This window comes from Vipera berus (genome assembly GCF_964194415.1).
Source record: "Vipera berus genome assembly, chromosome: 7".
In the NCBI taxonomy this organism is placed as follows: Eukaryota; Metazoa; Chordata; class Lepidosauria; order Squamata; family Viperidae; genus Vipera; species Vipera berus.
This window is the reverse complement of record NC_138209.1, coordinates 10838763-10960840: the sequence shown is the minus strand read 5'-3', so window position 1 is coordinate 10960840 and position 122078 is coordinate 10838763. Positions and strand designations below refer to the sequence as shown.

At 42.8% G+C, this 122078-nt stretch overlaps 2 protein-coding genes and 1 long non-coding RNA gene across 7 annotated transcripts; all 3 read left to right on the top strand.

The window, feature by feature from the left end:
- The first annotated feature begins 9981 nt into the window (after positions 1-9981).
- LOC308670722 lies at positions 9982-12754 on the top strand. Its single transcript, XR_014027065.1, has 3 exons — positions 9982-10783; positions 11777-11808; positions 12541-12754. It is a non-coding gene; the product is annotated as an uncharacterized lncRNA (long non-coding RNA).
- A 2518-nt stretch (positions 12755-15272) lies between these two features.
- SEC31A (SEC31 homolog A, COPII coat complex component) lies at positions 15273-76403 on the top strand. Of its 5 annotated transcripts, XM_081332296.1 has the most exons (29): positions 15551-15566; positions 19758-19840; positions 23142-23265; positions 26082-26280; positions 26677-26772; positions 28268-28408; positions 30163-30305; positions 30695-30794; positions 31598-31759; positions 32538-32690; positions 34467-34697; positions 36811-36885; positions 38105-38155; positions 41292-41369; positions 44364-44430; positions 44556-44734; positions 45540-45666; positions 49641-49786; positions 51173-51346; positions 52672-52845; positions 56861-56950; positions 57653-57773; positions 61264-61560; positions 65030-65068; positions 69997-70055; positions 71639-71911; positions 72654-72773; positions 74333-74404; positions 75856-76403. In XM_081332296.1, the coding sequence occupies exons 2-29, from the start codon at positions 19762-19764 to the stop codon at positions 76033-76035; spliced, it is 3750 nt and encodes a 1249-aa protein (XP_081188422.1). In that variant the 5' UTR covers positions 15551-15566; positions 19758-19761; the 3' UTR covers positions 76036-76403. The 5 variants fall into 5 exon arrangements, with proteins under 5 accessions (XP_081188419.1, XP_081188418.1, XP_081188421.1 ...); XM_081332293.1 differs by lacking the exon at positions 56861-56950 and having other exon boundaries at positions 15273-15566; positions 19761-19840; XM_081332292.1 differs by lacking the exon at positions 56861-56950 and having other exon boundaries at positions 15273-15566.
- Positions 76404-84834: 8431 nt separating this feature from the next.
- Positions 84835-121439, top strand: SCD5 (stearoyl-CoA desaturase 5). Its single transcript, XM_081332418.1, has 5 exons — positions 84835-85269; positions 106373-106503; positions 108006-108211; positions 119591-119823; positions 121182-121439. Exons 1-5 carry the CDS (start codon positions 85047-85049, stop codon positions 121370-121372), a joined length of 984 nt encoding a protein of 327 aa, XP_081188544.1. The 5' UTR covers positions 84835-85046; the 3' UTR covers positions 121373-121439.
- Positions 121440-122078: the final 639 nt, after the last annotated feature.

The window sequence follows — 122078 nt, the reverse complement described above, 5'->3', positions numbered from 1 at the left end:
AAATGTTTGAGCTTTAGTTACACCTATATATATATCATTACCCAAAAGAAATTACTCTGAATTGTTTTGCTTAGATTTGTAGATGTTTTGGCCTACTTGATGGAAAGTTTGTTTCCATCTGAATGGAATCTGGTTAAATTGGAATTTGACTAACTTTATATTAAAAGCAATACCAGACTTTGATATAAAACTGTTTCAGTGACTCAGAATGTCTCATTGGGTTTATTTTTTGTGGAGTTTTTTATTATTTATTTATTTATTTTTATTTTTTATTTTTATTATTATTATTTTGTTTCTGTGTCTGTGCAGGATATATTGATGGAAGATGATATCTGGGAGAATTGGGGGAATTGTGGTTCTGTCCTTGTTTGGAACAGGGAAGGAGTTGAGAAGATTTTTAGGATTGTGAATGGCTATGTTGTTTTGACTAAAGATTTGTATGCAAAACTGTTAGGAAAAGAGGCAGCCAGTGACATTTTTGAAGTCTTGGTGTTAAGTGTGGGTAATTTTTAATCAGAAAGCCGAAAGGAGTTATCCACTTGCTCATAGCAAAGTAGTTGGGAAGACAAAAAGACAAAGACACAATGAAGATGCGATAGTAAATGGGAAGAAAAAAATGTGAGTGGAAGCTGGGAGAATTTCCCTCCCTTAATCAGCACTAAACTGTGGATTTTATCCCTTACTGAATACTCTAAGGTTGTTAATAAGGGAGAAAAGGGAGCATATACACTGACTCCAAAAACGCCGATGGAGTCTTCAGTACTTTTGGAGAAGAGAAATGAAGAGAATTGATTACTAGTAAAGGGAAGGAGTTGGCTCGTGTAAAGTTGATAGAAGATGGAGAAAAGAAAGAAGTTAGGCCAGAGTGGCAGAAGGGAAATGAAGGAATGGATAATAGAAGGAAGAAACAGGGAAGTTGCTTTTAAGTTGGTTTGCACAGACTTGTGAATTACATGCATTAAAATTGTTGGAAGCAGGGAGACTGCAATTAACGGGGTCAGCTCAAACGTATGAATTGTATGCCTTAACACAAGCTTTAGAATGTTGAAGGAACAAGAATGTACTATAGAAATATGGAAAGAGAGAAACATGAGAAGTAGAAGAAAGTGAGAGGTGGATGTTGCATGATGGGAGACGGATGTTGAAAAGAAAGAAAAAAAAGAAAGAAAGAGAAAGAAAGAGAAAGAAAAAGAAAAAGCAATAGCTGGAACACAGAAGCAGCACTAAAAGGGGGTCGCAAGGGATAAATGCTGATGATACTACGCAATGAACACTCAATACCTCATACTGTAGGACAAGGGTGTCAAACTCAATTTCATTGAGGGCCGCATCAGCATTGCGGTTGCCCTCAAGGGGCCAGGTGGGTATGGCCAGGGTGGGCGTGGCCTACTGGGGGGCGTGGCTAGAGTGCATATGGCCTACTGGGTGGGCATCAAGGGTGCCTATGGGGGCCTGGGCGGGAGTGGGACAGATCTGAGGGTCTCTGGCAGAAGGAGGGTCTCTGGGCCAGGGCCAAGGCAGTGGGGTCCGTTCCCTCACTGTTTCCAGGATGGCTTTGCGGGCCACATGAAACCACCGTGGGCCGGATCCGGCCCCCGGGCCTTGTGTTTGACATGTCTGCTGTAGGATGTGTAATAAATGGAAGATTGGTTTACTTTATCAAAAATTTCTGGGAATTTTGCCATGAAGAATGTGAATTTCAAATTGTGTTGAAAAAGTGGAAATATCTGTATGATATTTGTCATTCCATTCTTCGTTCACAGTTTCTTTCATTCCTACAATAGAAACTGTGACGCAACTATTAAATCTTTGTTTTTATTCATTTATTTACAGATGGAAAAAAGGGGGTACGGTTGTATTTATATGTTAGCTAAACAAATCTGTGATAAATACAAGCAGATAAAAAGCTTTACAAAATTTGGCGTTGCGGCCATTTCAATATAGGCCTCAATTGGAAAGCTGTCTTTGTCCCTTTCAAATGATGTGTGGGAGGCTTTTTTACTTTCAAGAATTTCTGTGAGGAAGAGTAGAAAATTACTCAATATTTAATCTGGTGCAGGTTTTGTCTTCTCTCTCAGTACAGGCCCAGGCTGCCCTACCACCTGTCTCTGCCCATTGTTCCTTGAGAGTGGGTTCAGGTGAAAAGAACTATCACTTAGAAATACCAGTCCTGAGTGGTCTCAACCCTGCCAAGCCCTCCTGATTTAAGGAATCAAAGTGTGAGTCCATGGAAAGTCCCATCATTCCCTCTCCAGTGATAGGCTCCGTAGCTGGACGGCCTGAAAATGAAATTTCAACCTGCCTCACCTGTTGAACTGTTTCCATCTAAGTACGAGAAAACCTCACTGGATTGGACTACCCTGGAAATTGTGTTCCTGGTAACCTGGACTATGTATTGCAATATTTTTCTTCTGCTATTGTTGTTTCCCTCATACCTTCTTTGGTAGAAGGAAGGACCATGGGCAAAAGGGAATTGTGTTTATAACAAGATTACGTATTCCACTTGCAAAGGGGCAATAGGGTCACTTGTTATGCTCCTGTCAATACAGTGCAGCTTTACCAACAACTTTAAATCTGGACATATGGAGGAACATACAGACATTACCTTTTGGGGAATAATAAGACCAGACTTATGGACAAGTCCCAGAAACTTTTTTTTGATGCATGTAAAGCTATTGACTATAATCAAACTAAATGGACTAAGTGTGGAGACAGGCCTACTCATTAAATGCCAAATATGTTTGCACAGCCTACCCAACCTGGCATTATCAAAGGATTCCTGCAAGCCAGTGTGCTTCAGGATAACCAGACCAATGGATTTTTCAGCATCATTTGAGCTTGCTATCAATTGAACCAGATACAAATAAGGGTTCAAGTTGATCTTCCTGAACTGGAAACCACATTTGAGATTCCCTCAGTATCAAAGACATTTTTTTAATTGATCTGGCCCAAAACAATTGTTTCATTTTTGAATGTGAAGCTTGAGAGAACATCACATCTTATTTTAATTTGACTTGGAAAGAAAAGGACTGTCCAACCAAATGAGTTCTCTATTTTGTCACTGTGGCCCTAAACTGTATTATTAGACCCCAGTCCGACATTACATATAAGGAATATGTCAAAGAAGTCACTGACAGAATGCGAAAGTTTGTAATCATTATATATGTATCTTTGTTTATGTGCAAGCAGCTTTGCAGGTGCTTTATATTGGGAAATTAGTTATATAAAAGCAAATGTTTCATGCTTTAGGTACAGGTGATTGCTTACATGAAAAGAGCATGACTTTAATAACAACAAAAGAGTGGGAAGGAAGAAACAATATTAATAATGAAGGTAGGAAAACAAGGGTTGGGGAAAGAAGATTTAGAATATAACAATTTGCTTCCACAGGGACCTAAAGAAAATTTAGGGAATTATGAATTCTTAAAAGTGTAAAAGAATAATTCAGGTAGAAGAGAAAATGGGTGGAATTGAAGGATAAAGGTTATTCTTTTAAAAATTGTATAAAATGTAACACTAATGAATTGTAAGACCAATGTGTGGGGTTATCTGTTTCCTGCCCAGGCAAAGTGACTCACAATAGGTGAAAATTACAAGTAAAGATCTTCTAGGGATGTGAAACAACTTCAAAGAATGACTCAAGCTTCTTAGGGGTGGCCTGTATGGTGAAAGAGTATAAAATGCCTGGTTTGAAACTTGCTCAGGGTGCTCTTTGAACACAATCCAATTTGGGAAGGGTCTAAGAGGCCACGTTTGCAAATGTTTTTCTTTTTTCCCAATTTTCTTTTCAATAAATCTTTGTTTTTGTTAACCAGACTTGACTTCGAGTTGTCAGTATCAAATTTTGGGTTTTTAAATCTCACAGTATGGACTGGTGGTAAAAAAGCAGTGTTTTAAAATGATCATTTACGTAAGATTCTTTCATCGTATCCTGAATAACCATCCAGTAATTTGGGTGAATTATGCTTCCGTTGGGGCCACTGGAAATTATTACATTCACACTTCACTAGCGACTCAGTAGACAAAACTTCTAATGCTCTTGGGTATTCCTACTATGTTATTCCCTCCTGAAGTTGTTATAATTGACACTCTTCAGGAAAGCCTACTTCTATCTTCAGCCATGTAGCTAGTTGATATGACATCTCCAAAATGGTCTGTCATCTGAATAGTATTACAGAAAGAAGTCTCTACACCAGGGGTCTGGCTGAGGAATTCTGGGAGTTGAAGTCCACAAGTCATAAAAGGGCCAAGTGTGAAGACCCCTGCTCTACACTGTTACCTCCCCATAATAGATGGGACCCCCTGAGGGACCCGGACTTTAACTTTTGCCCCTGATTTCTCTAGGAAACAAGGGAAACTTGATAAAAGGGACGCTGTGACTCAGTGGGTTAGGACGCTGAGCTTGTCAATTAGAAGGTCGGCAGTTTGGCGGGTCGAATCCCGAGTGCCGTGTAACAGAGTGAGCACCTGTTACTCATCCCAGCTTCTGCCAACCTAGCAGTTCGAAAGCACGTAAAAATGCAAGTAGAAAAATAGGGACCACTCCGGTGGAAAGGTAACAGCGTTCCATGCGCCTTTGGCGTCTAGTCATGCCGGGCACATGACCACGGAGATGTCCTCGGACAAACGCTGGCTCTTCGGCTTTAAAACAGAGATGAGCACCGGCCCCTAGAGTTGGAAACGACTAGCACGCATGTGGTCACCTCAATGTTGCTCGTGGGGAAGGATGCCTGTGGGCGGTGGGCAGGGTTGGGGGAGATCCAGGGGGTCTGTGGCAGGTGGGGCGGTATGCAGGAGGCTCCTGTGGGGTGAGGTGAGGCAGGGTGGGGATGCCATTGCCATGGGGCAAGGCAAGGTCTGGGGCGGCTGATGCCTGACACCATCGGCCCTCGCACACAGAGGCCAGCGAGCGCATGGGGGCCGACGGTGTCTGTCAGCAGCCACAGCCTGCTGGTCCCTCGACCGGCGCACTCTGGGGCTCCTCAGCCCACTGCCAGCAGTTCAAAGAAGCCGCCTCTGAACTGGACGGACGGCCAACAGCTGAGGAGGCGATGCAGTGGGTCGTGTCTGAGAAAAGGAGAGCATGTGAGGCTAGGAGGGATGGGCCGGGGGGACGGGGGGAGGAGGAAAATCAGTCGTGCCGGGATGCATCCGGCCACATGGGACCTCGGTGAGTTAGCAGGCGGTTGTTTGAAGAGGGACGGTTGCCATCTCCGGGGCATGGCGCAGGTGCCCACAGAGAGGGCTCCGAGTGCCGCCTCTGGCACGCGTGCCATAGGTTCGCCACCACTGCTTTATGGGATAGAAACAATTGGGGAGAGGCAGTCCTGCTAATAACTCAGCCCCTTGCTAAGAAGAGTTTTAGAGAAGACAACCATCCCCCTGCATTTTACCTGGAAACACACTTGCAGATAAGGGCAGAAATGTGACATGGCTATACCGAAGGATGTAAACATTTAAGGATGCCTGTGAGGATTACAGTTTTCCACATTCAGGTTCAGAAACAAACCTGTGACTGTTACAACCTGTGGAAAAGCAGGCTGCTGAGAAAATTGCAGACACCTGGGCTGCTTTCCGCCCTTCCTATCCCAGCCTTCTCCCCATGGCTGAATTACCTGTAAAAAACAGCAATTTTGAAACAAACGGGGGAGGGGATGTGTATTTTAGAAGCTGGCCAGACTGCAACAAACAAATCAGCCAAGCAAAAGGTGTTTTCCTTCGCAGAGACTGACTAGTCCAGAGGAAGAAGAAGAAATGCAGCAAAAAAAAACACAACACAATGGAAAGTGTAAGTGGTTTACATGCTGCTTGTTAGTAAAGAAGAAGAAAAAAATTCCCAGTATGAGAGGAATTAAAAGACAAATTAATGTCTGTAAAGAAAAGCATTGCTTTAGGCTACCGATAGTGATAGTACAGAAGTAGTAAAATACAGTATAAAAATTATAATTAGAAAGAGAAGTGATGACATGTTTATTTCACTTCTGTATCTTTTTCAAAACAAAACATTTCCCCAACTTTTATACAGAGATGCAAAAATTCAACTGTCCATCACTTTTAGGGATCTTTATGTCTGGATCAATCAAGTTGGGTAGTTTGAAAAAGAACCCATGACACAACCACATTGTATTACCATAACACACCAAAACCCTCCAAAATACCTTAAGTAAACCAAAAGAGCCAGTAGCCCAAGAAATAGGAGTTGTAGTTGTAGTTGTATGCCTACAACATACGGTTGAAAACTATAATAGCTGCTATGGAGGACAGACAGACGAGCAGAGTGCATCCAGGAAACCAATGAGCAGTCTGAAGACATGAGGAAAACTCGATCTCACAACACAGACTCAACCAAAGTTTCAACCAGGAAACTGAGCATCCTAGCCCAAGCTAAATCCAAAAACCTAAGAGAATTCCTGGAAGCTTGGCATTCAGAAAAATCAGCCACCAAGAGACACACAGAAATAAGTCATATTTACACACCATTCAAGGGAGCTAAAAAAGCTAGGAAACAAAAAAGAACACATCTTCCCTGGCAGCCAAAATAAGCAGAGATCAACACCAGACTTTAAGCAGAAAACCCTAATCAAGGAACTACCAAGTAAACAACCACCTCCACCAAACTGGCAAGACAACTATTTATTTATTTATTTATTTATTTATTTATTTATTTATTTATTTATTTATTTATTTATTCAATTTATATACCGCCCTTCTCCCGTAGGACTCAGGGCGGTTCACAAGGTTTTTTAAAAAACAGATACAACAATTACAAAACTTAAAATCAATTAAAAAGAATTACATAGACCTTGCAATAAAACCCCAGTTAAAAACAGTTAAAATCCCAATTAATATGCTCAGACCAGGCCAGAGAGCTCAAAGAGCCAAGTCTTCAGGTCCCGGCGGAATGAGCGAAGGTCAGGGGCAGTCCTAAGCTCTACAGGCAGCTGATTCCAAAGGGCTGGCGCACCCACAGAGAAGGCCCTCCCCCTGGGTATTGTCCGCCGGCAATCTTTTACCGGCGGTACCCTGAGAAGACCCTCCCTGTGGGAGCGCACAGGACGAAGGGAGCTTGATGCCGGCAGCAGGTGTTCCCTCAGATATCCCGGACCCAAGCCATTTAGGGCTTTATAGGTCATCACCAGCACCTTGAATCTCACCCGGAGGGCAACCGGAAGCCAATGCAGTTCGCAGAGCAGAGGTGTTACGTGGGAGTATCGGGAAACCCCCATCACAACCCGCGCAGCTGCATTCTGCACCAGCTGAAGCCTCCGGGTGGTCCCCAAGGGCAGCCCCATGTAGAGAGCATTGCAGTAGTCCAATCGGGAGGTCACGAGCACATGAGTGACTATGTAAACAGGGAGCACCCCACACTTACACACACTTATAATGTCACCTAGTTGGGTAATGAAACACTTTCAAGCAAATAACCAAGCTCAGCACCAAGGACTTCATAGCCAAATATTTTTCTATGCTTTTATTTTTACTTGGAAATTTCATTCATTCTAGTCATTAATCAGTATTCTTCTAATTTTAAATATTTTTTATGTTATAATGTGTGCTTTGCCCATCTTTGGTATTTGCAGATTGTAACAAATAGTAAACACACTATGTAATCTTTTAACACTATGTAATCTTTTATAGCAGGGGTTCGCAACTGGGGGTGGAAGATGATATTCCAAGGGGTACGAAAACTTGGGTTTTCAAAATTATAGTGTATATGCATAATTCGTTGCCCTTATTTTAAACTTTTGTAAGGGGTGCAAGAATATATCAGAAGCGCTCTAGGGGTGCGGGGTATAGAAAAGGTTGGGAGACGCTGCTTTATAGTAAAATAAATTTATACAAGAAATATTAACAGCACTTGATTGAAAAATGGAAGGCAAAGCTACCGCTTGTTTTTATTTTTAGCTTTCCCTCATTCATTTTGTATGATTTTTATTTAAATTGTTTACTGGGAATGTACAGATTTGTGCCTGGAATACACCATTTTGCTTTCAGATTGTTTTAAAATAAACAGGAAACTGGGATGCTGCAAAGTGCCAGCACCATTATTTCCATGAAGATGATATTGTGAGCTTTAGATTTTTTTTCTTTTTTTGCTGGGGACAGGGAGTCGTTGTAGCAGACTTTTGTTTCTTTTTTCTCCAGGTCAGATGTTGCCATGATATGCTGAGATATCCATAATGCATCATTTAAAAAAATTCTAAGATTAAAAGAACCAAGTTTAGGTTCCTACATATATTCCCAGTACTGTATTTCTTTCTATTTTCTTCCTCCTTTCTATTAGATTCATATTTGTCTTAAGCCATGATTTGTTAGCCACGTTTTAATGAGAACTTCAAACCTAAACTGGCAGGGTTGATACCACACCCTGTGTTTACATACCATAATGACTGGGATCACCCAACATGCTGAACCCAAACCAAGCCGCATATAACTGAACTATGTAAGACTTTAAGCCATGATACAGCTTAACAACCCCTTTGTTGTTGTTAGCTGCAAAGTCGTGTCCACCCCATCGCAACCCCATGGACAACGTTCCTCCAGGCCTTCTTGTCCTCTACCATCTTCTGGAGTCCATTTAAGCGCACACCTACTGCTTCAGTGACTCCATCCAGCCACCTCCTTCTCTGTCGTCTCCTTCTTCTCTTGCCCTCCATCTTTCCCAGCATTAGGCTCTTCTCCAGTGAGTCCTTCCTTCTCATTAGGTGGCCACACAACCCCTGGTTGAGTGCTTTATGAACCCAGCCACTGTCCTTTGTAAAGTGGGGTTTATTCTTTATTGCATTCTCCACCAAATCTGCTTTAGAAATGTGGTGGGACCTAGCCCCTTTGACGTCATTGCAAGAAAAAAAAAAGCTCTCTCGGCTCATCCCGCTGTCCCGGGTCCTGAACTTCCGAGCTGAAGCACTCCGAACCATCGCAAACTAACATTGTCCCACTACGATGGTTTTCAAACTTGGCGGGTTTACGATGTTTGGACTTCAACTCCCAGAATTCCCCATCCAAGCCAGACTATTTCCCCCGTGCTGGCTGGCGAATTCTGGGAGTTGAAGTCCACACATCTTAAATAAGTCACCAAGTTTCCAACTTTGGTCTACAATACGAAGCACCAAGTTCAGTTGAGTTTATAAAGTAACGGTTAGCGCTCCAACGTTGTCAGCCACAGCCCACGGCTGCCTCTGGCAGACCTGGGTTTGAAGAACACCAGGATATTCCAAGAATCGTTGCATAGCTTGGAAAGTCGAAGAGCGGAAGATGGCAGTAGCTTCTGTAGCCTTGCCAAGAGAGTTAAATGGACGTGCCCGGGCAATCGGCCGTAACAGAGGACAAGTGGAAAAAGTTTCCCCTTTAGAGGCGCCATTCCTTGACGGGTCAGTTGAGGGATCCTGCCTATCCTTTGGTTCCCTTCCGTCGAGATACCAAATTCGAACCGACGTCCTCTCTCCTGCAGGGGAGAGGAATCCTTCCGCAGAAGAAATGGCGCCCTGGCTTTCTTTTGTCTTCCCTTTAGCGCAGGGGTAGGCAACCTTGGCTCTTTTATGACTCGTGGACTTCAACTCCCAGAATTCCTGAGCCAGCCACGCTGAGGGGAAAGGGAGAGGTTTCCAAACTGAACCATGCTGTTCTCAGGAATTCTGGGAGTTGAAGTCCACGAGTCACAAAAGAGCCAAGGTTGCCTACCCCTGGCTTTAGCGGAACCCCCGTAAGAAACAACTTCATCCCCACTCCTTGACAACTAAAAGCGGAAGTGGCGCGCGGAAGCGCTAAGGAGAACGGCCGCATTCCCGCCTTAGCTTAGTATAACTCTCTATGGCTATGGAACTGACTGACCGCCGAAGGCTCGCTCAACCGGAAGCGGGGAAAAAGGCATGTGCCAATCAAAGCTCAGCGTTTGGTTAGGGCCAATGGCAGCGCGGCTAGAACGGAGAAGCGGGTAGGCTTTATTCGCGGATTCTGGCGCGCGGCTTTCTTTCGCGCGGGGCCTCCGGCTGCGGCTGTTGCTCCGAGGGGCCGTGGCGGGAGGTTGGGGGAGGGGGAAAAAGAAATGGGGGCCTCAGCCGGGCGTGGGGGAGCAAAGGGCGCTCTTTTTCCCTCGCCGGGGGAGATTAGTCAGATAAATAGAAATCCGAAAATAATTCCAGTGGATATTTTTATTTTTCCCTCGAATTGCTTACGAGGAGCCCGTGGTGTCGGGGGGGAGGGAGAGAAGCCGCCTCGCTCTTTTGCACGGGGAGGATTCGCGCCTTCAATTCCGGCGAAAGAGGCGAGCGTCAGGCTTGCCGGAGGGGATGATGTGCGTTGTAGTCTGCGCGGCTGAAGGGCACGTGGGTGGGGATTTGCTTCCCCGCTGCTTGCTTTTTAAAAAAAATAAAATTCGGATGCAGTCCTGGCTTATAAGCCACATGTTGGGTGGCAAACCCGAATCACTGAAGTTCTGGGAACTCTTTAAATTTTTTTTTTGGGGGGGGAGCAAAGCCCGGCACTAAGTTGGTTTTTGATGGTTATAGAAGAATTCTCTGAGCCAAGGACTTTGTGGCCCCTTTTGGTGTACCACTAAAGTGGCCCTTTACCTTATGGTAAAGCGTGGCAATTCAAATATTAAATGCATAATGTGATTTACATTTAAAGACGTGGATCCCAAACCTCTAGCTGTAGTCTGTGCTTTAGACATCTTATCATTTTACCCTTGGATAAAAAAAAACACGAATTGCTAATTTTGTTTTGCTTTCTTAAAAGAGTTATACACGTGCAATGTTTGGAACGTGGAGTCTCAAAATTTGAGGTAAGGCTTGAGGTTTTCTTTGTCCTCTGAATATTCCTTTTCATGTATTGTATGTTGAATCGGATTTGAATAGGTTTGTACGGTTGCCGCAGATGGGTTGGGGATTTATGGGTTCTTGCATTGTGATATTTTAATGTACGCCATCCGGAGTTACTTTGTATTACAATGCGTTAATAAAGGATAATTATAACATTGATAGGTTTTGATTACAATGAATGTGCCCTTAAAATATAACTTAAGAGTGCATACATCCCATTATGATTATTTAACATTTGTATGAGTTGATACTGTTTATAAAAGATTCAGAATTCTGCCACAAAATTATTAGCAATTAGATTTATATACTGCCTGGTTCCCAGCGATTCTGGTAGTTTACAAACTTTTAAAAACATTTAAAAATGCAAAACAACACAAAGCAAACATTGATGGCAAGGAAAACAAACCTGGATGGGGAACAAGGAAAAGAAATGTGTAAATCATCCTTTGCCAAAGGTCTGGGCAAAGAGTCACATCTTTAGAGACCTTCAAAACAACAGTAGGATGGAGATTACTATATTTGAATCTCAGGAGGAAACTTGTTCCAGAATGCAGGCACTATTACAGAGAAAATGTGCTTCCAGAGCCCCAATAAATGGTGCTTAATTCAATGAATTGGGAGCACACCAACTCGTGCTAGATCAGACTAGCCAAGCAGATACTATGCATGCAATAGTTATTAAAAATAATGTACTTTTAAAATGCCGGGCTAATATATTTGCATATTTGTAAAATTAATGTTTAGGCTGTTACCTTTCTTTTTTGGCCAGTTTTTCCTGTGGTGTTCAATGATTAAAACATTTTTGCTGTTCACATAATGATTTGCTGTGATTATTATCCATGTAGATGAGGACACCATATTCTGTTACATTTCAGTTTTGAGTAAAGTATATTTCAACCTATAGATGAAAATATATATTATTTATATATTCACAGTACCCTTTTTCCTGCTTTCAGGAAACAAGAAATTTCTTTTGGAGGATGACCAGGTAACCATTAAAATATGTTGCAATAATAATGAATAAAATAATTGGTCCACATGGGGGTATAATTGGTAAGCTGGGCCACTTGTTGAGCAAACCATACATTTTAATGGTGGTCTATAAAGGTGGGGTTCATATACTAGTCAAACTTATAGCTGTATTTTGTTAGCTGCAGAATAAATAAGTGAACTGTTTGCAATTTTGTGGTTTTGGCAGCTAAATAAAAAGGTACCGAGAACTCATAACCTCTCCTTCTGAATGCATATTATCAGATTGATTGCACAGATATTGTATATGGTATCACTCATTGTACTATTTTGTGTAATATTTGCACATACTATTCTGTATTTTGTGGCAATCTCTATACCTTTAGACAGGTCCCATACAGGGATCCTTAATGACAGGGGTAGGCAACCTTGGCTCTTTTATGACTCTGGACTTCAACTTCCAGAATTCCTGAGCAAGCTATGGTGGCTGGGGAATTCTGGGAGTTGAAGTCCACGAGTTATAAAAGAGCCAATGTTGCCTACCCCTGCTTAATGATTAATTTTTTTTCATAAAATGGGATCATTTTTTTAAAATATACTGTTCCTTATTACCAAAAACTAAAAATTATCTCACTTAAAAAACACCTGCATGTCAACATTAAAAATGCAATTTATAAAACGAATAGTATGAAATCAAGTCTCATGTGTTTCAAAAATCAATTACAGATAAAACCTTTTTTTTATTCCTTAGGTATGTTTTTAAATGGTTGAACATTCATGTGCATTCTTCAACAATTCATCTGATATTTTTTTCCCATCAGTTTTTAAAAACTTAACACTCCTTTGTAATCTGATGGATCAAATTTCCAACACAAATGGGAAGATGAACTTTAAGGTTTGTCAAAAATATAGAAGGCAGTGTCTTGTATTTTCCTGATTTTGTTTATAATAAAGAAATACCTTAATGTTGCCTTACATGTTTTGATTTCTATACTGTATTATTAAAGGGATGCTGAATTCATAAGTATTGTAAGCACTGAGAGGAGTTGAGATGTTTATTTAAAGATATAGATAAATATGTAATTTCTATGCAGTGTTACAACTTTAAATAAAAGAAGTCCTTTATTGTGAAATGATCAGCCTGAGCAAACTTTGGAGTTACAGGAAAAAGTGTTGGGTCATTGCTTAAAAGTTAAGTATTGCAGAACTTCATCTTATCTGTGGTCACTAGGAGTCAAAAACCACTTGATGGCATGTAATTGTAGGCCTTTAAATTTCCTCATCTGATCTCTTATGGCTATGTTACCAAGTTGCCATAGAATTCAAGGCTGTCTTTTCTAAATTGGCACTACCAGATATTTTTACACTAAAGCACCCATATTTCCCAGTTTTTGTCTATTTTATAAGAATTATAAGAGTTGCAAATCACACATGTAGAGGATATCAGTAAAGAATATTGCTTAACTTTTGCTTGAAAAACATTTCAGGTTTTTGTATGACTATTTTAATGCAGTTTTCCTCATCTCATGTAAACGGAAAATACTGGTTTGCTGCAGTTTTAAGATACATTATTTAGGCTTTAAAATTAGGGATGAACATGCTTTTTCATGTTTTATGTCTCTGTACAGATAGATATCGATGACGCCAATATTTCATTTATTTTTGTGGTGTACAGCATAGCTGACTTGTTAAATGAAAAGATTTTACTGACTGGTTAACAATATCCTAATATTTGCTTTTTTAGCAATTCTGTGCAATGGCTTAAAAGCAGTAAATGGGGCTAGTCATAGATCCAATCTATAACCTCCAGCCAAAAAGAAGCATGTGTGAACATGATGTCAGGATCCAGCATCAAGAAATTTAGTTATACCGGTAGCTTAGTGTACCACGTGATGCTTGAACCTACCCAACGAGTTTCCTCAAGCCAGGATTAATTACAAAAGCATTCACCCTGTTCATACCTGATGGCCAAGCTGGATGCCCACCATACTAGTTTTATTGCAGTCACAGACCAGCATTCCAGTGTTGAAAGAAAAATCTTCATCAGGATCCAGTCCAAGCCGGGAATAAGCAAAATGGAGACTGCTTTTGAAAAAGGTTGAACAGCAGAACCACAATAGCATGTAACTCTGGAGCAGCTGACCACCTGTTGCTGGGAGCGGTGGATTTTTATACCTTCTTGGGGTTTTTTTTGTTTCCAGTTGTTCCTGTGGCTTTGTATTTCCTGTGTCATGTACTTTGACCTGAGTCCCTGAGTGTGCCTTTCTGGTATTCTGATGGTGGGTTAATCCTATTATGTCCTAAAGGCTATATCCTGCTTCCCTGGGGCTGTGGCTGATGGCTGTGTCCTGTGTTGGATTTTTTTGGGTGAGGGGTTGCTGGTTCTAATCCTATCACTGTTGTTAGCTATCAGTTTTGCTCCAAAGATCCTGTCTTGAATGGGTTTCTGCAGTAGTATTTGCTCATGAATGGGGCCTCAGTCTTTCTGAACGGGATTATCAAATCGGCATTTCTACAGACCTGGCCTGCTATTAAGAAAACTTAGGTCTCTCCTTTGGGGAAATATAATCTGCCTTTTTAATATCCCCCAAAATATTTCCTTCTAGGGGATGGGAAGGGGGCTTACACCAAGTAAGCATTAATAAAGTCAAATGTCTATGAAGATTCTCAGTCATCCAGGTTACAGTTTTCTCAAAGGTGTTTTATATATATATTTTTAAAGCAACCGGACTGATCTTTTGAGGAAAAGAAAAAACTGGCTTTCCATTGGGAAAACTTCAACAGTTGTACTGGGCGGTAGGGGAGATGGAAGCACTCCTGGATGGGAAGTGAACCGCCTTTTTCCCCCTTCCTCAAAAAAATATCAATCTGTCCCGTTGCTTTTGAGACATAAAAAGTCAAATGAAATGAAGAGAGGATAATACTGAACAGTTGGATTCGGCAGTCGAAAGTCTGCCTAATTTTTTGCAGGCGCTATGACACAACTTGGCTACATTCAAGGAGAGCACCTGAGTCTCTGAATGCAGCTAAATTTTTGTTGTAGTGCAGGGGTAGGCAACCTCGGCTCTTTTACGACTCATGGACTTCAACTCCCAGAATTCCTGAGTCAGCTATGCTGACTCAGGAATTCTGGGAGTTGAAGTCCATGAGTCGTCAAAGAGCCGAGGTTGCCTACCCGTTTCTAGTGTCTGCAAAATTAGGCAGACTTTTGACTGCCCCCCCCCCCCGTAAATGCCCGGCCTTTTGCCACGGTAGCCTAGCCCAGGGGTAGGCAACCTCGGCTCTTTTATGACTCGTGGACTTCAACTCCCAGAATTCCTGAGCCAGCATGGCTCAGCTTGGAAACCTTTCCCTTTCCCCTCAGCGTGGCTGGCTCAGGAATTCTGGGAGTTGAAGTCCATGAGTCATAAAAGAGCCGAGGTTGCCTACCCCTGGCCTAGTCGGCGGCTCCGCGGGAAAGGCAAGGCGCTTGGCACGCGGGCAGAGGCCCTTCGCCCAGCTCGGCTGGCGGCCCCCGCGAGGCCACAAAGGCGGCGAGCTCCGCGCTTGCGTGGCGGAGGAGGCCCAGCCCAGCCCAACCTTCGAGCGGGCGTCGGTTAGTCCCGGAAGCCGGCGCGATGAAGGCGGTGCTCCCGCTGCCACGTTGAAGCCGAACGTGGGGCAGCCGGCCGCCGCTGCGAGACGCCAAGGAGTTGGAGGAAGGCGAGGAGGAGGAGGTCGCGGCGGCAGCATCAGCAGCAGCAACAGCGGAGCCTGGTAGGGCGCTCCTCCGAGCAGGTGAGGGCTCTGCCGGGGCGGGGTGGACCCTTAATCCCGAGCAAGATGACGCGGGAGAACCGGGGCGGCGGGCGCCCCCTCGGCCCACCCGCCTTGGCTTTGCCGTTGTTGAAAAAGAGGCCGGCCGATTTCCAAAGAGCCCCGCTTTTGTTGCCCCGGCCATGTTGGGCCTTCTCCGTGGCTTTCAGGGCGACGGGGCCCGTCTGTGGCCGATCCAGCCCGGGTGGAGTTCTAAGGCAGCCCGTGGCTTTTGCAACCCCGCTGGTGGCCGCAATTTCTAAAAGGCTAAAACCGTCTTTCTGCCACGCAGCGAATCCTCCGTTAAATCCGTGAAACAACCTGCCTCCAGAAGTTGTGGGTGCTCCCACGCTGGAAGTTTTTAAGAAGAGACTGGACAGCCATTTGTCTGAAATGGTATAGAGGGTTTCCTGCCTGAGCAGAGGGTTGGACTAGAAGACCTCCAAGGTCCCTTCCAACTCTGTAACTCTGTTCTGACTCAACTTCCAGGCTGGATTTGCACACCGCGGAGGGTTCAAAGAGGAGTCAGCTGGTTCAAAGGGAACCGGGGCAGTTTCCAAACTTCTGCTTGCCTTCCTCTTTTGAGCTCTGAGTTTGTATTGTTGTGATTGTAGAAAAGAACACCACACACATCTGGGTAAAATCTTGCAGAAGGCCTTTTGTACTCAGTCCTTTGCCTACTTTTCTTGTTTAAATTTCAGTGTGGATATCCAAGCATGGGAAAGCATAGAGAGAGAGAGTTGCTTCTGTGATTACAAGTAGTCCTCTACTTACGACTACAGCTCTGCCCAAAATTTCTGTTGCTAAGTGAGGCATGTGTTAAGTGAGTTTTGTTCCCATTTGACAACCTTTTCTTGCCACAGTTGTTAAGTGAACCACTGCAGTCCATCCTTCCGAGGTAGGTAAAATGAGGACCCAGATTGTTGGGGGCAATAAGCTGACTTTGTAATAATGCCGCTTGGGGTGTGTGTGTGAAAGCCCTAATAAGCAGGCATATACATAGAATGAAGGCTACTGCTAAGCTTGTAAGCCGCCCTGAGTCTTCGGAGAAGGGCGGGATATAAATGGAATTATTTTTTTTTAAAAACTAACTTAGGTGAATCTGGCTTCCTCATTGATTTTGCTTGTCAGAAGGTTGCAAAAAGGGATCACAGGACTCTGGGACTCTGCAACCATCATAAAAATCAGTTGCCAAGCATCCGAATTTTGATCACGTGACCATGGGGATTCTGCAATGGTCGTAAGTCTGAAAAATGGTCATAAGGCACTTTTTTCAGTGCTGTTGTAACTTCAGGTAGTCATTAAATGAATTTTAAATCGAGGACTACCTGTAATTGTTGTGTCACTTGCAAAACACATAGATAATAAGTCCTAAAAGATGCCAACATATCACATCATACATGAATTTACACTCTTCCCTTTCATTAGTTACTTCCCTAATTTATATGGTCATGGTGTTGGTGCAAATTATTGTGTGGCTGAGGTTACCTGACATGATTAATTGAACTGTAGTTTACTCTATTTCCTGCATTTGCCCAACATACTGAAATGTAAATTAATCACATAGGCAGGATTTGGGCACAGTGCTAGATAAACTGTCCTTCAGTGGCTTGAGTGAACACAGACTTTTCCTTCTGCCCCCTGTTCTTGAAAGCCGATTAAAATGGCAAAATAATGCTTATTGTTCCCTCTGTGTAGCTTTTTGCATTCCAAAGGCAGGATGGAAATTTTGGAGTGCAACGGGTAGCTCCTAGAGCAACTGTCCACAACTTCTTAAACCAAATGCATGTTTTCTGTGGATTGAGCTTCCTCTGTGGAGTGCAACTGCAAAAAGCTGGGGGAAATGCAGCTGTTTAAAAGGATGTACATAATCTGGGTTGCCTGAGAACCCACATGTACAGGTAGTCCCTGACCATGATTGATCCCAAAATTTATGTGGTTAAGCAAGACAGTTAAGTAACTTTAGCCTCATTTTACGACCTTGTCATAGTTGTTAAGTGAATCACTGCAGTTGTTACTAACACAGCTTCCCCATTGGCTTTGCTTGTCAGAAGGTCACAAAAGGTGATCACATGACTCCACTGCAACTGTCATAAATGTGAGTCAGTTGCCAAGCATCTGAATTTTGGGGTGCTGCAACGGTCGAAAGTGTGAAAAACGGTCATAAGTCATTTTTTTCCAGTGCCGTTGTAACTTCGAATGATCACTAAACAAATGGTAGTAAGTCAAGGCCTAACCTATACTTTCTTTGCCTTTGCATCTGAATACTCCTAGTAGTAATTCACACTGAACAAAAACGTATTCCTGTATAAGGCTATCCGTGGTTTGGAGAGTCTATCTGTATAAATACTAATCCAGGCACATGGTCATTTATTCACCATAGCATAATAAAATCTAATTTAATATTGGGTGGATTTAGATTCTTGTATTTGGCATACTGATTTCCATCATGGCGAGGAGGGAAAAGCTACAGCTTATTCAAGAGGAAGCAAAGAGTGCTGAAGATACCTTTTCAATATTAATAGCCGAGTATATGATTGGTTCACCATGGAGGGTTTTGAGCATTCCTTTATAACTGCAAAGAGTAACCAGAGGCCAAAGGTTGAATTATTTGAGTTATGATTATGCAGAGGCCTTCCCATATTGTCCTCCTGAATTCTTGAAATGTGCCCTGTATTACACTTACAACCGGTCACTTGGCAAGGAGTTTGCCTAACAGCTGCAGCATTTGCTTAACGACTGTCACAAAAAAGGTCATAAAATCAGGCACAATTTATGACTGTCACAACATACGACCACAATGGGCAGGCTCCATTATGGTTGTATGTTGAGGGCAGCCTGTCTCAGTTTAAAATCACCCATGTGCAGATTAATACCTGCCTTCTCCTTGAAGGACTGTGAGTAAGTAGGGACTTAAGGTCTCTTACAAATACTGTTTTGTGGCTAATTCTTTGATTCCTCTTGAGTGGTGGTTCAAGCATTTTATTTCAAGACATAGATAGCATTTACGTAGTATTTTAGGTGGAAAGAAGACATGGGCTAGGTCAGGCATGTCAAACTGCCGGCCCACAGGCCAGATGCATCATGACAAAACCATGCCCTCCCCATTGCCGGTAATGGGGAAAAAGTCACGATACGTCACGCGACGTCACATGACGTCGCAGGTTTGACATGCCTGGGCTAGGCAGTTGTTGCAAGACATCAAAGAATATATAAAATACAATACAATACAGACATCACAGTGTGTTCACAGTTCTGTGGCCTAATGTGTTCTGTTTTGGGATCTTGGCATGATATGCAGACTCGCCTATTGTGATTCGTGAATCGTGTTTTATATCTTCTGTAAACCCATCAATTTGGATTTATTCAATAAATTATAGTTAAACTGTAAAGGTAAAGATAAAGGCTTCCCCTGCCAGTTATATCTGACTCTAGAGCAGGGCTTTTCAACCTTTTCACCCATTGTACCACTTTTAGGATATGGCAACATCCGAGTACCACCAGTCGCTTAGCAAGGTGTCAAAAACCTGATGACCCCCCCCCCCCAAAAAGGAAAAAAGTGATGAAGTACAGGTAGTCCTCGACTTACAATAGTTCGCTTAGTGACTGTTCAAAGTTACAATGGCACTGAAAAAAGTGCCCCCCAAGCCACAGCAGAGCAAGACACCTGCCTGCCCGCCTGGCAGCGCTCTTCCTCCTGTCCGAGGTTTTCATTGTTGTGAGCATTTCTGTTGAAGATTGGCAGCGGGGGTTGGGTGGGGGGGTGTTTGGTTTTTATTCCCCCCCCCCGTCTGCTGAGTGGTTGCAGCAGGTTTTGGTCACTTCACATGACCCTGGGACACTGTGACCGTCATAAATATGAATCAGTTGCCAAGCATCTGAATGTAAACCACAAGACTGGGGAATGGAAGGCTTTATATTCCTTGCAGACAGCTGGTCACTTGCCTTCTTTTAGAGAGTCGTTGAGGCCACTTGGAGGTTGACCTGTGTCTTGGCTCCACACACATTTGCACTACTCAGATGACCCTGAGGACACAGGGGCACCTCCAAATGGCTTCAAAGACTCTAAAAACCTATATTTTTTCTCTCCCAGGTGCCTTTTCTTGAAACATATTAAAAGAAGTGATCTTAGTAGGATAGTAGTGTTAATGTTCTTTATATTCCTTTTCTTAGCAGGATGAAGCTGAAAGAGGTAGACCGTACTGCCATGCAAGCATGGAGCCCTTCTCAACATCATCCCATTTACTTGGCTGCAGGTAAGTTGTTGGATTTGATTTAAGAGGACTGGGTAAAAATGCACAGTGTGGCTTCCAATACTCTTTGCAACCTCTCAATAGCAGTTCCACTTTTGAGTCATGTGCCTAGGATGAGGCCTGCTTAGAATGGAGAAGTTGGTAGCGTTCCTGACCTGTGCAAAGACATATTTTTCACAGGGATGCATTGGAGGATTCCCCCCCCCCCCCGCCACACACATACTTTGGAACCAACTTCCCTTCCTCCCCAACAATTTTGGTCCCATTCACTTTTACTTTTGGAGAGAGATCCTGTTGATGGATAGATAGATAGTTACGCAGAGCTATGAATCTCCATATTTTTTTCTAGAACTCTATTGGGCTAGACCAGGGGTAGGCAACCTTGGCTCTTTTATGATTTGTGGACTTCAAGAATTCCTGGGAGTTGACGTCCATGAGTCATAAAAGAGCCAAGGTTTCCTATCCCTGGGCTGGACAGATTAAAAAAGGACTGAATTAAATTTTTCATTCCAAACATGGACATACTTGATAATTACTGCAGCTGAAAGTTACAACTGGCAAAAATTTAGTTACCGTATTTGATTATGTGGAAAGTGGAAATGGATGCCTAACAAACTGAAGTATTCGGAACAGACAATATATATCTAATTCAGATCTATTTAGGACCACATGCCCTATCTTTGTATGTTGATGTCCAGTTCATCGTTTAGAGCCACTGACTTCATGAATTACTGGAGCTATTGTTCCAAAATTGAAATAACGTTTGTTTCATGGCTTGTTCTGAGTTTTGTGCCATCCAGCCAAGAGACAAGACCCATTTATAGTACAATCCTGTACACATGGAGGAAAACCCTGCTGTGTGTGTAAATTCCAGCCTTTTTGCAGCATTTATCTAAGATTAAACTTGGGCCCCGAACACCAGGGGGCTATTAAATAAAATAAATAAAAATATTAGCACATTAAATTCTCTTTTTGGGAGGTGGTTACAAATTTCCTTATCTAATGAGTATTTCAAAGATCCACCAGCAATACAGTATGGCTGTAAATTTATATCCTTATCCTCCAATAACCCTTGGCTTTTTCCCACTCAAAATCCAGCTCTGGAAGGAACTTGGGCTATCTAGCCCAACCTTCTGCTTTGTGCAGAATCTGCTAAAATATTCTAAATGATGCCCTCGACGTGATGTCCCGCTGCCTGGAGGCGGTTCGGGTCTGGATGGGGAGGAACAGGCTTCGACTTAATCCCGACAAGACCGAGTGGTTGTACATACCGGCATCTCGGGCAATCCAGCCTATTCCATCTTTAACTATGGGGGGTGAGGTGTTACCCCCCATAGATAGGGCTCGCAACTTGGGCGTCCTCCTTGACTCACAGCTGAGTTTGGAAGACCACGTAGGAGCTGTGGCCAGGGGGGCTTTTGCCCAGGTTCGCCTGGTGCGCCAGTTGCAGCCCTATCTGGACCAAGATGCCCTACGTACAGTCACTCATGCGCTCGTGACCTCTCGAATAGACTACTGCAATGCTCTCTACATGGGGCTGCCCTTGAGGACCATTCAGAGGCTTCAGCTGGTGCAGAATGCGGCCGCGCGAGTTGTGATGCCCCGATACTCCCATGTAACGCCTCTTCTCCGCGAGCTGCATTGGCTCCCAGTTGTCCTCCGGGTGAGATTCAAGGTGCTGGTGATGACCTATAAAGCCCTAAATGGCATGGGTCCGGGTTATTTACGGGAGCACCTGCTGCTGGCGTCAACTTCCCATCGCCCCGTGCGCTCCCACAGGGAGGGCCTCCTCAGGGTGCCGCCGGTCAGGGAGTGCCGGCTGGTAGCCCCCAGGGGGAGAGCATTCTCTGTGGGCACGCCAGCCCTCTGGAATCAACTGCCTGTGGAGCTCCGGATGGCTCCTGACCTTCGCTCTTTTCTGAAAACCTGGTTATTCGAGCTTGCTGGCCTGGACTGAGGGATTGGGGTTTTAAATTTCATAATTTAATTTATTTTGTTTGGGGCTAAATTTAATTTAATCTATTTTTAACTTTTGTATGTTATATTTTAATTGCCCTGTACACCGCCCTGAGTCCCTCGGGAGAAGGGCGGTATATAAATCTAATAAATAAATAAATAAATAAATAAATAAATAAATAGATAGATAGATAGATAGATAGATAGATAGATAGATAGATAGATAGATAGATAGATAGATAGATAGATAGCTGGCTATACAGGTGGTCCTCCTCCACAACTTGTAACACCAGCTGCCTGCAATTAGTGCAGGTTCGCATCCCACCAGGCTCAAGGTTGACTCAGCCTTCCATCCTTCCGAGGTAGGTAAAATGAGGACCCAGATTGTTGGGGGCAATTAAGCTGACTTTGTAATAATGCCGCTTGGGGTGTGTGTGAAAGCCCTAATAAGCAAGCATATACCTAGAATGAAGGCTACTGCTAAGCTTGTAAGCCGCTCTGAGTCTTCGGAGAAGGGCGGGATATAAATGGAATTAAAATAAAAATAAATAAATAAACTGAGCCCAAAATTTATGTTGCTAAGCAAAGCATTTGCTAACTTGAGTTTCCCCCCATTTTATGACCTTTCTTGCCACAGCTGCTAAATGAATCGCTGCATTTGTTAAGTTAGTCACACGGTCGTTAAGTGAATCTGGCTTCCCCATTGGCTTTCCTTGTCAGAAGGTCGCAAAAGGCGATCACATGACCCCAGGATACTGCAACCGTCATAAATATGACTCAGTTGTCAAGCGCCTGAAGTTTGATCACGTGACTGTGGGGGTGCTGCAACGGTCAGAAGTCTGAAAAACGGTCATACATCACTTTTTTCAGTGCAGTTGTAGCTTCAAACAGTCACTAAATGAACTGTTGTAAGTCGAGGACTGCTAAGCTTGTAAGCCGCCTTGAGTCTTCGGAGAAGGGCGGGATATAAATGTAATAAAAATAAAAATAAATAAATAAAATAATACAGACATGTGAAACACAAGGCCCGGGGGCCGGATCCGGCTCACAAAGTGGTTTCATGTGGCCCATGAAGCCATCCTGGAAACAGTGAGGGAACGGCCTCCACCGCCTTGGCCCTGGCCCAGAGACCCTCCTTCTGCCAGAGACCCTCAGATCTGTCCCACTCCTGCCCAGGCCCCCATAGGCACCCTTGAGGCGAACGATGTAGAGCTGGCCATGCGCACTCTAGCCACGCCCACCCAGTAGGCCACGCCCACCCTGGCTGATGCGGCCCTCAATGAAATTGAGTTTGACACCCCTATTATAATAAGTTGGTATTAAGTGAATGAATGTGTCTTTCTCGCAGGTACCTCTGCTCAGCAGTTGGATGCCACTTTCAGTACCAATGCTTCCCTAGAAATATTTGAACTTGATCTGACAGACCCAGCACTGGATATGAAGTCCTGTGCCACTTTCTCCTCCCCTCATAGGTAAGTCCTGGGTTTTAAAGCTTTATTTCTGCTTTTGAGAATTGCAGCGCGCCGTAGAAAGAGGAAGGGTGGCCCGGTGGCTCAGCAATTGAGACGCTGGGCATGTCGGCTGGAAAGGTTCAAGATCCAAGGACCATGCAACAGAGCAAGCTCCTGTCCTTGTCCCAGCTGCTGCCGTTCTAGCAGTCCGAAAACATGCAAATGTGACTAGATAAATAGGTACCACTTTGATGGGAAGGATACATCATGCTGACCATGTGACTGTGGAAATGTCTTCAGATAGTGCCTTGAAACAGAGATGAACACCTCCCCTTAGGATTAGCAGCGACTAGCAGGGTACGGACGGCAGTTATGTTTATGTTTATGTTTATTGGACTTATATACCGCCCTTCTCCCGTAGGACTCAGGGCGGTTCACAAGGTATTTAAAATAACAATACAAATTACAAAACTTAAGAACAATTAAAATAATTAAATTTAGTCCTTGAATAAAGTATAAAACCCCTGTTAAACTCCAATTAAGACCCAATTAAAATAAAATTAAAATTAAAATTCTCAGTTAAAGGCTGCGTCCGTTTGTCAGTGCTTTTGTAGCTTCAAACAGTCATTAAATGAGTAGTTGTAAGCCGAGGACTACCTGTGCATATTTTTATGGTTTTATTGTTTTTAATGTTTTGAGCTGCCCAGAGTCGCCTTGCAGCGAGACGGGCAGGAAATAAATTTAGTACATAACTACCTATTCTGCACTTGTGGGGCCCGGGAGATGGGATTGGAGAAGGAAGACGCAAGAATTATGCAACAAGCGCAGCTTTCTTAGATTTCATGATGCCTGGATTTAGGCAGCAGAAAGTAAGGCTCTCGGATCCATTATTAGCGAACGTACACTTTACTAAAGCCAAGTGGTTACAGAAGAAGCAAAGCTAGATCTGGGATTTTCGCGCAGAAAGCATATGGTTAACTTTTCCCTTGTTCCCACCTTTCCCCCTGGTTATCTGTGAGTGCCCAGTTAGGTCAGGGGTAGGCAACCTTGGCTCTTTTATGACTGGTGGACTTCAACTCCCAGAATTCCTGAGCCAGCCACGCTGAGGGGAAAGGGAGAGGTTTCCAAGCTGAGCTATGCTGGCTCAGGAATTCTGGGAGTTGAAGTCCACCAGTCATAAAAGAGCCAAGGTTGCCTACCCCTGAATTAGGTGCTAACAAATTGTTTGGGTAACAGTCCCTGTGTTCCCGGCTGGATGGTTTTGCATTCCGTGGTGTGACCCTGGAGCAGCCGGCAGCTCGCATGGGATGGCACGATGTCATAATTTCAATTCCTCTCATGCTAATGCCGCCCCCGCTTATCTCCCACCCCACAATCCCCCTTCCCATTAAGTACGTCAGGCTGACAGCAAGCAATGCGTGGCGTATGCGTTGCTTGCTCTAGCTTCGTCTGCCTTTTCAATTAGTCAGCTGACTTCACAGGTCACACCAAACCATACTACGTTGATCAAGCCATCGTGGTCTTCTTGACTAGCCCTGGGCACTGGTTTAAAACCTACAGAACCTGGAACTGTCTACTGGGTGCATTTAATTAACAGGAAGAATTCTACTGATCTTTTTAGTGAAATTGGTCTCGGCTTTTGATGTCAGTTTTGAGAATATCAGTAAATGCCCCTCAGAATAGCAAGGGAGTTCTGCTTACCTCTAAAGAGGCTAATGCCTCCTTAAGTAACACCAGCTGCCTGCAATTAGTGCAGGTTCGCATCCCACCAGGCTCAAGGTTGACTCAGCCTTCCATCCTTCCGAGGTAGGTAAAATGAGGACCCAGATTGTTGGGGGCAATTAAGCTGACTTTGTAATAATGCCGCTTGGGGTATGTGTGAAAGCCCTAATAAGCAGGCATAGACATAGAATGAAGGCTACTGCTAAGCTTGTAAGCCGCCCTGAGTCTTCGGAGAAGGGCGGGATATAAATGGAATTAAAATAACAAAAAAAAACAACCAACATTTTACTGAAGCCTTGAACCCTGGTTCTTCTATACGCTCCTTATCAGCAGAGGCACCTTGATTTTAAGTGTTGTGTGTGCTGTTTAACACTAACAGGTCAGTCTTTTCCTCTTCAAACATCTTAAAGCAGGGGTCTTCAAAGTTGGCCCTTTTATGACTTGTGGACTTCAACGCCCAGAATTCCTCAGCCGGGCACGCTGGCTGAGGAATTCTGGGCATTGAAGTCCACGGCCAAGTTTGAAGACCCCTGTCTTAAAGCAAATAACAAAATGCCCCATTTTTTTGAAAACTAGAAAGTAGATAGGTGAAGAATTTGTACCCTTTGCTTGTTGCTGATCTACGGTTCACAGTACACCATGCTGTTGACCTTAAGCACAGGTTGAGGGTCCCAAGTTCCTCAGCCCAGTCTAAAGTTTTTAAATAAATTAGGTGCCTTCCAGTCAGACTTGACTCCTAATGGCTGCCTAGTTGAATCCATTGTCTTGTCAGTAGTATTGGAAGGGGTTTGGCCTTGCCTTCTTCCTAGTCTGGGATGGAGAGGGACTGGCCCAAACTCAACCAGCTGATTTCATGTCTAAAGCAGGACTAGAATTCACAGTCTTCCTAGGTTTTAGTCTGGTGCTTAATCCACTACGTCAAATGGGCTTTCTTTTACCTAATATAGGATGCTATCATCCGATCTGCTTGTTTCATGTCCCAGTGAAAATCCTGATCCAGGATTTCTGCTGGCGAATAATATCACCTCTCAGAAGAATGGAAGAAAGCTGATAGAAAATATATATATATATTTCTCAATGTTTTTTATCCATGTGTTCTTGACATTGTCTTGCAGGTATCACAAACTCATCTGGAGTCCTCACAAAACAGCATCCGATGGGACTCTTTCAGGGGTTCTTATTGCTGGTGGTGAAAATGGGAATATAATTTTGTATGATCCGGCTAAGATATTAGCTGGTGAAACCGAAGTCATGATTGCTCAGAACGACAAGCATACGGGACCTGTAAGATCTCTGGATGTTAATCTATTCCAGGTTAGATTTTCCTAACGTCTTTTTCATAGTGTCTTCAAAGCATTTCAGATCAAACTTTCCCATTCTGGTTCCCAGGGGCCTGCAACCTTGACAACTTTAAGACTTGTGGACTTCAGCTCCCAGAATTCCTCAGCCAGCATAGCTATGCTGGCCGAGGAATTCTGGGAGCTGAAGTCCACAAGTCTTAAAGTTGTCCAGGTTGCAGTTTCCTGCTGGTTGCCCTCCAAATTTGATACATCATAGTTTCCAGCACTTCCCGAGCCATCATGGTCACTTTTTTGTGAGATGGGCAACCATATAAATTTGATAAATTTAATTAAAACTCATGGGCATTCGCTTCCTCGAAAAAGGTGCTTTTGATCCATTTTAGCTTTTAGCATTTGCTTTGTGTTGCAGACAAATCTAGTAGCTTCTGGTGCAAATGAGTCGGAGATCTACATCTGGGATTTAAATAACTTTGCAACGCCAATGACGCCGGGAACCAAGACTCAGGTACGGGGTTTATATAATGTCTGCGAGGGCTATGAAAATCACTGGATCAGCGGGGTTAAATCTCTGGAGGTTGTGTTGCACTTGTGTTAGGCACAGTTGTATTTGCCTTACCTCTCTGGCAATTTGTCCTGTCTCTGGATTTAGTGGGTGTCCAGTGTTGACTGTTCAAATAAGGAAAATACATTTGATTTCTCCCCCAGTGTATGAATGTTCTAAAAGGCCCAAACGTTCTTAGGTGTTTGCAGGTTATTCTAGAAAAACTGGTTAAAAACAAAACAGTAAGATGCCACTGGGTCAAAGAAGAATCATGTTCCTTAAAATAGCAAATACATAGCATTGTATTTTTTGAGTGTATCCAGGTCCCATGTTGACTCTGAAGGCACATTGGATTCTTAATACCATCTTGTAAATGTGACTTGACAGGTTTTTCCCAGTTATTCTTCTGTTCCATCTACTTCCTGCTTGGTGTTCTTTGCGTTACATACTAGGAATGGAATGGAATGGAATGGAATGGAATGGAATGGAATGGAATAGAATAGAATAGAATAGAATAGAATAGAATAGAATAGAATAGAATAGAATAGAATAGAATAGAATAGAATAGAATAGACATGTCAAACACAAGGCCCGGGGGCCGGATCCGGCCCGCGAAGTGGTTTCATGTGGCCCGCAAAGCCAACCTGGAAACAGTGAGGGAAAGGGACCCGCTGCCTTGGCCCTGGCCCAGAGACCCTCCTTCTGCCAGAGACCCTCAGATCTGTCCCACTCCTGCCCAGGCCCCCATAGGCACCCTTGATGCGAACGATGTAGAGGTGGCCACGCCCACCCAGTAGGCCATATGCACTCTAGCCATGCCCACCCTGGCCATACCCACCCGGCCCCCTGAGGGCAACCACAATGCTGATGCGGCCCTCAATGAAATTGAGTTTGACACCCCTGGAATAGAATATAGCTGGAAGGGACCTTAGAGGTCTTCTAATCCAGCCACTTGCTCAAGCAGGAGAACCTATACCATCTCAAACACGTGACTGTCTAATTTCTTCTTAAAAACCTCCAGTGAGGGAGCGCCCACAATTTCTGGGGGGGTAAGCTGTTCCACTGGTTGATTGTCCTCACTGTCAGGAAGTTTCTCCTTAATTCCAGGTTGCTTCTCTCCTTGATCAATTCCCAACCATCGTTTCTCGTCCTTCCCTCTGGTACTCTGGTGAACAACCTGGCCCCCTCTGCCTTGTGGCAGCCCCTCAGATACTGGAACACGGCTATCATGTCTCCCCTATTTTTTCTTTTCTTTAGACTAGCCAAACCCAAGTCCCATAGCCGTTCTTCATATGTTTTAGTCTCCAGGCCTTTAATCATCGTAGTTGCTCTTCTCTGAATTTTTTTCCAAACTCTCCACATCTTTCCAGGAGACAAAAAGCTAACTCGTTCATGGTGCATAGTAAGTATTAAGCTAAGGAAGGTTGCATCAATTTCCTAACTTTTTTTCCCCCAACAGCCTCCTGAAGATATCAGCTGTATTGCCTGGAACAGACAAGTCCAACATATCTTGGCCTCTGCGAGCCCCAGTGGCCGTGCCACTGTGTGGGATCTCAGGAAGAATGAGCCGATCATCAAAGTCAGCGACCACAGCAATCGGGTAGCTATTCAGCTCTGGGGTTAAATTTATATCTTAAATGCAACAGATCAGGAAAAAAAATAATTTGGGGGAATAATTAGAAAGTTACAGGTAGTCCTTGATTTACAACAGGGGTCTTCAAACTTGGCCCTTTTATCACTTGTGGATTTCAACTCCCAGAATTCCTCAGCCAGCGTGCCTGGCCGAGGAATTCTGGGAGTTGAAGTCCACAAGTCACGAAAGGGCCAAGTTTGAAGACCCCTGATTTACAACCACAATGGAGCCCATAATTTACGTTGCTAAGTAACACATGAGTTTTGCCCCATTTTACAAGCTTTTTTTTTTGTGCCACGGTTGTTAAGTAAATCACAGCAGTTGTTAAGTTAGTAACATGATGACTAAGTGAATCTGGCTTTCCCAATTGACTTTGTTTGTTAGAAGGTCGCACAGGTTGATCACATGACCCCAGGGTACTGTGACCATCATAAATACTACCCAGTTGCCAAGTGTCTGAATATTGGTCACGTGGGCATGGGGATACTATTAGCCCATTAAATTCTCTTTTTGGGGGGAGGTTACAAATTTCCTTATCTAATGAGTGTTTCAAAGATTCACCAACAGTATAGTTTGCTGTACAGTTATATCCCTATCCTCCAATACCCTTTGCTTTTCCCCACTCAAAATCCTCTGCAAACTCACCATCACCAATGTAAAATAACTGTTATGGAAGTTACAGTTTGATACAGTTCAGGTTGTACAATCCTTGCATTCTCCCCCCTCGTTTTTAAGTATTTGAGATGATCCTCTACGTCAGTGATGGCAAACCTTTTAGAGACCGAGTGCCCAAGCCGCAAACCAAAACCCACTTATTTATTGCTAAGTGCCAGGGCCACATCAGCATTGGGGTGCCCTCGGGGGGACAGGGAGGCGCTTCTGAGTGCCACCTCTGGCACGCAAAAACTGGGGGGGGGGTACAAAAATGGACCACTGTGCTCTAAGGCACAAAATCAGCTGCTACCGTGCCACGGGGTGCAGATACAAGGCTGGGCGGGGCTCCTGCTCCGGGCGGCGGCGGTGGTCTGATGGGCCTGCGGCTGGCAGCAGTGGCGTGCGTGCCAACAGAGAGGGCTCTGAGTGCCACCTCTGGTACGCGTGCAATAGGTTCGCCACCACTGCTCTACGTGAAGCCACATGTAGGTAGAGCGCATGTTCATTTATGGTATGTGGCCAGGGTGTGTGCCTAACCTCCCCATCTTACAGATTAATTTTTGGCTTGTTAAGAGTGTGAGCCAGCTGTTTCATAAATATGCAGGGGGATTGCCCTTCTGATCTCTCTGAGATTTTTCACATTCTGCACGTTGATTGCAGTTGTTGCAGTCAGCATGCAGGACTACGTGTTGAATATGTTTTGCTAAACAAAGAAAAGTATTGCTGGAAATTACTAGTATTTCTAAGTAAGAGAAGCCATCTGCTAAAGGAGCTTGCAAAAGAGAAACAGTTTTATAATGAGCAGTGTGGCGGCCTAGGGGTGGAGCTCTCACCTCACAGTCAGGAGGCTGTGAGTTTGATCTTACCTAGAGGCAGATATTTCCTCTCTCTCTGGGCACCAAGAAAAAATATTTGCTGTGAACTCCGCGTAGGCGTCAGGAAGGACATCCAGCCAGTAAACGCTCAGCTCCACTCAGTCATCTCGACTCCATCCCAATGCAAGGGATTACACAGGGTTGTTGTTGTTGTTGTTGTTTAAAAAATGAACACTAGTTATACCATTTCAGATGCATTGCTCAGGGCTGGAATGGCATCCTGAGGTCGCCACGCAAATGGTTCTGGCTTCAGAAGATGACCGCCTACCCGTAATCCAGATTTGGGATCTGAGATTTGCATCTTCTCCTCTTCGTGTTCTTGAAAACCATGCAAGGTGCATAAAATACAGATTTGATGTATTTGGCTAGAAAGGCTGGTGGAGATGTTAGGCCAAAATATATTGACAGATTTTCATCCGGGGGTGGGGGTGGGGTGTTGGCAAAACAACGATGAAATAATGTTGGAAAATAAATATACAAAGCAGATGATTGGAGATACATATTTTTGATCAGCATTCGGAATAAGATTTTATTTTATTTGAGAAAAGGGCCAAAAAGTGGACTCTTGAGCATTTTGGTTAATTATTTTGGAGTTTTTGTTTATGACGAGGGCCCTTTTAGTCTTTATCTTTCCTCTTTCAAATTTTAATGTCCCATTGATATCAGTTACATATTTGCAATGTTTGGTTAGTTTGATAAGCATTTATGTATATATTTTACACAGAGGTATTTTGACAATTGCTTGGAGTATGGCAGATCCTGAACTACTGTTGAGCTGTGGAAAAGACTCTAAAATCCTTTGTTCCAATCCAAATACAGGAGAGGTATTTGCTTTTAAGTAACATTTACATTTTAAAAATTGAAAAATATGTCTTAATTTGGGCAGTGCATAAAGAGCTCATCACCTTTTCATTATTAATTTGCATCAAAGATAACTTGTGACAACCAACTTTTTAAATTTTTAGGATCCTAATGAAAAAATGTTCAATTTAACTCTTTTGGGTGTTTTTTTTTAAAAAAAACTATTTGTGTAACTTGAATATAATGTTTACTATCTATTTGGTGATGTGATTTTGGGCGCAGGTTGGCTTAGAAAAGCTTGCATGTTACTGTTTTATCTACTGAAGAAATTAATGAAACAAGGATACATAATAAAACACAGAGTTCCTTTTAAAGTCTAGTAATTGTAATTGTAAATTACCTTGACTTACAGTGGCAATTGGGACCAGAATTTCCATTGCTAAGCAGTGTTTTTGTAAAGTACACCTGCATCATTTATCAGTAGGAGACTTTGTGGTCCTGGTTGCCATTATTAACTGAATCTAATGGTTGTTAAGCAAAGCAATTTCCTGCCGGCTTGCAATAACGAAGTCAGTGGGGAAGCCAGCAGGAAATCGCAAGTCCGTGATAGCTTTTAGGCAGGCCAGCAAGCAATAAAGGAGCTGAGGGGGAGGTGCACTGTAGGGCCAGGGAGAGTATGCAAGGATGTGATGGAGCCTGGAGGTCGTGGGAGGGTATATGCTTAATTCTACATCTTGCTCGGAATATTAAGGCATGGCACCGACCAATTTTGCACTTGTTCGTTTTGGCAGCCCTAGTTGTCCTTCTTCCTTTCTTCTGATCACAGGTGTTGTATGAGCTTCCTACCTCTACTCAGTGGTGCTTTGATGTGCAGTGGTGTCCCAGGAATCCCGCCCTTCTCTCTGCTGCCTCTTTTGACGGGAGGATCAGTGTTTACTCAATCATGGGAGGAAGCACAGCCAGCCTGCGACAAAAACAAGCGGACAAGGTATCTGATTTTTGAAAACGGGGGGGAAAGGCAGGTTTTGCAGTTTATGATGAAATGCATAAAAAGAAATGATCGAAATGTTGGCTGTCTCCGAACCCAGTGTTCTTGGCTTCTCGACGAGACTGTACATGTCCCCCTGCCAAGGAGGAACAGATGGGATGCTGATCAGTTCTAGCGGTTCTTCGGCTGTGTGTTCGTTTCACCCTCTACTCCGCTATTTCTCAACCGTGGCAACTTTTAAGATATGTGGAGTTCAGCTCCCAGAATTCTCCAGGCAGTCATCCATGCTGGCTGGGGAATTCTGAGCCGTGAAGTCCCAGACCTCTTGAAAGTTGCCAAGATTCAGAGACGTTGTTCAAACCCCTTTAAAATCCCTTACTTAACAATCCTTTGATTTTAGAAACCATTGTAGAAAGCACGTTTGATAAACGGTAGTCAGATTCTGACACAAAACGTTTGCCCTGGAATTGGATCGAGCTAAAGAACAAGGAATTTGTTATGTATGGGGTGTGAGCAGCAGCTCTGCAGGTACCACCAGGTGGCGCTGTGCTGTGGCCGGATTGGCTGAAAGGGTTTCGGCGGGAGATATGGACGGATGGATTGGCCAGAGTGTCACCTGGCTAGGTATATAAGGGGTCCAGGTAACCCCCTTTGTTCATTACGTGCCTATCACCAATAAAGAGCTGACATGCGGTACTCATCTGCCTCTTCATTGCCATGTGGTCCACAACCCACTACACAATAGAATTGTTGTCTCTTTCTCTTCCGTTTTCAAAAGCTCTCCTCATCTTTTGGCAATCTTGATCCCTTTGGAATGGGGCAGCCCCTTCCTCCATTGCAGCTCCCACAACAGACCGTCCAACAGAGCACAGTTCTGCCTCTGAAGAAACCGCCCAAGTGGATTCGCCGACCAGTGGGTGCATCTTTCTCAGTAAGTCTCTGCCATTCAAATAAAAAGAGGAGATCTGGCAGTTAGCGATCAGTTTTCTGCAGGGTGCTTCATAGAAATCTGTGGGTCTTTAGAGAAACCCTGGTGTAGCATAAGCCATCCATCACATCTTAGGCAGAAGAATTTTTTTTAAAAAAATTATTTATCCAATGCCAAGGCCACCTAATTTCTTGACACTCTGGACAGCTTGTAGATAAGAAGAGCAAAGCAATGCATATTAAAAAAAAACAAAGTTAAAGCCAAGTACCTATTACCATATCAGGTGGACATGCCCTAAAGCTAAAAGATTATGGTCAAAAATACACTTATGGTTGGAGAAAATGACTAAAAAACTTAACAGATTTTAAGCCAGAATTATTTTTGTTAGGAATAATGGGAGCAAATTATGAGAAAGTAAGTCTCTATATATTTAATTTTACATGTGCTAACTGAGCAAGAATTGTATTTGCTCAATATTGGAACAATGAAAATTTACCAACTGAAGAAGAACTAATTAAGAAAATTTTAGAGTGTGCAGAAATGGATAGACTGACTTTAAAGATAAAAGAGAAAGAAGACTCAGTATATTTAAGAACATGGGATAATTTTTATCAATGGCTATAAAAATGAGTTAGGGAGAAAGGAATGTGATATGTAACATTGAATATATACTAGTAAGAAAACTATTGAGCAATTAACATATTGTTTATGATTGATTGACTGATTTCATGGCTGGCCAGGAGAACAGAGCAGAGTGTTATAAACCAAATATAGTACAGGAAGCCTTTGAATTACAACCATTTCTTTAGTGACTATTCAAAGTTACAATGGCATTGTAGGGTCATGTGGCACTGGGGTCACGTGATTGCCATTGCAACCTTTTCAGCAATCAGACTGATTCATTTAATGACTACATGGTTCACTTAGCGGCTAAAATGATTTACTTAACAACTGTGGCAAACAAGGTGATAAAATCAGGCCAGATTCTCTTAATCACCTTGGTCCCAAGTGTCGTAAATCAAGGATTACCTTATAGCAATAGCACTTAAGACTTATATACCGCTTCATGGTGTTTTACAGCCCTCTCTAAGCGGTTTACAGAGTCAGCATATTGACCCCCAACAATTTGGCTCCTCATTTTACCGAACTCGGAAGGATGGAAGGCTGAGTCAACCTTGAGCCATTGAGACTCGAACTGCCAAACTGTACATACATACATACATACATATATACATACATACATACATACATACATACATACATACATATATATGTGGGTGTGGGTGTGGTGTACACATATATGTATATGTGTATGTATATGGGTGTATATTGACCCCCAACAATTTGGCTCCTCATTTTACCGAACTCGGAAGGATGGAAGGCTGAGTCAACCTTGAGCCATTGAGACTCGAACTGCCAAACTGTACATACATACATACATACATACATACATACATACATACATATATATATATATATATATATATATATATATATATATATATATATATATATATGTGGGTGTGGGTGTGGTGTACACATATATGTATATGTGTATGTATATGGGTGTATATGTGTGTATATATATGTATAGGTGTATATATATGTATACATACACACTCAATCTCTCACACATTTATATTGTGTGTGTGTGTGTAATTCACCAGTATTTTTCATATTGTCAATTCCTTGTGAAGCAACCCAAAAGTGCTTGCTTTAAGACTACCTAGTTGTATGGATATGTGTGGGTAACAGTAACACTGGTTGCTTGAATTCCAGTTTGGAGGGAGACTAGTCACTTTTGAGAACAGCAAGACTCAACAGCAAGGAGACAATCCCCAGCAGCGCTACCATGTCTACATTAGTCAAGTTGTCACTGAGAAGGAATTCTTGAACCGGTCCAACCAGCTGCAAGAAGCTGTCCAGGCTGAAGCCTTCATCAGCTACTGTCAGAAGAAAATCGATGCAGCCAAAAACGACTTTGAGAAGAGCGTGTGGTCATTCCTCAAGGTGATTTTCAGGGTTGATTGCATACAGAATCTCTCACTCACTTTAAACAAACAAGAGGCATGTAGTAGTCAGATCCAGAGTGGGAAATATTTTTGGATCCGTCATTAGGCCCCAGAATACATAAGTCCTTGACTTATGACCAGTTGCTTTCACAAGCATTCTGAGTTACAACAGACCTATTTTGGATCTACTTACGACCCAGATTCAAAATTCCAGTGCTCACCCTTAAAGGGGGCACGTGAACAAACTTCAACTGCTCAACAACTTTGCTGCATTTATTGCCGTTTGCAACATCTTGTGGTCATGTTTTATGACGGTTTTGCCAAAAACCGGGCCTCACTTTTAGTTTTTGGCAAAACAATGCCCATAGCAAACCATTGGTCCACTTAATGACTGCTCAAAAAAAAGGTTATAAAATTGAGTAGATCACGTGCCTGGCCTGTTTTACAACTTTTGTGACTCACAGCTGCAGTGAGCAGGCTCCATGACAGTCATAAGTCGAGGATTACCTGTAATGAAAGTGTCCGTGCTGGACCAGCCACAACCTCATCCACTTCATAGTCGCATGCTTCATCAAGTAAAATGATGAATCAAAAGATAAACTTATATTTTCCTTGCTATACTCAACTAGGGATTTACGAAGTGTTCAAAAGCGGTGGTTCACATCCCAGAATAGTACATATAAAGCACTTCCTTTTGAATCATTAAAGGCACCATGTCATTTGTGAGTTTGGGCGGCTGCTTCAGAATCTGCTCTTCGTTGTCTTGGCACACAGAGTCCTGCTTTGGCGAGAAAAAGGCCTTCAGAGACTGCCAGAAATCACTTCCAAGCAGCCATGCAAGTCCTGGAGATGACAAATAGCTGCTTAGTGATTTGAAAAGAGGTGATTTATGCATGCCTCTGCAAATTGTAAAGCAGCAGGCCTTCACTTCCTGTTTGTTGACGGTTCTGACAAGGTGGAGGTAGTTCTTAATGATCTACCTGTGTGGAGAGCAGTAGATTGTGTAGGATCTGGCTTACAAGGCAGCAGTTTTTTGGGGGGATGATGTTGAGTTTCTAGGGTCCTTCAGATGGATCAACGTTTCTAAAACTCAGCCCCCTAAGCAGTCCATTTGGCCAGCTCACAGCAATCTTCCCCCAGATAGTTTCCATCTCCTGGAAAATGGGTTGATCCTTAGAAATAATAGATCTTGAAAAGGTGGCATTTTGTTGAGTTAATCTATGAAACTACTCACAAATTTCAGGAAGAAGAGTTAAGTGAGGACAGAAAATAAATCCAGTTTGCCTTCATTTTCCTACCATTTTCCCCCCATGTAGAGCTAGAGTAGAACAGAATAGATTAGAATAAAATAACAGAGTTGGAAGGGATTGGAGGTCTTCAGGCCCAACCCCCCTGCTTAGGCAGGAAACCCTATACCAGGGGTAGGCAACCTTGGCTCTTTTATGACTCGTGGACTTCAACTCCCAGAATTCCTGAGCCTATACCAAGGGTCCCCAACCCCTGGTCTGTGGACCAGTGGCATGCCAGCAACCGGTCCGCACAAACAAGCAAATCCCTAACTTTGGGATGCAGGCAGCACACAAAACCACGCAGTCTCCGGTCTGTAGAAAAACCTTTCTCCACGGAACCAGTCCTTGGTGCCCAAAATGTTGAGGACCTCTGCCCTATATATACCATTTCAGACAAATGGTTGTCCAATCTCTTCTTAAAAACTTCCAGTGTTGGAGCAACTTCTGGAGGCAAGAGGTTCCACCAATTAATTTTTCTAACGGTCAGGAAATTCCTCCTTAGTTCTAGGTTGCTTTTCTCCTTGATTAGTTTCCATCTGTTGCTTCTTGTCTTGCCTTCAGGTGGAGAATAGCTTGACTCCCTCTTCTTTGTGGCAGCCCCTGAGGTATTGGAACACTGTTATCACGTCACCCCTAGTCTCTCTCTTCATTAAACCAGACATACCCAATTCCAGCAACCGTTCTTTATGGCTGATTTTGTTGCCCTCTGTCAAGGTGTCATTTAAAATTTACCATACTGCACACTTAAGTATTTGGCAAAGGCGCATCTTGTACTAGCCTCTCTCTCAAATGCCTTTTCTGGTGTGTGTGTTTTTTTTGAAGGTGCATTTTGAAGAAGACTCGCGTGCCAAATATCTGGAACTCTTGGGGTACAAAAAGGATGGTTTGGGACAGAAGGTAAATGTTGCTATGTTGCATTTTTAAGAACTACATTAGAAGTTTTAAGGGACGCGGTGGCTCAGTGGGTTAGGACACTGAGCTTGTCGATCAGAAGGTCGGCAGTTTGGCGGGTCGAATCCCGAGTGCCGCGTAGCAGACCGAGCGCCTGTTACTCGTCCCAGCTTCTGCCAACCTAGCAGTTCGAAAGCACGTAAAAATGCAAGTAGAAAAACAGGGACCACTACAGTGGGAAGGTAACAGTGTTCCGTGCGCCTTTGGCGTCTAGTCATGCCGGCCACATGACCACGGAGACGTCCTCAGACAAGCGCTGGCTCTTCAGCTTTGAAACGGAGATGAGCACCGGCCCCTAGAGTCGGAAACAACTAGCACGCATGTGCGGGGGAACCTTTACCTTTACCTTTAGAAGCATTTATTAATTGCCTTTGGGGTTTGGTTTGGAAGAAATCATGAGGAAAATAGATATGGCAAGAACTAGCCTTTCACCTCTCGATAATTTTAAAGAGCCTGTTCTCTGATTAATAAAGTGCTCAGGAATTACTAGGAATTAATGAAATTAACAAATTATGAAATTCCTAGTAATTGCTTGAAATACCATCCCTTTTTTTGCTCATAGTTTCTTAGTCTAAAGCAGCCTTTCCCCAACCTTTTTTTTAGCCTGTAAGAACTCTTGAAATAATTTTGGGGCTTAGGTTATCTCTGCCTAAAAATTGCAAAGCATGCAAAAACTTCACAATACAAGTCATGTCTAACCTAGACAGTCCACATTTTCCAGCATTTACAAGAGCAGCAAAACAACCTGTGGGCACCTGAGTTGCACTGCATAAAACATTCCAACCGCTGCTAATGCCAGGACTATGCAGCGCACTCAGCTCAAAAAACATGGTTTTTTGTTTTGTTTTGTTTTTGTTTCAATCACCATTTCATGTGGACCCAAGTCGAAAAAAAGTAGTCTTTATTATTCAAAGACATCGCAAAGTGTTTTTTGCTTGATTATATCATTCATCTGGGTCAACTAACACAAGGATAAGTGGATGATCAGGGAAGGAAAAAAAATCATGGCATTTTTAGTATTGCTTTTGTTGTTTCAGTATTATCACTCAAGATCTGACTTCAGATAAATTGAAAATATTTAATATTTTTGCCTGTTTTTTAAAGAAGTGAAAAATTGACTTCATTCTCCAAAATAAATGTTACGCCGCTTGTTTTATTTCCTTAGATTACTTCAACTCTTGCTAAGGAGAGTTCTCGGGGCAAAGATCAAGATGAGGTAAAACAACAACAACAATCTAGTGCAACTTGTTTTTTAATTTGATGAAGGTTGGAAAGTAGCATTCTCCTACTTTGACTTTATTGCAAACCAGTGCTTATGTAGTGAAAAAAACGTAAAATCCTGTCAGCGCAACACCCATTAAGGGAAAACATTGGTCTCTTCAAAAGGATGTCATGAAGACCCAGTATCCATTCCAATTTGTTAATTTTACCCTAAACTATGATTTCACATGCTGGGTACATACAGGTCCATTTCCAGTGTGAATCATTTCAAAGGATTACAAAGCTATAGTTTTTATTGCTCGTCCTGTATGAAAGCTAAATGCTGTCTCAAGTTGAGCTGGGTATTCTCTTGCTGTTCTCCCTTGTATACCTCCTTAAATCCCAGTTTGTCTCCCTATTTCATCCCAAAATTTCCTCCTCATTCTTCTGCAGTTATAGTCTGTCTTTCTTCTTTTCTTCCTTATTTATGGCATGTTTTCTCTTTCTATAGTTATTTGATTTTGATATTTTTTACTTTATTTTTTTCCTTTTATACATGATAGGTAGATAGATTAGATTAGATTGTATACTTATTTTAGATTATCTTTATCTCAATTTCAACACTGTTTTTCTCCTAGAAGCATGCATAATAGGGCCTGCTAAATGGTTAAGAAATCCATCAGTAACTCTGCATAATAAGAACAGAGTTGAAAAATGAACTTTGGAGTAGCTAAATAAATAAACGAAACAAAGCAGAAGGAATTTTATTATCCAATACAAGGAAAGGTATATTCAGGTTTTCTTTGAAACCAGTGTCTGTTTGCATGCTTTCAAAAGATTCAGGAAAGACCCCATGGTCGAACCTCTGAAAGTGAAGGGAGTGTCCCAAAAAGAGTTAGTGATGGATTTCTTAACCACTTAGCAGACCCTATTAAGATCTATTTAGAACGTTAATCCAGTCAACCCCAAATTTGTCTGACTATGAAAAAGGCTCCTTCAACCTGGCACTGTGTAAATATGTCAGATCAGAATTCCCTTCATATATATATATATATATATATATATATATATATATATATATATATATATATATATATATATATATATATATATATATATATATATATATATATATATATATATATATATATATATATATATATATATATATATATATATATATATATATATATATATATATATATATATATATATATATATATATATATATATATATATATATATATATATATATGCATGTTAGGGGAGCTGTCGTATGACATGTCTGTAAGGTGCCAAATAGGCAAAAGATGTTCTAGAACAGTGGTTCTTAAACTGGAGGTAATTACCCCCAAGGAGGAGGAGCGGAGGCTCAGTTTAGTAGGAGGTGAGTTCTGCTCCAGCGGTTCGAGTCCTAGCACTGCGTGGCAGGGATGAGCTCCTGTCACTCACCTCCGCTTCTGTCCCCCTAACAGTTTGAAAGCATGTTCTATGCAAGTAGATAGAGAGATACCCCTTCGGTGGGGAGACGAGCTAGTGCTCTGTGAAGGCAATCAGATTCCTGGTAGCTCTGAACCTTCCCACTTGCAGGGCCTGTTTGTGAGGCAGTTCCGGGAAGGGAGGGGGCCTTGGGTGATGCTGCAGAAAGAGCCACTCTTTCTGTCTGGGACGAAGACAGCTCGCCCTCCTGTGGCACACCTTGGAAATGCGCAAGCGTGTCCTATAACAGGGCCGATATCTTGGCAAGCCAAACCACTACACTAGCATTGTGGGTCTCCTGGCTAATGTAACAGTGCCATACAATAATAATAATAATAATAATAATAATAATAATAATAATAATAATAATAATAATAATAATAATTGATAATTGATAATTGATAATTGATAATGATAATGATATAATTACCCCTTCAAGGAGAATATCTGGACGTATTCTGAGGGCAGTGGAACATTTTGTACTTGCTTGTTTGTGAACTGAAGACCCAGTTTGGGGACTGCTCTTGTGGAGATATTTGTGTAAAATAACGGAGTCTGATTTTTTGTGGGGATAATAGCATTCAAGATAAGGAAAAGGAGTAATTGGATCAAACAGTTTAAGAATCATTGTTCCAGAGGATCCTATACAAACCAGAACAGATAGTCCTCAACTTAACTGCAGTTTGTTTAGTGACCATTCCAAATTACAACGGCACTGAAAAAAGTGACTTACGACCGTTTTTCACACTTTGGATCATTGCAGCATCCCCATATGTCAAAATTCGGATTTTGGCAACTGGCTCCTGTTTTATGACCGTTGCAATATCCTGTGGCGGGGGGGGTCACGTGATCCCCTTCGGTGCCCTTCTGACAAGTCAATGGGGACGCGAGATTCACTTAATAGTCATGTTACCAACTTAACAACTGCGGCGATTCACTTAACAACTGGAGCAAGAAAGGTCGTAAAATGGGGTAAAACTCACTGAACAAATGTCTCACTTAGCAACAGAAATGTTGGCCTCAATTGTGGTCGTAAGCCGAGGACTACCTGTATGGTTTTATTTTAAGTCTCTTAATTTCAAGAACCTCGAGATTTTCTGCAACTGAGGAAAATGCCCGCATGGCAATGCTTCTCCATGGTGACAGGTCTTCTGGAACTCCTGTACACAAATATGTCTTCTTTCTATCGGCTCTTGTAGAAAGCGTATTCCTTTTTTAAAATCTGTATGACTGGGAAACGCCAGGAGTCACCGGAATCAGGAAGTCTAAAAACGCTTGCAAGTAAATAAATGAACAACGGACCAGTGCAAAAGGTCATACAAAGTTCTGCTCAACTTTCAGAATGCCGAAATTTCCTCTTACTCCACTACCCCGTTGTCTCTTGTCTCTAACTCTGGCTTCTGCTACACTGCCTCACCTTGCTCCTTTATTGGTGTGGGTCGAAGGTTTTCTGTTACATTCTAACAAGCGGTAGATATTTTGATTCTTCAGAACGAGAAATGTTGAAAGAAAGAAAAAAAACAGGGTTCTTCTCCTTGTTGCTATAACTCTAGGTTTACTAATATTACACCTCTTGGAGGGATCTTGGGGCTACCTGGGGCTATTTGCAGTGGTTAAGGAGTTGGTTTCTTTGCTTTAATCTTTGAAACGTCCTCTTCATATCTGTGGGAAAGGCTCATGAAGAATTTGAACAGCCAGCCCAGCTTGATGGTGGAGAAGATCTCGCTGCTAAGGACCAGCTGTTGGCAGAGGTATTCGTCCCCTTTTGTGCTAAACATGCAAACTGACTTGCATTTATAGCAAATGCGAGGGATTTTGCACTGGTTCCCAACTAACCTCTTTGCTGATGGGTCTACCTGTGGCCTCATGTCGATACGTACAGTCCTCGACTTAGAAAAGTTCATTTAGTGACTGTTCAGATTTACAACGGCACTGAAAAAAGTGACCTATGACCCTTTTTCACACAACCTCTGAAGCGTCCCCACGGTCATGCGATCAAACCTCAGACGTTTGGCAACTGACTCGTACTTGTGACGGTTGCATCTGTCCCCGGGTCAGGCGATCGATCCCCTCTTGCGACCTTCCAACAAGCAAAGTCAATGGGGGAAGGCGGATTGACTTAGCAGCCGTGTTACCAACTTAGCAAATGCAGCGATTCACTTAACAGTTGTGGCAAGATAGGTTGTAAAATGGGGGAAAAAATTCACTTAGCAACTGTCTCGCTTAGCAAGAGAAATTTTGGGGCTGAATTGACCTAAGTCGAGGACTACCTGTAATTTAACAGATGCTGTCATTTTATATAGAGATAAATGCCAGCAAGAGAGGGTGACCGAGTAGGAGAATGTCCTTAAGAACTGAGCAAGGCCGTATGTTCTGTACACCAGGGGTCCCCAACCCCCAGTCCTTGGACCGGTACCAGGCCGCAGCATGCCAGCAACCAGTCCGCACAAACAAGTAAAGCCCCATCTGTGGGATACAGGCAGCACACAAAACCACACACACTCCAGCCCGTGGAAAAACCTCTCTCCACAGAACCAGTCCCTGGTGCCCAAAAGGCTGGGGACCTCTGGTTTAGGAGTCTCCTGCTTAAACAGGGGCTTGGACTAGAACAAGAGTCCCCAACCTCTGATCAGTGGACCGGTACCAGGCCGCAGCATGCCAGCAACCAGTCCGCACAAAGAAGCAAAGCACCATCCATGGGATGCAGGCAGCACACAAAAACCACATCCCCCCCTCCGGCCCGTGGGAAAACCTCTCTCCCCGGAACCGGTCCCTGGTGCCCAAAAGGTTGGGGACCTCTGCTGTACACTAAATGCTTTACAGCAAACATGGATTTTTGCAGCTTGAATAAGCATGCCACTTAACACAAGTTACACATGCTGTGAAAGGAAATGTCCCACCTGTGAGCAACAGGCCTTGTTGGCTCTCCGAATTCCAATTTTGTGGCTCTTGGGAGCTCTGTTGGCCGAATGCCTGGTTTCCTTTCACTGAATTGCCTTCCTCCCGTCTCCTTACTGATTTAGCAAGAAGGAAGATTTTCAAGCTTTCTCTTCAGGAGACAGAACAAAGGGAGTAGCATGTCATCAGATGTATGAGCCTGGCTCTAGATCAGACATGTGAAACTCGCGAGGTCACCTGACGTCACGCAACGTATCAGAGCCTTTTCGCCATTGCCGGCAACGGGGTGGGCGCGGCTTCTGGATGACGCGTCCGGCCCGCGGGCTGGCAGTTTGACACCCCTGCTCTAGATTTTCAACTGTATCAAAATAAGGACTACTCCACGCAAGAAATGTAGATTTTGACCTTACGTTGAATTTGATGGGATCACAGGGATTGTGTTCCCATTTCTGTCTCTTAGTACTTCCACCAGTTCATTTAGTCACTATTCCCAGTTAAAATGGCAATGAAAAAAAGTGACGTAGGACTGTTTTTCACGCTTAAAACCATTGTAGCAATTTTGATCAGGTGATCAAAATTCAGACACTTGGCAACTGACTCATATTTACGACGTGTTGCAGTGTCCCGGGTTCATGTGATCACTTGGTAACCTTCTGGCAATCAAAGTCAGTGGTGAAGCCAGATTCATTTAACTTTACTAATTTAACAACTGCAGTGATTCACTTAACAACTGTGGCAAGGAAGGTCATAAAATGGGGCAAAACTCTAACAAATGTCTCACATAGCAACAGAAATGTTGGGCTCATTTATGGCCAGTCAAGGACTACCTGTCTTATCTGGGCTTGTCTTTAAACTGAGACCGTATTCAACTTACCTTCAGAGTTTAGCCATATCTGTCTTAGCAGCATCCTTGCTTCAAGGATGTAGCCTGCCGCGATTGGATTTTGGGGAAATAAATGTTATGAAGCTGATGTACATTTTGTACCTATAGATCAGGGGTCGGCAACCTCGGCTCTTTTATGACTCGTGGACTTCAACTCCCAGAATTCCTGAGCCAGCTATGCTGGCTCAGGAATTCTGGGAGTTGAAGTCCACGAGTCATAAAAGAGCCGAGGTTGCCGACCCCTGCTATAGATCATCCTCAACGTAGGACTGGTCTCTTAGCGGCCAACCCGAGGGGACTTGCTACCTGGTTTCAAAGTTCTGATGGACACACACACACACACACACACACACACACACACACGGCTGTATTTAGGCTGCTCGCCATCTGGCCTACATTTAGGGCTGTTTCCCGTGTTCCGCAGTCACACGACAACATTTTTGCCAGAAACAACCCACAGCGAGCAATTGGTTTGCACAACAGTTGGGTCATTAACAACTTCTGCAAAAAAAGATTGTAAAATTGGGTCAATGAGATCAGTGGCCTGTTTTATGACCATCACGACTCACAACCATAAGGGGCAGGCTCCATTAGGATTGTAAGTTGAGGACTATCCATCACTAAACATACCATTGTGTGCCATCAGCTCCTAGAGTACTTTCAAAATGACAATTTGATAATGGGGAGTTTTGTCAAATGATTATACACCCAGTGCCGTGCCTGTTTGCTCAAAACCTAAGTCCCATGCTGTTCATTCCCAAAGATGAATGGGCAGAAGGCAGAACTGTAAACATACAATTTCTCATCATAGTGAGCAGGAAAAAAACCAATGATTGTAAAGTGGCAGTTCTCATTTCAGTGCAGCTGTGTCATAAGGCTTCCATTATAAAGCACATTATGATTAGGATGCATTTAAATAACACATTCTGAACCTCTGCTAAGCTGCATTATTTTTCCCTTCCAGAGTCAAAATGCTGAGGTCGATTCACTGCAACCCACAAACGAAACCTTTAACATTTCTGTCACCGGAGGTAATATATATATATTTATATATAATTTACATAGCATCATGTAGTTAAAATGTTCTACATTTGATTATAGGATTGTGGTGGTGGTGATGACCGTTGTCTTTCTTGGTTTGTTCTCCTTAATACAGACATTGATGGTTTGATCACTCAGGCTTTGCTGACGGGGAACTTTGAAAGCGCTGTTGACCTTTGCCTGCATGACAATCGCATGGCTGATGCCATCATTCTTGCCATAGCTGGTGGCCAGGAGCTGTTATCCAAGACGCAGAAGAAATACTTTGCAAAAACAAGAGGAAAAATTACCAGGGTGGGTGGACTTTTTTCAGTTGGAAGCAATAACAAAACTTACATATGGCAAATCTGTTGATTATCTCCCTTCTCCCCCAAAAGTCAGGCAATCCAGAAAACATACCTTAGTAGGTATGTAGAAATAGTCCTCAACTTACAACCATTCGTTTACTGACTGTTCAAAGTTACAACTGTACTAAAACAAAGTGACTTATAACCATTTTTCACACTTACGACCGTTGCAGCATGGCCCCAGGGTCATGTGATCAACATTCGGATGCTTGTCAACTGGCTCACATTTATGACAGTTGCAGTGTCCCGGGGTCACCTGATTCCCCATTTGCGACCTTGTGACAAGTCGATGGGGAAACCAGATTCACTTAACAACCGTGTGACTGAACAACTGCGGTGATTCACTTAACAAATGGGGTAAGAAAGGTCATAAAATGGGGCAGAACTGGCTTAACAAATGTTTCACTTAGCAACAGAAATTTTGGGCTCAATTATGGTCATAGGTTGAGGACTACCTGTATGACCAACAGTGAAACCAACTCAGTGCACCACATGAACATAATGACATACGATGTGAGCTGAGTTCTATAGAAGCTTTCCATATGCACTGCTGGGACTCAGTTGCCTGCAAAGGGAAGCTAGTGGAGGTCGAATTCTGGAGGCTGCAGTCCCCACCTCTCTAGAGATAATCTGATTGGGGAAGGGTCTTTTATGTGTTCTGGTCCTCGTTGCCCAGTAAGATATACTCCACATTGGGAAAGGGCATTTTGAAGGTACTATTGACGTTTGTGTGTGTTTTCCCCCCGTTCCAGCTCATCACTGCTGTTGTAACCAAGAACTGGAAGGAGATTGTCCAGGCGTGCGATTTGCAAAACTGGAAAGAGGCCTTGGCAGCTGTGTTGACTTACGCTAGCCCGGATGAATTTGCAGTTCTTTGTGGTAAGCCAGATGGACACACACAGAGAGACAGAGAGACAGAAACACATACAGAGAGAGAGAGAGAGAGAGAGACAGAGAGAGAGAGAGAGACAGAGAGAGAGAGAGAGACAGAGAGAGAGAGAGAGACAGAGAGAGAGAGATGCATGTGTAAAGGTAAAGGTTCCCCCGCACATGCATGCTAGTCGTTTCCGACTCTAGGGGCCGGTGCTCATCTCTGTTTCAAAGCCGAAGAGCCAGCGCTTGTCCGAGGACGTCTCCGTGGTCATGTGGCCGGCATGACTAGACGCCAAAGGCGCACGGAACGCTGTTACCTTCCCACCCTAGCACTCGGGATTCGACCTGCCAAACTGCCGACCTTCTGATTGACAAGCTCAGCGTCCTAACCCACTGAGCCACCGCGTCCCTATGCATGTGTACATACATATAAATAATGTTTTTTGGTCCAGGGAAGCAATAACTGGGCACATCTCCTTTACTAAATAATTTATGTAACTCGGACACTCAGGTTTCCTGCCTGAAGGTAAAAATAGCGCTCCCTTTTTTGTAGGTCTCATATTCTAAACCTTCCTGGTTACTAATGGCCTTTAATTTGTCTCTTGACAAGGTGCATTGATCATGATTAAAATCAGGTAATTAATATTTGAAAACATGGGCAGGATATCCAGACTCTGAGAGGAAATTATAACATTATTAAGCTGTTAAAAAATTCTTCAGAATGCAGCAACAGGGAGCCAAACCCCCCCCCCCGCCCATTTCCCATTCCCCTCCCCCCCACTGTAAAAGGTGTGACTTTTTTAGCGACTTGAGGAGAAAGACTTGATCAGCTTTACTTTTGGGATTGGTGCCCACTAGCACAACTTGGAATATAGATATAGTTCCCATATTTAACTTGAAAAGTAACTGTATGGTAAATGTAGTCCTCACCTTACAACCACAATTGAGCCCAAAATTTATGTTGCTAAGCGAGACATTTGTTAAGTGAGATTTGCCCCATTTTATGACCTTTCTTGCCACAGTTGTTAAGTGAATCACTGCACCTATATATTTGAGGGAACACCTGCTGCCAGCATCAAGTTCCCTTCGTCCAGTGCGCTCGCAGAGGGAGGGTCTTCTCAGGGTGCCGCCGGTAAAAGATTGCTGGCGGATAACACCCAGGGAGAGGGCCTTTTCTGTGGGTGCGCCTGCCCTCTGGAACCAGCTGCCCGTGGAGCTCAGGACTGCCCCTGACCTACGCTCATTCCGCCGGGACCTGAAGACTTGGCTCTTTGAGCTCTCTGACCCAGGCTGAGAATTTTAACTGGGGTTTTATTTTCAGGGATAATTTAATCTTTTAGTTCTCTTTTAACTTTGTATTTTATATTGATATGATTTTAAAATGCCCTGTAAACCGCCCTGAGTCCTTCGGGAAAGGGCAGTATATAAATTAATAAAATCTAAATCTAAACCTGTTAAATTAGTAACAACGGTTGTTAAGTGAGTCTGGCTTCCCCATTGACTTTGCTTGTCAGAAGGGCACAAAAGGGGACCACATGACCCCGGGACACTGCGACCGTCATAAATATGAATCAGTTGTCAAGCATCCGAATGTAAATCGTGTGACCATGAGGATGCTTCAAAAGTCATCAGTGTGAAAAATGGTCATAAGTCACTTTTTCCAGTGCTGTTGTAACTTCAAATGTCCCTAGGTGAACTGTTGTAAGTCGAGGACTACCTGAAGTTCTCGACTTTTTGTCACAATTGGGACCAGAATTTACGTTCCCAAGCAAGCCAGTTATTGCATTCGATTATATCAGGGGTCTTCAAACTTGGCCCTTTTATGATTTGTGGACTTCAGCTCCCAGAATTCCTCAGCCAGCGTGCCCGGCTGAGGAATTCTGGTAGTTGAAGTCCACGTTATAAAAGGGCCAAGTTTGAAGACCGCTGGATAATGTAATCATTTTTAACCCGGTTGTTAAAGGAATCACTGCAGTTGTTAAGTCTGCATCACATGGACATTAAGCAAATTCGGCTTCCCCAACCGATTTTGTTTGTTGGAAGCCGGCTGGGAAAGTCACGAATGGTGATCACATGACCTCAGGATGCTGCTTCCATTGTAAATGCATGCGGGTTGCCCAGCAACCCTGTCTCGATCATGTCACAGTGGGGATGCTGTCATGGTCACAATTGCAAGGACTGCCTGTAAGTTACATATAGTGCCATTGTAATTTTGGGCAGTTGCTAAACCGATGGGTGTAGGTTGAGGATTACCTGTAATTCAGAAGTCCTATTTAATACTTGTAGACAGAATTGCAACATCTTATGGACTTTCTCTTTTACTACTCCTCTGTACCCGTCCCAAATGATATCATGAGGATTTAGCTCATTGTGTATCAGCGTGCCTGCTTCCTTTCCTTCTTACATGCAGATTCTCGCCTCAATTTCCTGCTGGATTTACTGCAGCATGCAGATTGGGCAACCCTCGTAAGATTTCTTTCCAACTCTCCAGAGCTGTTGTCACCTTAGAATTGGAAAGAGATTGTCCAGTTGCACAATTTGCAAAACTGGAAAGCAACCTTAGCTCCTGGGCTTACTTACGCTAGGTCCGACAATGTTGGTAACTCTTTTGTGGCTAAAATTTCATTAACTTCTCATTCCAGTGTCTTCTTTCAGATTACCAGAAAGTGCTTCTCTCCCTCTCTCTCTCTCTCTCTCTCTCTCTCTCTCTCTCTCTCTCTCTCTCTCTCTCTCTCTCTCTCTCTCTCCCCCCCCCCTTCTCTCCTCTCCTCCATTTTGCATGTTCAGTCTGTCTTCTGTTTGATGGTATCAGCTATGCCATCTTATGCCAAATAACGTTCAGAGCAGCCCTGCATGGCTTCTATAAAGGGAAAAGGCCAAATTGATAAATTAAACAAAATTGTGGGCTGCAAAGGAATATCTGGCACATCAATTAGTTCTGTGGGGGCTAGCAGAGCAGTGACAACACTGGAGCTGACAGAGGCATTCAACAGCGCATCTTTTTGTGTGTGGGCTGTGTGTGTAAATTTGTTGACTTTCTAAGAAGTATTTGGAAGCTGCATACATGCAGGGCTTTAGTGGATATTTGTTGCAAAAAACCCCCACTTCCCCCAGTGGTCTTTGTGCTCCTTTCTCCCCCACCCAGTTTTAATCTTTTAATGATAAATTTTTAGAACAACTGATTATTTTTATTACTGTTTTACCTTTTTAATATTTGTAAGCTGCTCAGAGTCACCTCCGGATGAGATGAGAAGAAACATAAATCCAGTACATACATACATGCACATACGGCTCAGTGGGTTAGGATGCTGAGCTTGTCGATTAGAAGGTCGGCAGTATGGCGGGTCGAATCCCAAGTGCCGTGTAACAGAGTGAGCGCCTGTTACTCGTCCCAGCTTCTGCCAACCTAGCAGTTCGAAAGCACGTAAAAAAAATGCAAGTAGAAAAATAGGGACCACTACAGTGGGAAGGTAAAATGAGGACCCAGATTGTTGGGGGCAATAAGCTGACTTTGTAATAATGCCGCTTGGGGGGGGCCAAAGCCCTAATAAGCAGGCATATACATAGAATGAAGGCTATTGCTAAGTACATTGATTTGTGCTTAGAGTGTAAGCCGCCCTGAGTCTTCAGAGAAGGGCGGGATATAAATGGGATTAAAATAAAAATAAAAATAAATTCCATGCGCCTTTGGCGTCTAGTCATGTCGGCCACATGACCACTGAGACATCCTCGGACAAGCGCTGGCTCTTTGGCTTTGAAACGGAGATGAGCACCGGCCCCTAGAGTCAGAAACGACTAGCACACATGTGCGGGGGAACCTTTACCTTTACCTATACATACATGCATACATACAGCACCAGCAAAGACAGGGAAATGAGAGGGAAGGTGTACATGAGTTTCCAGCACTTTGTGATAATCTGAATAAATCTTTCTGTGGTTAAATTGGTTCCCATTTACATTTTGTTCATCTTCCTAACTAGATTTGTTGGGCTCAAGACTCGAAAACGAAGGGGACAGCGTTTTGCAAACGCAGGCTTGCCTGTGTTACATTTGTGCCGGAAATGTGGAGAAGTTAGTTGCTTGTTGGACTAAAGCCCAAGATGGAAACAATCCACTGTCTCTTCAGGTTAGGCCCTTTTATTTTCGATTCCCTTTTGGTCTCAAGTCTTTGGGAGATACACACTATAGTCTCCTTATAAAGCAGGGGTATCCAGCCGTGGCAATTTTAAGACTTGTGGACTTCAGAATTCCCCAGCCAGTAAGGTTGGCTGGGGCATTCTGGGAGTTGAAGTCCGTAGAGGGTTGAAGTTGCCAAGGCTGTTCGCCCCGATTTAAAGTCTCTAGCTTTGGGTAAGGAAGTCTCACAATTTCCATCCCCGTGACATACAGGTATTTCCACGGGAGAGAAAGCTGGGTGGTGGGCAGCCATTGCAGTTGGTCTGTTTCCTCACTTTGCTGTGTGGGTTGTTGCAGCTAAAGTACCACATAATGCAAAGATGGGCGACGCAGGGCTTCTGGTCCCCCCTTTGCCCAAGCTAAATTAAAAATAAAATGTTTTTTTTCTAAAATGACATAACTATTTTACAAGATTAGTAGTAAGGAAGCTGATTGGTCGTGAGAGATTACCTCCGTCAAATGAGCTTCAAGCATTTCTGGGTATTGAGCCAGGCCTAAGCTTACCGACTGACCCACAGCAGAGGGAATTCCAAACTGGTTATGAACCAGCTTTTGTTATATACAGTCAGTCAAGTCAGTCCAGTATTTGAGAGGTTACCACAAAGGGGAGGGGGCCAGCTTATTTTCCCAAGCACCAGAGGGCAGGACAAGAAACAATGGATGGAAACTAATTAAGGAGAGAAGCAACCTGGAATTCAGGAGAAACTTCCCAACAGTGAGGACTGTTAACCAGTGGAACAGCTTGCTTCCAGAAACTGTAGGAGCGACAGTGACTTGTCTGAAATGATTTAGGACCGTGGTGGTGAACCTATGGCACGTGTGCCACAGGTGGCACGCAGAGCTCTTTCTGTGGGCACGCGCGTCGTCGCCCCAGCCCTAGGCCTTCAGCTGGGTTTTGTAAAACATTTCAGCTGGGTTTTGTAAAACATTTCCGCTTTAGGCCTCCGCCACCGTGTGCAAAAAAAAAAAAAGTTCAGTCAATCAATCATTTTCAACTTCTTGCGGGGGGGGGGGAAAGACCTCGCAAAGTTGGAATTGATTGATTGAACATTTTAGTCCCACCCAGTCTGCTGTTACCACGGCAGCCACACCCAACCCGGGACCCGACGATACATAAGTGGGTTTTGGGTTGCGGTTTGGGCACTCGGTCTCTAAAAGGTTTGCCATCACTGGTTTAGGATCTCCTGCTTGAACAGGGGTTTGGACTAGAAGACCTCCAAGTTCCCTTCTGGCTCCATTCAGATTGAAGCTGGTTCTAGCTCAGAGTCAATCAGCCAGTCTGATTCAAGCTCGGTCTCCTCTACTTTGCTTTTCTCCTTCCATCTCACGCTTCCAGGATCTCATTGAAAAAGTGGTCATTCTGCGCAAAGCCGTCCAGCAGACCCAAGTGATGGATGCCAATGCTGTCGGAGCCCGTCTGGCTGAAAAGATGAGCCAATACGCCAACCTTTTGGCTTCACAAGGCAGCATCGCTGCGGCTTTAGCTTTTCTCCCAGCTAATACCAACCAGGTAAACGGACGTCACTCTGCCCATGTACGTTTTCTTCTTTTGCCTTTGGCAGGTAGCCCTCCACCTATATGACCACAATTGAGCCCAAAATTTCTCTTGCCAAGTGAGACAGTCAAGTGAATTTTGCCCCGTTTTGCGACCTTTCTTGCCACAGTTGTTAAGTGGGTCGCCACAGTTGTTCAGTTAACAACACGGTTGTTAAGTGAATCCAGCTTCCCCGCAGACTTTGCTTGTCGAAGGTCGCGAATGGGGATCACGTGACCCCCCAGGGACCCAGCAACCGTCATCAGCCAGTTGCCCGGTGTCTGGATCTTGATCACGTGACCGTTGGGATGCTGCAATAGTCATAAGTGTAAAAAAAAGGTTGTAAGTCACATTTCTCAGTACCGTTGTAACTTTGAACGGTGGCTAAATGAACTGTTGTAAGTCGAGGGCCACCTGTACTAGATTAGTGCAGAGAATTGGACGTTTCCTGAGAGAACAGAGGTTCATCAGTCGTCTCCAACTGGTTGCTGTGAGTCTGCTGCCTTGTTTCTGTTCCTGTGGCTTTTGTGATAACGTAACTCATTCTCACGAATGAAGGCAAATATACTACTCTCCAAAGCCCCTGAAGGCAGGACAAGAAGCAACGGATGCAAACTAATCAAAGAGAGAAGCAACCTGGAACTAAGGAGAAACTTCCTGACGGTTAGAACAATTAACCAGTGGAACAACCTGCTTCCAGAAGCTGTGGATGCTCCAACAAGTTTTAAAGAAGAGAGTGGACATCCATTTGTCTCAAATGGTATAGGGTTTCCTGCCTGAGCAGGGGGTGCCTCCAAGGTCCCTTCCAACTTTTTATTATTATTATTATTATTATCATTATTATTATTATCATTATTATTATTATTATTATTATTATTATTATTATTATTATTATTATCATTATTATTATTATCATTATTATTATTATCATTATTATTATTATTATTATTATTATTCGTGTCCCAGGATAATGATGTGAGATCCAATTTGGATCGATCACCGGGACCAGAGATTGACTCTTCCGACCGTTCGGACTAAAAGCCCAAGGAAACGGCAGCCAGTTGCCAGCCATCGACACACCAATCAGCCAGTAGGGAGGCACCACATACACACGACTCACGGAACAGCCCGAAGGACATATTCCAGCAGTCCCCACAAGGATGGGCTTCAGCACGCGTCCCAAAGCCTGGAAGAGTAAACCTCTGGTCCCAGCGACTGACCCACATTCGATCTCGTAATTCATTCCCTTGATAGATCTGGCCCTGTGAATGTGCTTAACTGGGGTGTTTTGTGCTTTGCAGCCCAACATCGTGGTGCTACGGGACAGAATCTGTAAAGCCCAGGGGGAGCTTCCCAGGGGCCCTGAGGTGCCCACGCCGCCCTTTGAGAGGCAGCCAGCAGCCAAGGGAAGAAGTGACTCCTTTGCGGGCCAGATGCAGATGCCACAAAACCCAACTCCACAATATTACCCGCAGGTAAAGGGCACTTTCAGCTGCCTCCCTTACGTTGGTAGTTAAAACAGTGTTTTAAACAACGCTGAGCATGTCTGCATGATGTTCTTCTGCTCAGAGTTACCCAGAAGTGTCCCTTGAAGACTCCTGAGTTAAGAGCACATTACCCTACTTTTCAGCTTGGAGAGACGCCTCTTGTTCCAGAGGTATTTTTGGACAGCTTGCCTAGGAAAGCTGCTGGAGGTTTTGTGCAGTGCCTAGTCGAGGTCTTCGAAACGCTCTTTGGAACGCTGATGTATTTTAACCCCCGGCTAATGTCTGGGAAAGCTTCTCCCTTCCCCATTTCTGGCTTTAGTTTGGGTCTTCGGTTTTAATAAAGCTTAGTCAGTTGTCCTTTTCCTGGCAAACACCTTGTCCCCAAAATGTTACCACAGCCTCAGCTTGTCAGCTAAGCCTTTTCTACTGGAGACTTTCTAGAATAGATCAGAGGTCCCCAACCTTGGCATCTTTTAAGACTTGTGGACTTCAACTCCCAGAATTCCTCAGCCAGCCATGGCTGGCTGAGGAATCCTGGGAGTTGAAGTCCACAAGTCTTTAAAAGTTGCCAAGGTTGGATACCCTTGTTCTGGATGGAATGCAGTTCCCATTATCTCCTTACGACAGACTGAAGTCGGTGATTGTTACACAGACCTGTAAATCGGCGTCACCAAACCCTGGTCCATGGCCCAGCACCGGGTTGTGGCCCGTTGGTAACCAGGCTGCACAAGTGGTAGACGAGTGCACAAGCGCATGAAGCTGCATTTGTAGAAATGGAACGCATATGCATGAAACCCTCCCACCCACCCGCCACCAGTCTGCAGAGCCTGAAAGATTGGAGACCAATCTGTCTACAGCAAAAAAAAAAAAAGCTCATAAACCAAAAAGGAGATGACTCATTTCTTTCAGGACACAAGTCACCAGCATGAGGAGTTTTGTGGGTTGATTGTTGATCAGCATTTCAATAGCTTTCTTTCTGTAAGCTGGTCATTTTACGGACACGTAGAATGAAACCTACAGTACAGTATTTCCTTTTGCTTCGTTCCCCGTAATAAATTGGGCTTCAGAGGTAGTATTGATTCCTGAGATGCATCCTATTCTCCTTCCTCATTTGCATCTAGGCATCAATTTGGAACAGCAGTTTGACACCAGTGTCTGTTGGGGACAAAATAGCAAATGGTAGAGCTGTTAAGCTGCTATCCGGGTGCCCTCTTACCGGGAATTAAAGGTCCTATTTTACTTCTTAAAATCCCCACAATTTTTTTTAAAAAAGTGTGCTTCAGCATCATCTGATTATCTCGACCTGTTTCCATGTAGGTCTCTTAGTCTTTGATTAAATTAGAACGAAGGGACAAATTTCCTGACACCATTAATCAGTGGAACTCCAGTTCACCTCTGGAGGTTTTCAAGGAGAGACTGGATAACCATTTGTCTGAAATGGTATAGGGCAGGGGTAGGCAACCTTGGCTCTTTTATGACTCATGGACTTCAGCTCCCAGAATTCCTGAGCCAGCATGGGGGAACCGTGGCCCCTTCATGACTTGTGGACTTCAACTCCCAGAATTCCTGAGCCAGCATGGCTCAGCTTGGAAACCTCTCCCTTTCCCCTCAGCATGGCTGGCTCAGGAATTCTGGGAGTTGAAGTCCACGAGTCATAAAAGAGCCAAGATTGCCTACCCCTGGTATAGGGTCTCCTGCTTGAGCAGGGGGTTGGACTAGAAGACCTCCAAGGTCCCTTTGCCTGCGGGGGAGCTGCCCACCCTGGATTATCCATGTTCCTTCCCTCTGACCCCTCTCCCTCCTTGACTTCCTTAATTGCGTTGCACCATTTGATCAAGGAACTGAAAAACCTCTAGTGTGCAGAAGACCACAATTCTTTTCAAGCAAGCTAGGCAGAAGAGCAGTTTGCAGCAGCTCTACGTAGAGCAAAAGGCAGCCTCATTTCAGAAGAGCTTTCATCAGCACATGGCTGAAGAAAGAGCGAGCAACTGCATATGATAGCTATAGAAGAGAATATTCGTAGGGTTAGGGTTAAACTCTGGGAACTTTGGTGCTCTCTGAGCTTGGTGGTTTTCTTGCAGACATTTCATTACCAAAGTAGGTAACATCATCAATGTTAGCACTGACGGTTGTTACCTAGTTTGGTATGATACATCTGCAAGAAAACCAGGAAGCTCAACCACGTACCCACAACTACACGTGAATCCAGCAATCAGTTTTTAAAGGTGGTCAACTGATTAATAACAGCACCAAGCCAGCAGAATATATTTGATCACTGCTGGGAGTCATCTGGCTGCTGGAATTTGAGAAAGACGAAGTAAGGGACAATCTGAACTTTTTAATCTTCCAAAAGAAATGCTGGGCAGCTCAAAATACATTATTTTGCTAAGGACTAATTTGCACGGCAAAATAAATGTCCATAAAGGTAAGGTGGGCAACCTTTGGTGTCCTTTTTAATCTTTTCTGTGAGGTGGAACCTAGAATGGGTGTTGCAGTGATGGGAGAATGCGGAGGTTGGGTCGTGCAAGTAAACAGGTCAGGATATTCTTTTCCCAGTTTTCGGGCAGGGTGGGATGGGATATAGGATTAGATTTTAAGTTTAAGTTTAAGTTTATCGAATTTATATACCGCCCTTTTTCCGTAGGACTCAGGGCGGTTTACAAAGTATTTAAAAACATCAATACAATACAAGAGTTAAAAAGCCTCATTTAGGCCTTATACTAGCGGTTCTTGTGCTTCCCACCACAAGATGGAACCAGTGGAACAGCTTCCCTTCCAAAATTGTGGGTGCTCCATCGCTGGAGGCTTTGAAGAAGAGACTGGACAGACATTGGTCTGAAATGATATAGGGTCTCCTGCCCGAGTTGTTGGGGGGGGGGGTTGGACTAGATGACCTCCAGGCCCTTTCCAGCTCTGTTATTCTACGTTCTACGGTGGGAAAGCATAACCCCAATTTTAATCAAGTGACTGCTGGATTTTGATGAGGCTTCTGCACTCTTGCCAGTTGTCCCATTATGTCTATTTTTACCTCGTTAGTCTGCATATGAAACATTGCAGCGCTTTAGGAAATATTATCTGAGAGAAGGGGGGAATGTGCTTTGTTTCTGAAAAGGAGCACGGTTTTACTTGACGGATTTGAGTTTTGTCTTTAGTCTTGGAAGCATAACCTAAGGCTCAGTCTTCAGTTAGGCCCATATGTTTCCCTTTTGCCTGCTTTAATTATCTAACCTCGTTTAGCAGCTTTATCAAGCAAATAGAGCTTTTTTTTTCACTTGTCCCATGTCTTAATCCTAGATTCCCAGTCCAGCAACTGTGGTGGACATAAACGGTCCACTGTCTTACCTTTCCTGTACCTTTTCTTGTATATATCACAATGCTGCGGGTTAGGCCCTGCATTAAACTCTGACAACAGAACGTCCTTAACAAACCAAAGAAAGCATGGAAGGATACCTGTTTCACATTCTTTTGACATTAGCAAGATATTTCTGGCTAATTTTCTTTGTGCGTTATTCAACTTAATTATTCTAACTTGCTGCTTACCTTTGTCAGTGGAGAAAAATACACGAGCTGCAAATAGTATAAGCTTCTAAACGCAGGGGCCTTCAAACTCGGCCCTTTTATGACTTGTGGACTTCAAGTCCCAGAATTCCTCAGCCAGCATGCCTGGCTGAGGAATTCTGGGAGTTGAAGTACACAAGTCATAAAGGGGCCGAGTTTGAAGACCCCTGTATCTAACAACTTAGCATGAATATTTTAACTCTCAAGCGTTGGCAGTTCTGGTAAATATTAGCTGCTTGCTGGTGTATTTAGTCTCTCCGCTTATTTCCTTATTGCTACTTGCATGGAGGATAGGGGTCTTCTACCAATTACTGTAAATGACTTGGAAGTTTCTTAGTGCATTCCTGAGCAGTCTGGCTGTCTGAAACGTTTTTGGCTTTTCACTTCCTTTTATTTTTATTTTTATTTTATTTTTCCATGATTGGTATCTCTCTGTTCAATTCAGGTTAGAATTGCCCCTACTGTTACTACCTGGAGTAACAAAAACCCCACTGCCCTTCCCAGCCTTCCTGCAGCCTCTCCCTCTGAGACACAGGTATAACATTCATTATTCCTCTTTGAGCAGAATCTGCTCTCCTCCTGTAGACCTCATGCCACATTCCTGGCGCTCTTTCCTTTTTTTCCCTTTTTTTTTCCTTTTAACACACTCTTATAATTCCCAATGCATTCTTGGTCATCTGGGAAGCGGTTTCAGATTTTCAGCTTATCTTGGGTTTCTCCATCTTTTGTCTCCCACGAGAGATATTGCTCCGTTTTAAGATACTTGCTGAATGTCAGATAATCAATGAATTTGGAGATCAACTAAACACACACACACACACACACACACACACACACACCCACACACACACACCGGGGTTTTAATTTGTGGCCCAGAAGATCCTGAATTGTCTCGTCGTCCTTTCCTAATCCCCAGATTGCTTGAAATGCTTCCCCATTTATAAAATGGCCCCTGTTTATAAAAGCCTTGAAACAGATCCATTCCGCCCCCCCCCTCCCAATCCCCGGGCCAGCACAGTAATCAATTCAAGATGCATTCAGTAATGTTGCCCCTTGAGACTGTAAGCTTCTTGGCAAATCAGATTTGAATGTTTTAGATTACTGTAATACAATATGTAGAAAGAAAGAATATGCAAGCTGAGATCAGAACGTCTCACTTCCACTGCAGGTCTTCTGCTGCTACCCATCAAGTCTTAACTTCTCTGCTTCTCGTTCCCTTCTTGCTTTCCTTCCCCAGAGGGACAATCCCCCACCTCCTCCAGGGTTTATTATGCAAAAGGACGTGAATCCCCACATGCCACCGCATCCGCCTGCCCATCCTGATTACAATATGTACACAAGACCACCATGCCCACAACGTAAGTAGCTTGCCATCTTTTCTGAATCTCACATGCTGGATTCCTTAAGATGACTCAGCAAATATGGGGTAATATATTGCTTTACTTTTTCTTGAATCTTAACTCAAGAGGTCTTCAAGCTTGACCCTTTTATGACTTGTGGACTTCAACTCCCAGAATTCCTACAGCCAGCGATGCATCGCTGGCTGTAGGAATTCTGGGAGTTGAAGTCCACAAGTCATAAAAGGGCCAAGTTTGAAGACCCCTGATCTAATTCATCTCTCTGAAGATAATGTTACCTGGTGCCAAGCAGTGAAATCTAACATAACTTAATATAATGTAATGCAGTGTAAGAAGGCTAACCCTTTCTCTTCTCCCAGAAAATTGAGCGGGGAGAACACGGGTCTTGATTTATTATGAAAAGAGAGCTTTCCCATCTCCTTCATCTTTTCTTTTGATTTCTATGCTATAGCTGTTTGTTACTATTGGTATCCCTTAAAAGTGTTATCTCTGGAGTAGAGAAGTGAATAAAGATAAATTGTCCCAGCTTCTGTTACGATGCATTTCCCCTTTCGGGGATAAAATAATGATTCTGGTTCTTGGACACTGCTTAGATGGTAAAAAGGACCTGAACATTTTGCTGTGGCCTTCTCTGTCAATAGAATAACTCAGCCTTTTTCAACTGTGGCAACTTTTAAGATGTGTGGACTTCAATTCCCAGAATTCCCCAGCCAGCATTGCTGGCTAGGGAATTCTGGGAATTGAAGTCCACACATTTTAAAATTGCTACCGTTAAGAATCTCTAGAATAATTTGTACAGAGCTCTTAGCCAATGCTTTCCAGATGCCTTAGACCAGGGGTAGGCAACCTTGGCTCTTTTATGACTCGTGGACTTCAACTCCCAGAATTCCTGAGCCAGCCATGCTGAGGGGAAAGGCAGAGTTTCCAAGCTGAGCCATGCTGGCTCAGGAATTCTGGGAGTTGAAGTCCACGAGTCATAAAAGAGCCAAGGTTGCCTACCCCTGCCTTAAACTATATATCCCATTATTCCCAGCTAGCTTGCCAAATCACTAAGTTTGATAAGGTTTCTATCCAACATGTCTCAAGGATGCTAAGTGGAGGAAGGCTGCTGTGTGAAGAGAAAAAGCAGGCCATAATAGTTTTAATTAACCACAGCTAAGCCAAGCCTCGGTTTACTGGACCACTTGGAGGGAAGAGTGTCCGTTAAGTTCTAAAGTCTGATAAATCGAGATTGATGCTATTAATGCCAGATGTATTAATACACATCCTTTGCACAATTCAGTAAAGGACGTAAACATCTCAGCTGCACGTTTATGTGAAGGATGCGATCTGACACATTATGCAAATTATATATGCCCCTTGAATGGACTTCATCCATTGTGATGGAGGGGTTTGAAGCTTGCAATAAAATGTTGGCTACTACATCCGAACCCGGCTAAATAGAGGTCTGGAAAATCAGAAGTTCACATTAGAAACAACACACAAGTTGTTTACCTCACGAGTTATTTTCCCAGCACTGTCAAAAGGACTACAAATTTATTTGTTTATTAAACTTATTCGCCGCCCATCTCGCTGTTCTGCAACTCTGGGCAGCTTACCACGAATTGATATTACAAAAAAATTAAAACCTGTAATAATGATAACATTAAAATTAACCAAGATTTTTTTTTTTTATTATTATTATTATTATTATTATTATTATTATTATTATTATTATTATTATTATTATTATTATTATTATTATTATTATTTACTGTTTATTGGCTGCCCGTCTGACCTCGGGGTAACTTTTTTGGGTCTTCAGTCATTAAACGATAAAAATTGTATCAGCTAAAAACATAAATGCGTTCGTGCAGAAGCAAACACCGCAGCCCAATTAAAGATGGGGAGGGTGGGAGAATTGGCTAAGATAACCCGGGTGGGGATATACAATAGGGTGGAGGTGGGATCTTCTAATCCAGGAACCACCTTCAAGATGACATGCCCCAATCCGTGCCTCCAGCCTTTTGGCTGAGCCAGGTTTTAAGGCTTTTATAGAAGGCCAGAAGGGTAGGGGGATGGGGGGGGACAGGTCTCACCTCAAGGGGTATGATATTCCAGAGACCGCCGGCCAAACCCTTTTTGGCCTACGGAGTCCACAGTATGCCGCTATTGCCAGCATGGGTAGGGTAGGCCAATCCCATTGGCTTTATAGGTAATATCCGACACCTTGAATTGGACCCAGAAGCAGCAGGCAACCAGTGCATCTCCCATAAAAGTGGTGTTAACGTGGGCCACCCGAGGGGCACCAAGAACTAACTATACAGCGGCGTTGTATGCCAGCTGTAGCTTCCGAATACTCTTCAAGAGTAGTCCCGTGTAAAGTGCAGATGCTGCCTTGCCCAAGTGGCCCACCCTTTGTGGTCTCTGACTGAGCCGAATTTCAGCCCAGATCTCTCCTGTTTTGGATATTGTGCTATGTTATTTGCAGCTCTAGTTGATTAATTTCCCCCAGGGCATCTTAGAGGCATTAAAGAAAATGAATATAGATTTTGCAGTCAGAGAGCTGCAGTTTAGTGAGAATTCATTTGATTTCCTTCTCTCTCTCTCTCTCTCTCTCTCTCTCTCTCTCTCTCTCTCTCTCTCTCTCTCTCTCTCTCTCTCTCTCTCTCTCTTTCCCTCCCCCCCCCCATCAATAACTAGTGTAACAATTCTTCACAGCCTAACAATTTCTATTCTGGGCAAAGTACCGGTATTTTGTGCTTTTAGGCTGACTAATAGTACGTCCCAACTTTTAATGATCGCATTTTGAAGTGGGGGGGGGGGGGGAAACGGCACTTGGATGATTAATATCTTTTCTAAACCAATATAAATCTGTAAAGTAAGTTGCGCCTTGTTTGTATGCGGATGTTTTAATTCTTGTTCAAAGCTTCATTTTGGCGGGTTTTTATAAACTCTTAAACAGGAACCCTGTTCAGAAATCTACACGGGTAGCCCTCGACTTACGATCGCAAGTGAGGCCAAATTTTCCTTTGCTAAGTGGGCTGTGCCTCACTTTAGCACCTTTCGGCCGCGGGTGTTAAGCGAATCCCTGCAGTTGTTAACTGGATCATACGGGCACCGAGCGAATCAGGCTTCCCCCATTGACTTTGGATCATGTGACCCGGGGAAAAGCTGGGACGGTTGTAAGCAGTGGTGGGATTCAAATAGGGGAACAACCGGTTCTCTGGGTGGTTGCCGCTTCTGGAAGTCCGTGCTGGGCCTGGGCAAAAAAAAATAATAAAAAAATTAGCTCCCGGTTTTGCCGAAGTGGTGCGAACCGGCCGAATCCCACCACTGGTTGTAAGTGTGAAAACCGATTATAAGTCACTTTTTACGGTGTTGTTGTAACTTCAAACGGTCACTAGCAGAATGGGCGTTAAGTCGGGGACAACCTGTCATCTGAAACAATTGCAGACAGCGGTCAGCGTGTTCTTCTTACTAACGTCGTCCTCTTTCTTCTCCAATGTAGCTTGTCAACCAACCCAGCCGTATTCTTTTCGACCGTCACTTTATCAGCCGCAGCAACCTCCTCTCGCTCCTCCTACTTCGGCCTCGTACCCTACCCCTAACCCCCCTTACATGCCCCCTAATACTGCCAGTGCCATGCCTCCTCCCTTATACACCTCCCAGCCCCAGGCCTCTCCAACAAGCTTGAATCCCAGCTCTTCTCTTCCTGCTCCCCCTCCTTCTGGTGCCTCCTTCCAGCATGGCCGGCCAGGAGCTCCAGCATCTTCTCTGCCGTACGCGTTGCCTCCTGGACCAACAGGTACAGAGACCGCGACCAGTGAGTTGGCTGCTTCCCAAAGAACAGGTCTGCGCTTAAGAAAAGGGCAATGGGGGATGTTTGCACTGCACACTGAGACAGGCTGCCTTTGACATTCTTGTGATTAACGTTGCATGGGTCTGGTGATCTTGTCTCGCGAGTGACGTGACATCTGGGTCCCGAATTGCAGAGGGCTTGCCCTCTTTGCACGCGGCGTGGCATCCAACGCTGTCTGGCATCCTGTTCGGAGCAATTAAGATAATACATTTTTGGGGGGCCCTCTTAAGCTGGGCTGCAGTTGGCACTCCCCCTTTTTCCTTTATGGGGTATTTAGGAAAAGCAGCTTCCATAACTTTATTAGTTAAAAGGCATCGTGCAGTTGCTCACCGAAAGGCAGTGTGTTTTGTGCCTGTCAGAAGGAATTGGCAGCTCTGAATCAGCAGCTTGTAGGAGCAACAAGCTGTTTGGTTCAAAAGACTGGAAGAGAATCTGGCTCTTGGTATATTTTTGTTCTGTCCCAGGATTGTTTAGCTATTGTTTGCAATCTGTGGCTTACCAGCCACGAATCCTTGCTGTGACGTTAGCATGCTGCTCTTTTATTTACTGACATGTTTGTTCTCATCCTTCCTTCCAAGAGGTTCAGAGCACTTCTATAAATGTTTTTTTTTCCAACCTGAAGAGGTGGACCAAACCACAACATAGTAGCTAGTTCATGCATTGTGCCAAACCACAGTTTTATTTTAACCATCATCTGTTCTCAGAGCCAATATGGTTGGCTTCACAACTATGTCAATATGATGTATCAATCCAGCAGCGCACAACTGATCTCATAGAAAAAGGGTCTCCAGACTTGGGCAACTTTAAGACTTGTGGACTTCAACTCCCAGAATTCCTCAGCCTGCGTGCCCAGCTGAGGAATTCTGGGAGTTGAGGTCCACAAGTCATAAAAGGGCCAGGTTTGAAGACCCCTGTCATAGAACAAGGGTCTCCAGACTTGGCAACTTTAAGACTTGTGGACTTTAACTCCCAGAATTCTTCAGCCAGCCATGCTGGCTGGGGAATTGTGGGAGTTAAAAGTCCACAAATCTTAAAAGTTGCAAGTTTGGAGACTCCTGCCATAGAATGTAACTAGCTTCGCAACTGACTGGGATATGACGGCAGGGTCCTTCACATCCTTGTCTAAGCACTAAACTTTTCTGGACCTCCAAGATGTTATCTCTGTATGGGCTCTTGGGAGTGGCATTCTTGCTGCACCTTATTTTTATGCTTGTTCCCAACACCCCTCCTTGTATAAAATATTTATCTATGCAAAAGCAGCTGTTTTTTTTTAATTTGCAGAAAGTGTGTGCACTGTCTTGAAGCTGTCTGGCTTCAGCCATTTTTGGGGGGGAATGCTGTAGTTTTCTGCTGCATATTTTGAGAGAGCACTGGAGGGCAAAGATTTGATTGTGGGCAAGAGGGTGGGGGGTGATTTTTAAATATTATTTTGGGAGTACTCTTTTTTTTCCATCGCTGTTTTAGGTATGAAAAATCTATTTCACGTCTTAGCATATCTTTTTACCCTCTCTCCCCTTTTCAAAAAGCGTGCCTGGCTGAGGAATTCTGGGAGTTGAAGTCCACAAGTCATAAAAGGGCCAAGTGTGAAGACCCCTGAGTTGTTGTTGTTGTTGTTGTTAGCTGCGAAGTCGTGTCCGACCCATCGCGACCCTATGGACAACATTCCTCCAGGCCTTCCTGTCTTCTACCATCTTCTGGAGTCCATTTAAGCTCACGCCTACTGCTTCAGTGACTCCATCCAGCAGTGTAATCTAATGCAGGAATCCTCAACCCTCAGTCCTCAGCCCAGTACGGGCCTTAGCTCACTAGGAACCGGTCCGCAGAAGCTTGCGAAGCTTCATTTGTAAAAGCGGTGTGTCTGCCCAAAACTATCCCCTCTTCCCCGCCCCGCCTCTGCCAATCTGCCAAGGCTGGGGACCACTGGTCTGATGGATTCTTATAGTGTTGGAAGTGATTTCAGAGTCATGATTGGCCCACCTCTCTGAAATCTGGCCTATTTATTTTTAAATGTCATAACCCCAACCGGGTGGACTAATTTTGGCCGGTGAGCCACTACGTTCAATCTATATTCTATCTAAATTAAATTAAAATATTCACTGATAAGGGAGTGTTGGCCTTCCAGTTGCACCCAAATGCCAAGGCAGTTTAGAAGGCCATTTAAACAATGCAGTTTCCCCACCAAGGGCTGAACAGAAGCACGTGTGCATGACTGACGCATCTGCTGCTCTACGTTTGTTAAGCATGACAGAGACAAAGTGCGGCTTTTAAAAATGAGCTTTTTCTAACCTTGCTTTTATTCCTTTTTCCCCTCCTTTGGTCTTGGGCACATTGTAATGCATAATAACAGATCTGTTCCTTTACTGGTGTGATTTAATATTCCCTCATTTTTTAAAAAGGAGAATAGAATAGGGCAGGGGTCAGCAACCTGAAACAGTGAAAGAGCCACTCGGAACCGGTTCCCTCACAAAAGGAAAAACTGGGAGCCGCAAAAAATGTGTGCACATGTGCGTACATGCGCGCATGCGCAGAACAGGGTTTGACTGAAGAGTGGAGCCAAGGCGAGATATGCACCTACCCTGCATATTTGAATTGATTGGTTGAACTTTTTTAGTCCCACTTTTTTTTGGGGGGGACTGCACATGGCAGAGGACTGGGAGCCGCAGGAGATGGCTGAAAGAGCCGCATGCGTCTCCGGAGCCGCGGGTTGCAGACTTGTGGAATAGGGGAAACTAGGAAGAAGAAGGTGTTTGGGATATGTCTGCTGCCTTGAGTTATTTGTAAAAATAATAAAGGGGGAGACAAATAAATAAGAATGATCCCTCAGCCAGTGTATCAAAGGGCACATCTGGAGGAACGTGAATTTTACTATCAGTAGTAAAGCTGCAGGTTTTTCCGGCAGAATAAAAGGTTTCAGAAGCCACGTGGTGCTGCAGGGAGAAAATCTACATCAGCATTCTTTCAAAATTCAATCAAGTCTGTGCTCATTTTAGCATGCACTCCTTCCCCTTCCCATTTCAGTGATAAGAAATAGAAGTCACCAATTAAGTGCAAGCAGAGTTATGCATATCACAGCAAACTATAATTTTGTTAATTGTTTTTTATTGAGCTACGGCACAATTAATGGATTCACACTAAGTCTGAGCTATAAACCAAGCTTTCTAATCTCCAGTGGCTGAGTTTGCACAATATGTTAAACCACAAATGAGGATTCCTCGCTTTGGCATAGAGCATTATATACATTCCTTGCATATTTGATGAAATTCTGGGGCTGAATCTGGAGAATGGTACGAATGTTGCTTTCATGGGGTTTACTGCATCTTCAAGTACAAAGCCTAAAAAAAAAGAAAAAAATGAACACTCGTTCATAGTATATGGTTTAAAATATCTCCTAAGTTGTTTTGTATTTTACCTGCAGAATATCATTCTTTACAAGATCCAGCCAGTTTCCTGCAAGGTGAATTATCTTGTAATATAAATGAAACTCAGCAAAAGGTTCTAACAAGTTTGGATCTAGCCTTGCATGTGATCATGTGATTTCAGATTCGGAGTGGATTAAATTTAGTAAATTTCAATGAAATTTAGCATCTAATATTTTTTTAAATAAAAATGATAATAAAATAAAGTAACTAATCTGGGTTTTCCAATCAAAGTTCTGTTCTTAAACAGTTTATCAAAATTCTTAATAATCTTTCTACAAAATATTAATGTCCAGTCAATTCAGCTACATATTATGAGCAGGGCGATCAAGGAGACAGAAATGCACTCTTTAGACTAGTACTCCTAGCTTGGAAAATATGTATGGTATTTATAAAAAAAAATGCTGTCCAGGATGGAATTATTTGTGTAATTTACTTAAATGAAAGAGTTTCACAGAAATTATCTAATATGCGTAGTCCTTGACCTACAACCCCAGTTAGGACAAGAATTTTCGTTTCTAAGCAAGGCGATTCTTAATTGTCCAATGTGACGACCTTTTTTGTCACAGTTGTTAAGTGAAGTGCTGCAGCTGTTAAGGGAAATGATGTGGTCGTTAAGCACCTCTGGCTTTGCTTGTTTGAAGCCAACTGGGAAGGTTGTACCTGGCGATCACGTGACCCCGGGATGCTGGCAGCCATCCTCCTAAATGCATGCCAGTTGCCAAGCTTGCAGCTTTGGATCACATGACCCTGGGGATGCTGCAAAGGTCATAAGTCACCTTTTTTCATGCCATTGTAACTTCAAGGAGCCACTAAACGAATGGTTGTAAATCGACTATATGTAGTTTCTCAAGTGGACCCCTAAAATAAGGAATCCCAAAAAATCACGACAATTTTCATCTAGGGCAAACTCATTTTGCCACTTGTAGATAATAGCAATAATGCCCAGTCCAGAATAGCACTCAGCAATAGCACTTAGACTTATATACCGCTTCACGGTGCTTTACAGCCTTCTCTAAGCGGTTTACAGAGTTAGCATATTACCTCCCAACAAGCTGGGTCCTCGTTTTACCGATCTCGGAAGGATAGAAGGATGAGTCAACTTTGAGCCGGTGAGACTCGAACTGCCAAAATGCTGGCAGTCAGCAGAAGTAGTCAGCGGTACTGCATTCTAATCACTACCCTATCAGCACTCAAATAGCCTCGAAAGATATTCAAAATTGTCATAGAAGAAAAGGCTGACCACATGTCCTGTCTTTGGGATGGCAAGGCAGGGTTTTTTGAACCAGGCAGCCGTGTTACAGAACAGACCTTAGTAGCCAGCACTCAGATTTCAGGGGGAGAAGAAAAGCAGGAAGCAAACTGCCAAGTGGCTTTTCAGCAAAAGATTCTAAGAAGGAAAACAATCTTCGCCTCTCATTATGTTGTGAAAAACATAAAATCAGGGAGTTTAAGAGATGCAACAGCCAGGGATAATTTGTATATTCAGAGTCCCAATGTCATATCTGCTGGAGGCGAAAAATTCAATTTCACCTACTCCATTGGGTGCACTACAAATTGAGATTCTGTTATGTTTTTGGCTAAGTGATGAAAGAGGAATGTAGAACACCGAATCTTTGGTCATCTTAAATCCAGCAGGTGGCCAGTCTCTGCATTTTGACCAAATATTAGTCAGGTTCTCTTAGTATTTTTCCCACATCCACCTCATCCTTAAAAGCAACAAAGGCAAAGACAGGATGGATACTTCTTGATGCTGAGCAGACCTAGGAGACCTAGATGTTAACTGAACTGATGGCATATGTTGCTGGATTTACAGTTCAAGGGCCAGCAGTAATTATTTTCATTTGGTGCATTTCTCACCGTTTACTTTGCAGATTTATAGGCTGCCCAATTCTGGTTAGCTTTTAAAAATACAATCAGATAACCTCGTGTTAAAAAACAACAACTTAGAAATCCTTGGTTTTTAAAAAAGCAGCACTGTTGTGCAATAAATGTGTTTTTTGTATTTATTTGAACAATCCTTGCAATGAATGAAGGACAGAACATTGAGTTCTGGATACCACCCAAACTATTTTAGAATGGAATCCTGGGAATAAGAGGAAATTCCAGTGGGAACATGTCCCCCTGCAGCTTTGCAATTCAGAGAAGCTCCATTTTCAGCTGGACTTTCTCAGAAGCAATTCCTAATGGACTGTGATTAAAATGCGCTCAGAATTATACCAGCCCAAGCCCTGAATAAAGCTAGATATATATGCAGTGGATTAACTACCCATCTTTTTAGGACTGTACATTTACTCTCAGCCTGCTCTCTTGTGCAAACCACTTTCCCTTGTAGTATATACAAAGGGACCCATTTCATCTGAGCTCACATTTTCTCCATTTTACAAGGTGATCTGCATGTGCACATACTAATGTGACGTGGGTTGTCCTGTTTCTCACCAGTCGCCTTCCTGTGGACTTTGTGAGAGTATTTGCCACCCTAGTTGCTTTTTAGGTTTAGATGTGTACATTGTCCTTCAGGATCCTTGTTTAGAGCTGAAAAAGCCGTCCCACAGTGCTTCCATTAAGCATTGGAACATTAGAATAGTTAGCTTAGAAGCCAATTACCGTAATACGTGGCTTAGAAGCTTGAAGCACATGTAGAAGGTGGTCTGGGTTGCCATCTTGCCAAGCTTCCAAAAAGTATCAGGCTAATATACAGAAGTCATGGAGATCAACAGCTATTGATCTTGATGGCAGCGTGACTGCCTCTGAAGACCATCTGCTGGGAGGTTGGTGGCTTCCTTGTGCAGTTGGTTGACCACCACGAGAACAGACTGTTGGACCAGATGGGCCTGCTTATGGTCTAACCCTGGAGATTCTGTCCCAGCCTATTAACAATTCCATTTAGTAAGCTGCTGATCTGCAATGGAGAAAACCCCCAGGGCTTTTGTTTATTTACTTGTTAAGAGTTACATTCCACCTTTTGCGCCAGAGCCATGATGGTATATATAGCGCACTCTCTCCCTTTTTATTTTAAGCCTGCAACAAAAACACCAAAATTGAGCTGACCCAAAGTCACTCCTGTGATCCATCTTGAAATTTGGTTTTGCCCAAATTTGAAACAGCCGCTCCACCATATTAGAAGTATTCCAGGAATTTATTAAATGTATAGGCCACCCATAGTCGCTTTTCAGAGTGAGATGGGGGCATATCAATTTAACAAAGTTGGAACAAGGTGTCTGAAGCTTGAAATGTTTCAAGAACCCCTGATTGAAAGGTTTAAACACTTTCTAACCCTTCACCTTAGCCTGGATACCAACCAGGTTTCTGAGATTAAACTGTTTACAGATGTGGAAAGTCAATCCACTTGAGGCCCAGGACTTCTTAAGAAGTGTTAGTGTGCAGAATCTTCCTTCTTTTGTTACCAGTTAAGATGATTAGCAACTTGAGCAGCTATATTTGCTGATAGTTCAATGTGCACAGAAACTGTACATTATAAATGGGCAGACACTGTGATTTTCTGATCCTTCTGCTTTAATCTGAACTTTTTCCTGTATGTTGTGTTGCTGTGGATTTATGGCTTGGAGTATTAGCGCAGTGAAAGATAGATGGCCTTTTCAAGGTGAGGAGAGGAGAGAAGTTAAGTTTCCATGGTGAGACACAGCAGATAAAAAATTATTTGCTTTTCCCCAGTATCTGTTAAACCATAGAACAGATTCAAACTAGGTATTAAAGAAAAATTACTATATTACAGGTCCAGTTCATTGTAATTAATAATGATTGTACCCATTGGATAACTAGTCAAATCTTAGAAGAGTTAGGATAGAGATTCCCCCTAGAGTTGAAACATTTACTGTATGGACTGCATCGAGCCATAGAAGTGAATAGTGATGCTTATCCAAACAGCTGGCTCTTAATTCAGTGTTCAAGTTGAGTTGCTCCAGTGTGCATTCCAGATGTGCCAGGATTGCAGATGCTAAAGTTGGCTCGCTTGCTAAAAATTATGAGATTTGTATTCTGATTACATCCGAAGGGCACCAGATTAGAAAAGGCTGTTCCAAAGCCTTGTCCTCTATTCACATCTGTCAAAACAAATCTTAACTTACTTAACTGGAAAATAAGAAATGAATAGTAATAAATGATCACAATGATGTGATAGTATATGCATTTAGAGCAATTATATCAAACTGTCTGCTGATTAATAAGCCAGTATCAGCTTGATGTACAGGTAACATGAGCAGAAACATTTTATATTACTATCAAGGTAGATCATATTTTAGAAATCAGCTAAGCAGAAATTCCAAGTCTCTACCCCAAGACGTTCGCAAACTAGGGGGTCCTTGACTTATGACCACAATTGAGCCCAAAATTTCTGTTGCTAAGTGAGTCATTTGTTAAGTGAATTTTGCCTCATTTTAAGATCTTTCTTGCCACACTTGTTAAGTGAAACACTGCAGTTGTTAAGTGAATCTGGCTTCCCCAGTGACTTTGCTTGTCAGGAGGTCGCAAAAGGGGATCACATTACACTGGGACACTGCGACCGTCTGTGAGCCAGTTGCCAAGCAACTGAATTTTGATCACATGACTGGGGATGCTACAGCGGTCGTAAGTGTGAAAAATGGGCATAAGTCATTTTTTTAGTGCTGTCGTAATTTTGAACAGTCACTAAATGAACTGTTGTAAGTTGAGGACTGCCTGTACATTTGGACAAGAGGAGAGGAGAAATTAGAGGAGGAGAAATGTACATAGTTGCAGAGCAGCATAATAGAGTTTGATTTACGCTGAAGGTTAGGAGGAAGGAGTTAAGCTCCAGGCTTCTTAGATTCATTAAATATGTTAAATGTTACAAACACAAAAGGTTCATCCTCCTGTGACATTTCTAGATTTGATGAATTGGTGAACTTTGTCTAGAATATTTGCAGGTCTTTCTTTTCGCCACTCAGATTTTCTAGATTTGCCTCTTGACTGTTTGTTCTTCTTGCAGGTCCTCAAAATGGCTGGAATGATCCTCCTGCTCTAAGCAGAACTGCAAAGAAGAAAAAGGTTAGCAACACAAGTATGAACTGACAAACACCAGTCTGGCTTACAAACAATGCTTGACCAGGATTTAACCCTGCAGGCAGGATGGTGCCTTCTTCAAACATGACATCTACAAGCTTCCTCTTATTCCCCTTCTATGTCGTCCCTTGGGAAAATAATACACCAGAATTTATTTTTAGTTTAACAGAGTCACGGAATTTGTATTTCTTCTGTCTGGCCCAAAACATAATATTTGCTCAGAAAAAGCATGCAGATTGGACCATTCATGGGTTTTCTCTGTTTTCCTAACCGATAAAAAAGAGTTATTTTGGAAAGTGTTAAATGCACACACAGACCTGCAAAAAAAAAAGCACCACAAAAATGGTGAATATGTCATTGTTCCCCTTAAAGAGCGGAAATATACAACTTAATGTTGCAGGGATCCTGGAAACATTATTACAGAATTGTGATTTTGAATATGACAGAAATAGAAAATTACTAAAAAAAACCTATGCTATGGAGAATAATAGTAATCACATTTAATCTTAACTGAATATAAATTAAATGGGATTGCCCTGTTCTCATCCGCAGTGTTTTAAACCCTACAGGCCTGAATGCCACTCAGAGGACAGCTGTGTCCCTTGGCTCAGAAAACGTTGCCCACCCTTAATTTTCAAACATCATTTGTAAAAGAATTGCAAAGATGATAAAATTTGAGTCCTCCAAGATTGAGGGGAAGAAAGATGGGATTTTTATTATGTTGACAAGGATGTAAAGATCCAGATTTTCACGGGTGCGATTGTATGATATGCAACAAAACTTTTTTTTATGGCAGTTTTGATTGGAAACAGTTGGCTCTCTTTCTAGTCAATTGTCTCACATGTTTAAAAGACCTTTTGCTAAGCTCTTAATAATCGTTAATTTTCATGGATACTTTTAAACCAGTCAAGTTGATACCTTCTGCTAAGATTGTTTTATTCAGGGTATTAATGATGATGTATTTCCCATCATTGCATCAACTGACACAATTCAACCATCTTTTTCTTTTTGCAATGTTTGGCTCATTCATTTATTTATAAATTTTACTTATAAAATTTATAAGTAAAATTTTATTCAGGGTATTAGTGATGATGTATTTCCCATCATTGCGTCAACTGACACAATTCAACCATCTTTTTCTTTTTGCAATGTTTGGCTCATTCATTTATTTATAAATTTTACTTATAAAATTTATAAGTAAAATTTTATTCAGGGTATTAGTGATGATGTATTTCCCATCATTGCGTCAGCTGACACAATTCAACCATCTTTTTCTTTTTGCAATGTTTGGCTCATTCATTTATTTATAAATTTTACTTATAAAATTTATATCCAACAACTCTGGGTGGCTTACAACATAAAAACACCGGAAAACACCATCCATTATAAAAACCAAGCGGATTTTTAAAAAAACATTTAACAGATAAAACGAAGGAAAAAAAGATGGCAAAGATGGGAGCTGGACGCACACGGGAGAGAGGTGGCGCCAAATTTTAATTGGTCAGCTACCAGGCAACCATTTTGATTAGTCAAAACCATTAGTTCCTTGTTCCTTTTTTTCCTCGTAGGTGCCTGATACCTTCTTGCCTCCTGTTCCCATCATGGCCCCCATCATGACTCCTTTGTCAGACCCACAATCTCAGCTGCAGCAGCCTCCCACATCAGCCCCGCCTCCTCCCCAGGTTCCCTTCCAGCCCTCCCATCTGCCTCCGGGCCAGCCAGGCTTACAGAACCCCTTCCAGAATGTTCCACCGCCAGGGGTCCAGACAATCATGACTCCTGCCGTATCGGCGTCTAGCATGGAAGGAGCACCTGGAGCACCAACAGGGAACGCCATGCAGGTAAGGTTGCCTTGATAGGCCAGCGATTGTGCTTGGAGGTCCCCAAATTCTTAGTTGCCTAAGAGGTGCAAGTGCAGCCTTCCCACTCTATAAGAGTCTTCCTTGGAACATCGCAAAGAGCTCCGGAGGCTGAAGGCACCATAGGTGGGGAGTGTCTCTGGAGATTCTCAAGTCATCCAGGTTACGATTGTCCCAAAGGTGCTTTTCAAAAATGCTTCCCAGTTGCATTTTCGAAAAGCACCTTTGGGACATACACCGGGGGGGGGGGATCTGCTAAGGAGAAATTCTGAAATAGTGCCTGCAGGAAGATTTTCCAGGAAATTTCCACTGGTGAAGAAACCCGGGGTGGTTGCCCCCGTTCCTCCCACTTGGAAGTTTTTCTGTGAAAAGAACTATGATACGAATTGTGTCTATGACTGAACTTGTGACTACGAACTGAACTTACAGAAGAGAATATTGGATTGAACTATGGAGCTTTTTGGTTGTTTTCTTGCAGACGGTTTCATCACCAATTTAGGTAACTTTTATCAGTGCTAGTAGGGAGAGGAGTGTGTTCCCATGTTATATTCTAATGGGTGGCCCTGCCAGGAATTGTCAAAGAAGCTAACCATAAGCAGCAGCCCAATCAAAGAACCACCAAGCCCACTCCCACCAACACTGACCAAGGCTGGGGACACTCAAAACTCAAAAAAAAACAACCCCCACACAAACAACCTATTCAGGTATTTCTTTCTCTCCCCAGCACATGCAATCCCTGCCCACGGAGAAGATAACAAAAAAGCCCATTCCTGAAGAACACCTCATCCTAAAGACCACTTTTGAAGCTTTGATCCAGAGATGTCTCTCTTCAGCTACAGATCCGGTACGTCTTTCACAGGAGACGCCAGCTCTGTTTTTTGGGGTTTTTTTAAAACGCATTTTGCACGACATAATCATACATTCATAACTTGTGGCATCCATCATTAGGTGACAAGTCACACCAGGCCTGATTTATTACCCCTGGCTCGGCTCTCCCCATGCTTCATATAATCAGGTTATCGGGGAAATTGCAGAATTGCAGCTCCTGTGTGATTTATGCTGTGGGTCATAGAGGAAGCTGCCTCTCCTCTTGAGAAGCTCTGATGAAATGTAGTGCTTGCCAGCACCCGTGGGAAGCAAACTTAAAGGCATGCAAAACATCCATTTGCAGTTATCTCTACAATGGGAAATAGATGACTCCCACAGTCCTGTTAGCTCCTGACTTGCTCAGAGCTTTTTTTTTTTTGCACAGAAAAACTTAACTATTTTTTCCAACTCAGTTTGTGATAAGCTATAGCACCTGTCACCCACAGCCAAGATGGGAAGTGTTAGGAAATTATAGAAGTAGTAGTAGAATAAATATTAGAAAAGGTTGACGTGCATGACAGATTTGAGCATTACACCATCCTGTTGTGATTCCGTGCCAGCTTGTGATCCTGGCAGCTGAGTCCCGGGAATCAGAGGAGGAGGGGGGGGGGCTTGGGGGAGCCATCGGAGTCAGAGGAAGGCTCTGATGAGTTACAAGAGTTACAAAGTGAGGAAGAACCTGGCCCCAACACTTGTGGTCAAGCTGAAAGCCAGCTGTGCTGGGAGCATGAGTCAGATTCGGAGGCAGCACAGCTGGAAGACCTTAGAGACGCACGTAAACGTAGACAGGTCAGACGAGTAAATCAGAGGGAGGTAATGGGGCGACTCCAGGGGAGAAAGAGAAAGCAGTGAGAAGCCACACCTTGGGGGCTGCATAATAAAAAGGGAATGTGTGAGCAGGGCTGGTTGTTGGAGGCAACCGTTTGCAAAGAACCTCTGTGTCAAGAGATGATGGTCTGTTTATTTTACCAGTGAGTTATTTCCTGTTTTGGCTCCTGCTCTATTTTGTTTGTGGACAAGGTGTGTAACTTCAATAAAAGGGGTTTATTTATCCAGTCTGCTGCTAAATTAGGGGTTGCCTTGTGAAGTAACGAGGTACGTACGCTGGGACAGAACACATCCTGAGACCTACAAGGAAATACCAAGGGCTCTAGAAAAATAAGTGGGTTCAATTCAGTTTGGCAGGTCCATAGAGCTGTTGGAACTTAGAAATGAAGACAGAGGGATTACTTGTTGACATGCCACAAATCACAAAGAGATCAGTTCTTCTTTGGAGGGGATCCAGAACTGAGTATTCTCTTCTTCCCAATACCAGGATGCAAATCCAGAACTTGGATTCAACCTGCATTAAGAAGCTTATTTTTCTTGATCCCAAGCCAGTTGCCCTTTGTAGCTTTGATGGTTAATGTAAAATTTCTAACTGTATTCCTTTCCCCGTGGATATACACCTTGAAGACAGATAAACGCAACTGTGGTCTTCTGTCAGTGCAATAAGACAGTATTTTCAGTAATTTTCTGTTCTGCTTTCTCCCATAGCAAACCAAGAGGAAATTAGATGATGCCAACAAACGCCTCGAATTCCTGTATGATAAGCTTAGAGATCAGACGGTAAGCTTTATATATTGCCAGGGCTATCCCTTACATCCAGTGAATGAATTGCATTTTGTGGGCTAGAGCCCAGTGTTCAAGTGCATCAATATCCTTCTGAAGTGTTGGCTATTCCCTCCAGCTTGGTGTTGTCTGCCGATTGGACGGGTTCCCCTTGTATCCCCTCATCTAAATCGTTTTTTAAAGTGTTGAAGAGTATTGGGCCTAAGACAGAACTTTTGGGGTACCCCACTGCTTATTTCCCTCCAGGTAGATGTAGTTCCATTGAGGCTTGCAGGTTGAGTGTGGTTGGTTGGCCAGGTGATGCTGTCTTATCCTACATTTTTGTAGTTAGCAAGAAGTAAGTTGTGGTCAGGACTAAGTCTAATTTACCTCTTGAGGATTCCAGATCAGTACAAGAACTATGTGAACCTCGAAGAAGGTTCAAGGTTGAAGACCTTGAAGAACTATATAAACCTGTTCAGTTGGCCACCTCCTCTTGCACTTTAAATCCCCCATGATCTCGCAGTGGCACCACAAAAGATAGTTTGACTGTAGGTTTTGCCATTCAGTACTTTGCTGTCTTCGATAAAAACAGGTAATAGTTGAGTGTAAGTGATACAGTGGAAATATTTTGCAAGGTTTGAAAGAAGAGACGTGGGTACTTGTGCAAGATAGCTGCTGTGAAATAGTTTATGCATTCACAAAGAGACTTACAAGGTCGGTGTAACTGATACAGACTTTTCATCTAAACAATAGCTTGTTTAGGAGTCTGTATGTGGTAGGATATACAGAGATCTTTTTTGAACCCCTAGTTTTGTTTCCCAATTGTTTCCCCAACCAACAATGATTGAGGATGCTCTAAGAGAGTAAGAGATGAAGGGTTTGCCCAAAAATTAAGATTAGGATAGGACAGTACCCATAAGTGTAGTTTCAGCCCCAAAGCCCATCTTTGCCCTTATAACCTAGAAGGCAAATTCTCTGTGCATTTCGGTTGGCAAATTGAAAAAAAATCTCAGGGGAAATAGCTTAGGACTACATATAGGTAGTCCTCAACTTACAACCATTCATTTAATGACCATTGAAAGTTAAAAGAGCACTGAAAAAAGTGACTTATGACCATTTTTCACACGTAACGCTCATTGCAGCATCCTCATGGTCACCAGATCAAAAGTAGGACGCTTGGCAGTTGGTTCATCTTTATGATGGTTGCTACGCTGACTCAGGAATTCTGGGAGTTGAAGTCCATGAGTCATAAAAGAGTCGAGGTTGCCTACCCCTGATCTATCCTTACCTATCAGCAGCTGCTTTCGGTTAAGCAGATTCAACTACTATCCAAGCCATCACAAAAGCTACAGATGTTCTAACACATCAATTTGGAGAGTCCTTGATGCCCAAACAGGCCCAGGTTGGGGAAAACAATCAATGGTGTTAAGGATGGTTCTCATGTTTATTTTCCCTTCTTTTTCCAGCTCTCTCCAATGATAATCAATGGTTTGCACAACATTGCCAGGAGCATTGAAACCCGGAACTACACCGAGGGGCTGAACATCCACACTCACATCGTCAGCACAAGTAACTTCAGCGAAACGTCAGCTTTCATGCCTGTGCTGAAAGTAGTCCTCACTCAAGCCAACAAGCTTGGAGTCTAAAGTAGGCTTCGGTAGAAGTCATGGAGCTGTGGAAGGGTGCATGACGTGTGTTCCATATTCTGTCCCTTTAGAGCATGATGCGGTAGAGAGCAAGTCATGGCAGTGTCCCTGCCAGAGGAGCTTCATTTTAGAAGGGCTCGTGAGCTCTGGTGCTTATTCTTTCTCTTCTCTTTTATTATTCCTACCTACAGATACTGTATTTAATTATGCCACCCCCTCCATATTGTTCATTTTAAATGCATGGTATCTGCTGCTTTGAAAGTGGCTTTTAAATACTGTAAAGAGAGAGAGTGTGAGGCAGCCATCGTCAGAAAAAAAATATCCTTCCACAAGTTTCATTATCAACCAATTAAAAGTTCCAGATTCTATTTTAGATGTGTGCTGACTTATTCTTTTAAGCATCCATTGTTGTTGTTTCGATTATAACCAGCTGAAATTTCAATTCATGTAATGGTTTTGGGGGCCACATGACTGCTTATTTAGACACCAGGCTAGAAAGCAGAAGATCGTGAGTTCTAGTCCTGCCTTAGCCATGAATGCCAGCTGGGTGATTTTGGGCCAGTCACTCACTCTCAACCCAACTCAGCTCATAGCGTTGTTGTGGGGAAAATAGAAGGAGGAAGGATTGTTGGATATGTTTTCTGCCTTGAGTTATTTGTAAACATAATCAAGATGGGATACAACAAATAAAATTAAAATAAATAAAAAGTACTTTCTCAAAATTAAACTTCAACCTTATTTCAGTTCAGGTTCAGTACCTCAGACTTCGTGTCAAAATTACACAAAGGCTGTTTTAAATGGATTGTTGTATTGATGATATCAGTGATGGAATCGTGCTGTTGGATTCATAATTTCTTCTGATATTTTATGTTCGGACACTGGATCTTCATGAGATGTTGGCCAACTAAGCAATCCCTTCATGTTTGAGAGGACAATAAGCAATATTCAGATTAAATACTAGGGAGGTTGGCCTATTTTTCATGGTTCTGTGCAGCATTACAAAAATCTATACTGTATATTGATTAATTTACAGTCCAAGATCAAACTCACAAACATTAAAATACAGTATATATGGTAGTTTAGGGGGAAAAATCACATAAATAAATTACATAAAAGCCAAAGACTATTTCAGGGAAGCATCAGCTGATTCGTAAGCTAAACCTAAACAGAAACGTTGCGAGAAACGTTGCCACCGCCTTTGATATATTTAGTAATTGAGTACATAAAACGGTAATCCCTTCATCGTGAAGGACATTATACTTTGTAATAATTGGGTTTATAAGCCTTAGTCACCATTGTGTATAAGGTAGACATTTTAGTAAATCATGAAGTATACAGATTGCCACCATCTTAGCAACACAGTCTGCACAGATCTCAAATTGTGTTACAGCACTACAAGTAGAGTGAGGGATGCATGCAGGATCATAAAAATGTGCCCTCATATAGAAATCCAGAGGTATCCATGGTACATCATTTTGGAAAAATTGGGCATGCTTCTTTAGATGTCAAAGAGGTTTCGTCTATTAAAATTCCATGGCTTTCCAGATAGTTTTAAATCTTGACTTACTACTACAATCCAAAGAATGAAAATCCTCCTCATATTGTCATCTTATTCCTAGATGGATTTAAACCTAAAAGCTTCCACTGCTTTAAAAAAAACACCTTATTTTTGCCCCAGCTATATTTGCTAGTTGAAGCTTAGCTTTAGATTTTAGATTTCAAGAGACCACACATTTTTTGATTGCTTGATTAGAACAATGCTTCCAATAGAGAATATGCACAGCACAGAGCTGAACTGTTGGGATAATGAAATAGTTGCAAGAAAATTACCAAGTTATCAAAACATCAAGAACCCAACAATGGCAGTAATGAGCTAGTCAGAAGCCTTGGGAATTGCATTTGGGCCCTATTCTATTCTTAGAAAATCTGTAAAGATGCATCTCTTCCACTAGGCTTTTCAGGTGTTCAGTAAAGCTGATACAATAACTTTTGGAAAAGGTTTTTTTTTCTTTATTTATTTATTTTATTTATTTATATTTATTTATTATTATTTATTTATTTATTTATATTTATTTATATTATTTATTTAACCAGTATTAGTCACCTGAGTACTCATTTAAAGAGAAAAGTGGATTAAAATTGATTTTTTGAAGGAAGAAAAAAGGGACAAGTAATTAAAAATTCTTTAACGCAGCAGCCTCAGCAAGAAGCAGCGCAAAAAATAGCTGTTCCTACTGTAAAAATGGGAATTGAATGGGACCCAGATTGTGCATCTTCTATTCTAGAAAATCTGATCAGTTGAAGGTTAGGAAAAGTCCTAAATAAATCTTTGGCCTTCTGTCTTAGCATGGTTTAAAGAGATTTGCAACTGTATGAATGCTATAGACAAGGAAAAGTAAAAACTAGGGTATTCCAAGTGCACATTTGGGCTATAAGATGATCCCTGGTCTGGAAAAGATAGATTATAGCTCTGAGCTAGTTTTGGTGATTATCAGTGGCCCTTGGATCCGGAAGCAAATGTAGGCCGTGCAATTTAAAGACCACTGTGTAGTCTACACAAACCCCTTTAAAAAAAACTGCAGAATATTAGCACAGTGTCTCTGAACAAGAAAGACAAAATCTGGGGAGGAAAGATTTTGAATCAAAAATAAAATGGAAGAAATCCAAAGGCACGGAACAATTGTCAAATAAGGTTTTTGGGAAAATGTGTAGCAAAGCACATCAAGGTTTATAAATGTTACAATCCCTTGATAAAAGAAACCCAGCTAAATTCCATCTGGTCACTAGGCAACATCTATGCAGAGTGCCAATTAACTATAACCTGGATAAACCCCTTTTTGTCACACTGACTGTGATTCCTAGCTATTACTACTTAGATATTACTCCAGAGTCTTGAAGAAACCATGTAGTAAAGCAGAGGGGAGGAGCCAATTCAGTTTTAAAACGAAGCGATGTCCTCTATTATGCAGGTCCAGAGCTAAACCTGAATTAGAGCAAACTATTTGCCTGAAAAGCCCTAGATATTCCACCTAGAAGACTTCCCACAAAATATTAAATTTGGGCATATTCTCTGAGCCTATTTATTAATTTCCAAGCCTCTTTTTCTAACCTATCAAATTTTAATCACACCCTATTTATGGGCTGTTTATAATTCAAAATGTTAACATTAGATTACATGATTTCATAACATGAAAAGATTAAAAAACTTAAATTGCATGATTAATGTGAGATTATTGTTTAACAAAACACCAACACACCCTAACCTGAGATCAATTAATCATTTTTATTCCTGTCACTAGTATCTGCTTCACCCACCGGGCCTAGCACTACCATCACAAATCACTTCAGGTTTATCTGCCAATTTTATTTTTATTTTTTGAGAATTTCTTGCCCCAGGAACCTCTTCTACCCCCACCCCCACCCCCAGAAATGACAAAAGATACTGAGTTCTTGGTTTGACACATCGCCTGTAAAAGAGGAAGGTAGAAATTCAGCTTCAAGCTGTTTAGCTAAATGGTCTGAGGGAGCAGATTTTACGAAGATATTTTTGCTTCTTGATGTGGAGATACCTCATGGTCTTTGATGCTGGAGGTGGCTTGGTACCGCAAAATCACATATTTTTTCTATACCAGCATTTGCTATCTTTTAGGTTCATTGTTAATTAATTGTGGATGACGGGGCTGAAATGGAAGTTGTCCCATGTTTGATAAGGTCAAATTGAGGAAAGGCTGGAGAAAGGCCTAACACCAGCAACTGCCTTTTAGAAGAGAATATTTGCAGCGGTACCATTTTGGCTTGGTACCGCAAAATCACATATTTTTTCTATACCAGCATTTGCTATCTTTTAGGTTCATTGTTAATTAATTGTGGATGACGGGGCTGAAATGGAAGTTGTCCCATGTTTGATAAGGTCATATTGAGGAAAGGCTGGAGAAAGGCCTAACACCAGCAACTGCCTTTTAGAAGAGAATATTTGTAGCTCAGGGTTTGAACTGTGGGGGTCCTTGGTGCTTCCTAGGCTTGGTTGTTTTCTTTCAGACGTTTCATTAGTTTAGTCCAGGGGTAGGCAACCTCGGCTCTTTTATGACTCATGGACTTCAACTCCCAGAATTCCTGAGCCAGCTATGCTGGCTCAGGAATTCTGGGAGTTGAAGTCCATGAGTCATAAAAAAGCCGAGGTTGCCTACCCCTGTTTTAGTCAGACCTTCCAACTTCTCGCAAAAAAAATAAATCTCACGAAGTTGGAAGGTCTGACTGAACTGCGAGACGGATCTCGGAGTCCTAGTGGACAATCACTTAAATATGAGCCAGCAGTGTGCTGCAGCTGCCAAAAAAGCCAACACAGTGCTAGGCTGCCTTAACAGCAAGGTGTCAAAAACTTGATGACCCCCCCCCCAAAAAAGGAAAAAAGTGTTGTACAGGTAGTCCTCGACTTACAATAGTTCGCTTAGTGACTGTTCAAAGTTACAAGGGCACTGAAAAAAGTGCCCCCCAAGCCACAGCCGAGCAAGACACCTGCCTGCCTGCCCGACGGCACTCTTCCTCTTGTATGAGGTTTTCATTGTTGTGAGCATTTCTGTTGAGGATTGGCAGCAGGGGTGGGGGTGGGGTGTTTGGTTTTTATTCCCCCTGTCTGCTGGGTGGTTGAAGTAGGTTTTGGTCACTTCACATGACCCTGGGACACTGTGACCGTCATAAATATGAATCAGTTGCCAAGCATCTGAATGTAAATCAGAAGACCCTGGAGATGCTGCAACATTCCAGCGGATCGGCGCTTCTGGCCTCAGCAGAAGCACCAGGATCCGCGCCGAGCTCCAGCTGGAGCCTGGCGCTGATCCTGGTGCTTCCTCTGAGCCCTGACAGCCCTGCAGCTCTAGCCATTTCTCGCTCAGGCTTGTGCAGTGCTGCCACCAGTTCAGCTCATTCCCCTCAACTGCTACCACTTTTCTAAGATGCTCGGGTACCACCTGCCAGGTGCCAATGTACCACAGGTGGTACCCGTACCACTGGTTGAAAAGCCCTGGACTAGATGATCTCCAATGTCCCTTCCAACATCATCATCATCATCATCATTTTTATTATCTTGTTTTAGTCCCACGAACTCCATTTCCCTGCAACAAGAGAGGAACGCACCAGAGCTGGAAAGCAGGTTAGTGAAGAAAATTTTTCCTTTCAGGAAGAGAGAGGAGTTGGGCGATGGTGCACCAAGCTCTATAGCAGTGCCAGAGGAGAAACGGCAGGAAACAGGACTGCCATTTTGAGAAGGGAGACGCAGGGTGATGCAGGGCAACAAGCAAGTGCTCTTCTCCACTTCCCATTCTCTGTTCTCTCCAGTGGCGGCAACGGAGGGCTGGTGGAGGGAGGCAGTGGGGGAGGCTTATGCCGCCTGGTCACTGCACAAGCCACGGGAAAGTTGGCAGAGGAGAAGGAGGCGGCTGCCACCGAGCACATGATCTGTGGGGCGAAGTGTAAAGAAAGCCCCTCCAGCGGCGCACAGCGGCAGTGGAGCCTTTTGCTGTCACTCCCCTCTGGCTCTGAAATGGCGGAGGGGAACTAGGCCTACCCCGCCCATCCTCCCTATGGTAGCATGGCAGTCTGGCTCAGGAGGGGAGTGAAAGGGAGCAAGGAATGGCCTGGCTGGGTGGGGGCCTGAAGGAAGTGGGTGTGGGTCACATGGGGCAGCTCTACCCACTCCCCCACCTGCCTCACCTCATGGCGGCAGTGGCGCGATGTGCCATGTGGCCTCCTGCCTCATTGCAGCAGCCAAGTGGGAGTGGATGGGGTTCTAATTAGGGCTTATTTTTGGAGTAGTGAGTCATAAAAGAGCCGAGGTTGCCTACCCCTGGACTAAACTAATGAAACGTCTGAAAGAAAACAACCAAGCCTAGTAGGGCTACCCCCACAAATCAGGGTAGGTCTTTTTTTTGGGATGGGTTTATTTTCGGGGAAACACGGTATTTCTGGGCGTCTTGCCAAATTCTGAATCATTGCAGCTATAGTTTTCTCTAGTCCTCCACTAGGTGTCAGTAGCTGTTCATTCTCCAATTTTTAAAGCAAAGAGTTATTATTATTATTTTATAATTTCATCAATACTTTTTAAAGTATGGGATTTTAACAGTTTTCTTAGTTTTCAAATTTGCCCAGACTGTAGTGTTTTTAACCTTATTTCAATATATTTTGGTTCCGCATAAGAGTTTAATTCGCCACTTCCGTCTATGGGAAGGTGGTGGTGTAGTTCCCTCCCGTCTCACTTTGGGAGGATTTTTGCTTTTTGGAGATCTTTTCCAAGAAATCAGAAACAAAATAGGAGGGAGAAGATCGAATTCCTTACCCAGTTTCAAGCACGCTGTTCACAGTTGTTCTGGTTAATGCCTTTGGACTTCGGCTGCAAGTGTGTGCAGCCAAAGGTGTGGCCAGCCTTTCTCCTGTTGGGTTAGAGGGCTTCCCCCGGATTGAGTGGAATGACCGCCATCATTCTGCGATCATCAGGGCACCCCTCTTTCTTTGTCACCTCTTCAGGGCAATTTTACACCCATTTAGGGTCCTCTGGCAGGGTGAAACTAGCCGTGGGGTGCAGAACTCCGCAATCCCTCAGCAATATGATACAGCGCAAAACCGGAAGTCTGACATACCCACTTCTTTATATGTTTTAGCCTCCAGTCCCCTAGTCATCTTTGTTGCTCTTCTCTGTACTCTTTGTAGACTCTCAACATCGTTTTTACATTGTGGCAACCAAAACTGGGTGCAGTATTCCAAGTGTGGCTTTACCAAGGCATTGTAAAGTGGTATTAACACTTCATGCGATCTTGTTTCTGTTCCTCTGTTAATGCAGCCTAGCACTGTGATGGCTTTTTTTGACAGCCATAGCACACAGCTGGCTCATATTTAAGTGATTGTCCACCAGGACTCCAAGATCCCTCTCACAGTTACTACTGTTGAGCAAGGTACCACCTATACTGCGCCTGTATAGGATTTCTAACTCATCCTTTTTGTTGTTACAAAGAACCTGCTTTAGCTGCAGGGTAAAGATGCCAAGGATATCTGGACCACAGAGTGAAGACTGATGTAGGACATGGAACTGAGAGAAATCTTTATTCTCTCTTTTTCTTTCAGCTTTTTCTTTGACTTTGGTCTGATTTTGACAAACAGCCACCAAGATGAAACTCTTCCTGCATTGTGTTAAAGTAGCCTGTTCAATCTGCTGGAACTACAGGCTGGAGGCTAAGGTCAGCAACAGATTGAGAAAAGCTATCTTATATCCTTGGTTCATATCTGACATCAAGGACATCCAAAACGGATTGCTTCGCTCCTTTCCACACGCTGTTTTATATATATATAATTGAGATTGATTATTCTCTTCCCTTGCAGCATCTCATCCGTGTCTTGTCTAATTTGAGGTTTTAATTAAAGCAACATTGGGATCAGATAGACTTTAGTAAGAATTTGGATAAATGAATTGTGGGGTGTACAAAATGGGAAGACATCAAGTATCACCATCTATATAAATCTACTGAAGAGCAATTGAGTAATCACATTCAAGTTCAGCAAGGCTTCTTCCTGACTAAGGAGGCTTGTTTCTAAATTATGCTATTCCAAAACCTGATGCAAACTCTTTTTTAATAGTATGGTAGCTAGCCCATGCAGTATATAATTTGGGATTTAATATGAAGTATGAGTCATTCAAGATATTGTATTCTATTGATGTCTTTTAAACTGAAGGATAGACTACAGGATTTCCTTTCCCAGACAATAATTCATCCTCCAACTGTCTTGCTGCCTAGGACAATGGAAGCTGTAGAACAACATTTGTGGAGGATAATGGGTTGGGAAAAGCTGTTAAACATCTTGCATTACAGATTATTTTCAGCTGCTCTCCTTATCTACCTGTTTCATAACAGCTTAAATCAGCTTCTCTGGGCTTAGTGCCCTTGTAGATATTGGACTTACCATGATGACATATTTATATTTAACAGAATGATCGATAGATGAAAGATAGATAGATAGATAAATAGATAGATAGATAGATAGATAGATAGATAGATAGATAGATAGATAGATAGATAGACAGACAGACAGACAGACAGACAGACAGACAGACAGATAGATAGATAGATCCCTGCATCTGAATTGTGAATGCTTTGAACCTAATAGTAAAGACCTTTCTTGCAAACTACAAAGGTTCAAAATGTACTAATAGTATATTCCACTCTTGTCTCCTTTGGCAGACCTACACATAACCCTAGCCCATTCAGGATCTGGCTTCACTGATCACCCTAATCTCTTTGGGTTTTAACCACGGTTTGCACACCAAACCCCAAATGCCTTGGGCTACTCCTAATCCCAAACCGATCTTCTCTCCCTCTGATTCCAGTTGCATGGGGAATATCTGCACGGCATTCTTCTTTGTCAGAGCTGGAGAATTTCTGTCCCTGCGGCTTAACCGATAGGTACCACCACCACCACCAGCAGCACAGCAGCAGCAGGCAGGGATTCTGCGCTGCTCTCCATCCCTCTCCTTCCCTTCCCTCCCTCTGGATCTCTTTAAGAGCGGGCATATGATTGGCTGTAGCTATGCAGGGTTTTTCTCCCATTCTTTTCTCTCTCTCTCTCTCTCTCTCTCTCTCTCTCTTTTTCCTTCTCCCCTGCCCCCCTCCCCTGTTTTTCATCCTCTGTTACTGTGAGGAGTTCAGCTTTGCCACAGCAGCAGCAGCAGCAGCAGCAGCAGCATGGATAATATGCTGGCAACAGCTGTTCGACTCCAAGCCGCACATCCCTAGACACCTTTGAACAACCGTCCAGGGAAGGAAAAGGAGAGGAAGGGAGAAAAAGGCAGGGAAGGCAGGGGAAAAAAAAAACCAGAAGCCCGACCCCTAAAACAAAAGAGAATCGCAGGCTTTCGTTCCCCCTTTCTCCTCTGGCTTTTCCAGTCCTTCAGTCAAAGCAAGAATTCCTACCGGCGTTGGCAGCCGGTGAAGGTCCATCACCAAGTGTGGTACTCTTTGGGGCCCGTCATGTCCAAGCTAGGAGCCAAGAGCATGAGGGATGGAGAGGCAGACGTGTCCTGCAATGGACAAGCCGAGAGCCCTTTCGGATCAAGAGAAGAAGAAAAGAAGCAGAAAGGGGAAGGCAGGCAAATTGTGTGGAGGAATGTCATCCTGATGGCCTTGCTTCACATTGGGGCTGTGTATTCTCTTCTTCTCATTCCCAAGGCCCATCTGTACACTCTGATCTGGGGTAAGTTTCTTTTCTTTCTCTTTTTTTTTAAAGCATTTTCCTCCATGAGGTCGGGTTGCCTTGTTTTCATGCAATTCCTGCAATTTCGGATTCTTTCAGAGGCGTCTGTTCCTCAGGAAAATTCATTCACAATGGAGTGCCTGTTTAAGAAGTGTGTGTGTGTTGGGCGGGGGGGGGGGGAAGCATTACTGTAGAATTATTGTTGTTATTGTTATTATTTTTGGCTTACGGGCACAAAAGGACTGGCTAGATTCAGTAGGTTAGAAACTTCCAGTTTTGTTTGCAAGAATTATCGTTCATTCTTTAGAAGCTTTTGAAAAATGAAACTCTTGCAATTGATTCGTCCAGATTGAATAAGCCTATTCTGTTTTGGTGCTTTTCCCAACAGATTAAAATCTCAGGTTTTTACTCATCAACAGGCCTGATCGCAGCATGAATTCTCATTAGTCTTATAATTTGCTGGATTATATTTTAGACAAAAGGATAGCTCGAAGCTAACAAATCTGCAGGAACTGACCTTGTAAACGCCCCCTTTGAAGTAGCCTGGATAGGCTAGATGCATCCAACCTTAGGGAAAAACACCGACAAAATAAATACTGTACAGCATCTCATAAATATTTTGCGTGACAAAGGTATCGTATGAGAAAAAAGGCAATATTAGTAAGGAAGTGATAATAAAGGAACCTGTTTCCATATCTAAAACTCATGAAGTGAGGTTGCTCTCACTGATTTTTAAGTATTCTATTTTTTAGAAGCTTGCTTTCAAGATTTAGAGTGTTTTCTTGTTTTGCTTTTAGCAGGTGGTTCTTATAGGAAAGTCTTTTTTACAAAAATTCACCAGTACTTGTCCAGTTTTGACTTCGTGATGCATAAGAGTATAACCGTAGTGAAATCCTATACATAATTACTTAGTAGTCCCACTGAGTTCAATGGAATTATTTCTAGGGAAATAATTATAGGATAGTGGCTTTTTGGGACTGAGGAGAGACAATTTCAGAAAGGTGATGAATAATTTTAACTCTCAATAGTTGTACCATTTGCCTTTTGAAGGTGTGAGCCATAGCAATATGGATTTTTCCATTTATTTCCTGCAGCTAGGATAGATGTTCTTCTGCTTTGTGAATATTTTTCTTATTGTGTTGTCAGCTTCTTTAATTTTAGACAATGCAGGGAGATAGCTCTATTCTCAATCTGTGGCTGGGCAGCCTTAGCTGCCAAGGCATTTGATTTAATTCGGTGCTAACCTTGCAAACCAAATTTCATACCAAGATGTGAAAAATGATTTAAAGGTGACACCTGAACTTTAATTCCTGTGCAAACTGTATAAACAAAAAATTAATTCCTGTGCAAACCGTACAAAGAAAATACGTTTGTGCATCACAATTGTCTTTTTCCTATGCTGCTGAATCATTATATATCTAGGCTTAGCTTGTTCTTCTTTCAACGAGGTTTCTACAAAGAAAATTATAATAATGGGGCAGAGGATAAAATATGAAATAATCAGATGCTAAAGGACAAAGCAAAGCAAATGGAAATACGTACTTATACTGCATTACCAAAATGGCCCAGATTCCCAGAATAGGATGTTTTTCTAGGATAATCATGTAGGGAAGGCAGATCAGGATTCAGAACTTTCTAATTTGAGGAAACCACAATTAACAGAGTTAGAAGGGACCTTGGAGGTCTTCTAGTCCAACCCCCTGCTCAAGTAGGAAACCCTATCATTTTAGACAAACGGTTGTCCAGTCCCTTCTTAAAAGCCTCCAACGTTGGAACGCCCACAACTTTTAAAGGCAAGCTGTTCCACTGGTTGATTGTTTTACTGTCAAAAACCTTGCTTATTGTCAAGAACCTTAACCAGGTCTCTCACCACCCCGTTGTCAAAGAGAAACCTATATCCCTTTTGGGTGGACTGAAAACCTGTTCCTCTTATAATCCCACAGTATCCCCATTGTGAAGCAACTGGTGTGTTTTGTTCTCTGTTCCCTTCTCACATCAGTTTGCCAATGTAAAATACATTTACAGACTTCTCCTAAGCAGAGCAGCTGTGCAACATTACATGAGTGCTCCCTTTACCCCTTTTCCATGGCAAACACTGGAAAAGCAGAAATGAAGAAAGGCTAACGTATTTTTGAATGTATGAACTGGGAGTTAAGCGGCACATAAATTGGTTTAGAGTCTTGTCTTCTTCTCCTTTAGTGAAGAAATGATGCTTCAGCTTTTACTGTAAGAGTGGACTAAAGATAGAAGAAACTTCCTGACGGTGAGGACAATTAACCAGTGGAACAGCTTGCCTCCAGAAATCGTGGGCGCTCCATCACTGGAGATTTTTAAGAAGAGGCTAGACATTCACCTGTCTGAGATGGTTTAGGTCCTCCTAAATGGGGTTGGACTAGAAGACCTCCAAGGTCCCTTCCAGATTCTATTCTATTCTATTCTATTCTATTCTATTCTATTCTATTCTATTCTATTCTATTCTATTCTATTCTATTCTATTCTATTCTATTCTATTCTATTCTATTCTATTCTATTCTATTCTATTCTGTTCCATATTTTCTATTCTATTCTGTTCTGTTCTGTTCTGTTCTGTTCTGTTCTGTTCTGTTCTCTTCTCTTCTCTTCTCTTCTCTTCTCTTCTCTTCTCTTCTCTTCTCTTCTGTTCCAGTTCCATTCCATTCCATTCCATTCCATATGTTCTATTCTATTCTATTCTATTCTATTCTATTCTATTCTATTCTATTCTATTCTATTCTATTCTATTCTATTCTATTCTATTCTATTCTATTCTATTCTATTCTATTCTATTCTATTCTATTCTATTCTATGAAACCCAGAGATTGCAGCTTATAAAGAGCCTAAGCAATCAGACAGTAACAAAATCCAGATAAGTATTTTCCATTGTCATGGTTGCTGTGGGATTTCTTTTTTTCTATTATTAAATCAATTTATAATGAGCTTTTACCAGTTGAAGAGGAGGAGGTGTTATGAAATCCAGGTTTAGCATATGGGAATGTTCTGTACGATACATTTATGTTGTCTGTAATTCTGTAAACTGCCAGAAGGCATCAGATGGAAAAACTGGTAATAAAGGCCCTCCAAAATAATGGTCTGTTGGGCCTATATTTTATGAAAAGCTTTATTGTGCTTTTCTTTTTAAAATATTTTATAGCAATGATCATCCTTTTCCAGAAATTAAAAAGCATAGCTGTGAATGAATCTTGGTTGCTCAAGAGTACAAGTCTTAATTTTGTTAATTTTATTTAATGAACCCTCTTTCCCCCCCCTCGTAATAATAATGGTTTTCCTCTTGGAGGAACAATACAATTCTAATCTCCCACCCCATTCTCATAAGTTACTCTACATCCCTACACTGTTTATTTGGGACAGGGTTTTTTATTTCCCCTGGGAGATTAACACATTTGTCTTGGGAAATAATGATTAATTAAAAAATGCAGAATTTGCTGGGGCAGAGGTGGAATAAAGGAAGGAAATCATTTATTAATCAGGGTTCTGCGGCACTTGGGAGCTGTAAATCTCTTTGCTTTCCACCCTGGATAAAGCACTTGTTCTTATAACAGTTGAGACTCATAACTTGTAAGTTATGTGGATTGTTTATAGAGACTAAGTGGTGAACCACTTTGTTACTCTTCTCTCCGTTTTAATCTTGGCACAAGATTCATCACTCCTGAATACAGATGCATTCTTGGAAAAGTTTCCCAGACAGTTAAAAAAATGCAATTTCAGAAACCTGGCTTTGTCAGTGAGATTTGATGACTGAAAGGTGAGCAGTTTGGAGGATTTAGCAGTAGCGCTTAGACTTATATACTGCCCCATAGTGCTTTACAGCAGTCTCTAGGTTGTTTACAATGTCAGCATACTGTCCCTAACAATCTGGGTCCTCATTTTACGTTTACAACTTCAAGCCAGTCAGGATCGAACTCCAGGTTGTGGGCAGAGTTAGCTTGCAATACTGCATTCTAACCACTCGGCCACCGGGGCTCCTCCTGAAACCTTGCTGCATAAATATGAGGCACATTAAATGGATATTGTTACAGGTGATGTGGCTGCTTACTATATTTGGAGAAGTGGGAATAGAGCAGAGAGATGGAAAAAGAGTTAATCATCTGCTTCAGTGATTTTTGGTTTAAGTCAGGGGGTGTCCAGCCTTGGTAACTTTAAGACTTGTGGACTTCAACTCCCAGAATTCCATGGCTGGCTAGGGAATTCTTGGAAGTTGAAGTCCACAGGTCTTAAAATTGCCAAGGTTTAACACCCCTGGTTTAAATAATTTGATTACATCCCATGAAGTCATTGTTGTTTAGTGACTGCATAGATTGATCTTCTCCTTGATGATCTGCCCCAAACCTGGTCCTTTGACATTTCCAACCATGCACTCAAGGCTACTATAACTGAATCCATCCATCTTGCTGCTCTTCTTCTTTTTCCTTCCATCTTTCCCAGCACTAGACCCTTCTCCGGAGAGCTGGGACTTTGAATTGTGTGTCTGAAACAGGCTAATGTAAGCCTGCTCATTTGTGCCTCTAGTGAGAATTCTGGATTGATTTGTTCAAGGATCCATTTGTTTTGTTTTCTTCGCTGTCCATGGGGCTCTCAGGAATCTTCTCCCAACACCAAAGTTGAAAGGCATCAGTTCGCTTCCTTTCCTGCTTCAAAATCCAACTTTCACTTCCATAAAATGTCATAAGGGATGATGTATGACTTGCACAATTCTGATCTTTGTTTAAATCAGGCTAATCAATGTTGTTCGTGTTGTTTTTCTAGTAAAAAATACTACATCAGGGCTCCATTGGGTATATTTATTTATTTATTTATTTATTTATTTAATTAGATTTGTATACCGCCCTTTCCCGAAGGACTCAGGGCGGTTTACAGGGTAATTAAAACAAGAAATACAAAAGTTAAAAACGATTAAAAAAATTACAACAGTCCCTGAAAAAGTAAAAGCCCCCAATTAAAATTAAAATTAAAATTAAAATTCTCAGCCTATTAATCTAGAAAATGCAATTATTTACAATTATTTTGAAGAACGAATTCCTTGCATGAAAATTAAGTTGTTGTTGTTGTTGTTAGTTGCGAAGTCGTGTCCGACCCATCGCGACCCTATGGACAACGTTCCTCCAGGCTTTCCTGTCCTCTACCATCTTCTGGAGTCCATTTAAGTGCATTAGGCCAAAAATCCTATTCAAAATTTTTTTTGTGGCCAATTTAAGAAGAGAATTCTCGTTATCTCACATTTTCTCAGAGGAAGTGGTATCATCTGGCTGATTCCCCCAAAGTTAAGCAGACTTAGACCTGAAAGAATGAGCCCCATAATTTCTCAGGACTATAAGCTAAACTGGGTCATTAAACAAATTCCAGAAAATGGCAATGACAAACAACTTCCATAGGGTTAACGTGGAGGTGTCCAGGCAATCCCCAGAATTTCCTTAATAAGAATCTTTACTTTTATCTCTTTACTCTGAAACTTCCCAACAGATGAAGGATCTATATCTCCAAGAATGTATGTGTATGTGTTCAAAGAAAGGTAATCTGTGACATTTAGGAATAACAATAGGCTGCCTTGCAAACTTGCTAAGTCAAGTTAAATATGATACACTCAGAATTCCCCAAAGACTTGGATAAGGTATTGCTACAAAATACATTAACATTTATACAGAATCTTACCCTTTGACTCCATTAGTGGAATGGAAGTGAGAAGCATTGATCATGGCTGTCTACGACTTTGGTCTAGTGGTTTAAGGCACCAACCAGCCTGCAAATCAGGAGACTGGGAGACCTAGTCTCTCCTTAGGCCTGAAGCCAGCTGGACGACTCTGGGGCCAGTCTCTCTCTCTGTGTCCTAGAAAAGAGACAAAGTCAATTAACTTCTAAAAAATGTTGCCAAGAAAACATCAGGGACTTGTTTCTTTCAAGTGCTCAGGAGTTGAGGGGTATTTATATATCTATATATCTATATATCTATATATCTATATATCTATATCTATCTATCTATCTATCTATCTATCTATCTATCTATCTATCTATCTATCTATCTATCTATCTCTATATGTGGCTCAGTGGGTTAGGACGCTGAGCTTGTTGATCATAAGGTTGGCAGTTTGGCAGGTCAAATCCCGAGTGCCGCGTAGCAGAGTGAGCGCCTGTTACTCGTCCCAGCTTCTGCCAACCTAGCAGTTCGAAAGCACGTAAAAATACAAGTAGAAAAATAGGGACCACTACAGTGGGAAGGTAACAGCGTTCTGTGCACCTTTGGCATCTAGTCATGCCGGCCACATGACCACGGAGTCGTCCTCAGATAAACGCTGGCTCTTCGGCTTTGAAACAGAGATGAGCACCGGCCGAGTCGGAAACGACTAGCACGCATGTGCGGGGGAACCTTTACCTTTACCTTATATATCTATAATATCTATATCTATATCTATATCTATATCTCTATATCTACAGAGAGAGAGAGAGAGAGAGTTCCAAAAGTTGAAATACACTCATTCTGTCTTGTATCCGGCAGTTTACCTGACCTATATTAATTTTATGTAAAGGATGGGGTAGCTGCTTGAGTGAATTAGACCTAACAGAAAAAGTATTTTCCCCCCAAGGCTAGAATTATTTTGTATTCATTCATTCTTGGTATAGTTCAGGCAATATATCTTTTTTGGAATTGCTTTAATTTGGGCTACTTTCCAAGATGCTGAAGGACAATGGCGGAGAGGAAGGAAGACCAAAGGACAGTGTAGAAAAGCAGATAATAAACCACTGAGAGTTTGCGCAGAAGAACAATAACATATAAAATATTCAGGGTTTCTTTTCTTTTGGAATTTTGCTTCACTAAAGAGCAGAGAGATGTGTTTGTGATAGCCAAATATCACAAGAAATCCATGTGCGGCTTTCAAACTTTATCAAAAAGCATAAGCTTTTAGGAACTGCAGGTGGCCCTGGGTGTCGTGTTGTGAAGCCATTCTCAACATTGAAAGAGAAGTCATACAATTCCACCCACCCAAAAAAATGGAATTTGAGACACTCTGAAACCTTGCTGAAAGACTTTGCTTGTATGAGTGAACATAAAAGCAGAATGCCAAATTCTGCTTTTTTTGAAGTTAATAATAAAGCTGCTGGGGACTCCACTGGGCATGTCAATACTAATAATGCTATTCATTATGTAACTATAAAACCAGATAAACCTGAGGGAACCATGGACAAGCCAGATCTTTGAAATTTGATTCTCACCATTGTCTTGTTAGAAAGGCACAAAAACCTATTAATTTATTTATTTATTTATTTATTTATTTATTAATTATTAATTATTATTATGGTACTGTCCACGGTCAACCAGATGTTCAGACTGGATCTGGCATTTTTGTCTACCTATCGAGTCCTTAGCAAGGACCTGGGACAGGCAGATGTGGACGTTTGATGGTGTTACAGGTATCGTCGTAGGATGTAAGCCGTTCTGAGTAAAGCTGCCTTCTGCAATTGACTGATGTGAATGTGTCAAGGCCAATGGCATTCTAGTGTTGCTCCTGTTGTTTTCGGATTGCACTTAACCCACCTATTACTATTGATATTAGCTTTGTCTTCTGTTGCCACAGTCATTCTACGTCTAGTTGCAGGTCTTTTGTATTTTGTTATCTTCTCCAGTTCTTTCTCTTCCCTCTTGGACAGAGAGGACCGCTGGTTTGAAAGAGGGGCCAAAGAGGCCATCTATGTCAAGAGAGGGGGAGGGATACGACATCATCTATCTCCAGTCTACAACACAGTCCTTTCAACAGTTCCAAGAAGGCCCCACACCCATTTGCACCACTCAGGTGACCGGGGGGGGGGGGGACACACACAGATAAACCTCCAGGTGGCCTCAACGACTCTCTAAAAGAATGCAAATGATCAGCTGTCTGCAAGGTGTATAAATCCTTCCATTCCCCACCATCCAGTCAGAGCTGAAGAAGCTTCTTGGACGAGAATTGAAATGTTTTCAAAGAAAAACAAAAGTCCAGTTGCCTCCTGAAAAAGCATCTTTGGGAGTATAGAGCAGGGGTCCACAACCCCCAGTCTGGGGACCGGTACCTGGCTGCGGCATGCCAGCAACCGGTCTGCACAAATAAGCAAAGCCCCATCCGTGGGATGCAGGTAACACACAAAACCACGCCCCCTCCGGTCCATGGAAAAACCTTTCTCCATGGAATGAGTCCCTGGTGCCCAAAAGGTTGGGGACTTCTGGTAGAGAGTATATATAGAGCCAAACTTTTAAATACTGCCATCTACTGGCTGAATAGTACTGTAGTTGTTGCGTAGAAATACATTCCAACAACGAATTCCAACAAATCCCCAATGCCCGAAGCCATAAACTATGATTTGCAAACCAGAATGGTTGGATTCATTGAGCGTATTAAGCCTCAAAGAAACAAGCCACATTTTGGGTTAGCACAGTGGTAGCCTTTCCCAGTCTTATGTCTTCCAAACATATTGACCTTAATTCCCAATATTTTCAACTGGTGTGCCCAAAGATTATTCTACTTGGCACTCCTAGGAGTTAACATCTGGAGGATACTAGGTTAAGGAAAGCTGGCTTATCAGACTATGGTTCTCATAACCATATTGTGTGAACCCTGCTGTGTAAGGTCCTTGGTGATCTATGAGCTTGGTTGTTTTCTTGCAGACGTTTCATTACCCTACTAGATAACATCTTCAGTGTTTCAGTGCTTATCACTGAAGGTGTTACCTAATTGGGTAATGAAACATCTGCAGGAAAAACCCCAAGCTCAGAGAGCACCAAAGACCCCACCGTTTATCCTCAACCTACAAATATTATTTTCTATTGGTACCCAGTTATGTGCTAAACCATACCTTATTATGTGTGATTTATGGAATAAGCCATGATTGGATCAGACTGTGCAACCAACTAACCTTCAAACAAATTCCCACCTGGTTCATTGCAAGTGAATTCATCTTTTCTCTCTCTCCTGTGAAACCAAGTAGGTATTACAAAGCCATGCAAACTCATGTTGATTAAAAAGCTGCTGAGGAGGATGGAGCTTGCAATTTGACATATTTGAAGGAGATAGGATGAGGAAGGCTGCTTTTTAAGTTGCTTCTGATTCAGATGTTACCTGGGCAACAATTGCCTCCCCTGTCTCTGCTCCTTTTTGTTCGCTGCTTCTGTTTCATTTTTCTATGGCTGCGTTTATGTGCAATTGGAACATCGTATTTCTTTGTTGTTTATATTTAAGTTAATAAAGGCGTATTTAAAATAATTCAAACATGTTTAAAAGGAGAACTCCCTAAATTGAAGCTGCATTAGAAAGTAACATTTTAAACCTAACTGTTTATTGCATCTCCTTCTCATCTGTGGCTGGCTGTTATGAAAAAAAATATAATTGAGCTTTTGTTCTCGGATCCCCTTGGAGACGCTGTTTCTGCTGCGCCATCTCAGTACAATTGATCTTAGATCATAGCTCTCTGTAGGCTGAAACCCACCACAGCAAAAGGCTGAGTTTTCACTTAATGAGACCGAAGTGCCTACCTTTTTTGCACTGCTTAGAGGGAAAAAAGTATCTGGAAATAAACAGGAACCCTTTTGTCTGGGAAATTAGTCTAAATTTAATCAAGAACACTGACAACTATCCTGAAACATTGCAAAATCTATTATTCGAGCTAGTTCATAAATATTCTCTTATTATTTGGAGCTTTTTAAGCACTGCAACATTTCTATCCTTACATCCTCATCTGATGCTAAGAACACCTTTTTCTCTCTCTCTTTTTTCTTTAATGGAAAAGCCTCCATAGGTTTGAACATGCTTAAATAGCGTCAGAAGATTACAAGGGAAAGACCACAGAGCATAGGTTTTAACTGTATCAACCTCAAGGCTTATAAAAATAACTATTCTGCAGGGCCACTGAACCACACAAGCTGTCTTTTTCAGATAACTGGAATAGCTTCCACATAAATTTCAATGTTACACTTTTTCTAATCCAGGTATTTACATCATAATTCCTCTGTCATGTCTGACAGAATAGGGTGGACAGATGGCATGAGATAACCCTGCCTTCTTTCCCAAATTGCAAAACATTCTCCTGACAAACATTTTTTGTCAAGACCTAAATTATTTCCTGTATGTCTCTATAAAAAAAACTTATCCTCCCTTTCTGGAGAAATACACAATAAATCAAAGATGGTGATCATTTTTCTTAGCTATGGATTTATGGACAACTGCCATCTGGTTCCACAGAAATGAATAAAGAATAGGATTTTTTTTAAAAAAATCAAGGTCATTAATCACTTTCCAAGGCTTCCTAGGCTTCATTTTATTATACAAAATGAGATTTGCATTTGATTCATTTTCTTCCAGCCCTCAATATTTTTTTATTCCCAGTGGAGAAAATATTTTTATTGTTTCTTAGCTCTCCTTTATAATTTCTCATGAGTTTCTTCTCCTCACAAGGTCTCAAACATTACCCTGAAAAGGTTATATTGAGGGATGCTGCTAGATTAGGTGAGTGGCACACCAATCAGGACAAGCAGCTGAAGGGAGGACAAGAAGCAATGGATGGAATCTAAACAAGGAGAGAAGCAACCTAGAACTAAGGAGAAATTTACTGACAGTGAACACAATTATCCAGTGGAACAAGTTGCCTCCAGAAGTTGTGGGTGCTCCAACACTGGAAGTTTTTAAGAAGAGACTGGACAGCCATTTGTCTGAAATGGTATAGAGGGTTTCCTGCCTGAGCAGGGGGTTGGACTAGATGACCTCCAAGGTCCCTTCCAATTCTGTTATTCTCTATTCTATTCTATTCTATTCTATTCTATTCCATAATAAATAAAATAAAAATAAATAAAACTATATGCAAGTATGATTGAGAGTAGGGTTCAAGCAGATCATGTTTGCTTGTTCAACAAATCATGATCTAATATCCTGGCTTGCTGCATTCTATGAGTTTCTTACCTTACCCTATGTTGATGTCACTGATAAAATCCCTTTTACAGATATTAGATGTTTGGAAGACAAACTTTCGCTTGGAAGCAGCTCAGAACTAGCCACTTAAAGATTGCATTCCTATGTTTATACTTACCTGGCAGGGAGACATTTTGATCATACTCACCAGTATTAGGTTTGCAATATTAGGTCTGTGCCAATGTCATCTTTAAAGTTCTCTGGGTCATACAGAAACCTCAAGAAATTCCCAGAATGAATCACCAGCATGAAGTAATTGTTCTCACTGTCAGGAAATTTCTCCTTAGTTCTAGATTGCTTCTCTCCTTGATTAGTTTCCGTCCATTGCTTCTTGTCCTGCCTTCACGAAAATAAATTGCCCCCCCCTTTTTTGTAGCAGGTCCTCAAATTTTGGAAGATGTCATGTCACCCCTAGTACAGTAGTAAGCAACATCAGTGGCAAGAAAACACACAGGTGGAAGAGAGGGCATTTATTATCTTCACTCAGCCTTCAAAGAAAAATATGCTTGGTGATGGGCTGTACTCACCAAGGAACCATTTTATGAAAAGATAACTATCCTAGCAACCATTTTGAGATCACCATGATCTCAAATTCCACAAGTGCCCATTAGCACAAAAAGGCTACTTACCCCAGTGCTAAATTATAGCTCCCATGAGCCCCAACTACACAGGTAACTGGAAAGTATAATTCAATCCCTCTGAGAGTACTAAATTTAGGAAGGCCGGTATAAGGGTTTTCTAACAAATATTTTAATTTTCAATATTTTTTTGGGTGCCAAGAAGGAAAATGAGGTGCTCACATTCATGTAAGAACATGGAAGTGTCCTTCTGATGCCATTGTTTTCCACAATGGCCAGTTAAGCTGCCAAGGGGAACCCACAAAATGGCCACAAAGGCAACGGCATAAGATAGTCCAGGGGTGGGCAATGATGGCCTCTTTACGATCTGTGGATCTCAACTCTCAGAATTCCTGAGCCTGAGCACCCTGAAGTAGCCCCACTTTCTCCAGATGTGTGGACTTCAACTCCCAGCATTCCCATCCTAAGATGGCTGAATGGCTGAGAGTAGTGAGAGTTTGAAGTCATACCAATTAGTGGGGGAAATGGAATGTTTAACAGCTGGCAGCATGGCTGGCTGGGGAATTCTGGGAGTTGAAGTCCACAAGTCTTAAAGTTGCCAAGGTTGGGGACCCCTGCTCTAAAGAAAGCTTCAGGATTTTTTTATTATTTATTTATTTATTATTTTATTTTATTTTATTATTTTATTTTATTTTTTATTTATTTATTTATTTATTTATTTATTTATTTATTATAAACAACTCAAGGCATCCAACATATCTAATATTTATTTATTTTTATTTATTTAATTTAATTGTAATACTCCTTTCTGTTCTTATTTTTTCCACAACAACTCTGTGAGAGAAAATGGCTGCCTCAGGGTGACCATTCAGCTTTCATGCCAAAGGCCAGACTAGAACTCACCTGCTCCTGGTGATCCCAAGTCATCCAGCTGGCTTTCATGGCTAAGGTGGGATTAAAAACTCACTGTCTCCTGGTTTCTAGCCTTGTGCCTTAACCACTAGAGACTAGACCAAACTGACAATTGAAACACTTCCTTTTTGCCCATTTTCTTTATGTCTCCTTGGAAAAGTCATGTATTGCAAAGAGGAGATGGTGCACACCCTCAATTGGGCCAATTCCTCCCTGAAAAAATAGGTATTTATATTGAACTTATAGCCAAACTTCACAGTGCCAGGAGGCAGGAGGCAATAGAGTTTCTTGAAATGTTAAGCCAGGATTTTTTTTTTATTTTTATTTTTTTACAAAGCCAACTAAGCTTTCTCTGCAAATTGAGGACTGGAGGTTTCATTACCCATAGCCAGCTTGTACCTCTGCTACAAATTAATTTGGCAGACTGCCTCTCAGTCAGAGTATTGCAAACCTCATCGTGCAAAACATGCAAGCAATCAGATTACTGCATTCTCCTTACCTTTAGCAAAAGAACATAAACAAAATCTTATTAAGAGACCAGAAACTAGGAAATGGTGCATTTTTATCCAGGGAGGGAGGGAGGGAGAGAGAGAAAGGGGGGGGGGGGAAATCAGGAATAAATCCTACTTATTTTAATTATATTTAGAACTCTTCTTCTATTACTAATATTAATAGTCTTTTCCTAGCTTTTTCCCCACTCTCTGAATTAAAATAGGACATCCATCTGCATCTCTCTTGAATAATTTGGCATATTTTCTCCTATAGTTTGTAAACCTGTATATAATTTTTTTCCTGCTCTAAATATTTCCTGGACTAAATATAGCAAAAGGCAGCTTCTTATCAGTAGAGCTACTGTATCATAGTCCTCAGACTGGTAGCAAAGAAATACAGGCAGTCCTCAACTTACGACCACAATTGAGCCCAAAATTTCTGTGGTTAAGTGAGACATTTGTTCAGTGAATTTTGCTCCATTTACAACCTTTCTTGCCACAGTTGTTAAGTGAATCACTGCAGTTGATGAGTAACCTGGCTGTTAAGTGAATCTGGCTTCCCCATTGACTTCGCTTGTCAGAAGGTCGCAAAAGAGGATCTCATGATTTTGGAACACAGCAATGGTCATAAATATGAACCCAGTTGCCAAGCATCTGAATTTTGATCACATGATCATGGGGATGCTGGAAAGGTCGTAACTGTGAAAAACGATCATAACTCACTTTTTTCAGTGCGGTTGTAACTTTGAATGGTCACTAGATGAACTGTTGCAAGTTGAGGACTACATGAACAAATTACCTCTGCTGCTATCTAGTGGACACCTGGACATTGCATTGAAGATATGCAGCTGGTCACATCATGAAGACTTCTAACATGACTGTCATATCAAACAGATTTTCCTGTTATCATCCCAGTTTATTCTTACACATTGAACCAATGATATACAGGTTAGGTTCATAACAAAAGATGTGAGAATACTTAAAATCATGGCTGTTTAATAAGACTCACTGGCCTGGTTCATAGAAAACAATTCCAGTTTTGTTTTTTTAAGCTTTTGTTATACTGTAGATATGAGGCCATAAGGCCATGAGATTTAAAAAAAAAGGAGTGGTTGCTATGATGTGTTTCAGTCATGGTTAGTTTCAAGTAAGGAACTATCTACAATTTAGATAGTTGTATATGAAAGAAGGGGACGCGGTGACTCAGTGGGTTAGGATGCTGAGCTTGTCGATCAGAAGGTCGGCAGTTTGCCGGATCGAATCCTGAGTGCCGCGTAACAGAGTGAGCGCCTGTTACTCGTCCCAGCTTCTGCCAACCTAGCAGTTCGAAAGCACGTAAAAAATGCAAGTAGAAAAATAGGGACCACTACGGTGGGAAGGTAACAGCGTTCTGTGCGCCTTTGGCGTCTAGTCATGCCGGCCACATGACCACGGAGACGTCCTCAGACAAGCGCTGGCTCTTTGGCTTTGAAACGGAGATGAACACCGGCCCCTAGAGTTGGAAACGACTAGCACGCATGTGCGGGGGAACCTTTACCTTTACTTATATGAAAGAAGACAACCTATAAATACAATGAAAGTATTTGGTGTATCCTGAGGCAATTTGTTTTTGAAGTTAGAAGCTAGTCAGTCAGACTGTGGATCTATTAAACCAGGGGTCTTCAAACTTGGCCCTTTTATGACTTGTGGACTTCAACTCCCATAATTCCTCAATCATTCAATCAGGTTTGATGACCCCTGTCCCCACATTCCAGTGGGACCATGGAGGGAGAGCGTCAAACAAAGATGGTAGCGATGCCTGTCCAATCAGAGCAAGCTGATTTTGACATGTGATGCCCAAGGGAACAACATAAAGCAAAACGTGAAGCTAATTCAGCAAACCTTGATTGAACAGCACTCATTTTAAGCCATGTTCTTTACTGAGAAATGTTTGTGATCTCTGACATGTCTACAAATTGCACATTTCTTGGGAAGGCTTCACCAGAGCCCAGGTTACAGGAATCCAAACATTATAAATTACCAGTATCAGGATTCTAGTTTGTGATATTTTTTCAAATTCTGCTTCTTCCCAAACATTAATGAAATCTGCTCGTAAGCCGAGGACTATCTGTGTAGACTGGAAACCTGTACATGCTTTGAAAGTGATTCAGGAGAATACAGTAAAGCCTTAGCATGGTGCCTTTCTGTTGCTCATTAAAGCAGCTGTATCTTTTTTCACATTGATGTGCAAAGAGGCTCTATTCAAGCATGGTCTGACCTGGTTGTTGTTGTTTTTTCAAAATAATTTTCAACATAGGCACAGCCCAGAAGAAGCATTGTGATACTGAACTCACAGTTGGCATAAGACATTGAATACTGAATGAATGAGTTCTCCCGCTGACTTACTTTGATGGCCATGTCATCTGATGATTGACATTATCTCTGGAAGCATGTCCAGTACATCTTTACAGACAATGTATTTTTGCACTTTGGCTGAGGTATATTTTTGCCTTCGCTAGAAATGGAAGGAGGTGTGCAAGCAGACTGGAATCCCTTTGTTCGTTGAAAGCAAAGGAAACATGACTAGTCCTACATTTATTTATTTATTTATTTATTTATTTATTTATTTTATTTTATTTTTTATTGAAAAGTTTTAGAGTACATTTTATCTTTAACAATCCCCCCCTCCCCCCACCCCTACCTATCCCTCCCTGCCCCTCCCCCCCATTTCCCCCTCCCCCCCCCCCGACTTCCCAGGTATAAAAACAAAAAACAATCATAAACATCCATATGCTAACAACAATAAACTCTTAAATCTATCGCTCTCTAGCTCATATAAGATAACTACAAGCAATATTAATATTACATATAAAAAGAAAAAAAAGGAAAAAAGAAAGGAAGACTTATTCAAATGCTAAATGAAACTTTTTAGTCCCATATTTGTTCTGGATATAATCAATCCATTTTTTCCACTCCATAATATAACGTTCTTGCGAATGATCTTTCAAATAAGCCGAGATCTTTATTTATTTATTTGGATTTATATACCGCCCCTCTCTCCATGATGAAGATAGCCACAGACATGAACAATAGATATGTTTATTTCTCTGTTTATTTAAGATTAAACAGGAGCACAGCAACCTCATTTTGTATTCAGTTTTGGTTACAAGAGCTGCTTTTAATGAAGACGACAAGGTTGGTTCTGCGTTTTGGGTATCCTCGTCCACTATCAGTGGAACCAAATGTTCTGGACAATGTATCTGATTACGCTTGTAATTTCCCACTATTAGTCAAGGGCATTGTAGGAGATTGTCAAGGAACGTAGATGGGGCTGCCTCACTCTACTGAGAGTGCGAGAAAGGTGGGGGCTGGGAATAATAATTAGAATTAGGAAATGCCCAAGGATACCAGAGGATGTTATTGGGTCTCTTAAAGATGTTTTCTGAAACTCAGTCTTCACCTCACATCTGAAACAATACAGTCTGTTTTGTAGTCTGCCAATGTTGTATGGCCATTGGAATGTTTTATGTCTGTGTGTGACAAAACACCTACATTTATTTAAGGATCTCCAGAAGGAGGCCTTCAAAACATGAGCCATTCCAGGGGGGCAAACTAAGGAGAAGACCTGCTACGGAAACCCACAGATAAACTCGGAGTCCTTTTCAAATCTGCAACTTGTCAGAAGCACATCACTGATTCATTTCCATGCCCTCCTATCTTTCTCTCTCTCTCTCTCCCCTCTCTCTCTCTCTCTCTCTCTCTCTCTCTCTGTTTGTTCCTTTGCTGTTTGTTCCTTTTATAACTAGGTTAGGTTTGATCTTTGGCGGTCCCTAGGAACTGCCAAACCTTTGCTGAGAAGCTACAGTACTTGGTAGATTTCTTTTTTTAAAAGCATCTAAAGACGTATCAGCCATGTTGCAAATTAATATTCTCCTTGGCCCACTGAGAGATCAGAATGAAAATGAATATGCATTTAAAGTGGGAAAATCCAGTATGTGTAGGGTCAGGGTTGACAACCCGACTTCTCAAACTTTCGGGCAACCACACAAAGCAGAGGAGACAAAATAGTTGTTTTAGCATGTTTTTTTCAAAATGGGGAATCATTAGTGTGGGAATATTCCTCTGGATAGAAGATATACAGGTAGTCCTCAATATACAATCACAATTGAGCCCAGAATTTCTGTTGCTAAGCAAGACAGTTGTTAAGTGAGTTTTGCCCTATTTTACGACCTCTCTTGCCACAGCTGTTAAGGGAATCCCTGCAGTTGTTAAGCCAGTGACATGGTTGTTAAGTGAATCTGGCTTCCCCATTGACTTTGCTTGGGAATTAACACTTGACCCGGGACACTACGACTGTCATAAATATGAGCCAGTTGCCAAGCATCCAAATTTTGACCATGTGACCATGAGGATGCTGCCATGGTTGCAAGTGTGAAAAACAATCACAAGTTACTTTTTTCAGTGCCATTGTAAGGACCGTGTAATTCACTTAACAAATGGGCCAATTCGCTTAACAACCATGGCAAAAAGGTCATAAAATGAAGCATGACTGACTTAACAACCGCCTTGCTTAGCAATGGAAATTCTGGAAAATTCTACCTGTACCTCTTCCCTCACATCATACCTATGGCCCGATTGTGGATACATTCCAAATTTTCTTTGATGAACCTTATTTGTAGACTCCCCCATTTTACTTTTCCAAAGCAAATGTTGTGTCTGGAATTTAAAGAGCAAAATTCTGCAGTCTTCTCAAATGTCAAGCAATATTATTCAGGCTTTATTTTAGTTCTCCTTGCAGCTCAAAACTCTGTAATTCTTTAAAAAGCTTTTCAAATCCTTCCTATTACTAGGCAAGGATTCTTTGGGTTTTTGTGATTTTTGTCAGCCATCCTTAATGCTGATTTGCTGTATCATACAATCAAATTGAATCCAGGCTGAGTCATAGCAGGATGCATGCAAGAGTGTTTTGCTTAAATTAAAATTTGTTAAGCAAGCAACAGTGTTGGTACTCACACAGCATGCCACAGTTTACACACTACAAACCACACCACAAACCCATATAGCTCAGTTCACACACTGCATTATATCACAACCAAATAAAACACGTTGTGGGCTTTCCATACTGCAATTCACCCTAAAGGGACCTTAAATCATCACTAATAAATCTTACTGATTTTAATAGATGTATTATGAATAGGTTTTATTCTAAAGCCATCTTAACTGACTTCAATTTTTTTCCCCCTGGAAGCTGCCTAGAGAATAAGTGGTCAACCTACATAAATATTAATAACCCTTTCTCTCTTTTTTATAATTGTAGCATCTACATGTTTTGTTGTTTGCTTTATGTAACAAAATTGGTCAAGCATCCCAATCTAAGCTGCTTACAACTGTCTGTATGCAGCCAGTTTCCATATCCTTCTGTTTTCCACTTAAAATTAATATAATTAAATAGCATTAGGCATTACTTTGATTTTCATTTTTGGCTTGCTTGAGCAAGCAGCTCCATTGAAATGAAAGCATTGTAGCCTCAAAAGTTAGATGATAATCCAATGTCAAACCATGGTACATCTGCAGAAATATCAGTTTAATTTAGCATCTTCCATTGAACAAACCTTCGGGGGATGTTTCTTAAAAAAACCCCAAGAGGAATCTTTGCAAACAGTGGAAAAATAATGCTTTCATTTGATGTTTGCTTAAAAAAGAACCCTAATCTTTTGACATATTTTGTAAAAATAAAAATAAAAGTAAAACAGGCTCCCAAAAAGGATTAGGAAAAAAGCCTTCTGTTTTCCTGAGCTAGAATGTCTTCCATCTACTGCGCAGACTTTTTGAGATGTTTTCATCCTTTATGTAAAATAATTTGCACGATCCTGAAATCAGCACAGTGTCAGATTCCAGCCCAGTTCCAGTGAAATTACTTCGGTTTAATGCAGTACGGCTGGGTTGCCAACACAAAGCTAATTGCAGAGGAAGACAAGTGAATTAGAAACGTCTTTGAGCAGGAAGCCAGCTACCCTCCCCAATTATTGGGGACTGAAAAGCATTAGAATTTATTAAGCTTTAGAAGGGGAGATCGTCCTTTCATGTATCTGTGAAATTAAAACTCAAATGTCTGGTCCTGACAGTTATAAAATGAATTTTAAGCAGTAAAGTTGCAAGGAAGGTTATGCATAAGAGAAGTGCTGTTTTAATGCTTCAGCTAGCTCCATGGGAGCTAGTTATTGCGTTGCAGCTGAAAGCCGCTGTACAGAAGAACTGCGGTTAGCTGGATAACTGTGATACCCAGAAATGTCCCCTCCTAGCTCTCTGCCAGCAATTTCTCAGTGGCAAAAAGTGCCACCATTTACATTGATAAAACAATAATAGTTTTATACACACACACACACACACACACACACACGTGTGTGTGTGTAAATGAATTTCAAAATGTTGACATATTATTCAAAATCCTATTCATATCATTAAATGCTACTCTTATTCCTTAAATCATCTTGATAAACTCATGGGTATTAAAACAGTATGAAAATGACACAATTGCATATCTTATGTGTGAACATCCTCACCATGATTTTTTTTTACGTTTCTAGCATAATGAATCGATAACCAGTTTTAAACATTCTCTGAAGTATCCAATAAATATGGAAAAAAATGCTTTTGTGTTGAATTTTTATGTTAAGAAACGTTCTTAAATTTCTTTACATTTTGTTTAGATGCTAATATGAGGTATTCCCAATCTGAATAAAGTTCTTGCAAATAACAGAAAGAAAGGAGAGAGAGAGAGAGAGAGAGAGAGCTCCCATTGTTAGCAGATATGCTGTAGGATTGCTTGAAAATCAAGACAGTGTTATTAGCAAAGAAACAGGGAAAATACAATTAGTCCTCAACAATCACAGCTGAGCTCTAAAATTTCTGTTGCTAAGCGAAAACCTAACTGCAATTTTTCTCTTAACAACTGTGGCATAAAGGGTCACAAAACTGGGCATAACCCACCTAACAATTGTCTCACTTAGCAAGACTAAAGTCATAGTTTTGCTGTGGAAAATATTTTGAATAGCAATAGCTATAACAATAGACTTATATACCGCTTCACATGCTTCTCTCTCAGCGGTTTACAGAGTCAGCCTATTGCCCCCATCATTCTGGGTCCTCATTTTACTGACCTCGGAAGGACGGAAGGCCGAGTCAACCTTGAGCTGGTCAGGATCCAACTCCTGGCAGTGGAAGGCAGAGTTAGTTTACAATGCTGCATTCTAACCACTGCGCCACCACGGCTCTTGAATCTGTAACCCCAACTATTATTCTGAAATTTTGTAATACAGATAGTCCTTGACTTACAACCATTCATTTACTGACTGCTTGAAATTACAACAGCACTTTAAAAGGTGACTTTCGACTGTTTTTCACACTTACAACCACTGCAGCATCCCCTTGGTCACGTGATCAAAATTCGGATGCTTGGCATCTGACCCATATTTATGACGGTTGCAGTGTCCCGCAGTCATGTAATCCCCTTTTGCAACTTACTGACAAGCAAAATTAATGTGGACGCCAGATTCACTTAACAACCATTTTACTAACTTAACAGCTGAAGTGATTCACTTAGCAACTGTGGCAAGAAAAGCCATAGCATGGGGCAAAACTCAATTGACTTGCTTAGCAATAGAAATGTTGGGCTCACTTGTGGTTCTAAGTCGAGAGCCACCTGTATAAAATTATGAGATAGATTTTCGTTACAGAAAACATAGCTGCATTATGAATTGCCACCCTGGCATTGTGTCCCTTGTTCAGAAATAGGAGACATGTTGTGGGTGGACATTTCTAGTTGAGTCAAGAAACAATCCAGCTTTATAAGCATCCATTTTTGCTGCCTCAGAGGGGAAACCGTAGGCATGGAGAATTTTCTAACAAATGGAGGAAGAAAACATTGCTAATGAGAAGTGAGACGGTCTAAATTTCAACCCCTCCGTGAGATGCAGTTGCCAGGTTCTCCATTTTTATGCAATATGCAGTTTTTAATGACAACCCAATATGCTAGATGGGTTAAATTAGAATGATCAGCACAGTATTACGTGCCGTAGCTATGGAGGCACTGAGAGTATGAGCTGTACTTTAATAACCACAAAGAGGTTTGGTGCTTTCATAACCTCTCCTTCTTCTCTCATTTTTTCCTTCATGTTTTCAGCATACATATGTTTTCTGATGTGTGCCTTGGGAGTGACAGCAGGTGCCCATCGCTTGTGGAGTCACAGATCTTACAAAGCCAAACTGCCTCTGCGAATATTTTTGGCTGCAGCCAATTCAATGGCATTTCAGGTGGGTATTTACACATCGGTTTACACTCTTCTTAGGCGACAGTGTAAGGCTGGAGTGTCCAACCTTGGTAGCTTTAAGACCTGTGGACGTCAACTCCCAGAGTAATAGATAAGAGTTAACGGAATTCAAGAGGGATTGGATTTAGGCCACTTGTGAGGACCTAATGACTCCAGGCATACTTGGGATTGTACAGGGCCCTGGTCAACCAGCAACTTTGCAGAAATATTTATTTTCCAGTTTTTATTATCCAGGTAACACTTAAAAGCCACAGAAGAGAAAAACCCAGCAGCTGGTTTCTTGGCTCTACAACAGAGAAATATTTGAAATGACACAGGCTATAGCAGGGATCTTCAAACTTGGCCCTTTTATGACATGTGGACTTCAACTCCCAGAATTCCTCAGCCAGGCATGCTGGCTGAGGAATTTTGGGAGTTGAAGTCCACAAGTCATAAAAGGGCCAAGTTTGCCGACCCCTGAGCTATAGGGTGAGAGATGGCTGCACTTGCTATAGTATTTATATATTGAAAATAAGCCCACCTGCTCTCCTCCTAGAAGCTCAGGTGGGTGAGGTAAAAATACTCCTGAAGTCTCATAGGAGGTAGAAACAACAAAATAGCCAGAGGGCAAATTTCTTTCGGAAACTAAGCCAGCTGCTGTCTTTGATAGTACTTGACATAAACAGTTGGGTTTTGTTTTTCTTTTTTTATAGAGCAAACAACGCTGTTGCTTGTCCCAAAGGTGCTTTTTTCAAAAGGCAACTGGACTTTCTTTGTTTTTCCTTGAAGAATGGAAGACGCTTCTTGGAGAATGTTGTGATTCAGGGTCAGCCTGGGGGTTCGGCAGTTGGGTAGGACGACTCAGAGGAGGAGGAGGGGGGTGTTGAAGAGCTTGCTGAGAATAATATTGAGGCTCCACAGAGCCCTCAGCCAGGCCCCTCCCACCTGGTCACGACGCAGACCCAGCTGTGTGAGCCTGACAGCGTGGATGAAGATGACCCACAGCTGGCCCTGTTCAAGGACGCCCGACGCAGGAGGCAGTCAATCAGGAGTAAACAGAGGAAGGCAATGGGGCACCTCGGAAGGAGGCAGAGAGAAGCCACGCCCTGAACTGTATAAAAGGGGAATGCGTGGGAGGGCTGGTTTGCTGAAGGCAACCGCTTGAATAGCTCCTGTTTCATTGTTTGTGTCTTGTTCTGTTTGCTTTTGTATCCATAAATTTGGCAGGCTTAGTTCCAGCCTCTTGCCTTCTTGTAAAAGGGGTTGTCCCTGCCTTTTCTGCAGGGCCGGTAGCAGGCTGGTACAGAACAGAGAAGCAAAACATCTTCAAGGAAAAACAAAGAAAGTCCAGCTGCTTTTTGAGAAAGCACCTTTGGGGCAACCATGGATGGATGACTAAGCACCTCCATAGACAATGCTGTTGCTTTAAAAGGACGACATGGGCAAGGAAGGACTCAGAGGCCCACAGAGCCATGACACTTAATTTTCTCCTTCTGTTTTACGCAGAATGATATCTTTGAATGGGCTCGAGACCACCGGGTGCATCACAAATACTCCGAGACGGATGCTGATCCCCATAATGCCCAGCGCGGGTTCTTCTTCTCCCATATTGGCTGGCTCTTTGTTCGGAAGCATCGTGATGTCATTGAGAAGGGAAGAAAACTGGATTTCAGTGATTTATTGAAGGATCCGGTGGTGACCTTTCAGAGAAAGTGAGTGATCATGGTAAACACGAGTAAGGCTGGAGATACACTGGGGGTCCCTCGTGGCAGATCTTCAGGTCAAAATTAGCCAGCTATTGGGCAGAGGTTTGGATTAGATCAGTGTCTCTCCATCTTGGCAAGTTTAAGATGGGTGGACTTCAATTCCCAGAATTCCCAGAATTTTGGGAGCTGAAGCCCACCCATCCTAAACTTCTCTTTTTTTATTTAACAAATTTTATTGATTTTCTAATATGACATTCACATATTTGAAAAGCAACGTGGTGGCTGAGTAGTACTAATTCAATTACATACAGATATCATTATTACAGATTTCAGATTGCTACCATAAACATTTCCTCTCGTTTTCCCTTCATATATATATATTGCCTAATGTGCAATCGGCCCAGGTTCAAATCTCAGAAGGGTATGGCTGACTGATGAGAACAAATAAGTTTGAAATGGTCATATCAGTCTCCCTTTAATTCTTCGTTAGCAATCCAAAAAAATTCACACAAATATGAGCTGTCACTGCTGTGACTACTGCCTGTGGATGGCCTTGGGTTAGGCTGAAACAGGAAATAAGATTTGTCCCATGTTTGGGGCCTAGCAAAGTATTCTAAATACTTAACAAACACTATATATATATACTACACACTTCTCCCAGAAGAACGAAGCTGAAGCCACCAGCCTGAGGATGATGGATGAGATTTCGTCAAAACGTTGCTCTTACACCTTCAATTCTATGTGGGGAAAAACCCGAATGACCAAAGATCTACATACAAAGACCCGCGAAAACCTCAGAAAACATATATATATATATATATATATATATATATATATATATATATATATATATATATATATACACATACATACATACATACATACATACATACATATAGGTAAAGGTAAAGGTTCCCCCGCACATGCGTGCTAGTCGTTTCCGACTCTAGGGGCCGGTGCTCATCTCCGTTTCAAAGCCGAAGAGCCAGTGCTTGTCCGAGGACGTCTCCGTGGTCATGTGGCCGGCATGACTAGACACCAAAGGCGCACGGAACGCTGTTACCTTCCCACCGGAGTGGTCCCTATTTTTCTACTTGCATTTTTACGTGCTTTCGAACTGCTAGGTTGGCAGAAGCTGGGACGAGTAACAGGCGCTCAGTCTGTTACGCGGCACTTGGGATTCGACCCGCCAAACTGCCGACCTTCTGATCGACAAGCTCAGCGTCCTAACCCACTGAGCCACCGCGTCCCTTTGACATATATATATATATATATATATATATATATATATATATATATATATATATACATACATACATACATACATACATACATACATACATACATATATATATATATATATATATATATATATATATATATATATATATATATACATATATATATATGTCAAAGGGACGCGGTGGCTCAGTGGGTTAGGACGCTGAGCTTGTCGATCAGAAGGTATATATATATATATGACAATCAATGACCTAATAGATTTTTCAATTTTAATTTCCACTAACATTTAGATTTAACGTTTGATATTTATCATTCCCATCTTAAACTTCTCAAGATGGAGAAACACTGGTCTTAGATGACCCCCAGGGTCCCTTCCAACTCAACGATTCTATGATAACTAGCATTTTCCAACTAAGTGCTTGTATAGTTGTATTAGTGATTTTTCAGAGGTGCAGGCCCACGAAGGAGAGAACTTATGAATTTAACAAACAGTGCTATTTATAGGATTGTCATGGCCACGATATGTTAATTACTGCACAGAGTTTAGCACAGAGCTCCTGGAAAGCTGGAGGAACAGTCTCACATTTGTGAAAAATTGTATAAAGTATACAAAGCTCTTATAAACAATGGCACAATTCGGGACTGGGATCCATTCCTGCATAAATAAACGGCTTCACCCAGTCTGAAAAATTACGGTGATAATTAGTTTGCTGAATTTTTTGCAAAGATTTCTCATTCCAATTTCTAACCTTTGAGGTGCGTTGATCTCTGCCTGAAATAATCAGTCGCTAATACGGCTGAGGACAACTTAATTCAGCCACATTTTCTGCTTTGTCACCTGAGTCCAACTTCAAAAGGAAAGGAAATAATGAAATGAATAAACTGTGACAACAAAAGAAAACCACCAGTCAGGCTTAAAAGCAGCTTTTAAGAATATCCCAGCATGGAAGAAACAAACTCCATAAACATTTAAAGTATTAAAAATGGATTTAAAGCACTGAAAAGATGCTTTTTGTAAGACTAGGGTCAAACAGCTCTCTCTTCAAACACAGTGAGTTGCACAATGCTTTGATTATTAATCCCAGCCCCGTTAAGACTGAAACAACCCAAAACTGCCCTTTTATTTGTTTCTGTAATATATTTATCTCTCACATTTTCACCAGGGGCTTTTATCCCCATAACCACAACCCTATGAGGTAGGCTAGGTGGGCAGAAAGATGGAGGGACATCCAGTGACCTTCAGTGGCTAAGACTGGATTCAAACCAGGAATCCAAGGGTTTCATGGAAAGCAAGATGGTCAAGCAAAATGGAGAAAGCGCTGGACAAAGATGGGACAATGGTTGTCCCCCAGGTTTCTCCATTTTGAGAAGTTTGCTGGCTGGAGAATTCTGGGAGTTGAAGTCCAATACTCCAAAAGATAGGCTTAAGATACAGGAGGATCTGGACAGACTCGAACACTGGGCACTATCTAACAAAATGAAATTCAATGGTGAAAAAAGTAAGGTTCTACATTTAGGCAGGAAAAATCAAATGCATAGGTATAGTATAGGTGGTACCTTGCTCAATAGTAGTAACTGTGAGAGAGATCTCGGAGTCCTAGTGGACAATCACTTAAATATGAGCCAGCAGTGTGCTGCAGCTGCCAAAAAAGCCAACATAGTGCTAGGCTGCATTAACAGAGGGATAGAATCAAGATCACGTGAAGGGTTTACACCACTTTACAATGCCTTGGTAAGGCCACACCTGGAATACCGCATCCGGTTTTGGTCACCATGATGTAAAAAGGATGTCGAGACTCTAGAAAGAGTACAGAGAAGAGCAATCAAGATCATGTGAAGTACTAATACCACTTTACAATGCCTTGGTAAGGCCACACCTGGAACACTGCATCCAGTTTTGGTCACCACGACGTAAAAAAGATGTCGAGACTCTAGAAAGAGTAAAGAGAAGAGCAACAAAGATGATTGGGGGACTGGAGGCTAAAACATATAGGGAACGGTTGCTGGAATTGGGTATGTGTAGTTTAATGAAGAGAAGGGTGAGGGGTGACATGATAGCAGTGTTCCAATATCTCAGGGGCTGCTACAAAGAAGAGGGAGCCAGGCTGTTCTCCAGAGCACCTGAGAGCAGGACAAGAAGCAATGGATGGAAACTAGTCAAGGAGAGAAGCAACCTAGAACTAAGGAGAAATTTCCTGACAGTTAGAACAATTAATCAGTGGAACATCCTGCCTCCAGAAGTGGTGAATGCTCCAACACTGGAAGTTTTTAAGAAGAGACTGGACAGCCATTTGTCTGAAATGGTATAGGGTTTCCTGCCTTAGCAGGGGGTTGGACTAGACGACCTCCAAGGTCCCTTCCAACTTATTATTATTATTATTATAACAAAGATGATTGGGGGACTGGAGGCTAAAACATATAGGGAACGGTTGCTGGAATTGCGTATGTGTAGTTTAACGAAGAGAAGGGTGAGGGGTGACATGATAGCAGTGTTCCAATATCTCAGGGGCTGCCACAAAGAAGAGGGAGTCAAGCTATTCTACAAAGCACCTGAAAGCAGGACAAGAAGCAATGGATGGAAACTGGTCAAGGAGAGAAGCAACCTAGAACTAAGGAGAAACTTCCTGACAGTTAGAACAACTAACCAGTGGAACAACCTGCCTCCAGAAGTGGTGAATGCTCCAACACTGGAAGTTTTTAAGAAGAGACTGGCCAGCCATTTGTCTGAAACGGTATAGGGTTTCCTGCCTGAGCAGGGGGTTGGACTAGATGACCTCCAAGGTCCCTTCCAACTTCTTCTTCTTCTTCTTCTTCTTCTTCTTCTTCTTCTTCTTCTTCTTCTTCTTCTTATTATTATTATTATTATTATTATTATTATTATTATTATTATTATTATTATTATTATTATTATTATTATTATTATTATTATTATTATTATTATTATTATTATATCTGAAACTTTCCAAGATGGAGGAATAGGGGTCCAATCCAATCTTCTACCCAAGGTACGATCCCAATGGCTAACTAACTTTGACTTGAAGACCTGGCTTGTTGGACCACCAGTGAACAAGGAACCTCCGGCAAGAGAGCCTTATTGCTCCCTTCAGTGAAGAATGAAGAATCTCACGACACCGTAAAGATCAATACATTTTTAGTGAACAAGCCATGAATGCCTATGCTGTAATTTGCTATGCCATGGGAATTTGTCATTTTTTGAGCCAGAAGGAAAGCGCCTTTGTTCCCGTTAAAAAGAAAGAAAACATGATCACAGCGGAAGGGAGGAGAACATGATCAGGCGTGAGAAAGTTGCAGTTGGGGAATGGGGCATAATGCTTTCCAATGCATTTGCATTAATGAGAAAGAAATCTTGCAGAAATTGTGGCAAATTACAATGACTTCAAGAAGAATTGTTCCAAGCAAAGGAACAGACAATCTTGTGTGTCCCAACCCCCACGCCCAAATGCTCTGAATGATAAGGGTGCAGTTCATGGGAGCTTGCAGAAAAATAAAAGATTTTGAGGTTGTAGAGGAGGTGAAGGTTGGAAATTTTAATAGATTCCCTAGCTGAAACATTTTATCTGGTAGTGTTAACTGAAGAATGTGTCTTATTTTCCCAGCTGGAGTTTAGATTATTCATTTTAGTTCCTGGTGAATAGAGATAAAGCAAACCAACTAAAGAGATTATAACAATCAAAGGTTTGCAGGTGTCAAGGAAATGCAGCTGCTAAAAAAGCCAGCACAGGCTGCATTAACAGAGGGATAGAATCAAGATCATGTAAAAGTGTTAATACCACTTTACAATGCCTTGGTAAGGCCACCCTTGGAATACTGCATCCAATTTTGGTCACCACAATGTAAAAAAGATGTTGAGACTCTAGAAAGAGTACAGAGAAGAGCAACAAAGATGATTAGGGGGTTGGAGGCTAAAACATATAAAGAACAGTTGCTGGAACTGGATATGTCTAATTTAATGAAAAGAAGGACTAGGGGTGACATGATAGCAGTGTTCCAGTATCTCAGGGGTTGCAATAAAGAAGAGGGGGGTCAAGCTATTCTCCAAAGCACCTGAAAGCAGGACAAGAAGCAATGGATGGAAACTAATCAAAGAGAGAAGCAACCTAGAACTAAGGTGTCATCACAGGGGGTCCACAGCTGATGAGACATTTCTGGGGCCTGCTTTTGGACTGCTTACGGCTACACCAGTGTTTCTTGGACTGTGTGCCTGTTTGCCGGCGGCTGGCTTCGAGCTTTTTCGGCTTTTGGCCCTCTCGCCAGCGGTGGGATTTCCACATTGCCCTATTTCGCCTTGGGCTGCTTTTTAGCGGCACTGTCGCCCTCGGGCCGTTTCGACGGTGGAAAGGGCGACTGTTAGTCATCTTGGCGGCGACGGCGTCTTCAGTCCATTCAGTGGCGGAGAAGATGACCGCGGATCATCATAATGGTATTAGGATGACGTGGTTCCCCCACCGCCTTTGGACTGCTTTTGCAGCGATGTTCGCAATTTGGACCATCTTCACTACCCTGGCCTGCTTGCCCTTTTTGTCTCGGACATATGGACATATATACTTATCATCTTGTCTGCCTACCTTCCCCCTCTCCCCTTGGATTTTGGGACATAACTGGGTATCGGCCACGGTGGGAGAGTGGCTTGACTTTTTCCATCTGCGACCCCATGGAGGTGAGAGCTCTATGGGGTTGCCTACCCAGAGGATATCTGGCCCACCTCCAGGAACAGAGTTGCAACCCGTCGTGAGAGGGCGGGGGGTGGCCTGTCTCTGGGGGCACCCAACTGAGTGGCAGTGAAGTTGGGTGGGGACCAAGATATCTGTCTTTATGCTTCGATCCTCCCACTAATGGGACGCCTTTCCTGGACTTACTAGACTTATGCGGAAATATACTAGCACGGATTTGTGTGCCCTCAGGGGAGCCCCCCTCTCCTGGGTGCGACCCGCCTCTTTAGACACCTTTAACCTCGATGACGGGCCCGAGTTTTGGGACCCTGAGAGATGGCCGGGCAGGGGCAGGGGCCGTCAATATAAAGTTAACAGAAGGCCTCTGATCATTTTTTTATCTAGATTTTTTATAGGGTTAGGGAGGGGGGTGGGTGATAAGGGTTGTCTGGCCTTGGGGGGTGGCCAATCAACCATGGTTCAGGCCGGACTTGGGTCTGACCGCGCGGCGGGAGAACGGGGTGTCGCTGTCTCCGGAGCTCACGAGCGGGTCGTGGGATTACCAATTCCCACGACGGGGAATGGCAGCAGGCGGATAGACAGGGGGCCGTATCGCTACCGGGAGGGCCATCTCCGCTACTTGCAAGCGGTGAGGCGCTCCGACCCTCTGCTTCTTCCCCGAGGTTCCGGGAGCGAGGATGTGCAGCCTCCTGAGCTCCGGCTGGTGTATCTGAATGCCAGGTCCGTGGTTAACAAAGCTCCCCTCGTTAGGGATTTAGTTGAGGGTGAGCATGCGGACCTGGCCTGCATCACGGAGACCTGGTTGGGCCCAGAGGGTGGGGTCCCTTTGGTTGACATCTGCCCACCAGGCTTCCGGGTGCTGCACCGGCCAAGAGCTCAAGGTAGGGGTGGGGGAGTGGCGGTTATTATTAGGGAGACCTTATGTCCGCGGGAGACCACCGTTTCTCAGATAGTCGGGTGTGAGTCTCTCTTTGTGAGATTTGGTTCTGGGGCGCAGTTGGGTTTGCTGCTGACGTACATTTCGCCTAGTCGTACAGCGGCAGCCCTGCCCGAGCTGCTTGATATCCTCTCAGGGTTGGTGGTTGAGTTTCCCAAACTTATAGTTTTGGGAGACTTCAATCTACCATCCCTGGGAGGCTCATCTGAGCTAGCTCGGGAGTTCATGGCTTCCATGACGGCCATGGACCTGACGCAAGTAATTTCTGAACCAACTCATGAGGGAGGCCACACTCTTGACCTGATTTTTTTATCTAGACGGTGGTTGGATGATCTTGGTGGGGGCTCTCCATTTATTATGCCCCTGTCATGGACCGATCATCATCTCCTGCGGATGGTCTTCCGTTTTGCCACCCCCCGCCGTGGGGATACGGAACCAATTAGATGGTACCGCCCCAGACGCTTAATGGATCCTGATAGATTCCAAGCGGCGCTGGGGTCCCCACCTGCCTCCATTGCTCACAGCTCGGCGGATGCCTTAGTGGAAACCTGGGAAAGGGCAGCCACTGAGGCACTTGACCGGGTTGTACCCTTGCGGCCCCTGACCCGGCGCAGATCCCAGCGAGCTCCATGGTTCTCCGCGGAGCTCCGGGAGATGAAGCGTCGGAAACGGGGCCTAGAGAGCTGTTGGAGGTCGAGCCGATCCGAACCCGACCGGTTGCGGTTAAGAACCTATATTAGGTCTTATCTCGCAGCGATGAGGGTGGCGAGGTGTAATTACTTCTCTACCCTCATTGCGTCCGCAGATAATCGCCCGGCCGCCCTGTTTAGGGTGACTCGCTCACTTCTTAATCAGGAGGTGAGGGAGGATCCCTTGCAGGGTCGTGCCGAAGAATTTAGTCAACATCTGTCGGATAAAATCGCTCAGATTCGGACCGGTTTGGACTCCAGCTGGGCAGAGTCAGGCGATCAGGACACGGACGGTCTTGGCAATGTTATCTGGGAAGAGTTTGATTCTGTGACCCCTGATGAAGTGGACAGGATTATGGGGAGGCTGAGCTCCTCCACATGTTTGTTGGACCCGTGCCCTTCCTGGCTGGTTTATGCAGCTAGGGAGAGGACACGAGGCTGGCTCCAGGCGGTTATATCTGCTTCTTTGAGTGAGGGTTATTTCCCCACCGTCTTGAAGGAGGCGGTGGTGAGACCTCTCCTCAAGAAGCCTGCCTTGGACCCAGCTGTGTTGAACAACTTTCGTCCAGTCTCCAACCTTCGCTTTCTTGCGAAGGTTGTTGAGAGTGTGGTGGCGCATCAGCTCCCTCTGGTCCTGGATGAAGCGGATTATCTGGACCCCTACCAATCGGGTTTCAGGCCCGGGTACAGCACGGAGACGGCATTGGTCGCTCTGGTGAATGATCTCTGGAGGGCTCAGGACAGGGGATATTCCTCTGTCCTAGTCCTATTAGACCTCTCGGCGGCTTTCGATACCATCGACCATGGTATCTTGCTGCGGCGTCTCAGGGGATTGGGAGTGGGAGGCACGGTTCTTCGGTGGTTCTCCTCCTATCTCCTGGGATGTTCGCAGTCGGTGTTGGCAGGGGGGCAGAGATCGGCCCCGAGGTCTCTCGTTTGTGGAGTTCCTCAGGGGTCGGTTCTCTCGCCTCTCCTGTTCAACATCTACATGAAACCGCTGGGTGAGATCATTCGTGGTTTTGGAGTTGGGTATCATCAATATGCCGATGATACCCAACTTTTCTTTTCGACCCCAAACCACCCCAGTGATGCCCTCGCTGTGATGTCCCGTTGCCTGGAGGCGGTTCGGGTCTGGATAGGGAGGAACAGACTTCAGCTCAACCCTGACAAGACTGAGTGGCTGTGCATTCCGGCATCCCGGGACATTCAAGATGTTCCATCTCTTTCTATGGGGGGTGAGCTCTTACCCCCCGTGGATAGGGCTCGCAACTTGGGAGTCCTCCTAGATTCACGGCTTACCCTAGAAGATCATGTAGTGGCCGTGACTAGGGGGGCTTTTGCCCAGGTTCGCCTGGTGCGCCAGTTGCGGCCCTATCTGGACCGGGATGCCCTGTGCACGGTCACTCATGCGCTCGTGACCTCTCGCCTTGACTACTGTAATGCTCTCTACATGGGGCTTCCCTTGAAGACCACTCGGAGGCTCCAACTGGTACAGAATGCGGCCGCGAGAGTTGTCTTGGGAGTTTCCCGGTACTCCCATGTTACACCTTTGCTCCGCGAGCTGCATTGGTTACCAGTTGTCTTCCGGGTGAGGTTCAAGGTCTTAGTTATGATCTTTAAGTCCCTACATGGCATGGGTCCGGGGTACCTCGGGGACCACCTGCTGCCGGCTTCAACTCCCCTCCGCCCTGTGCGTTCCCACAGAGAGGGCCTCCTCAGGGTGCCTCCGGTCAGGGAATGTCGACTGGCGGCCCCCAGGGGGAGAGCCTTCTCTGTGGGTGCCCCGGCTTTGTGGAACCAACTGCCGGTGGAGCTCCGGACGGCATCGGACCTCCGAACTTTCCGTCGTGGTCTGAAGACCCATTTGTTTGAATTGGCCGGTCTGGCCTGATGGGGGAGCTGTGTTTTAAATTGTCATTTTAGATTGCATTATTGTTTTTTAATTGGGCACTGATTTAATCTTTGTTTTAACTTTTGTATAGTATTGTATTTTTTTTATATGCCCTGTGAACCGCCCTGAGTCCCCAGGGAGAAGGGCGGTATATAAATTAAATAAAACAAAACAAACAAACAAAGGTTTGAAAAAAAATGTTATGATTTAGATCTTGAGTTAAGTCTTTGGGGGACCTGTGGGCATAGTCTGTGGCCACAAAAGCTACTTAAAGAGAGTCCGTGGTGAAGAAAAAGTTAAGAACCACTGCTCTACAAACTTCTTGCGAAAATGGGGAACAAACAGAAAGCATCTGAGAGAATGTTTTCACTTTTTTTTCAGACCCCTTCCATCTTTAAATTACACTAATAGCTGAATAAGGGTTTCTGGCAAGTGTATTACCACTTATTATTCTTTCATTTTGCACTACATATATATATACCAAAACTTTACATATATATATGTAGCCATACCCTTCTGAGATTCGAACCTGGGTATGGCTGACTGATGAGAACAAATACGTTTGAAATGATCATATCGGTCTCCCTTTATTCTTTGTTAGCAAGCCAAAAAAATTTACACAGAGCTGCCACTGCTGTGGCTACTGCCTGTAGATGGCCTTGGGCTAGGCCAGGGGTCGGCAACCGGAAAAAGGAAAAGAGCCACTCAGAACCGGTTCCATCACACAAACCAAAAAGTGGGAGCCGCAAAAAGTGCGCACGCATGCGTCCACTCACGCGCATGCGCAAAAAACATTTTGCGCATGTGCAAAATGGGAGGCACCTGCGCGGCGACGGGTCTCCCCTTTGGAGAGGTGCGTGCCGTCCCGTTCGGAGACCTGCCGCGTTCGTCAAACATGGACGAACGCGGCAGCTGTGCAAACGGGATGGCGGCGGTTTGGAGAGTGCGCGCGCACCTCTCCCAAGCCGCCGCCGTCCGGAGACCTGCCGCGTTCGTCAAACATGGACGAACGCAGCAGCTGTGCAAACAGGATGGCGGCAGTTTGGAGAGTGCGCGCGCACCTCTCCCAAGCCGCCGCCGTCCGGAGACCTGCCGCGTTCGTCAAACATGGACGAACGCGGCAGCTGTGCAAACGGGATGGCGGCGGTTTGGAGAGTACGCGCGCACCTCTCCCAAGCCGCCGCCGTCCGGAGACCTGCCGCGTTTGTCAAACATGGACGAACACAGCAGCTGTGCAAACGGCAGCTGTCCAAACCGCCGCCATCCCGTTTGCACAGCTGCCGTGTTCGTCAATGTTTGACGAACGCGGCAGGTCTCCGGACGGGACGGCGGTGGCTTGGAGAGGTGCGCGCGCACCTCCGCCCTTCGGAAAGGTGCACGCGCACCTCTCGGAACGGGCGGTGTCACTCTCCATTTGGAGAGGTGCGCGCGCACCACTGCCCGTTCAAAGAGGTGCGCACGCACCGGGCGACTGGGAGCCCCAGGAGACGGCTCAAAGAGCCGCATGCGGCTCCGGAGCCGCAGGTTGCCGACCTGTGGGCTAGGCTGAAACAGGAAATAAGATTTGTCCCATGTCTGGGACTAAGCAAGTGTATTCTGAATGCTTAACAAACATTTAACACATATCTCCCTTGCTTCTCAGCTAACAGAGAGAGAGCCTGTGGCCTAGGGGTTAAAACAACCGCTTGGGACGCAGTCAGCCCAGGTTTGAATCTCAGAAGGGTATGGCTGACTGATGAGAACAAATAAGTTTGAAATGATCATATCGGTCTCCCTTTATTCTTTGTTAGCAAGCCAAAAAAATTTACACACACACACACAAACATATATCCCATTATATTTTCTTCTCACTTGACTCATCTGGAATCATTGTTATGGGAAATGTTATCTTGTATGATCCAGTCACCTCTGTTTTTCCTTTTTCCCCCCTCACAGGTACTATAAAAGTTCAGTTGTGTTGATGTGTTTTGTCATTCCTACTATCTTGCCTTGGTATTTCTGGGGTGAGAGCTTGTGGAATTCATACTTCTTGGCTTCAATTCTCCGCTACACCGTCTCCCTCAACGTTGCTTGGCTGGTCAATAGTGTTGCTCACATGTATGGAAATAGGCCATATGACAAAGACATCAACCCTCGGCAGAATAATTTTGTCGCTTTCGGAGCTATTGGTGAGTTGCCAAGAACTGATTCACCTAGTTTTTTGGGAAAGTTGGCCTTGAGGTTGCTTTCTCCAGACTGCTTTAATGGTGCTTTAGGGTCAGGGATGTCCACAGGTTGTGTGAAAAGGAAGATGCTGGCTGTGGTTGTGCGATTAAGGGTCTTCTGCTTTTTTGTGGGTGTCTTATGAAATATTGGGCAGATAATATTAGAAATTTCTGGTGTGGATAAGAAATTAAAGACCTCCTTACCGGTAATCAATACCTAGATGAGCACAGATTAACACCAAGATTAACAAATAGATCAACAATGAAGAAGTAAACAATACCCCAGTCAAGGAACTACCAATTCAAACAAACAAGTTAACAGTAAACAACAGCCTAACTAAGGAACCACCAAGAACATTCCCACCAACACCGACACAGCAAACCACTAGGTATACAAAATGACAGCAATTCCCACTCCTTTTTAGCACTGATGATGTTACCTAGTTTGGTAATGAGATGTCTGAAAGAAAACAACCAAGCTCAGAAAACACTAAGGACCACCCACGGATGAGAAATTTTACTTGTTTGCTTAGACGTTTTCTTCTTCTCTAAAAAAAAAAGCTGTACTATTAGACCAACTAAAAATACAACGTTGTTTTTTAGAACTCTTTATTCAGCTACATTTTTCCCCAAAAATAAGACTGGGTCTTACATTAATTTTTGCTCCAAAAGACGCATTAGGGCTTATTTTCTGGTTAGGTCTTATTTTGGGGAAAATACAGAACTAAATGCATCCGACTGGCTGATGATCTTAACTGGGCTTATTTTTGGAGTAGGGCTTATATTACAAGCATCCTGAAAAACCATGCTAGGGCTTATTTTCCGGTTGGGACTTATTTTGGGGGAAACACAGTAGTAAACTAAACAAGAGAGGGAGGGAGAAATAATGGCTGATATTAAATTTATAGAATCTGCATTTAATTACTGTTTTAACATGGAACATGGCAGGCATTCCAAGCACTATCCGAGGTGAGATTCAGACTGTTGTGTAGGAGCTTCTTCAAAGCTCTTGGGAAACATAATAGTCACCATTTTGAGAATATAAAAACTAATCATCCAGCATAAGTGGAAATCAGAAGTAAAGGGAGTAAGAAATAAGGAGATGGCTCATTGGAACATTTCATTTTGGACACCCTGTTCAAAGTACATATTTACAGAACGTAACTCTTAAAATCCTCTTGTTGGTCAAAATCATGAAAATAACAGCTGTTTCTCCATTAGAACGTCTACTACCTCTGCTTGTTGATGCTACATCCTACTTTGTTTTTATCTTTCTCTACCTTTGACCCTACTTTTAATTTCTTCTGGGTTCTGTTTTCCAGGAGAAGGTTACCATAATTACCACCACACCTTTCCATTTGATTATTCAGCCAGTGAGCTTGGCTTGAAATTCAACCCAACCACCTGGTTCATTGACTTCATGTTTTGGATGGGTTTGGTCACTGAGAGGAAGCAAGCACCCAGGGAGATGATCCAAGCTCGCAAAGAGAGGACTGGAGATGGTACTTCTTAAGAAACAAATTGATCCTTGAATTTTGATGCTGCTGTGTTGTTTGTATGTTTCTTGATCGGGGGGCTTCTGTCCCAAACCTTCCCTTATAATGAAAGTAGTATTTTTCATTGAATGACGGCCAGATTCATTTCTGGATAAATGTCATTTTACTTTAATGCAGTCATTTTTTTAATTGCAGAAAACACTTTAACTATTCATCCATCTTCCAAGAAAGATGTGAATGTTCCAGCCTGCAATTTTTCCATAACATAACACCCTTCAAATGAGTTGAACTCTAATTCCCATAATCCCTAGCACTTGCAGCCTTTGGACATTTCAAGTCCAACACATCTGGAAAACACCCGGTTGGGAAAGGCTGGATGGGCAGTCTTCAGGGTTGTGGGTGCTAGTTCTACTGAAAACCATGAGATCTACCAACCATGGGGCAGAGTCAGATGCAAAATCATGATGCAGGAGCAAAGCAGATTTGACTCTACATCTACCGAGGTACATCTGACATGTTGAACATCAGGAACTCTGATGCAGAATGTAAAACTGGTCAGGAAAAACTGTGCAGTCTACTTACCTGGTCTAAAGCATCCCTTCATCTCATGACAGGTCATTCGCTGCTACCCAATACTGTATGTTGAACCTCATGATTTGAGGGAATGTTCTCTAGATCAGGGATCTCCAAACGGTTGGAGTTGGCTGGGGAATTCTGAAAGTC

Excerpts from the sequence above, each read along its gene's own strand:
- SEC31A (XM_081332296.1), top strand. The coding sequence starts at position 19,762 with ATGAAGCTGAAAGAGGTAGACCGTACTGCCATGCAAGCATGGAGCCCT. Across the intron at positions 26,281-26,676 it reads TGGATGTTAATCTATTCCAG|ACAAATCTAGTAGCTTCTGG; the intron begins GTTAGATTTTCC and ends TTTGTGTTGCAG. Across the intron at positions 28,409-30,162 it reads TCAGCGACCACAGCAATCGG|ATGCATTGCTCAGGGCTGGA; the intron begins GTAGCTATTCAG and ends ATACCATTTCAG.
- SCD5 (XM_081332418.1), top strand. The coding sequence starts at position 85,047 with ATGTCCAAGCTAGGAGCCAAGAGCATGAGGGATGGAGAGGCAGACGTG. Across the intron at positions 85,270-106,372 it reads TCTGTACACTCTGATCTGGG|CATACATATGTTTTCTGATG; the intron begins GTAAGTTTCTTT and ends TCATGTTTTCAG. Across the intron at positions 106,504-108,005 it reads CCAATTCAATGGCATTTCAG|AATGATATCTTTGAATGGGC; the intron begins GTGGGTATTTAC and ends TGTTTTACGCAG.